Source organism: Azolla caroliniana, unplaced genomic scaffold, assembly GCF_043228905.1.
Source record: "Azolla caroliniana isolate FFs.n. ecotype wild unplaced genomic scaffold, voAzoCaro1.0.p SCAF_11, whole genome shotgun sequence".
Classification (NCBI taxonomy): Eukaryota; Viridiplantae; Streptophyta; class Polypodiopsida; order Salviniales; family Salviniaceae; genus Azolla; species Azolla caroliniana.
Window position 1 is genome coordinate 22,109,766 of NW_028230446.1, and position 134,583 is coordinate 22,244,348.

Here is a 134,583-nt window from a genome sequence, read left to right on the forward strand (position 1 = left end):
ATGATTTGAGGTTATGAAAGTGACACTTCAAAAAATACTACCAATGTCAGACCACACAAATTCACCCTCAGATTGAGTCAGTGAGTCACTCACCCACAAAAATTCAAACGCAAAGATATTATCTATTTGAGATGCACTTTGGAAAAACAAAAGTGAAAACGGTGAAAATGATGGAATGAGTTTGGGGGGTGCCAAAAGGTGTGGTAAAAAATATGCTTACGTTTTGTCATCTCAATATGTTCCTATGGATGGTATTTTTTACTTTTAAGTTGGCGCGTGCCATCTTATGTGGAGACCCACTGACTCAAGAAAGGGAGAGGACGACCATTTTTGGATAAAGGCTAATCGTTGTCTTTCAGCTCCATCAATTCCACCCGTGACGCCATTGTATTGGCTCTTTAGTGTGGCTACAACTCACGTCGCTACTGGGATTTCAGTTTTTAATTTTCCAAAAAAATATGCGGCCCATTAGTTAAGAAGAACCCTACTCCGATTTGTATTCAACATTCTCATATGTAAAATTTTATAACTAATGCAAGGAGTTTTCTTTTGGAAAAAAATATATATTAGTTGGCACGTGCTATTTGTCCCAGCACATATGCTCGCTCTTTCCACATCCATTGCTTCTCATGGAATAACTATAAAAACATTCATATATTTTTTGTGCTTAAAAAATATGGGTATTTCATTTGCACTTATTATGCATATGTTCACAGTTCGCTTCATCTTTTTCATGTTTATCTACGAATGACTTTTCCTTTGTTTCGAGCTCCCCTTTAGCACTCATCATTTTACAAATTTTTGCAATTCTTTTATGCCCAATTTTTTCACACATACCATTAAATATGTCAAAAGGTTGGATTGGTCATTTCATCTTAAATCATTACCTTTCCCATTGCCGAAGAAACCTCTACAATATGACAAGTGATTTGTATACCAATTGTATGATAGGTCATTGCATTTCAATACATTGCCTTTTGCATAGCCAATAAAACCTTTACAATGAAAACCTTCTAAATATTTCTAACGAACAATCATTAACCTGGAAGTTTGCTCTAATTTAAAAAAGTGCCTAATTTTAGCAACATCGATCATCAAAAGTTGAGTTTTTTTGGTACAATCTTGAGACGAAGAATGAAATTGAATTCAACATTTGTACATGTGCATCCATGGCCATTATGTATTTCATCATTAACCTCTAACCAAAGTAAGCTCGATGTTGGAATGTAGTCGTGGTACATTATCCCACTTATGTTTCTTTGATATCCATGCACTGAAGATAACATCATCATTGGTGGAAATTTTTAAAGACAATTGCATCCAAGGATGGGAATAAATCTTAGTTTACAAACATCAACAAAACTTCCTGGATAGAGCATTTTGATCACTATGTTGGAGTTATTCCATGTTTCTAGGATTAAAAACATTCAACCTATTAATGCATGATCGTAGATTTCATTTCCGTAGTAGTACTCACATTAAATAATAAGAAACTCACAAGAAGATCAAACTTAAATAAGATAAAATGTGGACTAGTATATATCTTTTTAAGATTCCAAGAGACAAATTTCAATATATCGGATGGGACATAACCCACAGTTACGATCTAACCTTAGCTCTTGTAAATTTATGAGTAAGGCGTAAATAGAAAGAAACGCAAATAAATTAGCTTACTTTATCTAATATTGAGACTAACTTCGATGAGCAGCAATTCTCGACTCTCAAGTATAGCTAAAAATGATGATTGATCTTTTCCTAATGAGGCCAAACTAAACTTCTCCTTCACTAGAATCATCACCTCTAAAATAAGTGTTTGTACATATGATCCATTTAAATTACACTTGTCCTTATATTTTGGCTTTTTCTTTTCCCTTTGTGACTAACAATCGGCAACGGTTTGGCTTGAACCGAACCGAACCACAAAACTACGACTTCACAATTTAAACAATTCGGTTTAGGTTCAAGTTTTTTAACGGTTTGGTTCGGGGTTGAACAGTTCGGTCCGGTTTGGTTTTAACAGTTTAACAGTTTGATGGTTTTTAAATTATTATTTTAAAACAACCTTTTCACTTGAAAGCCTAATTCTCACGGAAATGACTGCTGGAAAATGCTACTGAGGTTACGTTTCGCTTACTTTAGGCCACGAAAAGGGGTCAATTGGGCCTCCCAAACAGGATGGATTCTAAACATGGATCTCAAACCTAGTTTCTCCCGCCAATTGGAGGATCGATTCAGTGCATCCATGTGGAAGTCATGGTGTGACATTTGTCGAGGGCTAAAGTGTGATCAACCGAGATCCAAACTTGCCTGGCTCAGTCAACGTATCCTATGGAACCCATGTATCAAGGATGAATCTAATCAACTATTGGGATCACGTAAGGGGTTGTCATGGGGATACATTGCAGAAGGTCCAGGAAAAAGTATACAATGTTGGCGACGGTTTATGTCACTACCACTACAAGATTAGGCAAACATACTCCATGGAATCAGGGGCGGATGGACTATGAGATCGGTAATCATTAACGCTCTATTGATTAGGGAATCTGCTACTCAAAGGACGACAATGGAGAAATGGATAAGCCACGAGGAGGAGGGATCTCTGTTCTCGAGAGGTAGGGAACCACCAAACATACTCGAAGGCTCTAAATTGCGAGACACTGAGACACCAACACAGAATAACACAATACAAGTACTCGCGTATACTGGTCATAAATGGATTGTAGATCCTGATCTGAGCAAACTACAACCCGATTGGCACATATCTATTCATGAAAACACATGGCTACGTAAGGTCAGTTGGGACCCTTTGCAATGGACATGGCGTGCTCCCTATGCGGGGCAAGGAAGCAAACCCATCACTTTCTTCCAATTCACAACTAGATTGGGTCACCACATTCTAGCCACTCAAACCGCCCAAGAGTCGGCTGTTGCGAAGGTCTGGCACACATTTCAAGTTCCTCCCACAATAATCACCAAGTTTTGGTAGAAAATGTGGAAACAACAACACGCGAGGCGAATTACCACATTCCAATGGCTATTGATACATAAGTTCCTACCGGTGAGAGCATGGCAACGTGGGAACCTTAGCTCTCCTAATTGTGTAGAGTGCCCACATGCAGTAGAATCAATACGACACGTTCTATGGGACTGCCCAACGTCCCATCGAATATGGCGGGGGGTTGGCCGCTTGTTGCAATTATGCCAGGTGCAAGGCTCAATCAAGTGGGGAAGTATATGTTGGCTATCATGGCAGGCCGCAATTGGCAAATACGAGCATCAGGAGGAGGGGATGACTTTGGTGATACAAGCACAAGAGATCTTTTTCTCCTCCAACAGCAATGTCCACTCCACTCCTCTTAATGACAAATCTCAAGAGGTGTTGGAATTGGTCAACCCAATAACTCTTTGGATTCTATGGAAACAACAATGTAGGCGAGTCTTCTCCAACGAAATCGCACATCCAACAAGGTTACTGCAAGAGATATGGAGTGAAATTGTAGCCACTCTGAAGAGCCAATATGATGGCCTTAAGGGCGGGTCCGAAGGAGTTGAAAGACAACGAATAACCTTCATCCAACAATGGTCGTCCTCTCCCTTTCTTGAGTCAATGGGCATCCACGTAGGATAGAACTATCGCGTCCCTACAGGGATTTGTACATAATAATCTCATTTGTAAATTTTTATAACTAATGGAAGGAGTTTTTTTTAGAAAAATAAAAAGCCTAATTCTTACATTTGAGGAAGAATCTTTAAATTTTGAAATAATGAAAACTTTTACAATTTAAAATTAGAATTTTGACCTAAGTTGAAAACCGAAACTAAACCTCAAAACCACAATTTTAGCGGTTTAATGGTTTAACGGTTTGGATTTTTACCTAACAGTTCAGTTTCACGGTTTCACGGTTCGGTTCATGTTTCAAAAAAATTACGATTCGGTTTGGACACTCTTGAGCCGAACCATTGCCGATTGTTATTTGTGACATCATTTATGTCAACTACGTTCCTAGAAGGAATCTGAACATGCTTGGTAGTCACTCAAATTTTTCATTTTGAGTTTCTTAGCTATTTGGTTTTCTTCTACATGCATCTATCAGACCAAAATGTCTTGTCTCCATGCCTTTCTATCATACATTCAAATATGAGAATTTTGGTTTTGTTTGGATGGAGCAATCAGTGCATGTGCATGTATTCCTAAGCATCACCAAAGATAGTTTTATTAGAAATTTTCTTTCATTTCCTAGTTTATCAATCACAAAGCATGAAAAGTGACTAAACTTGGAATCCCTACAAGTTAAATCATTTCAATTTATTCAATTAATATTAGAAGAAGTCATTAAGGCAATATTGTGGTGGTCACATGGACCACACCTAGATTAGGCCCCTACCAAGCCCCATGCACCACACATAGACCACACCCAAATTAGGCCCCTACCAAGCCTCATGCACCACACCCAAACTAGGCCCCCACCAAGCCCCATAATTAGTAGAGCTAATTGGAGCGGGAGAACACCCTCCACGCTAAGAGAGAGTCTATAAAATGTAACTTCAGACATAATGAAAGGAGGGCTATTCTTGAGAGCATTTCACATCTTGAGCATTTCACATCTTGGTGGAGAAGACGGGCCAAGCCACCCCAACTCACGACCCCAACAACGCCCGCCACGATGCAACACGACAACAACGACGGCAACGCAAACTCGATGAATCCGGAATTCCTACAACACAATCAAGGACACCAGCCCACATCGCCAATCGACCAACTGGTTCAAGCTCTGTCCAACATCATTTTACAAGTTAACCATACTAACCAAGCCATGTTGTCCTTTCTTTCAGCACGATCCGAGCCACAACAAAATCTCCTGGACTCTCGAGTTCGCCCAAAACCGTTCTCCGGCCTACCATCGGAAGACGTCCTCTCTTGGCTGGATCATTTCGAAATGGTGGCCAGTTACCACCAGTGGCCACACCCTCGGAAGGCAATGGAGATGAAGACACTCCTCGAGAATATCGCGGCAACATGGCTTGTACAACAACCCGAAGAGACACGCAACGACTGGGATCTGTTACGGGCAGCCATGATTCGGAATTTTGCTCATCAAGACTCCCGCCAGACGGCCCTACAACAACTTGAGTCAATTACCCAACAACCACGCGAACCCATCACCCAGTTCGCGGTTCATTTTGTGCAGATCCTATGCCGGGCTGACGCCAACATGTTGGAGGACATGAAGTTGTTTTTTTTCTGGCCGCGTATACGACATGACCTCCGCCGCCGTGTACGCGATCAAGGCCCGACGACACTACACGAAGCCATCCTCACTGCCCAACGCATCGAAGCTGCAGACGCGCACGACATGCACACACCAGGTAATCTCAGTCATGATCATACAAACACTATACCAGCCGTCACTCCCATGGACATCGACATCCAGAACGCGCAATTACGTGCCAAGCGTGCATTGCCCGAACGAGACAGCCAGGGACGCCCCAAATGTTTCTACTGCAACAACTATGGCCACATTCGGCGTCACTGCCGAAAGTTGCAGAATCACCAACAGAAGCAGAACGTCCAATTAGCTGACGCTGCCTCCCTCTCTGAGCTCCCGGAAAACTAATGCGCGGGGTGCCGCAGGGAGAGCCGCCCCCGCACGTCCACGTCTCCATGTCCTCAACTTCTCCCGTTTCTCCCACGATCGAGCCGCCCCCGCACGTCCACGCCTCCACTTCATCAACTTCGCCCGTTTGTACCACAATCGCCCGCCTCCAGCACACGACCCAAGAAGTTCTCCTCGACTCCGGCAGCAGCATCTCTTCCATCAGCGCAGATTTAGTCACCCAATTACAACTTCCCACGAGCCACGCACCACCCATTAAAATCCTCTTCGGCGACCAACAACGGGTGTACCACTCACATACGCAAGTCAGGTGCATGCTCACCATTAGTTCCGCCCAAATCCACCATCGTTTCTACGTCCTCCCGCGCCAGTTGTTCCCAATCACCTTGGGATGTGATTGGTTCCTCCATAGTCGAGCCTGTCTCGATTTCTCCGCACAACAGCTCATCCTCCCAAATCACATTCCGATCGCGCTCTTCACTACTCCGTGGGATACCACCCACATCAGCAACACACAGTACCTGATATCACCGGCGGAGCGCATCAACGACATCAGACGGCTCCTCGCCACCTTTCCCTCGTTGTCTACACCACCCGTAAAACCTCCCTCGGTCCGTTTTCCGATTCACCACACGATTCCTACAGGCAACGCCCGCCCCATCAACGCAGCTCCCCGACGTCGCTCGCCTCTCGACCACGAGCGCATCGACAACGCCGTCAAAACTATGCTCCAACAAGGGATTATCACACCTTCCAAGAGCGAGTGGATCTCGGAGCCACACATGGTAAAGAAAGGGGATGGTTCTTACCGCTTTTGTGTCAACTTCCGACAACTGAACCATGTCACCACCCATGACCGATACCCTCTCCCTCGTATCGATGACCTCCTCGACCAGCTTGGCAAATCAAAGTACTTCACCTCCCTCGATCTAGCCTCGGGATATTGGCAGATCCCGATGAATCCTCACGATGCCCACAAAACTGCATTCCGCACTAGGAAAGGCATTTTTCAGTTCACACGGATGCCCTTTGGCCTATCTAATGCGGGGAGCACATTCTAGCGAATGGCTAATGCCATCTTCGATGATCTCATCACCCGCCGTGTCGTCAACGTCTATCTAGACGATATTCTGGTACATACAAGCACTTGGGCAGAACACCTTCAAGTCCTTCGGGAGGTCCTAACTTGTGTTCAACGCTATCGATTGCAGCTGCAATGGAAGAAGTGCCGATGGGGTAGTACGTGCCTCCGCTTCCTTGGGTACGTCATCTCCTCCGACGGAATACAAATGGACCCGGAGAAGACAGAAGCAGTCCAAAAATTCCCACTCCCCACCACAGTCAAGCAGCTTCAACGCTTCCTCGGCCTCCTCACGTTCTCTCTTCGTTTCATCCCACGGCTAGCCGACCTGTCAGCCCCACTACGCGCGCTCCTACAAAAAGACGCACCCTTCCTGTGGACCGAAGCCTGCGAATCCAGCTTCCTGCAGCTCAAGAGAACACTCCAAGCCTCTGACCTCCTGGCCCACCCTGATTTCACGAAGCCTTTCCATCTGCAGACGGATGCCTCCAATGTCGGCCTTGGTGCGGTCCTGCTCCAATCCGACGACAACCACCAACTCCGCCCGATTGCCTACATCAGTCGGTCACTTACCAAAGCCGAACAAAATTACTCGACAACTGAAAAAGAGTTCCTCGCCATCGTTTGGGCATTCCATCGTTTCCACCCATACCTTCACGGATCAAATACATCAGTCGAAACAGACCATCAGCCATTGCTCTCCCTCATAAAGAAGGCTCATCCACCCGGCCGCTTACTTCGTTGGGTTTTGGCGCTACAGGATTACACATTCACTCTGCGCTATCGCCATGGTCCACAAAACATCGTCGCCGATGGATTATCCCGCATATCCTTTCAGGCGAACCAAATCACCTCCAACACAATCGATTTCCCCATATCCTCGTCCCAAATGGCCAACATGCAACAACACGACAAACAAATCCAAGATATCTGCCACCGCCTACGAGCTGAACCGACATCATCCCTCACCAAGCAATTCATGATCCAGGATAATGTCCTACTTTTTTGTCAAGTAGGCAAAGAACCCCGAGTCTACGTGCTTGAGCAACTACGCCAGTCTTACCTTCGTTTCTTCCACGATCACCCGTTGTCCGGCCACTTGGGTTTTCATAAGGTGCTCGACAAAATTCATCGCAAATTCTATTGGCCTGGGCTACGCCACGAGGTCGCCTCCTACATCAAAGCATGCAACTTATGTCAGGCCATCAAATCACCTCAAGTGGCTCAAGGCCTCTTACATCCGATACAAGTTCAAGCTCCATTTGAAATCGTCGGATGGGACATTATGGGCCCCTTTCCCGAGTCACAAGGAGGGAACAAATTCATCCTCGTCATCACCGAGTACTTGACGCGTTGGGCTGAGACGGCCGCTATCCCAGATGCAAAGGCTATGACCATCGCCTCCAAACTATTGGAGAAAATCATCTTCCCCCACGGTTGCCCACTCCAAATCTTGTCCGATCGAGGACCCCAGTTCAACGGTGAGCTCCTACGCCTCGTTTCAACACAACTAGGAATCCAACAGTTATTCACGTCACCCTACCATCCGCAAACGAATGGGTTGACGGAGCGCCTCAATCGAACCTTAAAACAACAAATCTCAGCCTACATCGATCCGCTGCACTCAACCTGGGACCGAATCTTGCCATTCGTTACGCATGCCTACAACACAACTGTGCAAGCCTCTACCCGCATTAGCCCATTTCGGGCCCTTTACGGAAGGGACCCGCGCTTACCCCCAGAAGTGACAGTCCCACAACCAACCACACGACTCCACGCTGACGCAGTGTCTTGGTGGTCCCACCTACAACAACTCCAACCCCTCCTCCGCAAAGCCATCACGAGCAACCTGCACCAGGCATAACTACGCCAAAAACGACAACACGATATAGGCCGTGTCGACCATCAATACCACGTCGGTGACAAAGTCCTCGTCTACTTCCCCATCCGTCGTCGCGGTCTCAGCGAATCGCTCATGCACCGATGGATCGGTCCCTTCGAAGTTCAAAAGCAGATACGCAACACTACATACCTGCTCCGCCGCGCCTCCAACAACCGCTCTACCTTTGCTCACCAGTCTCGCATGAAGCCCTTCCATCAACTACCACCGCCCCCGCCCACACTCATGCCTACGCCCACGCCCGTGTCATCCCCCCGTCTGGAACCGTCGTCCACGCCTCGTCGCGCTTCGACTGCACAATAACTTTTTTTTTACAAGGGGGAATTGTGGTGGTCACATGGACCACACCTAGATTAGGCCCCTACCAAGCCCCATGCACCACACATAGACCACACCCAAATTAGGCCCCTACCAAGCCTCATGCACCACACCCAAACTAGGCCCCCACCAAGCCCCATAATTAGTAGAGCTAATTGGAGCGGGAGAACACCCTCCACGCTAAGAGAGAGTCTATAAAATGTAACTTCAGACATAATGAAAGGAGGGCTATTCTTGAGAGCATTTCACAATATCATAAAGTGGATGTTATAGTACCGATATCCACTAATCATTATTTCCAGATACGGTTGTTGGTCGGCGTTTCCTCCGATTCGTCAATACGAGAAGCAAATTACTATGTGAATGAAAAAGTGTCTCCACTCAAGCCCAGAGGCAGATCTTATGCCACTCCACCTAGTCATATATAACTAGCGTACATCCTAGCTCCCGAGACCCTTTCATAGGATTCCAAAAGTTTTTCTCGCTCTTCAGAAGCCCACGGAGACAGAGTTGATGCTCCCACGTCCATGACATAAATAGTTAAAGCAGGTAAATAATTTGGGATTCAAGTTGTTTCACAAAATAACACTCATATATATTAAGCTCATAACGGTACCTCACAATTGCAAGGTCTCTCTACAGCTGAAGGATAAGCGTGTTCTTAGGCCATCATGGGAACGTAGATAGGGTTGAAAGTTACTCGATGCCAGCTGTGTTGCTGCTGTGTTGCACACGTTCACTCGCATCACATACACAAGTGCTCTCTGAACCGTGCGGGATGGTCAATGTCATAAACATAATATGATTGGATGGATGGATTTAACCATGAAATAGCTAATTCACATTACAATACTAGCACTTACTAGCACTTGTGTATGTGCTGCTGCTGTGTTGCACACGTTCACTCGCATCACATACACAAGTGCTCTCTGAACCGTGCGGGATGGTCAATGTCATAAACATAATATGATTGGATGGATGGATTTAACCATGAAATAGCTAATTCACATTACAATACTAGCACTTACAAGCACATTTTGGGAGAAGGCAATTGAATAACAATTGATGAAGCAGTTACTTTCCATATATTTAATAGTGCAACGGTTGTAATAAAGTAAACAAGGTGAAATTTAATATCTTCAAGTTGATTCTTTGTAGGTTTTGAATGTAAACTGCTTAACTCGTAGCCCACGGGCCAACATGGCCTTCATGTTCAATGGGGAGGAAAAAAATGGTCATGGTATTAGGTTGTGTCACACACATTTGCCATTGTTAGAGAGTTGCGATTAAGTGGCAAAACTTAACTTGTAGAGAATCGGAAGTTAATTTCCATTGGGTTATCAAAAGCATCCAAGAGAGAACAAGGATATAGATTGCAATGCAACATAAAAAGTTTTAGAACCATGTTGTTGGGTTGTGGCAATATTGGGTTAAGAAACTCATTGGTCCTAAGTTCTAACCAAATTTCTACATATAAATAACAATATTTTATTTATCTTGATCTCCACCAAATGTCAAAACTAGATCATTATTGAAATATGACTCATGAGTGTGAATCCAACATTGATATACAAACTTGGAATGAATCGTTACAACCTTTGGATTGTGATAGTGGGAGTTCATCAACAAGAGCATATAGTAAGCCTTAAATAGTGATCGAAAGGAGGTTCATTCATCAGGGAATAAAATATACCAATGGCAAGATTATCATAAAGCTCATGTAAATGAGAGGTATAAAATCACAATTGCATACACAGATGTGCAATAATATTATTTGTTAGTGGCCTTAAAACATTTTTTGCCACTTAACATGTTAATTGTACTTAATCCATGCCAATGAATTTCAGTATGCCCATGAATACGAAATTGTCATAGTTTTAGATAAGACAACTTTTGTGTGCTAAGATTCCCAAAGGAGTTCTCACGAAGTAATGGCAAGTGTTGATGCCAGTTGGTCATTCATGACATTCATGAAAAATATAAATAGAGTGGAAGGTATTGTGATGAAGATTTAACTAGAAATTAAATGAAGTAGAAATATCTAAGACGTTCTACGACGTGTCATAACTCAAACAACGGAGGGAGTTGTTACCACCACATACACATATTCTAGAATAATCATTCAAAACTCAAACTTGAATTTAGAAGTCATATTGACACTTAGGGTTACATTACATTTCCCAACGTGACTCTTTGTTTATGTGTGTCTCTTTCATGCATATGTAGATAGTAGATACACAAAAGGTTTCCAAATCACTAAGCATACGATATGTGAAGAAGAGATCATCATATTTCGATCATCTATTTCATGCAGAGCCTCTGTTTTATGTTATGGAATTTGGGTTATAATTTAGAAAGCGTTGGCCTATCGTGTTTATGTGTCTGAATTGTGCAAAGATCATTTTTATGTACTAGAAGAAGGGGATATGATGTGTTTAGGGTCTAGGGTCTAGGGTTTACAAAGGCCAATGTGGTCTATGAGATCAAAATGGCATACATCATATAGCTCATTTACTTGCTAACGAAATGAAAATTGTAGAGCTAAGTGCATGCCATTGTTTAATTTTAAATATCTACTTTAACATATTAGGTTTGTTCACAAAACATCAATTTTCACAATTATAGAGTAAGAAGTACATCATTGATGCAAGCAATAATATAATATGCTTAACATGATCAAATTATACATCATATCTCCAAATAAAGATGCTTGTGAATGCATTGTGATGCATCTATGGAGTCTATTTTGCATTTGTTTTGGTTATGTCCCAAAATCAAGCAATTTTGGAGTAAGTTGAATTTTTATTGAGACACCATTATTCTTGTTCTATTTTCTCGTGGGGTGCAGTATTATGGGGTGTCCTTCGTGGAGATGTTATGAAGTATTAAAGTATGCATGCTTCTCATGTCTTTCACTTTTCCCATGGGTACATCTATCTCACTTCATTTCCATCTTTTATTCCACGTTTTAGAACTGAAATTTTGGTTATTTGGCGTACTATTACGTCATAAGCTCTTTAGACAATATGGAAAATGAGATGTGAGGTTGTTTTTAATAATCCTCGCATACATCTTAGAACCATGCTTATTGAATTCTGGTTGTTATTTGTCCATACCATACGTGGGCAATACAATGATCTGCAGGGTTCGGCTGATGCTCTAAGGCAACGTCAAGTGGACTTTAAGAAACGGTGGCAACGACTTCACTTATTTTCAGATACAACTTCTGGTATGAGGTGGAGTTATGCCATACCTTCTTTTTTATTGCATAGCTTGTAGCTTGTGCTCCTCTCGTTTCTTATATGATATCATCTGTTTGATCAGATGTTGGTATTAGCTTTTGTATTACAATAGAGGTGAGATGAAATGTCTCCTTCTGTTTTCTATATGTACATTTCTCAAGTAATATACTAAGGTGTATCTTTCTTGAAAAAAAAAAAAGATGATTCAAAGTTTCTAGTAGAAGTTATTTTCTATGGAATAATTAATTTGATTGTGCCTCTCATACAATTTAGTAAAATTGTAGAGTTTGGACTTACTACCTATGCTTTTTTTTTACCAAAAAAGAATATACTCCATTAGTTAAAATGTGCACAACTTAGATCCCTTTATCGGGTAGTCCTTTGCCTAAATTATCCTATCATTTTCTCTTTGGAGGAAAAAAAATTTAGCCTATCATTCATGAGTCATCTCACTTATTTATCTTACACTTTCACATGTGACTCTAGCCAAACTTCCTACCTATGCTTTCAATTAAAGTACTTTACCATAAAATGAGAGCTTTCTAACCTTAGATATTGTACTTGATGAACATACACTTTACTTCTTCCTTAAATGGATTATTCATATTGTAGAGGAAACTAAAACTAAATTGATCCACATGCAATTTGTATATTCCTTAAATTGATTAAACATATTCCACAAGGACTACAATGAAGAAACAAGTTATCAAAACTTCATTAATTTCTAGTTACTAAAACACAACACACATATTATTGGAATGAGTGAGAGAATTGTTTGCTTGAAAAACTTAATTAAGGTAATGTAAATAGACATTATTGATAGCAGCTACGTCAAACAGTAAAAAAACTAAGAATCATGATATGATACCTTGTAAAAAAACAAATTTATAAGGCTCAAATCCAAGAAATGAGATTTTGTATCACAAAGAGGAGTGTTACACCAAGAGACTAACAATTGAGAATATATAAATGCTTCTTCACTATATCAAAGAAGAACATTCTTAAGGAAATAATGTATAGTTGTTGATGCATAACTAGATAAAAGTTTGACGGTTCTAAGTCATAGATAAAGTGATGGGAACACCCAAGTAAAAGACGATTTTTTGTTTTTTGTTTTTTTTTTCCAAAAAAAACTCCTTCCATTAGTTATAAAATTTTACAAATGAGATTATTATGTAAAAATCCTTGTAGGGACGCGATAGTTCCATCTTATGTGGATGCCCACTGACTCAAGAAAGGGAGAGGACGACCATTATTGGATGAAGGCTATTCGTTGTCTTTCAACTCCATCAGAGCCGCCCTTGAGGCCATCATATTGGCGCTTTAGAGTGGCTATAATTTCACTCCATATCTCTTGCAGTAACATTGTTGGATGCGCGGTTTGGTTCGAGAAGACCCGTCAACACCATTGTTTCCATAGAATTCAAAGAGTTATTGGGCTGACCAATTCCACCACAACTTGAGATTTGTCATTAAGAGGAGTTGAGTGGACATTGCCGCTGGAGGAGAAAAAGATCTCTTGTGCTTTTATCACCAAAGTCATTCCCTCCTCCTGATGCTCGTATTTGCCAATTGTGGTCTGCCATGATAGCCAACATATATTTCCCCACTTGATCGAGCCTTGCACCTGGCATAATTGCAACAAGCAGCCAACCCCCCGCCATATTCAATGAGACGTTGGGCAGTCCCACAGAACGTGTCATATTGATTCTACTACATTTGGACACTCTACACAATTAGCAGAGTTAAGGTTCCCACGTTGCCATGCTCCCACCGGTACGGACTTATGTATTAATAGCCATTGGAACGTGGTAATTCGCCTCACGTGTTGTTGTTTCCACATTTTCTACCAAAACTTGGTGATTATTGTGGGAGGAACTTGAAATGTGTGTCAGACCTTCGCAACAGCTGGCCCTTGAGCGGTTTGAGCGGCTAGAATGTGGTGACCCAATCTAGTTGTGAATTGGAAGAAAGTGATGGGTTTGCTTCCTTGCCCCGCATAGGGAGCACGCCATGTCCATTGCAAAGGGTCCCAACTGACCTTACGTAGCCATGTGTTTTCATGAATAGATATGTGTCAATCGGGTTGTAGTTTGCTCAGATCAGGATCTACAATCCATTTATGACCAGTATACGCGAGTACTTGTATTGTGTTATTCTGTGTTGGTGTCTCAGTGTCTCGCAATTCAGAGCCTTCGAGTCTGTTTGGTGGTCCCCTACCTCTCGGGAACAGAGATCCCTCCTCCTCGTGGCTTATCCATTTCTCCATTGCCGTCCTTTGAGTAGCAGATTCCCTAATCAGTAGAGCGTTAATGATTACCGATCTCATAGTCCATCCGCCCCTGATTCCATGGAGTATGTTGGCTTGATCTTGGAGTGGCAATGACATAAACCATCTCCAACATTCTATACTTTTTCTTGGACCTTCTGCAATGTATCCCCATGACAACCTCTTACTTGATCCAAGTAGTTGATTAGATTTATCCTTGATACATGGGTTCCATAGGATACGTTGGCTGAGCCAGGCAGGTTCAGAACTCGATTGATTGCAATTGAGCCCTCGTCTAATATCACAGCATGGCTTCCACATGGATGCACTGAATCTATCCTCCAATTGGTAGGAGAAACTAGGTTTGAGATCCATGTTTAGAATCCATCCCGTTTGGGGGGCCCAATTGACCCATTTTCATAGCCTAAAGTAAGCGAAACATAACCTCAGTAGCATTTTCCAACAGTCATTTCCTTATTGGAGTCCTCACACCACAAATTTGGCAAGTAAGGCTTTTGATTGTGAGAGGGAATCAATAAGACCCAATCCCCCTCTTGACTTAGGTGTTGTGAGTATAGGCCACGCCACCTTGGCACGAGTTACATGATCTTCCTTACCAGACCAAATGTAGTTGCGTACAAGTCGTTGAATATGATGCATACTTTCCTTGGTACATGATAGATTGTACCATGTTGTTGCGAGTAGTACCTGGTTTGCCACTATGATGGGACCCGCTAGCAACAGTTTTTTCGAACTCCAATGTATTAACTTTTGTCGAATGGAATGGATAACAAGTGCAATCATAGTCTTCAGCGGTATGTTGAAACCAATTTGGAAACCCAAATCTTTGGTGCTCGCTCCTTGATTGATCCATTTGAAAGCAGGATGTGGGTGCCATGCAGGATGTGTTTCATGAGAAAGTCATATTGTATAGGATTTGTGCCAATTGATCATGGCATTGGATCTCTTGCAAAATACGGCTAACCCACTTTGAAATTCGAGGTTTTGTAGGTTTTCCAAGTCCCCTTGTAGGTAGACCACTGTGTCATCTGCAAATTCTATATCCAGGATGCTTTGGTGAGAATGAGGCACGGGAAGACCACGTAGGTTGAGATGCCGTGAGTTGAGAAAGCAAGAGAGTGCTTCGGCGTATAATAGAAATAAGGATGGAGCCAGTGGGCATCCTTGTCGTACAGATTAGGATATTCGGAAAAGGGGCCCCTTTCACTTGCCAGTGAAACGCAATTGCTGATGTTCCTATAAAGTCTGGCAATGCCTTTGATCCATGTCTCTTGAAAGCCGAGTTTCCCCATCACACTTTCAAGAAAGTTCTAGCATACCCTATCATATGCTTTCTCAAAATCTAGTAGCACCACCGCTACCTTGTTGTTGGTATGGTTTGCAAGGGCTACTGCTTCCCAGAATGAGAAGAGGTTGTCTAGGATGCTCCGATTTCTAACGAAACCTGTCTGGGATGGATGAATGAGTTGAGGGAAAAGTGGTGTTAAACGGCGTGCCACGATTTTTGCGAGCAACTTATAGACAATATTGAGAAGAGTTATGGGCCACCACTTGCTAATGTCGTTGGCACTCCCACCACTTTTAGGAATGAGATATATCATCCCCTGTCCAAATTCCTCCAGCATGTTTCGAGAGGGGATGATCTCCTTATGCCTGGAGGAGGTCTTCTTTAATACTATCCCAAAGGCATGTTAAAAAGTGAGGGTTGAGGCCGTCGATTCCGGGCAACTATCTGCATCCAAATCAGAGAGGGCCTCCCATATCTTGATGATTGATAGGGGACGCACGAGCCATGCATTCATTTCTGTCGTGACTTTCTCAGGTATGCTTTGGAGGATAATATCGTCTCTTATGTCTTTCCATGTCGCCATAGTATCTTCGGTAAGTAGGCGCTTATAGTAACTTGTGGCAATATTCCTCATTTCGTCGCCATCCTCAGTGGTCGTTCCATCCTCTCGGTTGAGGTTGCGCATCATTGTTCTAGCATGCCTCAGGCTTTTGGAGCGGAAGAATTCCTTCATGGTTTTGTCCCCTACTTAAATCCTTTGCGCCATGCTTCCATGAAACTCCATGTCGTATATTTCCTTTTCCGCCATGTTGAGTTCATGTTTGGCCATGGCAACTTGTCCTGTGATCCAACTACATGACGGGTATCTCTGTTGGAGTCGTTGTAAGGCTATTAGTCCCCGTTTTGTCCTTAGTCACTTTTCCTGAGCATCCTTGCTTCTGGTCTTGACAATCTCATGTAGGAGAGTTGAAGCTCTTGTTAATTTAGCTAGAAGTTTGTTAGATGCTCATGAGTCATTAACAGGTAATGACCATTGGTTGGAGAGTTATTCCTTCACCTCTATAACTGTGTAAATAGTGTGCAGGATGCGAGGCTGGAATGGGCCCCATTTTCGGTGCAATTGAAAATGACCGACTACCGTGTAATGGTCAGAGAAGGTCGTGCTTGAAGTTATGCGACACTACCTTCCGTTCGCTTCTTGAGCATCACCCACATAAATGCGGTCAATGCGAGATAGGGGTTCACTATTCCGCCCGTTATTTGGCTTAAAACAAATAGGAAGTTATATCTATAAGTAGGAGACATGTTGATAAAGTATAAGTATGCATCTTGATAGAGAGATAGCATTATGAAGTCAAGACATATCAACTTCATCCCAAACATACACAATCATCCAACCAAAGTTAATTGTTTAGTTTTTCACAACCTCTAATTTACACACGTGTTCATAGTCACATGTTGACAAGATACTCTACTCTCATAGTATATTGTGGTGAAAGAGACACATCCACGTGCATTAAAAGGAAAGAAATGTAAGGATCCTCAAGATAAGACTCAAGAGATTTTAGAGCTAGAACATGGTTATTGTAGCGTATAGAACAAGGTTTTCCTAACATACATACTTGGATGGAAAGAAAATAAGGACAGAAAAGAAGCACGTGAAAGCAAACAAGCAAATACATATAAATTCACCTAATCAATTGGGGCCCTATGGTTACAACACGAAACTAAAAGGAGGTTGTAAGGGGCAACTCATAAAGGTTTTAAAAGAGTACAAGACATGTAGGTCTGGCGTTAACAAAATTAATGTGTTCTCGTAACTCAAATTCAAAACTCGTCATGTAACAATATGCATCCAATAAGTGTGTCAACTTCAACATATTCTGTAAATAAAGGCATGTTGACCACAATTTTTACAACAATGATATACTATTACAATAAAATATATAATGTGATGAAAACAATTAGCTCATTTTTATTAATTGGTTGAAAAACAGTAAAGTAAACATGTTATGTGTGCCAAATTTTCCATTCAAATGTCTGAAGTAGATGTCATCAAAGTATTAAAAACTCTAAATGGAAGTCCATTTATATGATAATAGAACTTCAACTATCTTGAGGTAAAAAACTCCCTATGACCGTGTACAATAGAGAGAGGGGGGGGGGGGGGGGGGGAGGGGGGGTTATGCATGGGTTATGCATGATACATACTTCTATGGTGCTAGGTATAAATTGCCAAAATGGAAATATGCATCTATCTTTGTGCAATTGTCTCATAGTGTGACCAAACTTATGCAAGGAGTATACATAAAGTAACATGTGATGGAATGGCGGAAGGTAAAAATATGTGTTGAAGTTGTTAAGATATTGGAAAGTGTCCATGTATCATGTAATATAAACCATTGTTGGGGGAAAAAAAAAATTTAAATAGCCCTTGGGGTGCTTACTTAGGACAAATACAAGTCATGTTAACTAGTTAGACAAATTGAGTTAGGACCTTTGAGAGGTGGTGAAAATGCAACGAATGAATATATTGTATGTCACTCTAAAGCGTCCATACCATAAAATTGGTGTGAGAGAATATCTAAACATGGTTGTACAAACAATTGATTTTATTGGATAACAATTGAGATTTGATCATAGATAACACGATCTACGCTATAGCTTGTCATGTAGATATTCAAAATTCATGACACGATTGAATGTGGGCCCAAACTACTTCTACCTTGTATTATGTATACATGTTTATTCGTTTGTCCAATAGCAAGCTTCAATTGCCTTTTGGACAACTGAATGCATTGAGCATATCCACCTCCTCATGTTTTACTGTGCCACACTATTCTATGATTGGTGCATTGCAACTTTTCAAACATAGGTACACCAATCTTATAGTTTAGATTTCATATATATTTCACAAAGTGTTTGCCTTGGCCAAGTCAATATCGCACTCAATTGCAAAAGAACATGTTTTGCAACATCCAAAATGTCTCTTAAATGCTGTCATAGATACACTAAACTATCAAACTCTTTATGAGACATATTTCCTTACAGATAGCCTTTTAAATATAGTTGGTAGAGTCTGTCACAATCAATTGCAAGAGACTTATCCCCGATTCACATGAGGTGGAATGGGATTTGCTATGTTGCATGATCAAATTGAATGAGTCATACATATATCACTTTTCCATCTTCCTAACTACCACATGTGAAAGTTTCAACCCATGCAATTGCATCTCATGTGAACAAATTTATATCAACCCCATCAATAACACCTCGATGTGAACAACATTATTTCTAGCCGATAGTTTCAATCCTTTCTTTCCACCATCATAGTGAGCACACGTGAACACAATTATATATCATTTGTTAATTCATTATAGTTTCCACCCTTATGTGAACCCAACCTTATTTCATAAATAGTTCTACAACACATCTTAGTCATACCTAAATGAAATCGATGTAATAAGTTGTTGAATTTGGTAGAAGAAGTTAAAAAGTTCATTTTTAAGACATACACTATATAGTTGTTCCAAATTAAACAACTAAACTTGATTCATGCATTGACATACCAATAATAGGCTATTTATTTTGCATATATACGACATGCCACTAATTCTCTTTCTATGAAATAGACTATACCAATGTATTTGTGTTAAAAAAAATTCCATCCACAATTTGGGATGTGGATTTGGATCTTGTTTACAAATATCGGATCTTCTCTTAATGTGGGACCAAACATAACAAAACGTTACTAGAGTTACATAAAGTGGACCCTTCACATTATGAACTAATATTAACATTCACATTTTATCATTGTCAAGCCTCCACAAGATTGTTATCTTCAAAAATTTTGTGGTGCATAATATGCATGCCTAAGGAACATGTGCTCCACAGTGTCTAGAAGTCGATTTATTTTTATTTTTTTCTAAACAGATATCCTTCCATTAGTTTTAAAAAGCATATCTGCTACAAAATACAACCCACTTATTTTACAAAAATGAGAGATGAATTGGGAGATATATAGCCTCCACTATGTGACATTCAGCATACATGCTTGACATCAGTGCATATCCTACTATTGTATCAAGATCCAATTTCATAGCTTCATTCGAGCACAATTTCCCCCTATCTATATTGCCAAAGCATGTACATGCTATCAATAAGGTCAACCAACTACACACATTTGTTGCTCAAATGTTTCAAAGCTGAAAAACCTTCACTATTCCGCACATACCGAGAAATCATTGCGTTGTAAGACACCACATCTCGATTATGCTGCAAGACAGTGAATGTTTCTTCCAGGTTTCCACATCTAAAATACTTGCACATATCATACTTCATGGTTGTGCAAAGCTGAAAAACCTTTATTATTCCACACATACCCAGAAATCATTACGTTGTAAGACACCTCATCTCGATTATGTTGCTTAGAAAAGAGTGTGAATGCTTCTTCCAGGTCAAAAATAAGTGACCATATATTGGCAAGATGCTTTCGCGTTGCAATGATCCCACATGATTCAATGCTTTTTCATCTTGTCCATATTAAATATTTCCTGTTATAATTGTGTTCCAGCAAGACACATCTCTAACTAGAAATCCACAAAAAATCTCTTGTGCTTGAGTGAGTCCACCACAATTGGTATACATATCCACCAATGCATTGCTGACCATAAAATTATTCTCCCTCCAACATACATTTTTGACAGAGAAATGTAAGGTGTCGCATCTTCATTGCCGACCACAGTGTCTAGAAATCAATTACATGAAAGTTCGTATATTTTGTTGAAAGTTGTTATGGTGTCAACCTTATTTATGCTCAATATTCATTTAGGGTACTATGACTCCCTATTTCAAAACAAATGGTCAGGTTTAACTACGACTTTATCTTCAAACAAAAGTTCGGACAATCCAGTATATTATCCTCGAACACCTTGCACAACATGTATTATAGCCAAGCTTGATGATAATCATTGTTTAGTTTTGATAATGTACTAATGATGCAGGTTTTTCCAAGATATGATACATCAACTACTTATAATTTACTCTAGCTATGTTGTTTAGATATATATTGATATTTGAGAATTGAAAAGTGTGTGTCAAATATGTACTCGAGTTTAAAAGTTCAATGGTTTATGAACAAACACTTATTAAACACAACCTAAGATACCTTGCAATGTCGCATAGAACAACCACAATTATCTTAGGCAAACATCATAGTTAGTCAAGCTTTGAGCATCAATGAGAGCAAAACTCAATGAAGACTATGTGGTCATAATGGTGCCTTCAATCCTTGAAGTGTAATGGGAATACCTTGAGACTACAATACCAAGGCATTAACATGATCCATGTTGTGCTACGAATACCTAGCACAACACAACCCTACTAAGGATGGGCACCATATACCTATCATGATCTCTAATCATTTTGTTTGCAAAACTTCACAAGAACCTTGGTAAATTGAAATGAATATTGAAGCCATTAGAGCTCCATGATTAACAATCTCGAGTTGGTGATGTAGATGTGCACTAACCTTGGTCATTATTACTTATTCAAGGCATACATAACACTAAACCTCATACATGCTACTAGTGCACAAGACAACAATATTGATTACTTATGCATTGACAATGTGCTCGACCTTAATCGCCGGAAAATGTTGAAGCCTTATGTCGGTGGCGTGAACATTATAAATAAATACCCATCTACATGCACAATCCTAGTTATTGTGTGTTCTGTGAATTGCTTACTGGGTTATGTGACCCAATGGTTGCTAATTGAAGTTGTGATTTATAGGAATATGTATATCTCAACATGTTACATACGTGTCATAAAGCTTTTTGACGACGTCGTATGTGGACAACAAATATACTAACCCAAATGGACATATAACTTGGCAAAGGCACTTCAAAAATTATTATCTTCTAGGAATCCATGTGTTTCAAATTGGAGGTCTTACATTGTTGTAGTTGTCGTTACTATGAACATCTTTTGCTAGAGCCTTGAGCACTTGGGACACTTCCATGTATTGTGGACTTGGTTTGGCATGAATTTTTGTATATTGAATGTTTTGGTGTTACCCGGTGGACAAGTGTGAAACCGACCAAAGGGAGCTAACAACCGAATAAGGGAAGCCGAACATCAAGTAAGGAGCCGGTGGAAAGCGCCGAGCAGAAGGAAGCTATATATAGCGGGGAGTAACGAACACAGAGGAGCACGGAAGGATCTAAGAGATTACGTATAGGGATAGGCTGATAGAGAGTGAGTGAGTGTTCACCAATTATACTTGTATCTGGATTCTGTATGTATCTGTATGCTTACATTAAATCAAATATACATATATGCTTTGTGGGTAACTTCAATGTCTGTCTTATCTCTATACACATATATCTATATAACATTCGGTCTGTTGAAAGACGAATATAGGAATCGGTTGTAGCCGATTCCTCAGTGTGTCAGTCTTATTCTTTGTAAACGATCCGATCAACATTCGATAGTACATGGTGACCCTGAATCTCCTACGCACCACAATTCCTTGACCCGATTACTCCTCCTGAGTAATCGAAGGTGTTCACAAGGAAGGAGTAACATTTGGCTTCATCACATGGGCAAATATTGCAAGGTGGCATGTTATGTCAACCAAACGAAAATGAGTTTAGGAATGATTAACAATAGGCTTGTCATGCTCATTGCAAAAATTAAAGAGTAGGCTCTCTATGTTATCTACCAACAACACCATTCTTGTTCTTGTCCCGGAATAAATAGCATTGAGCTTGATCATGAATATCATCTCAAGTTCCAAGTTATGACTCAAGATCGGTAGTTCGTTTGTCATTGAGATGGATTTTCATCATTCATGTCTTAATCATAAAAAAAAAGGCTACAATTCATAATTTGAAGCAATGACATAGAATAGTTTTAGAAAAATCAAGCACAAATATATAGAAGAAAATTTGTTAAATTCTGCAACACTTTTCAAATGTAGGAGTGGAAGCGAGGTATATATCAAGGAATATTGAGTGAGAAACATTTTTTGGAGGAAAGGATTGGGGCCGGTGGTCCCTTGATTTTCTTATAGTTGGATGTGCAATGGCAAAGGTTGGGGAGCAAAAAACAACCAATCATAGAACATGGCAATCTTGTTGGGGTGATTTAAAGGGGGTGTGGATGAACATTCAAATGAAGATGTGCACAAAAGCAACAAAAGTGAGAATAAATGAGGGATAATGATGATGAGAATTCACAACACATATGAGAGGCCTATATTTCAAAAGACCTAACAGAGATGCTTGGGGAAGGGGGCACGAGCTTATCATCAATGCCCATCACCAAAGTAGCACAACACTACAGTCGGTAGTTTGGGTTTGTTGTTTTGTGGGAACAAGTGGGGAGGGCCATGTAAGCCAACACAATCAATCAACGCAAGTTTTAAGTTGATAATTATTACTCCTTGGGAAAGGCAGAAGACAAAAAAGTAGTTTGAAAGCGATTCACATAGAGAGAGAGAGACACACACACACACACTGAGTGTGTGTGTGTGTGTAGAAATTTAGGAAAATATCATAAATACCCCTTATAGATGGGTGTTTTCTACATAAACTTTGGTACTTTTCATAATATCAAGAAATATCAAGTGTTAGATCAAACTAACTACTCTAATTATGAATCTGCTTTATTATGTAGCCCAATCAATCTTCGTTAGTTTGACAGAACGTAGTCTTGATATTATGAAAGGTACTAGGGTAGGGGTATTATCTACATTAGCCCAACATGCGTTATTTGTGATAATGCCCTTGGAGCTTAGAAGGTCCTTGGTGTTTGATGATATAATACGTATATTTTGTCTCTAATTTTCTACGGTTATTTGCTCTTATTTTATGCAATTATAACAAGTTTTGCCCTCTCTTAATCAAGTGTATGTCTCAAATGGAGGCTCTCCAAGTATGTCGAAAGATTCAAGATAAGTACATAGTCAATGAAACTAGGCATCAAATGCCAGAAAATAATAAGGGGCTTTTACCAAAGAGCAGCCATAGATTGCGTTGAGTGAGTTAGGAAACTCAAAAGCATTAGGATTGGATGGTCGAACCAGTAAATTCTTTGCGCAATTTTGGTGGTTAAAAACCTTTATGTTATTAAATACTATCGAATCTTAGTAGCCTTCAGATTTATGAAAATCTTGGTGAAAGGGGCATTTGACACTTTTTCCTTAGAAGGCTCAAAGTGCAACCTTAGTGGTTTGGCGCTTAGACCTTCACTCTAAGAAGACACGTCCCATATATGATTACAAATGTTAATGTGACCATGGAATATGTAGAAAATATATGATACTTGTTTGATATTGTCTGATGGGATCACATTGTGCCTCCTATGGGATGAGATTTAAAGTCATATTTTGGTTTGAACCGCTCTACATCCATTATTGGATGAAAAATGGCATATGGATTCACATGTGCTTTTTTCTCCTGCTTAGCATCTACAAACTATTCAAAAGCTTGTAGATTGAACCATGATTGGATACATTTCTAATGATGTGGCACATTCCAAAAGTAATCTATTATTGGAAACAAATATGTTAAGGGCCAGTGGAGAATTCAACATTGAGTTGAAGGAAGACTTGTTTCTCTCACGATGTGTACTTAGGATATTGGTTAGTGGGCGTCTATTACAATCGAGGAAAATTGCTCTAGCAATTTGATGGGGGTACATATGACTATATGAAACCAATATTGTACAATATTAATCTTGTCGCAAGTTACCCTCTTTTTTCCACAATTAAAACTGCCTATCAATCAATCCTAATAGTTCCTTGTTGACTCTTTGGACTTTTACCATGTGACGTTGAGCCAATGGTTAGATTTCTTGCATGGTCTTGATCAAGACTTGGGTTAGATTATCACTACTGACTATCACTAAGAAGCACAATTCTAGGCATGGTCCATATCGGTTATTTAAGCCTCTTAACGATAGGCATGGGGGTTGACGACGTTGATAGGTGTACTAATGCCCTGAGCGAGCGTGTCGAAGGTTTCGAACGCGTGGGATAAACATTCTTTTCCTGTGGTTTTTTACCAAACCCATTCCCATGGCTTTCTCTGACAAGATAGTGGTGGTAGGGCACTAGTGCACTAGTAGTAATGAGAGAGAGAGAGTGTGTGTGTGTGTGGGTGTGAACAAAAAGGAGAAGATTTGTTTGGGTTGGGAGAGTTTTGGCCCTACACTAGTGACAACCCTCTCTCTCTCTCTCTCTCTCTCTCTCTCTCTCTCTCTCATGTTTTCTGTTCTTTGTTTTTTTGGATGCTTTCTTACACTCCTACAATCTTAAGCTTAAAAAAGAAAATAAACAAAAGAGGCAGAAGAAGAAGGAGGAAAGACGCCCCCCTCCTCCCTTTCTCTCTCTTTAAATAATTAATAACAATAAATCAAAGCAGACACAACTCTCAAGGCTATGAGTTCAAGTCCTGTACTTCCTGCATCTGCCTCTGCCTCTGCCTCTGCCTCTGCTGCTGCTACTCACACTAGCATTTTTAACTGACTTTCACTTAATAAGAGCTTAAACTTTAACTTCTTACTCGCTTTTATCTTCTGATCAGCATCATCATCATCATCAAATCAATCAAATAGATACACACACATAATAAGGAGAAGAGCTTTCTTTCTTTCTTTAACTATCTAATCTACATACATATTTATATGTGTATTTGTGTGTGTGTGTGTCTCTCTCTCTGTCTCCGTTTCTGTGTATGAATTTGTTTTTTAAGTTCAGAAGAATTGGCAGAGCCACATATCAGTCAGGAAAGAACAAGAAAACAGAATTGAAGGAAGCACTCAGAGGTACTTAAAACTCAATATAGAATACACCACACACACATATATTATACATATAGATATATACGTACGTACACACAGGTTGAGAGAGAGAGAAAGGGGGGGTACTCTCTATAACCCAATGGTAATTCATGAAACCAATCATAATCATGATAGCCTATAGATAGACTATTTAACTCTCTATATGTATGTAAGAAGGGGCTATATATACTTCAACTGCTACCGTCTATCCATCAATCAATCAATCAATCAATCAATATTTTGTAATTGGTTTCTTTTTTGTGGCAAAACCCCATTTATTAGACACTCAAACTCTATATGTATATGCATACAAACAAACAGCAGCAGAAGGAGATGAGGAAGTTCACACCAGAGTCCAGACCTACCTAATAAAGCCTTGAAAATAGAGATGTGTGTGTGTGTGTGTGTGTGTGTAGCTTAATGAATAAGCTAAGTAAGGATAATAAGTGTGTAGTAGAGTAGTACTCTGTCCTTATTACTACTGCTGCCCACTTCACCTTCATCTGCTTAAACCTCCAGGGCCCAGCCCAGGCTGCTCCTCCTCCTCCTACTTACACAAAACCCACAAATACATATATGTACATATATATGTTATTTTGTCTTTTAAACACTTATTATTATAGTGGTCGTAGTACTAATGGCCTGGCTCTAATAATAATAATGATGATGATGATGATGATGATGTCCTTTTTCTGGAGAACTGGTATCACTCACTCCCTCACTCTGATCATCACTTCTCACACGATCATTACTCCATTCCCTCCCTCTCTTTTCTGCTTTTCACTACCTTTTCTCTTCTTCTTCTTCTTCTTCTTCTTCTTCTTCTTCTTCTGCCGCTGCTGCTGCTGCTGCGCATAATTCATCAGGATTTACTCCCCTGTCAAAAAAGAAGGCTTAATAATTCACCATCTGGTTTTCTTTCTTTCCTTTTTTCTTTTGTTTTTAACCCGCGCGCGCGCGCGTGTGTGTGTGTACTACCCTCTCTCTCTCTCTCTCTCCAATTTCTCTGATTATCTCTGAGTTCAAAACCTGACACAACCACTTCTTTCTCTTTCTATTTCACCATCACCATCATCATTCTCCTCCTCCTCCTCCTCCTCCTCCTCTTCTTCTTCTTCTTCGTCTGAATACTTCTAACTTCTTCCTTCTCTCGGCGTCTCCATCTCAACTTTTAATCTTCTCGCTTGCTCGTGAAATCTATCTGCTTCTATTTCTTCTTCATTGAATTGAAATATTGTTCTTTCCCTTCTCTTCTCTTTCTTGCTTTCTTCTGTGATTAGATACTCGAGTATGGGTGATGAACAAAGCAGTTCATCTTCGGCGCCTGCACCACTTATACGAGATTTCATGTCAGGCTATAATGGCAGCCGCGTGAAAGAAATAGAACTAGAATTCGTGCAAGAAAGACCTGGTCCACAAGAACGAGAGCAAGAGGCAGAGTCAAGGCTCGTTAATCCTCCGGCGAATCCAGATAGCACCGCTACCACTACCTCTGATCAATACACAGGGAATCCTCCACATAGTTGCCGTGCTGCTGCTGCTGCTGCTGCAGCAATGTCCAATGATGAATGGTTGGATTTGAGCCTAGTAGTGGCATCGTCATCAGATCAACAGGCGGTAGCACGTGCCAGATCGGCAGAGGATATGTCACCAACAACCATGGCTACGGATGGCGGTGGTAGCGTGGACACTGTGCCGACCATTACTACAGACGAAGACGAGAGGTTATTGTTTGTGGGGCGGGATCAAGAGAGACTCCTCCAGCCGATCGGCACAGGTCCGTCGAAAGGCGATTTGAATGGAGGCGGCGGAGGTGTTGAGCCCCGAGTGTTCCCTTGCTATTTTTGTGATCGGAAATTCTACAGCTCCCAAGCCTTGGGCGGGCATCAGAATGCGCACAAACGCGAGCGGTCGGCCGGCCGCTCCAAGCTCGTCAATCACAACATAGCGATGGCGCCATCATCATCATCATCATCATCATCATCATCATTCAAGATGGGGCAATTTCATGGGCGACCTTCATTCAATAGTAGTATCGAGCCTCCGCCGCCCTACTCAGCGTCCATACGATCCCTGGGCATTAAAGCTCATTCGCTCATCCACAAGCCATCGAGCATCAACAATTCCGGGTGGGCCAGGGCGGCGCCACTACATGGCTCCACGTCACCGCTTCAGGCACCACCATCACCGCTTCAACTACCGCCGCCGCCGCCGCCGCTACCACCGCATTACAGCCACAACTACAACACCAACCATAGTAACCTGCCGCACATGATGAATAATAATAATAATAATAATAATAATAATAATAGGTCTTCTTCACTGTTAATGCCAGGGTGTGGGCGTGCTGCTCTGGTCGGACAAAACCCCCCTTCCGCCGCCACGGATATGGCTGTATCCTTATCCTCCGCCCGACCCAACCCCCTGTTCATGGGCAGTGCCAAATTCTCTTCTTCAAGTTATCCGGCGTCCAGCAGTTACAATTTTGGGCCAGCACCTCGCTTCCAATATCAACTAGTGGGGGAGGAGGAGCAATACGGAGGCGGTGGTGGAACATGGCTGTGGGCGGCCGGCCAAGCCGTGGGACAAGCGCGGGATGGACACGCCACCGATGGCTTACCTGGAAGCCACTTGGGTATCCTAGAAACACCCTTGTCCCCTCCAATTCCCCAGACCTTTTCTTCCAATTCTACTGTTACCACTACGACTAATACTAATATGCGCCATCCTCATCCTCATCATAATCATCATCACGAAGAAGAACAAGAACAAGAACAAGAACAAGAACAAGAGGAAGCAGAAGATCATGATCATGATCTTGATCTTGATCACCATCATCTTCATCTTCTTCATCGCCGTCACGTAGACCTTTCCCTTCGCCTATGAAGAGGTCTCTAAATTTGGAATTTATATCAGATGAAGAGATTGATTTGATGATATGCTCTTACTACTGCTACTATAACCTAATTTCGTCGTCTGATCAGGACCTTTCGTTTTATCATACATATACATATACACCTCAAAAAATCTCGTCTGCCTATCTATCTAACCTTGTCTCTTCGATGGTATTCGAAATGTGTATACATCTATTTCTTTCATTAACATTTTTAGCGCGTAGTGTTGTGTCTGCCTCGAAAAACAGGGTAGTATTTTAGAACGAAGAAAAGAGGAACTCGTGGCGACGCAATTCATGCTCGCTCCACCACCACACACACTTTGAACGAACTCTAATGGACATGCATATATATATGTATATGATACAGAGAAGAAGAAACAGAGGGGGGGGAAAACAAAGCATGTGTTAACTACACAAGACACGCTCTGTTCAACTATGTACTTAATCTTGTTTGTGTTCCTCTGCTTGCCTTCTTCGTCTTCTTCTTTAGCCTAATGTCCTTCTCTTGTGTAAGCATGCGTTCTTACCAAGTAAGTCTTGGATTTGACATCGTATTTGCCTGTTTTCTCCCCTTCAGTTACTTACAGTGAGGATGATCGTGGGTGGAGTTTAGGTTAGGTCATATTCTAATTCATGTGTGCCATATACAATTTATGTACATATATAATATACACATTGCTATTCCCGTGTGTGGATTTCTTTGCTTTAAATTGTTCTCATTGATGGGAGTGTACCACATTGGTTTACATTGTTCTCCTTAATGCCATGTGCGGGTTGATTGGTTTAGATTATTCTCATTCCACTCCATTAGTTTAGATGGGTCTTGGTTTCATTCATGTCATGTGGACTGGCTTTAGATGCTTCTTATCCATGTGTATGGTTTCACGAAAAATCTAGATATTTTTTATTGTCATTCATGGGACTTAACTCAACACCTTACGGCACTTGTGTTGGTCCTATGATGTGCAGTTGTGTGCGTGTGTGTGCGTGTGTGTGTGTGTGTGTGTGTTTGGACCTTTAGCAACTTAAAGCTTCTTTTGAAAGACATTTTCACATATTCCTTAGTGGAGAATACCCACTTGTTTCTTTGAGGGGGCGTTTCCTAGTGCTCTTAGTCTTGGATTCCTATATTCATGTGATATATTCTAGTAATAATGAGTAAACAAGAAGAAAGCAAAACCTAGAAGTTAATTCTTGTGTGCTTTATTTACCTTCTCACACGTTTTGCTAGGTGAATTTTTGTTCTACTCCTAAAAGGGGAGGCATGTGATGTGTTTGATCTAAAGAGAAGGAATCAAAAGACGCTCTGGATGTGCCAAATATGCTTTGACTCTACGAATTAGTGTAGCAATTGCCAATAGGGCTTTGCTGATATAAAACACACGCACACAAAGGTTGGCATCTAGTTCCGGAAGAGGCTTTTGGTAGTCCCTTCCCAACACTAAATTTTGTATTAATTATGATATATGAGAGACTGTCCTTCCACAAGATATGAGCTTCTGATGTATACAAGACCTATACAAACTTGGATTTTAGTGATCTCTTCTGGAATTGGAAAAACAAAAAAAGACAAAATGAAGCACTTGCATAACTTCCACAAAATGGTGACAAAAGATCTCGATTTAAGAAGTTGGATGGATAGTGACAAAGAAATAAAGAAAATCATAAGCTTGCGTCAAATGGTGACAAATTAACTCTAATCATCGTGCATCAAAACACTTCTCTTTCCAAGGTGCCAAATGTCTCTTCATTTGAAGGGTTTCAAAGTGACTCATCATGAATATACTGCGTAATGATGACATTCACAAAGAACCACACATGAGTTATGTAAAAAGAGGAGTGACACATAAAAAGAGAGAATAATCTAGGGGAGCTTATTCCATGCAAAACATGCCATTTCTAGTTCTAGAAATAAGGAGCTTGGAGACAACTACCCTTACGATACATTGAAACTATAACCATAATCTGGCTGAGAGGAATGCTTCAGGAAATTACACTCTTAGTACTTTTATTCAACCACCATGTGGATCCAACATGACCTTTGCTTGTAAATTGTCCGATTTGTAACTGGAGCCACAGTAATAAAATTCCCCTCAAAGCTATTACTTTCATAATGATGAACAATTCAATACTTTCAATGTGATTGAAGCTCCCACATGAGTGGAACTTCTATTTACCCACATTATTCTCTAAATAAGTTCACATTAAAAATATTTTTCGCTCTCCATAGGTTTCAAATACTATACATAAACATCTTATGCAATGAGGAAAATTATTTATTCCAAGCCATAAATTATCTCATGCAAACAGACTTGCGGAAAAACAAAGATGTACTGATACAGCTCAACATGCTTTATTATTTTAGTATCACCTTCGCAATATAACTGAAATCTTCAAAAATTTCTCATAATGCCTGATCATGGGCTAAAACTTGAATTGTTGTGCAAATATATACACACAAAAAACAAAACTCAAACTCCATTACAACTGACCACACACCACATCCTCACTAAACATATCTTTAACTCCCAGATCCCTAGGCACATACGCTTAAGCATGGAATTAGTGAAATGGTTTTAACAATGGCTATTTTCTCCAACAAGCATTCCCCAACTATTTTAGCTCTATTGAAATCGGATTCTATTACTTGCACAAATAATCCTCATGCTGAACAACACCTCCGTCCACTCAACAACACAACACCATGTTAGGAATCTAGAAACTAACGTATAATCAATCATATTCCAGGGGCAATTTGCCATGCAAGATCCTAAATAATTTTTTAGTTAAATTAAAAACAACCCTTTTCCTCAATGAAAATAAACATGGCTAACTTGATACACAGGCTCAACCCTTTGGGAAGGCAAAGAATTATATAAATCTACGAAGCCACCTCAACAATAAATAGAACTGCCCATGGGCCCTTTCATTTCAACCACTCGTTATTTCAAAAGGAAACCTACTCTTGTTTTTCTTCCTCAATTGAATTTCCTACGATGAACCCTTTTCGCCACAAATTTACAAAAGTGTTATGAATTCCTTGTATGAGAATTCTCTACGATAACAGAACAAGCAAAGATGGCAGCCTAAACATATTCTACAGCTTGTATTCCCGTAGCTGACTCACATTCACCTTTATAGATGGACCCATAGTTGAGCATACATAAGCAGTCTTCCAATATATGCCCTTCGATCCAGTTGGCTTATTCGCATCTACAGAATTCTGTTCATAGCAAACCATCAAATAATGAGGAACTAAAGAATAACATAAACATGATGCGTATTAAATCATTAGCTTATGGCACACAAAGGACTAAAGGTATCATGATGCACACATAACATATCATCAACCAACAAAGCACCAAGTACTACCACAATGCATAGCATATCATCAAGTGATGAGACACCAAGGATCAAACATATCCTAATGCCTAGAAAATTATCAAAGAGGCGTCAAGAGCCAAAATATCATAATGCATAAGAAATCATCCATTAATGAGGCACCAAGGAAAAACATATTGTAATGAATGTGACCTAGCCATAGAACATGTGTGAATGCTGTAAAGAAAACCACCATTAAAACATAAAAGCAAAGTTTAAGAGCATTACTGCCACAGCTATAAGGTTCGTGAGCAAGTCCTCTTCACTAAAATTGGTCTTGCCAAAGGGAATGTGCACAATCCCTGTCTTGTCAGTTCTGTATTCAACCTTTCCAGCTCTAAACTCTGTTATCGCCTGCACAATTCAAAGGAAGGAAGTTCTGCTCATATCATGCTACTGAAACTGTTTACACTGTTTGTATGCAGATCCTTCTAGGTTTACACAATAGTCTGCTACTGTTAATAGTTACTGAATCAAAGCATGGGTATAAATCAGCCACACCTGTCCTAGATCTGTTGTTACAGTGCCTGCCTTTGGATTCGGCATGAGACCCCTTGGCCCCAGCAATCTTCCTAACTTGGCAACCTGAAAGCAAGGAACATTTGTAAATATATCAGTTAGAACTTAATCAATAAAAATGAAGGATTACATTGGTCCAAAAGATAACTTAATTAATAAATGTAAATGAATTCACAGGTCAAAAATTTATTTAGATTTCCCAACACAGTTTCACATTTGAAATGCTTTAGGACGATACAAATTTTAAAAGATCCTATTATAGTATAGAAGAAACCTTGGGCATCATATCTGGAGTAGCAATTAACTTGTCAAACTCCAAAAAACCACCAGCAATCTGTTCAATTAGATCTTCAGCTCCAACTACATCTGCACCGGCATTCTTTGCTTCAATCTGCTTCTCTCCTAAAATCATTGAGTGATCAGTTAAACAAGCTGATTAGAAGGGCGTAACAGTACAGTTCTAATATAATCTGCATCGATGCTTCTCTTGCCCAATTTCCATTAAATTGTATTTACAGAAGAAACTAATATGAATATATAAAACCCATGATTGTTTCGTAATAAGTCCTTGTACAAGTGTAGCACATACCTTGAGTAAGCACAGCTATTCTTACCACCTGGCCAGTACCTTTTGGCAGGGATACCTGCAACACCAATCAAATTTATTGCATTATTTTTCTTTTCCACTTCTCTTCAGATTGAAAGCAGGGCGTACCCATACTCCCCTTGAACCCTAGTACCATGTTTAGGTTGAACACTTTCAGTAATTCTTATTTTAAAGAAAGAAAAGTCAACCAGAATAACAGAAAGGTACAGTAAATTTGAAGTGCAATGTTTTAATAAGGGTGGAGAACCAACAATAACGTTTCTCACCTTATTTCATATTCAAACATTGTATTAGATACATTACAATTTAATGGAACACCTTTGTGGCATTAAGATTCTTTAAATGTTGTAATATTCCACAACATAGGTGATGCTTGCCATATGATAGGCATTCAGACTTTCACAGAAAAGTCAATTCTCATTTTATCTATCTCACCTTACTATAATCCAGCAATTGAGCTCCAATACTGCACAGAACATTAGGTTTTACCATGAAGAATTCTATTTTAGAAACAATTGGGATCATATGTTGGTTACTACTCTTTTCAAGCAGAAAGATAGAAATAGCCCCAGCAAAAGAAATATTTTAACAACGAAAATATAGAATGAAAGAACTATATTACTAGGTTAGTATAAATAGAACGTGGAGAGTATACTCTCACCTTGGCATCAGCCAATTTTTTTCACGAATCCGTATTCACAACTAGGTTATCAAGCATTTAATTGGCACACCAATCAGCCCATTCAGAAAGAGTATCATCAAACCAGACTTGAACACAAGTTTGTAAAATGTGCTCCCTCCTTTGTAGGCTTCAAATATTCAAATTCAAAGCTTCTGTAAATGGTTTGTCCCTCTGATGAATTATCGAACTTTCCACTTGAGTATCTAAACATCCTGTGATTTTTCTTTTGGACTGTGTGTTCATGGAAATGAACAACATTGACATGTGGATATGAGAATGTTTCAGGCCTTTCATGTGATATTAGACATCCCTCCATATTATCAAAGCACACTGAGCTTAGGTCCACATTGATACTTACAAATTGACATGAATATGTGAACGCTTAACGCATTTTATGTGTTACGAAATATCTCTCTCAATTATATGAACTCCCATAAACTTTATTCACATCTCTGAACAACATCAAAATATGCAAATTCACATGAAAATGTGAATATTTTATGCCTTTCATTTGTTATTCTCAAGTATCAAAGCACTCACCGTTGCTCTAAGCTGCTGATCTGAATACTTTGGGTCAAGATTGAGGCGAAAATGAGCTTCAGCCGTCTCAACGAATTTTGTATTGGCTGTTTCTTTCAGTAATTTGACTGCAACATCCGGAGCGTAGTCCTGTTTGATGACACGAACTTTCTGAATCTCCAAAAACCGCTTCGACCTAGTCTGAATACGCATGACAAAGAAACCCTAGCATAAGTACACCAAATAGACTCCCTTACAATATAAAGACATGATCAGGAATAAATATATAGAGAGAAATCATCAAACATTGTGAATCCAACAAAGAAACCGCAGTGTAAGTACATCAAATAGTATTCTTTCCCACCATAAGACATAAACGTATAAGATAAACCAGAGATTGCAGCAAACTCTCTGAAACCGAAAAGAAAGTCCCTCAGTTGGCCTTGTTTCCCACAATAAGACATGAACAACAATAAAAAAACATGGCGAAACATCGACAAAGGTAAAAGCATCGAAAACAATGGAAAGATAGAGAGAAGATATGAAAGACTCCGAAAATGCAATAGAAACCGTATTATGCCCACAAGGAACAGATGTCTATCAAACAAAAGATATCAACAGGAAGCAAAAATACGAAACAAAAGCCAAATCATCAAAACCGATGGAAAAAACACAGACAAATCATGACACGGCTTTCCTTCCAGAAATAGAAATGAATGGAAACACAAAACGTCGAGAAAGAATCAATAAAGATAAAACGTTCAATGACAACGAAAAAATTTGCTTCTTCCCAGCATAGTGACAAGAACAGAATGATAAACACAGAGTACAATCAAACTGACCTCTTTGCAAACACTAAGACAGGAACAGAAACAAAAAACACAGATAATGCTCCAAAGACGATGGAAAAACTGAGAATCATAAAAAATACCTCTTTCAGGCACATATAAATGAATAGAAACAGTGACATGCCCGAAGCATAAAATACGATGGGAAACTACAGAAAATGTATGAAACGATACCTTCTTTCCACCACCAAAATATGAACCGAAACGAAAAAACATCGAAGGAAATAACAAGCAAAAGATGAACAATGTAAAATACCCCAAATTCATCAAACAACAGAAAAGGACTTCAAAGAAAATGGTAGAACCTACTCGATCTCGTTTGAGAGGGAGAGCAGCTTTCCCTGTCTTAGGTTTAGATGAAGGTTTGTTTGTAGCGACGGAGGCTTCATCTTCTACCGTTTCGGAGTCTGCTTCGTCTTCGATGGTAGGAAAGAGCTGAGGAACAGCATTCAGGCGAGAAGAGGTTCTACTGTCGATCCATGGAAAAAAAGAGAAGCTTCCATTGGAATGCCAAAGAGTATGTCGAGATGTATAAGCCTGAGAAGAGAAAAGAGAAGGAGAAGAAGACGCTGGAGATGGTGAAGAAAATACCGTCGAGGAGGAGGAAGAGGAGGGTCCAGACAAGGAGAGGGTAGTGGAGAAATCGAGCAGACAGGTAGCTGTGCAGGATGACATTGGCGATGGCTTTCTTTCTTCTTCTTCTTCTTCGTCTTCTTCTTCTTCTTCTCTCACTGGCTAATCCTTTGAGCGAAGCTCTCTGTGAGGGTGTGGTGTGTGTGGATAATGTAGCCACCTGCTTGCTGCATACCACATACGTATGTATGTATGTATAATGTTAATGCACTAGACACACACACACACACAACCATCCAAGCAAAATGGAGAATGCCTCCTCCTCACGGATGGTAGCTAGGCCGAGAGAAGTTTATGTGTGTGAAACCTTCATGCACGCTCTCTTGCGTAACCTTGTTGTTACTCTCCTACCACTCCTGACGACGACTAACCGCTCATGCATCTTACTCTACCATCCAAAGGCTCCACCCAATAGTAGCAAGGGCCCAACTAACGAAAAGGTGTTCACATGTTACAATTTGAATGTGTGTTCCTGCCATCTAATCACCTCATTATCTTCGACATCAATGTCATCCTACCATTATTGAGTCAGTGACCATCAAGAATATTGAACCAAGTTTATCACCAACAATGAACAATTTCCAACACATTTGGACCTTTGATCATTGTTGTAGTTCATTCACGATGACTTAGGTTGCTCTACATGAGGGTTAAACATCCAATCTCCTTTACGAGCATTAAGGGCACACCATGACATGAGATACATGTGCAACATACCCAATAATGGGCATATATATCTACCAAACTTATAATATACTTGTTAGGGTAGAAGGAATCAATATCCAATCATCCTCATCGTAAATGAAGGGTGATGACACATGTCGTGCATATCAAATATAATCTAACTTATTGTGGCAGTACGCTCAATCTTATATGGATATGTATGTATGTATGTATGTATATGGTTTGCACAAAATTACAAGCAATAAATAAATGCATTAACATGTACCCAAGTATGAATACATTATATAAATTACACATGCAAATCTGAATCGCCATTGCTGGTTCAATAGGAAATGCAAGGAAAAGTGTTCCACAAAACACTAGTAACAAATATTTTCTCTCAACTTTGCCATAAATTTTACTAGATAAGCTTCACACAATTGTGTCCTTCCCAAAGAGGCAAGCAACCCAAATAACGTTATTCATTACATATATTTCAATATCCCAACTCATGCAAAGAACCAAGCAAAGCAAATAAATTGAGGAAATATGAGTACAAAAGGTTTCTTTACATTCATATCCCATACAGCCAATAGCCTTCAAAGCAAAGCATAGTCGACAACTTCAAGGTTCCATGTGTTATCTTCTTAGCAAGATGTTGAACACAAAATGGCAGATTATGTAACATGCAACCATAACCAACAAGATTTCAAATGAATATATTATCATGGGGAAGACACAAAATTTCAACCATTAGCAACAATATCCATATAACTTTGTGGATTTAGTATTACTTTCAAATATGGTCACCTATGTTTGGTATCTCTATACTACAAAATAACTATATTGATTGATTTTTTAATCGACTTAAATTAGAGAGGTGATGATTCTATATTACCTGAGCATGAGTAAAGGATTAATGTTTCTATTTTGCAACTATGTCTATCATTAATAAGATATCTATTAATTCAACAAATTAGATCCATTAATCAATTTCTCATTTGTGAAAATGTAATAATTGAAATTTATACCGGTTGGTATATGATGGACTTTGAATGAATAATTTCTCGCATCTCAACATGGATTTGCAAAGAAAATGTGTCCTTAGAAAATTGCAAGAATATATATACGATGATGAATGGTTTATTGTCCACGATACTCATTGATCTTTGTGGCGCAAACACCAATATGGAGTCTCTTGGTTCGCATCAGTAAGCCTTGCCGATGAATTCCACATCAAATAGCAACACCGAATTTGGAGGTATGAGGCAAGAACCTGGCAAATGCAAGTGATATTCTCTGTTATTCTAAACTCTCTCTCTCTCTCTCTCACACACACACAGAGATACAATACCTGCACATACACCCTATTACCAAATTCCCTCAAAGATAATATTTAGAGTAATATTTCTTCACCATCTCAAATGATCCGATGGTAGCATAATGTGTGCTAAATTTCAATTATGTTTCCAACCAATTATATGATGTATTACAAAAAGATACATTTCATATATATTGTTCCATTTAGGAAGAACTTGTCACTTTGAGGACACTTCTTCCCCACTCTCAAGAGATTCTAAAATTGCACAACCTTTACCTTTTAAAAATATAAGAATATGTCATTGCGAGCTGGAAATCAAGAGACCTCTAACTATTGGATACTCCATGCATTGTGTATATGAAATGCAATCCGATGTATAATGTGTCTGACCTCCATGTCCGATGGAGAGAAAAAAACCTCTTTTGCAAGGTTTAAGTTCATCAACCTATCTACAATTCATTGTGATCAAATGAATTTCCCCATGGAACTCCTTGGGAAGAGCAAAATAGTGGTTCTAATTAACACATCACCAGCTCGAGTAATTTGAACTACGATAATTTACTTATATGGGAGAGGCAATGGATTTGGTGGCTTCATACATATACTTAGTATAACTTCAAGCAAGTGCCTCATTAGAACAAGGGGTATTTAATCTTGGTATACACGGAGATGTGATATACATTAAGTTACAGGTTTTTTTGTTTTCAGGCATCAGTCACTACAATGATCAATTCAGAGAGAGTCTAGACATAATGTTTATGGGTAAAGAAAACTTTATGGTGATACATAGAAAGACTAGATGTGATCTTAATGGGCTTTTAACAACCAGACAAAGGGCATGGATGTAGCCTAGGTAAAGCAAAACATGGTGATACATCGAGGGAACTGACTGATGATAACAGATATTCAATGCAGCAGAGAAAGGACGTGGATGGGGAATACTATAATATAGATAACTGCTATGAGCACAACCCACTTCAATAATCCCCACTTGACGATATGTTTCATACATCCATATAAAGAGTACACATAAAGAGCATGCAGCTTAATTAGAATAAATGGTGCAAATAAAAAATATAACAAGAATGAAAGTACAGAAATGCCAGAAGAGATGTGTTCTTGACTCCGGATTCAAATTTCAGTACATACCTCCCCGGCATCCTGCTCCCCGTTCGCCATATCCTAAAGATGATGGAATTCTCAGAGTACGCTTTCCTCCTGTTGAAACCCAGACAGAATCATTATCAACTTGCTTTACATGAAGTTATCCTAGAGTAAATGATAACCTCCAGCTTGGAATCCCACATCACATCAAAAGTTCTTTTGTCCAGCATTTTGGATGGCAAGAGATAAAATTCATTCACATCAATTTTATGTCCAAACATCTTTCTTGATAAAAATATAAAAAAAAAACATTGACCTAAAGACGTATAATGCATGTGTGCTTTCTTCGTGACATGTTGGTCAGTCTTTTATCAGGATAATCTAAGAATGTTATTACAACAGTAGGTTTAAGTCTCGTAGACAAAACTTGGCCTTTTCAAGATAATCTACATCCTTTTTTCTTTCAATATAGAAACCCCATTTTAAGCTTGTATGTACACAAAACCTCTAGTTCTTATAAGTATTGGCTAATGGACGAATAGGGAAAAGAATCCTAATGAATCGCCCAATTTGTGGAGATGGTTTCTAGTTCATTGAACTTGCTTTAGGAAGGCAAACTGGTGCTATCGATGCCTTCCAAAACATGTGCATATTGCTCCTTGCATAATGCATATCAAAACACCTCTTATTAAGCTTAATCACATGAAAAACAAAAGAATGAGCCATATAGAAATATTTGTGCTGATGGTGTTGAACTTAAAAGCACATATCTTGATTCATCAAATAGCAATACATAGAGCAGCTCCAAAATGGGCAAGGTCAATACAACTAAAATGTGACCAGAATAGAAATCTGGATACTTGCTTAGATACACGAGGTTGCATCAGAATGTCAAACAACATTTCGAGCAATCACTGTGAACACAATGTGGAAACATAAATAATCACTCACCTGCCAACATTGGTGGAACTCCTTCACCACCTAATATTCCTTCATCCCAGCCTTTGATAACCTACAATGCCTGCCCTTAGTAATGTTTAAGACCAACATTTGTTTTTCACTGTTGAAGAACTATATGCACCTGTCCAATGCCCACTTTAAAGGTAAATGGCTTCCCTCGGTCATAACTGCTATCAAACACTTTTCCATCCTCAAGCTTACCCACATAATTAGCCTGATGAGAGTAGACAAAGAATCTGTTTGACAAATATCATAAGATGATTGTGTCGACAGTAAATCACAAACTCAAAAAGTGGAAATACATTATTTAATTGTTTGCAATGAAACAATGTTTCATGATCCACAACCATGTGTGGATCAATGTAACGGTTTCAGTCTAAAGCTAAAACCTCATTTTTTATTTCAATACAGAAATCTTTCCATTCCACATGCAAGTGGACAATTGGCAAAAGCTTGGTTTTTCTAACCTAGAGTTTAAGTTCAAGCAGATTCGTAATGGATCCGGACATCTATGTTCAGTTGGTTGAGGCATAAGGGAGCGTTCCTCCTAGTAATGAAAAAGGATGAGCGATCCATTCCAACCATTCCCTCCTCGTCGATAATAAATCAAATGTGTGTGAGAGAGAGACAGATAGACAGAGAGTTCTGAAATAAAATGAAGGAAAATAACGGGACATATACTCCCTATAATTTATTTAAAGAAAGAGAAATTTTAGTGCATGGCCATGGTTTTCATAGAAGATGTCATGACAAGAACAAATCTCATTCATCAAAGAAATATGTAATACCTTAATGGACATGCCTTTGGAAGCAGGCAAACCAGAACCAAGTGAAATATCGCAGTAGGCAAGCCCAGAAGGTGCAACAGTGAAATCACATGAAGATATGGTTGAAGCTTCAGCATATGAAGAAGAAGAAAAGGAGTCTTGTAATAAGGTTCCCAGTGAGAACGAGCCAATTAGACCCAACAAGCCTCGGCGAGATGAATGAATGATAGGGTCCTCCTGGTTGTGTAGCTGCGGTGGTTGTGTGAGAGTACAGGAAATGAAAGCTTTCTGTGGTATTTTGGGCTTTGCTAGGGTTTTCTTCCCTGGCAGAGCTATGGTGGGTAGAACAGAGGAGACCCCTACGGTGCTGCACACTTCCATGGTTTGGGTTTCAGCTAAGAAAGATCCTTTGCCCGCTTCTTCCTCGACGCTCACTCATTCCTGGACCAGCATTTCTCTTATGAACAATCAATCCTCTTGATGATGGACTATCATCATCATCATCATCCACAAGAAGCTCTCTCACATCTGGTGTGTCCATGGGAACAAAACAACTTCAAATTTCTGGTTTGCCGATGGGAAAATATGAACTTGAATTGACCGTCGAATGGTGAAGCTCCGAATCTCTCCTTAGTTGTAGGTAGTGCATTGCTTTTTGCATTATGACTCGAATTCAGTGTGTGTAAATACGCCTAATTAGAAAACATGTAATGTTTCATTCCACCATATTGGTCCTGGTTGGACAAGAACTAGGCTTCTAATTATGCGTTATGTATCAATTTGAATAGATATAGGTCCAATTAGTAGTCGCCCTCCCATGGATGTTTATGATATAGTCAATATTGGGGTTTTTGTACTTATAAAGCTAGTTACATTAACATTTGCACTATTATTTCCCTTCATAAAGTCATTCTATAGAGGGGATTCATCCTTGATGATGATGATGCTAGTAGATGTCTATGTCTTGAGTGCACAACACACTCCACAATTATATCCTAACTTCTAAGTCATGCTCATGCCTAATACATTATGCATGTGAGGAAATGGTGGATTGAACGAGGGGACTATCATTATAACTTTTCCTTTCACTATTTTGTTTATTTTGCTTTTAGGAGATATATTTGCAAACTAATTTTCGTTGAGTAAAGAGGCGTTTTAAACATGACATTAATTTGCAAGAAACATATGAACGATGGGTAGATTTGCAAAACAAGATCACATGAAGATTTGAAGAGATCGAAGTATCGCAAACATGATCATAGGTGCCACATGGAAAACAATACATTTGGGGGGAAAGGAAGCCACATAGAATAATATGATTGCTTTCAGTCAACTGGCAGTGAAAGTTATTGAAGCTTTCATTGTTGATGTGATAGCGCTTTAAGAAGATAAACCATACATAACAACTTATACATCCAAATTTGGATGATAAAAAAACCCATATGCTCTCAAGTGCCTCCCAAGTGATGGCTCTATTGGAGGGTGCGATTTTCTTTGAACTCCACTTAATGGGACTCAAGTTCTAGGTATCAAAGACAAATACCCATGAGAAACCTCACATCAACTACACTGAAGCAATAGACCATTTGGGAAATTCACATATGTCATTGGTTCATGCAATATGTAGCTCATTTTCGGAGTGATTCTTACCTCAATGAGATCTTAAGGGCAAGGATTTGTGACAAAACATTTCTAGTTTGTTCTGAGTCGATGTCTTGAAGCTTACCAAATTCATAGAGTGACCCTAGGGATTGAGCAGACGTTATGGGGTTTTCCTTGTATTTAGGTTGAGTCCAAGAATTTATAGAAGGGCTTTGTATAGACCATACGATATCGTGAAAGAAAGAGATGGGGTGATATTCCTCTTTTCTTTTCTTTTTTCCAAAAACCACTACTTCTCATCAGTTAGCAAATAGAATACAACAAAGTTTGTCCAAATCCACAATGGGATCAACATAGACAACTTGGAAAACAACTCCAAAACTATCAAACAAAAACAATAAAAAAACTCAATTGATCCTTAACTCAAGCAAAATTGAAATAAACCCTATTTTACCCCGACTGTACAGTTCCCAACAGACTCTTTTCTAACAACATTATCCGGGTAACATGACTATACCAACACATGTTTGTGTCAGCTATACATACATAATTACAACCCATGTACAATATTGGGAGCCATCGGTGGAAACAGCCACCTAGGTGCCTGGTAATTCCACTTAGGGCTCGATGAAGATTTGACTAGCATGGGAGAGCTACTCCATTTCAGCAAGAACTTGGACCTTGCCCTTTCTACTTCTTCTGAATCCCCTTGAATCAAATCATACCAACCGCGCAACCAAGCCACAAGATCAAACTAGATATTTAACATCATCTCCCCACATGAGAGGTTTTGCTGCGGAAAAACAAACTTACAACGCTTGATCTAGATGTGCCAGGCCGTCAAACATGCCACCATAAGCCAAATCTCCTCAAAAAATTCAGAATTTGTGTCTGGTCTCACCCCATCACATTGGAACACGCTACCACCCTGCACTATATAATCCATGTCCTTGTGGGTTTAACCATTCGCCCCAACTTTCCCCTTTTAGGGACAATCCTTGTATTGAGCCCCACACAACGTTCCCTTTCACACCACAGACTGCCACGATTCGAAGGCTTCTACTCCAAATGTTAATCGCCTCTGTATAATTCCAAAAACAGTGAGAGATTGATTCCAAAGCCTGTCCACATAACTTACAACTAGCCTCACCACCACGGGAGCTCAACCACTCGCCTACAGGTATCGCCTTGTGGCTAAGAAGCCACAACCAAGCCTTAATTTTTTCTAGCATATCCAATGCCCATAGTCTCCTCCAAAACGACTTCAAATCAGCGTTTGAAATGCCTTTATCCTTCCTGCTGTTGTGAATCATTCCAGCACCCACAGTTTTGGAGCCAATGATTCGTCTTCCTAGCTTGGTATTGTATTCAAAAAACTTTTTCAAGATTTTTGTTCCTGGAGTCTGCCACCAAACCTCCAATGGATCCCACTCCAAATCATATAAGAGCTTGTTATCGTAAAGCCATATTTTACAATCATGATCCAGTGTCTTAGGGTCTGGGTTCAATTGCCACCACTTACCCGCCAACACTGTCACTCGCACTGCCATCCACCTACCATCATCTATCAAAGAACTTAGGTTACCCCAGAAACGATCCCCGCTAGTTGAGCACCTACCACGTGTAAGTTGTGCATCACCCTCACCTACAAACCAGCCTAACCAAACTGTCTCTTCTGCAGTCAACTTATCCAATCCATCAACAACCCCATCTATCAGTTGGGTTACCTTCTCTAGTCTTCCAGTAATCCTATAATTAACATCCTGACCCGCTGTCAGGAATAGTACTAAAACAGAGATGGAATTAGTACAAAGAACAGCAGTACTATTAGTACTAAGAGGACGGGACTGCGTAAGATTCCCGAGAGAGGAAGTGAGAAGAGGAGAGAGAGAGAGATAGCGAGAATGAGAGAGAGAGAGAGAGAGATGATGACAGCAGCTATATATTATGTGAAAAGATAAGTACAAGCGGCTAAGAGGCTTAAGACTGGCGTTGAACCAATTTGGTTCAAAACAATGCCTTGTGCCTCCTTTTATAGTGTTTTTAGGAATAATCCTGAAGCTTCTAGAATGTTCCAGAGAGATCTGGAATATACATCAATTTTCTATGATAAAGTATAAATGAAAATAATATCCTACAAAATACAATTCATAATCTAATGGTAAGAGCTCGACCCATGTAGCATAAAGTCATGGGTTCGAGTCTTGCCATGACACTATCTCCCCCTTAAAGACGACGAGTGGAACGAGTCGGCGCTAATTGCGGACCGGGTTTGTCCGGATACTTTCGGTGGAAATCAGCAAGAAGATCTTGTGAATTGGCAACATTCTCGACGGGTTCCCAAGTACGTTCGCTCGGACTATAACCGAGCCAATCGACCAAGTAATAAAGTTTGTTGCGAATAAGTTTGGAATCGAGGATGGCAGCAACTTCATACTCCGGGCCGGCGTCCAACTCCAGCGGGGGCGGCGGTGGTGTCACACGATCGGGAATGGTGTTTGCTTTATAAGGTTCAAGAAGAGAACAATGGAAAACCGGATGTATCTGAAGCTGCGGAGGGAGATCCAGGCGGAAGGTGACATCATTAATCTTCCCCGTAATACGGAAAGGACCGAGTCGTCGATAATCCAACTTGTCGCACGGTCGAGTAGTCTTGATGTGACGACGTAAGAGCCATACTCGATCTCCGATGGCAAAAGAGGATGGAATCCGATGACGATCCGCATAAGTCTTCTGTGTGTGTTGAGCATGACGAAGGTGAGTAGAGAGATCCATCTGGATCTTGCGTAGCCTCTCCAAATGGTCCTCGGCACGAGGGTTGGTAGGTAGCTCCGGAGTGTCGATCACCGACCAGCGAGGATGGAAACCGGTATAAGCGAGAAATGGGGAGACCCGAGTCGAGGAGTGAATAGCATTATTATACGCAAACTCCGCAAAGTGGAGAATCTCGGCCCAATCGTCCTGTTGATAACTCAGGAAACACCGGAGATATTGCTCCAACGTTTGGTTTGTTCGTTCCGCCTGTCCGTCAGTTTGAGGATGGTAGCCGGAGGAGAGGTTGCAGGAGACCTTGAGCATCCTGAAGAGATGCTGCCAAAATTTGGAGACAAATTGCGGGCCTCGGTCACTGATAATACTGTCTGGTAGGCCATGATGCCGAAATACCTCACGCATAACAAGAGCGGCGGTTTCCTCGCTAGTGATGGCTTTAGTACATGGCACAAAATGTGCCATCTTCGTATATCGATCGACGACGGTTAGGATAGCATCGAACCCCTTCGAGACCGGCAGATCTGTAATAAAATCAAGACAAATAGACTGCCATGGCTTACTTGGAATTGGTAAAGGTTCCAACAAGCCATATGGATGGTGTCGTGGCATCTTTGCTCGGCAGCAAGCATCACAGGTCCGAACATAGTCGTCGACAAAACGGCACATGTGGGGCCACCAAAAATATCGCTGCACTAACTCCAACGTCTTGGTACTACCGAAATGTCCCGCCGTATGGGTGTCGTGACAATGTTGGACGATTTGAAGGCGACAGGAGCAATCGGGGACATATACGCGCTTTTTAAAGAATAACAAACCATCACGATATTCGAATTGTCGGTAGTCAATACCTGGTTGTTGAGACTGAGAACAGGATGCCCGAGAAGTATCAATGTGCGCCAGGATGTCTTGAGCAAAACTATCCGTCTTCAAGGTTGCACGTATGTCATCGGTAATCCGTGAATCCATCGGGGTGTGAAAAATCCGCGTCGTGTGCAATCGTGTTGGTCCCAAGATTACTTGCTTTTGATTATCAAATGTTGCGTCACCAGGACGAGGTGCAAGATATGAACGCCGTGATAGTGCATCTGCTTTTCCTTGCTGCTTCCCCGGTCGATATGTGATTTTGAAGTTGAAACGCGTGAGGAATTGCGCCCACCGAGCTTGCCGTCGATTTAGTACGCGAGCGTTCTGAAAATAAGCAAGATTTTTATGATCGCTAAAGACAATGACCTGATGTGGAGAGCCCTCTAAGAAATGCCGCCATTGTACAAATGAATCCACGATGGCTAATAACTCCTTGTCATGTATTTCGTAGTTGATTTCTGCGACATTGAATTTGCGCGAATGGAAAGCCACCGGATGCAACTCTTCTTTATCGCCTTGTTGAGAAAGGATGCTACCGAGGGCGAAATCTGATGCGTCGGCCTCCATGATGAATGGTTTGCTTGTATCCACATGAGCTAGAATCGGTGCTGATGTAAAGGCTTTCTTAAGATGCCGAAAAGCCATATCTGCTTCGATGGACCAAAGAAATGCTTGGCCCTTCTTCGTAAGTTGTGTGAGAGGTAAAATAATCTTCGAGTAATCCTGTATAAACTTACGGTAGAAGTTAGCAAAGCCTAGAAAACATTGTACATCTCGTACCGACCGTGGAATTTGCCACTCTAGTACAGTTTGGATTTTAGCTGGATCCATGGCGATGCCCTTTGAGGAGATGACGTAGCCTAGAAATTCCACTTGCTTGCAGTCAAAGCTACATTTCTCTAGCTTGGCATAAAGACCATTCTCGCGGAGTCGCTTTAGTACTAATAGTACATGAGAATCGTGCTCTTCCTGGGTCTTCGAATAAATCAACATATCATCCAGATAAATGATCAAACAGATATCCAAGAGGTCTTTGAATATATCATTTGCCATGTGTTGGAAGACTGCGGGTGCATTGGTTAGGCCAAACGGCATAACAGTATATTCGAAATGCCCATACCGCGTGCGAAAAGCGGTCTTCCACTCATCTCCCAGTCGGATCCGCACGAGATTATACGCTCCTCGTAGGTCGATTTTAGTAAAAAAACTTGGCACCATTAACTCGCTCTAAAAGACTTGATATAAGAGGAAGTGCATACCTATTCCGGATGGTGACTTTATTCAATCCGCGGTAATCAACGACAAGACGAAGTGAGCCATCTTTCTTCTTGACAAAGAAGATGGGTGCACCGGCCGGAGATTTCGAATGACGGATGAACCCGCTTGCCAAGTTCTCCTCTATGTAGGCTCGAAGGACTTCTAACTCGGTGGGTGACAAGTTGTAAATTGGTCCCCATGGTGGCTCGGTTCCTGGTTGTAAATCGATGGGACAGTCATAGGGACGGTGATGAGGAAGGGTACCGGCTTTTACCTTGTCAAATACATCGGCATAAGGATGATATTTTGCCGGAAGTTGTATTGAGGAGTCCTTCTTAATAGTGCTAGAAGGATGTACTGATATGGCAAATAGGAACATTGCCTCCTTTGGTCCTTCTTCGCGTAGTTGATGGAGTGAAATGGTCGAAACTCGATGAGTTGATTCTTGGGGTGGTCGATATCGGACTTCTCTTGTTCTCCAATCTATGGCTGGATTATGTAATTCAAGCCAAGGTAATCCTAGGACAATAGGATGCTCTGGACTACTAATTATATTAAATGATATTATACACACAAAACTACCTAGGACAACTTGAATGGGTTCTGATTCTTCTACAATATTCCCGGAAGCAATGGGACGACCATCAATGACCACTACAGATGCGGGACAAGGAAGTTTTCTTAAGGATATCTGAGAAGCTTGAGCAAAATTTCGATCCATGAAACAGGAATTAGCTCCGGAATCTAAAAGTGCTAGGACGGGTACTGGGGGAGTACTTTTAGTACTAACAATGACTTGGGCTAGGAACACATTGCTAACTTGCTTGGAAGGAATGGAACCACTAATGGGCTGTACAGATCTAGGGCTGCTGTCCAACCAAATGGCTCCTATTTTGGCTGGACTCAATCGTTTAACTCTTCATCTAATTGACTAAGGATTTCAAATTTATTTGAGATACTTGGGCTATTAGTACTATGAATACTATCTGACACTCTATTAGTACTATTAATACTATCAGACACTCCGAAGGGAAGAATTGACTCAGGTTTAGTACAGGCGACGATTTGATTTACCTGTATTCTTGGCCTATGGGGACAATTGATGGCGATATGTCCTGGTCCACCGCAATAAAGACATAATCGATTGACACGTCGTCGTTGCTTTTCTTCTTCCGATAACGGGCCGCGTCGACGCATGGTATCGATCTCCATCGGTGTCGAAGTATTTGCTTGAGGTATGTCTCGTGCAAACGGTTTAGCCGCGACTGCGGCGTAAGTGGGCTCTGGCCTAGAGCGTGGTATCTGTAATTGACGTTCTGAACGCCGTTCAAAAAGGCGGTTGTCACATCGAACTGCTCGACTGATTGCCTCCGTAAGAGACTTTGGTTCTTCGGGGAAAGTTAGAAGTAGATCTTTGACATCGTTTCGCAAGCCATAGCGAAACTGCTCCATTAGTGCTTGATCATCCCAGGGTATATCTGAAGCAAGTAGGCGGAAATCCGCCGCGTAGGCAGAGGCTGGACGATCGCCTTGACGCAATCGCCGGATCTTGTTGATCGCCGTCCTGATGCTGTCGGTGTCTCCAAAGCAGGCTTTAAACTCACCAATAAAATCTTCAAAGTTATTAAGTAAGGGTGATTGTTTTTCTAGAAGCGGAGCAAACCATGCCAAGGCTGAGCCGCTAAGTAGCGTGCCTATTAGGCCGACTCGAGATGCATCAGTGGGATATCGGGAAGGATGCATCTGGATGACTAAGCGTACCTGATTAAGGAATCCCCGGAATTGCGAACGCGTTCCATCAAATTTCACAGGAAGTCCAATCTTGGGCTCTTTATGAAATCCTTGGGGACTGGATCCTTGTTGTTGCAACGCTGCTTCGAGTTGTTGTACCCGTAACGCTAACTCCCCATGTTGTTGTTGCGTTTGTTGTTTTTCTAGAGCGATTTGTTGCAGATCCCCTATCAACCGTTGGTTTTCTTGTTCCAGGGCAACAAACTTTTCTTTTAGGCACTGTAGCTCGGAGAAAACGGATTGGTATTCTTGGGCGCTAACAGTAGCCATAGTATAGGGAAAAGGGTAGGAGGATGAGGGAGAGTGACAAGTAGGCTAGAGGAAAAAATTGGTTCAAACTGTCAGGAATAGTACTAAAACAGAGATGGAATTAGTACTAAGAACAGCAGTACTATTAGTACTAAGAGGACGGGACTGCGTAAGATTCCCGAGAGAGGAAGTGAGAAGAGGAGAGAGAGAGAGATAGCGAGAATGAGAGAGAGAGAGAGAGAGAGATGATGACAGCAGCTATATATTATGTGAAAAGATAAGTACAAGCGGCTAAGAGGCTTAAGACTGGCGTTGAACCAATTTGGTTCAAAACAATGCCTTGTGCCTCCTTTTATAGTGTTTTTAGGAATAATCCTGAAGCTTCTAGAATGTTCCAGAGAGATCTGGAATATACATCAATTTTCTATGATAAAGTATAAATGAAAATAATATCCTACAAAATACAATTCATAATCTAATGGTAAGAGCTCGACCCATGTAGCATAAAGTCATGGGTTCGAGTCTTGCCATGACACCCGCCCGCCTCTTCATGCTGAAGACTTCCCAATCATGTACCGATCGAATCTTGTACCCTAGCATCCTCCCCCAAGGCAAGTACTTTTGTTGTCCAAGCATCATACCATCTTCGCTTCTAATCCTAGGGTTCCAAAACAACGGTTGTTGTAGTTGTTCATCTAGTGTTTTCGGTTGCATTAAGACCAACCCTTCTCTTAAACATGACCATGCCTTCATTATGGTGTGAACCACCCTATCCTCCATGCTAGCTGGTTCTTTCAACTTTAGAGTTGCATTGAACCACCACCATGTATTTGCTTACCAAGGACCACCATTCCTGGGACACCAAAGGTCAACTCTATTCCTAAGGAGCACCTTCCACAATTCTGGTCCGGGTTGCAAACTCCGCACCAAAAGCTTACCAAGTAGAGCCTTGCTTTGGTGAACCATATCCACTAGTCCAAGTCCTCCCTCGTTCTTTGTCTTAATTAAACAACCCCACGCCACTTTAGCTGATGCCATTTCATCGTCTCTACCCGACCACAAGAAGCCTCTCACCATTGCCTTAATATTTTTTATGCAGGGTTTGTCTAACATCCAACATGCCATTGAATGCCACATGGTGGCCAGCAAAATATGGTTCACCACCACAACCCTACCAGCAAGGGAGAGCTTTATTGATGCCCACAACCGAAGCTTTTTTCTAATTTTGTCTTTGACCTGCTCAAGCTGCTGATTTTTAGGTGTCTCAACTCCCACCAAGAAGCCCAAATACTTAACAGCCATGCCATTGGGGACCCATTGAAAATCAACGTTAGGCTACCATAACGGTCGTGGGTCATTCCCTTGCAAGTAAAGCATAGTGTCATCTGCATACTCAAAGTCCAGCAACTCCTTACTCGCATGTGGAATAACTAAACCCCTTGTTCCTGCATCCGATCTGTTCAAAAAGAAAGAGAATGACTCTGTAATAAATAAATAAAGATAGGGGGCCAGCGGGCACCCCTGTCTAACAGACCTGCGTAATGGAATCGACGGGCCACAATGCCCTGTCACTAACACCCTACTTGAACTTCGTTTGTAAAGGGCTAGCGCAACCGATCGCCACTTTAAAGGTAAACCCAACCTTTCCATGACTTTATCTAAAAAAGGCCACTGAACTCTATCATATGCCTTCTCAAAGTCAAGCATGAGACAGGCAATGTGCTAATTGGTTTTCTTTGCCAAGGCAATCACCTCCCAAAATGTCAACACATTATCAATTATGCATTTGTTTTCCATGAACCCTGTTTGTCCAACATGGATTAGTTCTTGCAGGTAGGGTTTTACCCTCTTGGCTTGTATATTAGGAAATATCTTATATATTGTGTTGAGGAACGTGATTGGTCTCCATTGCCTTGCATCAGTTGTTACACCTTGTACCTTAGGAATTAGAAATATCATCCCCTCTTGAAATTGCTCAGGTAAGTACCCAACATCCCATGCCTCTTTTAGCCCATCACCCAAATCTGCCTTGATCATGTCCCAAAAATTTTCGAAAAAATCACTTCATAATCCATCGAAGCCTGGACAAGACGTTCTACAAATACCTGCCAAAGCATCAACCACCTCCTCCTCCAAGAGAGGCCTCGCCAAATTAGCTTGTGTCGCATCTGAAAATTTGTGTTGCATTCCCTCTAGCACATATTCTATCATAGCAGGTTGTTCGGGGCTATTGTAACTATCTGAAAGCAACTCATGATAGTGTGATGTGACCGCCTCCAAGATCTTTGAAATATCCTCCGACATAGAGCCATCTCCCTTAACCAGCTTCGGATCGTAGCTATAGTTTGTTCTAGGCTGTTTATGCATGAAAAATTGTTTATTCACCTTATCCCCATTTTTTCTCCACCATGCTACCGAACTCCTAAATAGCATCGTATTTTTGGATGCAATCAAGCATTGCAACGTTTCTCTGGCGGCCTCGAGGCTTGCCCTAGACCGTTGGCATCGGGGATCTTTCTGTAGAAGCCTTTGGGCAGCTGCTATTGATCTCCTTAAACACATTGCTTCCTCCTTAGACCTCGCAATTCTAATTTTCGTCGCCCTATGGAGATAAGTTGACCTTTCGATAATCTTCCCTTGAAGTTTATCAAGTGCGCCACACCCAGCTGAATTGCTTTCCCATATACGCCTTATGTTTCTACTCACCTCTGCATCCTCAAAAAGTTTTTTGTTGATCCTCACATTGCAGTCCCTTGCTGGTCTCCTCTGCATTTCTAGCGTTATCTTAACCGACATATGATTAGAGTAGGCTGAACCCGCAATGATTTCAACATTGGTTCCAAATTTTTCTAGTTCTGGACTGATGTATATTTTGTCTATGCGAGCCATGCAAAAGCCATGCATACTGCAACCTGCTCTCGAAAAACTTAGCGAACTTCGAGACTTTTTTATTACATGCTAGGCATCTTTCACCCCCATTCGATCCATAAGCAAATCCTACGCAACTAGCTCAGCCCCCTGCACCACCATTGACATACCCCCTACTTTGTCCTCTTTGTACAAAGTCATGTTAAAATCCTTAGCAAGGATCCATGCATTTGCCATCGGCAGAGCATCGGCCAATTGCCTCCAAAAAAGGGTATGGTTCGTTGACGAATTGGGCACATACACATTTATTATGCCAATTATACATTGGACCCATCTAATAGTCACATAGATGGCACGTCCCTCCACTATGGTGTCCTAACCCACCACAACGACATCTGAAGACTTCCTTATAGATGTACAGACACTCCCTTTCCTATCGTGCTCACCTTGAACTGGGGACCAGAACGTCTGCCAATCTCCCTCAAGGGGATTACCAATATTCAAGATCTTGTTCGCACTTAGATGGTCCTATTCCAACAGTAATATATCTGGGGCCCCCTTGAAACTTGGGGAAGTTCTTCCTCTCCAACATGCATTTGCTACCCCCTAGACCTTGTATGTTCCATGTGAGTAATTTCATCAAAACATGAGTGAAGTTTCCCATGACGGACATAACCCCTCCCCTTGAGTCCATGCCCAACCGCCCTTACTAAGCTCTCCCATCCCAACACAACATCCTGCCGCATTGCATCCTCTATTTCCTCCTCATGGAGGTGCAATACCTCATGGAGGCAATCTACCCTCTCTTCTATGCTTAGTAGCAACTATTTTTTAATGCATGAATCATTGACCCTCCCACAAATCATTTTAGCATTCATCCACATCACTCTCCAGTTATCTCCATACGAAGTGATGGGCAAATTGTTAAAGTACTTGTTCACCCTACCGGTTATGGAACTCGAGATCCATTCCATGTTATTGGCTGAAATCTCCAGGCCTGTCAGGTCAAAAGATAAACAAGCATTTGGCAACTTGTTGCGTTCATTGACAACCACATAAACCCTCAGCCTTGGGCCTTCCTCATGACATAAGTCAATCATTCTCTTGAGAGCCTGTTGGCTAAACCTGCACCCCTTGTCGAACCTATCCCTTACTGATCTTTTGGACTGAACAAATTTCACCGGAACTTGAGCATCTATGCCTAAAGTTACTTGTCTTGTCTCATGCAACTTCTGAGTTTCGGAACTAATTGGTGAGCTTTCTTGCCCCCTCCCAGTACGCAACCACTCTTTCATCGCTCTCAGTCTGATACTTCCACTCTTACCAAGCAAGGCATCAGGTGTGCACACTGCCACCTCTTCAACATTATTTGAGCTTTGATCTTGCAACATATCCTCTTCTTCTAACAATGCCTCAAACCTATTCTTCAACCTTACATGAGGCATAGTTGTGTTTCCTTCTTGCTACAAGCGATTTTTTCACCCCAAAACCAAAGTCCAAGAGTCTGTATTAGCCTTCTCCTTCACTACCCCATTGAGGGTGTTCTGATATTTCACCCCTATATTCTCTTGCTTAGCAACCTGCCCTTTCTCCTTTCCCACCCTCCCATTACCATTGATCTTCTTAGGGCATTCCTTAGCAATGTGACCCTTCTTTTTACAATGAAAACATTAGCTAGGTAAGCCCTCGTATTTCACCGCCACATCTATCAGTCATGCTTCTACATCATGAACCCTAATTATAGGGGGGAGTTTGGACGAACTTTGCATAAGCACTCTAATCTTAGGGTAGTCCATGACTCTATCTACCATCGTTGCCTTTGAGGGACAGACGATGCCAATCTTATCCCCAATCTTTGGAATCAAGGGGTATAACTGGCGAGGCAGATTTGGGAATATCATAGAAATCACCCGAGGGTTACCAATTTTCTTGTCTTCCTCCATAGCATTGAAGTTAGCATGCCACTCGAGCAAAAGAGCTCTTCCATATTTGAGCTCTACAAATTTCATATCCACAATCCGCGATACAGCACCCCCCTCGACCACTTCAACATGGAAGAAATTTCGACCCATATTGTGCACATTAGAACATGTCCTCTGTGGCGTCCAATTCCACAACCCAATCCAACCCCTGTGACAATCCGCCTGCTTGCATTACTGCATTATGGAGGAGGCCGCGGGCAGGCAGGGGTGATATTCCTCTTGATTGAGAGGTTATTATATATAAAAGTTATCCTTTATGGAATTCCTTTTGTTTAAGCACATGCAATAACACCATAAGGAGTAAAGAGTACATGCATCTCTATCGGTGTGTACAACCATCGATCTCGCGAGTAAATAACCTACACGTTCGCACTCGGAAACCACGTATGTATGTCATTGTTGTGATCCCATAGCTCTTAAAGTCATTGGGCTAGCTAGGTGTTCCTTCAAGGACAAGTTAGAGGCCACTTCCCTAATGGGCCATACCTTCTTCACATACATACATACATAGCGGGAAGTGAGAGAAAGAACCCTCCAATGATACTCTAACTCCTCCCCAAACCTTTCCTAGATATACATATATACATATACCCCCAACAGAGTTTCTCTGAGACACTCGCTCCTCTCTCCCCTTCTCCGTGTAAGTATGGCGACCTCTGTTTGTATTCTATCCTTAGCTCTCCTCCTCTGCTCACCCACTCTAGCTTTCCTCGTCCCTTCCTCATCTCCACACTTGTCCTATCATCATGGCCCTCTCCTTGCCGGCCCCCAGCCTATCAATCTCTACCTCACATACTATGGCAAATTTCGACCCTCAGATCAAGCCACTCTTCGCGCTTTCCTCTCTTCCCTCTCAGGGATCAAAGAAGATCAGCATCCCCAACGCCGATCCATGCGAACTACCCCTTACAATAATATTATAGAGACCCCCACCCCCACTGTGGCTAATTGGTGGGCAGTCACCCGCCATTACGCTGATGTGAAGGGGCGATCTGTTTCTCAGAAGTTGGAAGTGTGCGGTGAGACGAAGGATGATACCTACTCTCTAGGTCGCCATCTCAAGGCAGAGGATATAGCCCTCTTGGCAAAAACCACTGCGGAAGCCTTCTCGGTGGCGGTGGGGGGCGCTTATTCGGGGAATTCTGTAATTTTGATCTTCACGGCTCAGGATGTGTACATCGAAGGGTTTTGCATGCACTCATGTGGCGGCCATTCCGAGATGCACATGGAAAGCCCTAATAATGGAGGGGGGAGTAAGGTGCCCTATGCATGGGTGGGGAATTCTGGGGAGCAATGCCCGGGCTTGTGTGCATGGCCATTCGCACGTCCACAATATGGGCCCCCTATGGATCCTCTCAAGGCTCCTAATGGCCGAGACGTGGATGGGATGGTCATAACCCTAGCCAAACTCTTGGTTTCCATTGCAACGAACCCCTTGGGCAATGCCTATTACCAAGGTGGTGATGGTGGTGATAATGTCTCTAATAACTTTGGCCTTGAAGTTGGTGGAGCTTGCTTCGGGCAATTTGGAACAGGGTCATACCCTGGCTACCCTGGTCTCCTCGTCTCTAACCCAACAACAGGTGCAAGCTATAATGTGGAAGGCATTGGTGGAACCCAGTTCTTGGTGCCTTGGATATGGAATCCTTCCACTCTCTCATGTGTCGGTCAAGCTTAATGGAGGTAACATATCCCTTGCCCCTTGGCATTAGTGACAACTTCTTCCACTATACAACATACATAATGTATATGACATAGTTGTATTTCCTTTCCCCCAAAGTAGACATGGACTTTATCATGTGTTTATCAAGCTTAATTTCACCACCTGTTCTATCCCAACCCTGTACATATGACTTGTTTTATGAAGTTTGCGTATATACTCCTCCTCTTTGCCTAACAAAAAAGGTTTTCCATGTACTATCTTTCTATGTGATATATATATATATATATATATATATATATATGGCTAGTTTTATGAAATATGTGTATGAACTACTCTTTGCGAAAAGGTATGCAAGGTACTTACTATCTTGGCATGTATATGACTTAGACTTTTAGAATTTATGTATGAATTTGCTTCTTTTCTATCTTAGCATTATGTATGACCACCTTTTTCAATTCACAAATGGTTACAATTATGTTCAAGATAGTACTCCCTGGGATGCGTGTGCACACAAGCATGATGTTTATAGGTACACCATAAACTTAGATAAAATGCTATGAGATTGACGTTTTCGTCCTTTTTTCGAGTTGTGAGCCTCACATTTAGTTACCAAAAAACACAAAGCTATTGTAATGACGGTGACAATGATGATCATGATCATTATAATCCAATTCCAACACATTAGTAAAGTAGCTTCCAATCCTCAACAATTTAAAGGATAGTCTAGTGTTTGGAACCTTAAATCTTTTGTGAACCACTCTCATAAAGCTTATATGACCTACCAATACCACTCATTAAATGTATGGTCTAGATTATCTTAGCCTAGAAGGTGTCACTTGTTTTTCTTATGATGATGTAGGTATCTTGACTTTTGATTTCCTATTACCTAGTTAGTACTTTACCTTAAATGCAAAAAAATAAAGTGGAGGTATAATGCCCTTGAAGTCCTATTTAAATATAAAATAAATGGATTATCATGACAACCTTACCATGACTACATGCTCTTAAAATATAAGACTTTTTAAAAAAATTTAAATTTTCTTGGCACTTGCATGACATAATAATATCTTTATCATGTCATTTTGAAACACAAGTAGTATTGTGATTGCATTAGTTTGCTTGTTCATTGTAAACCAATACAATTATCTAATTGTAGCTTTATGATTCAGCCACTCTAAATTTGTATAGTTAACATAATACATTACAATCTTCTTGTATTCATGGCTCATTTATTAATTACCCTAGCTCCATGGAATGGGACACAGTTCAGAAATCTTATCCAAGATTTGTGTATATGCAAATGTTCTGAAAAATATCTTCAAAGGCAACCAATCACTTGTATAATCATTGCATTAACTGAGATGTAGCTACCAATATGTGATCTTCTCCTTGCTTTCGTAGCCCCCATTAACATACATCATGGCAAATATTTGTTCCTATGCAAATAATTAAAGTGGCACACAAAAAATATGCATGTTTTAATGACAATGCACACAACACAATATACACAATGCTACACGAATGTAACAATTCATAGTAAAGTCTCTAGAAAAACAGTTGTCGCATATACCTCATAAGAAACCATTAAAACCAATCCTACAACTTACAAGACAGTGAGTATGATGATAGATGATAACACATAAAGGAATGTAGAATATTTTGATGATCTCCACAATATGATCAAAGTTGTATCTTCAGATCGAGGCAAGTGCTTTACATATATATTAGTGATTTGTTACATTTTTTGTATAAAGTATGACCAATTCACGAGATAACAACAAAATGGAATGTAATGCTACATATTTTACCCTCAAGAAAAATCACTACAGATCAATATATCTTATGTCATGAGACAGAAGCTTGCAGCCAAAACACTAATAAAAAAACATTGAAAAGAGAAGCCTTTGATTTAAGATTCAGCAGAAACTTCTGAAGGTGTATCCTTTTGCAAGCTAAGTTTTAGTTCTTCCATCTGGAAGACAATAAACAATATGATATGATTGACCTCCTGTGATAGTAATAAGTAACTGCTAAATGTAACAGAAAAAGGGGTCACCTCTTTACATATCTGCTCATGTTGTATTTGTAATTCTTCATACTTTGTTTCAAGTTCTTCTTTCTCTGTTTTTAGAGTCTGAAACTCGGTTGTGGTTGGGCCTCCCAAATTACGCTGTATAAATCTGACGGACACAAAATTTAGACAAACAAACCACACCTACAACTGAATTCATTGTTCTTCATTAACTACTTAAAAGTTGTTTATGGGTACTCTGGTCATTTCTGAAAACTTAGGGGTATTCTCATGAATATCCAACAAGTTGATGTATTTTCATGCTCCTTTTTATTTTACAAGAAAAGGGAGCATGATTGAAGTTAGGCTCTTGAGCTCACCATTGAAGCGATGAAATTTGCAGTTCATGGGTAGTGTCTTGGCATGCTATGACAAAACAAACAGAGTAGTACATGGTTGATAAATCTCTCATTGTGTGTGTGTGTGTGTGTGTGTCATGCAAAATAGTATGGCAGAATAGACCCAAATAGTAGAGAAAATTATCACGACAGAGGGGTATTGTAGTTATTTCTGAAAACTCAGGGGTATTCTCACAAATGCCCAACAAGTTGTGGTATTTTGATGTTCTCCCTTTTGATTGTCTGCTCTTCAACTCATCACTAAAGTGGTGAAGATTGCACTCATGGCTAGTGTGTGTTTGCATGTTTTGAGTTTATTTTCTTTTTCTCCATTCTGGCTTACACGTTTTCTTTTTTTTCATTACTCATACTTGCTCATAAATTCAGTATATATCTAGTCCCAATTTAACATCATCAGCAACGGAGCCCTTGACATGGCCTTAGCTTTTATTGTGTTCCAAAATAATAGGGAAATCATTTGACACTTCTTTTAGATATATTATTAGGAGATTGTAGCACCTTTGGACTACGATATTATTACATAACTTCTGTTATTTACCTGTCTTCATTTTGATCTTGAGCTATTTGGATTAGCTTGTACCCCTATCTTTCTAAACATAATAAAGAGTTCCTAACGCCTTCAGATTAGAATATCACTACAGATCCTCAGTCATCACAACTCATAACTCATGAAACTGTCTCATCATGATCATGAACTTTTTGGATTATCTTATACCCCAATGCTTACATCTACCTCAAGATTTTTTCCTAGGGCTATAGAATAAGGTTTTTGAAAATATGAGGATGTCAACCAGCTAATGGATCACTAAGATGGACCCTACTACCTTACACCCATGATAAAACCATGACTGAGAGCAGAAAAAGCACGGACATTAAATGCATACACATAAACACTATCCACAACTGAAACTACAAAAAATATGAAGGAAATTCACATTCTAGAGGCATAAGTAAAAGATCAGCATTTTTTGAGGATATAGTAGGACCAACAAGCAACTCCATTTCGTTATATATGCATACACATAGAACTAGCCGTCAGCTTTTTGCAAAGTAAGGTACATCTCAAAACTCAAAAGGCATTGCATATGCTAGGATATAAAAAAATCTGAAATCTTTATAGCACAATAAGACAAAACTCACTCTATTGCAGATGTAGGCTTGTCATTCTCCTCGTACAGGCCCACAAGCACTGAAAATTAAATACAAGGAGAAGATGATTTCAAACACTTTCATATTTATATATTACCAAAGATACTACAGAAACAAAATCTAAATGCCGTAAAAGTGATCGTGGCCTCTCCGATCCCACTCCAAACTTAAGGAAGGGATGAAGGAATCGAGTCTTCCCAATTTGATCTAGATGAGGAGCAACGTTACTTCAAACACTTTCATATTTACATTACCAGCTAGATACTACAATCTAAATGCCCTAAGAGTGATTGTGGCCTCTTCTGTCCCCCGCCAAACTTACGGGAATGGATGAAGGCATCAATTCTCCCCAAATTAATCTTCTGATTCTCTGACCATTTTGTTCTTATCTCTCCCTCTTTTGATCAACTATCAAAACCCCGATCATGTGCAATGTCTCAATCTTCTAGATTATCTATGCAGGCAGGGGATGACTTTCATTGCTTCCTTTCTCTAGATTCTCTAATCATTTTTTCTTATCTCTGCCTCTTTTGGTCAAGCACCAATGTCCCCATCTTCAAAGTTATCCATGGAGGCAAGGGATGGCTTTGATTGCTTCTATCTAGCCTCTCACCAAGTCCCCTTGGACTTCTTCCAAGCATATCTTAGGAGTTATGCACGAAGTGCATTGGAATGTAAATCATGACATTATGTACATCGCAAAATGTGATCCGCTGCCTGTCTTTGTGAATGATGAATTAACCTTTCCAAAAACGTGCAGGGATAACAATTACATTAGAAAGACAAAAACACACGTAAATTTTAAGAAGAACACAATTTGAACTCCACTCTAATCCAACAATCCAACAGGGATATACATTGAAACGTACAATGATGCTACAATGTGAAATTTACAAAATAATAATGCAAACAATACTTCTACGCAAATTTTAGGTTAGAATAAAACCTTTAGTAAGAGCATCGAGCACCCCACTAGCCTCTAAATACTTCCTAAATGCTTCTTTCTTGGATTCGCTTGCCTAAAAAAACAAAGTTAGTTCAATAATCATAACCCACCCACTCGAAGAAGTATGATTTGTTTCTCATGGGCATAAAGTAAATCCTCTTTGATACATAAATTCACTCTCGGAGGAAAAATAACAGAGTATATGGTAAATATAGTCTCCAAGATAAACAAAGGGTTGTGTGTGTGTGTGTTAATGGAGGGAGGAAGAGATTACCATGTGGGCAAAATTGCGTGTGCTGTTCTACGAGAATGCAACAGGAAAAAAACAGTATTTTGTAACGGGTTAAGAGAAAACTTATCAAAACAAGCCCCTCAATTAACCGTAAACTATAGAACTAGCCTGATGTTTTGTTACAAGCACACATACGTATATATCACGAGAAATGGCCCATGGGCAGCAAGGAAAGAAAAAAACATTTACCCATAAGATGGTGCCATCCTCTCACGTACGCTTGTTAGAGATTTGTATATGTATGTTTGTTAGAGTTCAAACAAACGAATCTATATTGATAAGCTAAAAAGTAAAGTTTCCACTTCGGCACATGTTTGAATCCATTTTGGTTGAGTTTCAATATTGGATTTGTCTACGAGTTCAAAGCTTACGTGGTTCAATTTGAGTACATGTTTCCTTACAAGTATTCAATCCACCCACATGCCTCTGAAAGCCTATGTCCTGCTTATTGTGCTTGCAGCTACTGAATTGTTGCAATGGTACTACCATTATTTTTATTTCCATGCCTCGTGAACCCCATCTTCAATTCAATTCCATGTGAGCCTTGGAAAATGGGTGTTGAAGTAGACATGCCAATAAATTATTATTTTCAATTTAAACGAATAGAAAAGGTAAGCAATTGATTTTAAAAAAGGAAGTTTGAGCTTCCCTTGGACTATGCTTTTGGGGAAACGCATAATATAATCACACTAAATGGGATTTGAACTTGTGTGTGATTCATAGTATATAAGACCCTCTCTTTGATGATGTAAACTTTACCTTCCATCATAACCATTCAAAATCTTCACACGTGGCCTTTTGGTTGGATAATGTACTTTCCAAATTTCTAAGACTATGATGATGAATATTTATCCTTGCAATTCTGTTTGAATATATAACACATTTGCTAGATACAATTCTTGCGCGTTTCTAATTAGGAAATGATTGGAGATGTTATTTAAACTAGCTGTTTAGAGACATTATGTTTTTTTGATAATCTACTTTCCATATTTCCATAAAGTAAAATGATGATTATTTACCTATGCAATTTTAATATATACCGCATTTGCTAAAAACAATTGTTGAGCTTTTCTAGCAATAAAATAATTGGACAAGTTATGTGGATGCATTGTTGAATATTGCATGTTTAGTCCTTACGATGGATAGAGCTAGGTCAACTAGGTCACATGCATTTAAAGATAACCAATATACTTGGGTCTTAGATGTGTCAAGATAACCTTCACAAACAATTTTAATTGTCCAATCAAACTTTTTAATGGGCTAAAATAGAGTTTTGTAAGACAACCCATCATTGGTTCAATTATACCTCAAAAAATGAGCATATAAACGAGACGCTGACGTTTATTCGTAACTTGTTTATGGTGTTCTTTTCAACATTCTAGTACATTCTCTTGCAAAATATCTATACATGTCAAGAAAAGCATGAGCTATGTAGATATGAGGGTTATGGGACATAAAACAAGACTCTTCGATGATGCACGCATCACCTATTTAATGAAGTATATGAGAAAAGGTGGAAATCAAGTTGAAATTATTCCCTCCCCCCAATTAGGTATATGGGTTGAGATCGTAGAGAGACTATCATCTTTGATGTAATAATTTATCGTAACATCGATGAAGCTCATAATAAAGTGCCCATGGTGTTACCCAATTCTCATTATGATTGGATGCAGGGTCATTTGGTAGACGTTTTCGTTGAAACTTCAAATGTATTAAATGAAAGGCAGTGTAATATTGTGTCTTCCCAAAACATGTGTATGTTTTGTAATTTATTACAAGCCTTGAGCATCAATGTCCATATTTGCACGCTAGATTAGTTGTTTCTAGGTTCATACCCATCCAAATGAAAAGCATATGCCCACTCTTATTGGATGTGGGCATATTTTTTCCCTTAAGTTTATTTATATGTAAAGATTTATGTTTAATGCATGAAATGGCATATTGAGAGCCCACACATTTTAAAAATAATATAATTTAATCTAAAGGAAAGGAAAAGAGAAATCGAATTTGAAATGAAATATGCTCTAATATCACAATGGTTTTGGCATTACTACAAATAATATTTCTAATTTTCCATTTACAAAATATTTTACAACAAACAACTTTTACAATGTCAAAACATTGTGAGCAAGTATAGTGTATTTTGACTCATTGATGATGTGTTTCAGTTAATGAATTTTGTTGAACAAGCAAGAGGTATCAAATTTCTTGATGACATTAATTTGAATGCCTTTACCTATAGTCTATCAACCCACGTTGCGTACAAGCGTGGGAACTCTATAGAATATCATATAAAACAATGGATTAATCCATAACTTACATTCAAGTTGTTTATATACATGTAGACAACTTGATTAACCGAACTCTCACCACAAAATTTAAACCTAAATGCCACCCAACGGCGTTGCTTTGTAGGTGGCTCCAATTTTAATCCTTCCATGCAATTTATAATATATGCATAATTCTATAAAACATTCATCAAAGGAAATGTCCTACACTTAATTTTATTAAGCAATCGAATTATTATTTTTGGAACATGAACTGGGTGAGCAATTGGAGTTAACTCGAGATCGTGTTAGATTGTTCAACATCCATCTAGACCACGAGAAAGTCATTATCAATAAGAATGAGCACCAAGTTCGAATTTAAGGACATGTTGTGCAACTTGGTTCTCAAGGCATGTCAATAACGTTAAACCAAGGGTCTAGTATTTGAATCATCGTATAACGTCCCAATTAAATGCTCAACGGCACGATTAAAGTCGATGATCGTTAGCCATGTCCTTCATCATGACCTTAAATGAAATAATCTATGGAATCTCCAATTCACCATTTCAAACCTTATACAATAGGGTTTTTTGTACCAACTTTTTCTATTTTATGTTGGCGCATTTCATTCCCCATTATAATAGCCAATCAACATTAAAACAAATAAAATGCGTGAATAGATTTTATAGACTTGGATACGGGTCGACGTGAACCAAGGTGATAATAGTAGTATCAATCAAGGAAAACAACATTGGTCTTGAAAATCCATAGTGTGAATGATCATTTAATCCAATCTCATGCATGATCTCAGTAAATGTCATACCTCCCAAGCATTATAGAACTTTGGTTATTTTACTACCCTCTCACGAGCACCACTGACAATGCAAGTTGAATAAAAGGACAATGTTGATGTTCGAATCGTACAAGATGGATGCGCGCATTTGAGGCCAAACCTCACACACTGGGCACGTCTTTCTTGGAATCCTAAAAACTCTACATATTTGGCTACCTTTCAAGTGGGGTTAAAGGGTGTCCATCAACGCTAACAAAGCAAGTCAATTAGGGACGAATCCAAAACTACGACACCATGAGAGGATATATGGAGTGTACACATAGGATAGCTATCTAAGGCTCGATAGCAAGACCTAACGGGCAATGCATGCACATTGACCTTAATGAAGCGAATGGCATGGGATGAATCCAAATCCAAGAGCAAAATCAAGACACCATGAGATGAATAGAGAATGTGGAAATGTGCCTCATTCTCAAATTCTCATACATTATTTTGGCTAGGTCATTCTCAATGTGTTGGAGGAGTGGCAATAAAGACACCCCCGACAGGGACCATACACACATTTCTGTCTCTCCCCCAATTACATATGGACACATAATACTTCTTTAGCTAAAGCAAGAGAAGTTTTTGCTTCTCAGCATTTGTAGCGCCTTCAATGATAGTGAAGCCTGCTGTGTGCTGCTTTTTGCTGTCACTCACCGAAGCCTTTTCTCTCACACCCTAATTTCCTCGACCCCTTTTCCTGCAGTTGAAGGCTTCACCAAGCAGAGGTGAAGAATTTGAGTAGCGGCGAAGGTTCGAGCTCAATCAATCTTTAACGAGAACACACACATCTGCGTAGATTTTGGCCTTATCATGCATGATCCATAGAATTATGGTCCGTCCCCACGCTACTCTGATGGCGATATAGGTCGAGGGCTCAAAAGCTACACCTTTCAGATGGCTGCCCCTCCTACTCCCCTCTCTGCTCCGAGGCAAGTTTGCTCTGATACACTGCGCCGATTAGCGGACCTTTGTACTAAAGGACAACCCAAGGTATGTCAATTCCCTCTCCATATTGTTTCTATTGTTTCATATATTCTATCGCCACCAAAAAATTCCCAAGGTATGCAATTTTTTGTTGGGTCAAATCTCCTTTGACTGAAAAAAATCCCAAGGTACGCTGGCGTTTTCCTGTTTTTGTTGGTTTAATCGTCTGTTTTCACTGAAGTAAATCCCAGAGTATGCAGAAGTTTCGTTTGTTTCATCTTTTATATGCAGTAAAAGGCATGACAAATATTTATTATTGTTTTTGAAATCTTCTCCTTACACCAAAGGAAGTTCAAAGCTTTGTGAATTTTTTCTTTTGATTATTTTTATTGGTTTAAATATTCATTTGATAAAGGAATCACAAGGGTGTGCAAATGTTATTTCTATTGTTGCTCTCATAACTTTTGTGGACAGTAAAGGAAATTCCAAGATATGCATTTATTTTTTGTCGCTGTTTCTAAAGAAAATTCGAAAGTATGCAACTTTGTAATTATTATGGCTGATTTAAGTATTTGATTTGCCCTAACAGTATTCTGAAGTATGCAAATGTTCCTTTTTTGACATTTCAAAACATTTATAAGAATTTAAGGAAATCCAAAAGTTCTTGAAAAAGATTATTTTGTTGGCTATTTTTCTGTTTGTATTAAAAGAAATCTTCATGTCCAGAAAAGTTGTTTTCTTCAAAAAAAGCATCATTCTTTTGAGTTTGTTGTGTCGTTTTGTTTCCAAATCTATTTTCTCTATGTAGGATGGAGCTGCTATGCATTTCAGAAGGCACATTGAGGAGGAAGCTCGAGATTTGGGCGGGGAGGCATTTAGCAGGTTCATGGACAACTTTTACCATAGAATAAACACGCTGATTGAAAGTCCCGAAGTATCAGACAACTTAGGTGCACTTCGCGCAATAGATGAGCTTATTGACATGAAGCTTGGTGAAAAGGCATCAAAGCTTTCAAGGTTTGCTGAATATCTACGCCACACATTTGAGGAGAAACAAGATCCTGATGTATTACTTACTGCAAGTCGGGTTCTTGGTCACTTTGCTCATGTTGGAGGGACTACAATGGCAGATGAAGTTGAGCGTCAGGTTTGTATTTATTTCTCGAGCTCATTTGAATATAACTTGCAAGTGTTTTGGAACAAGAGAACTATGCCTAGAAGTCTTGGATCATGATCATGCCAAGTATTTGTTTTGCTGGAGTTCTTTGAGGGTAGTTTCTTTGTGAATTTAGGATCACTGTTATGTTTAACGTCTGCTGCTTTATTGCTGTCAAGTCAAGGGGAGAAGACAAGATTTCAGATTTTTTATGAAGAGCATGCCTTATGTATGATATATAATGGATTGTTTTTTGTTTGGACCATGAATCCCATTTCGTTTCAGTGCTATCTCCTCAAGGAAAGAAACATGGTCTTATATCCAATCGTATCTACTGTTGAAAGATTGTTTAGCTTTCATCCTAGACATACATTTTCATTTAGATATCCAGTGCATCTCATTTAAGTGACGTCCTTTTATCTTATTTACTTTTTTTACATTAACATTTATTTTGGTTTATTGTTCTCAAAAACAAGACTACACTTAAGTTGTAATCTCTTGTTTGTCTTATTGGCCATTTTCGCCTCTTAAAAGATGTTAATATATCTTTCTTTCTTTCTATCGATTTCATCTTATAGATCAAGTTTGTTTGATACATGTTACAAGATAGATTAATCATCATGGTGCACCATCTTATATGGATACACATCTATCTCGTGTGCTAAGACCTCTTCTCAAATGGATTTGCCAATTGTGGCATCATAATGTTGAAACAGAGGAACACTACGTTTGACCTTATATTGTTTTTGTGAAATTAAGGGGATATACCATTGTGTCTTCAAACAAGGATTTGATTCATTCCTTTCGATAACTGAATATAAAGACCAATGAATTATGATGCTTGGTATTTTTCTATCTAGAAATCAAGAGATATAGAGAGAAGTTATTGAAGACCAACAAAACAATTGCAAAAGCTCCCCAACATAGATCACTACAACATTCTTGACCCTTATCACTCCTCATGCTACAAGTAAATCAATGGCTACGCTCAAGATAGAAACTGGTTGTGCATGCAGGCCATACTCATATGAACCATGATCTCCTTACCCTTGTTATCAACAAACAAATGCCATTATCACCTGACACCGAAGGTGATCTGTTTATTTGGAAACACCTCTATTTTGGATCAGCCCATGTTGGAGATATTTCAAAAGCAGAAAATTCAGTCCATCTAAGATCAAAATGCCAAGTGCTTAGCTAATGAGAATATCTAGTGCTATAGGAAGTTTTTTACTAATTTGTTGGTTTTATTGCTTTTTGTTTTTTTCTTCTCTTTTGAGAGAACATTTTAAGATGTTATTTTCTGTCCCATAGAGTATTTTGGCCTCTTAAAAGATGTTTAAATATATTTCTGTCATTCTTTCTCCCTCTTTGTTTATTTTCTAGCAATTTTGAAAGAATAGAGTGCTTCGAACTGATATTATCAAATTGGATAATGGAAGAACATGTTACAGCCCCGCATCTCTTGGTAGGAAGATGACCCACAACAAGCCACACATTTTGCACACATCAAAGAATGGAATCATAATTATGCCCTTATATGGATATACATCTATCCCATGCCCTGCACAATGTGATAGGGTGGCTGCGGATCTCTTCACATCAGTTAGAGATTGAGGTAGAAAGTTATGCATGCACACCTGTGGAAGAAAGAATTTGCCAATTGTGTCATCAGGGAATGGAATATGCAGAACACTATTTTGCCACTACTATTTTTTATGATATAAGTGACATACCAATGCCTCTTTTAACCAAGGCTTTGGCTTACTACACTAGATTATGGAATAGGGCCAATGGTGCTTTGGGGATGTTCTTGTTAGAACTCAAGAGACATAGGGAGAAGTTGAAGGAGAACAATACAACCATACAAGCTCATCAACAATGAACAATTGCAAATTTTCAGCCTTACCACTCCTACTCATGCCACAATTCAATCAAAGGCTGCTCAAGTCGACACATGGGTTTCCGTATAGGATAATCATGACCCTAATCCCGGGGTCGAAACCTCTTGAGGTAAGAGGCATTATCTACTCGGACCTCACTAATGAACAGGTTGGTTTTCTTGAATACGAGATTACTAGCAGCATTTGCTGCTGCGGGAAGAACCAACTGTGATATGATACAACATGCTTTGTAAGGCATGAATTCAGGTGATACAAGTGTCTGCTTGTTCCAATCAGGACATTGCAAAAGGGTTACACTAGATCAGGCAATAGAAATTTGTGGTTCACATAGGCCCTGATCTCGTGAACCAAAATCTGACCACCCTTATCATCGGTAGATAAAGTCCATTGACCTATGCTACAGATCTTTTGAAGACAAAAATAATAATCTACATGTATGTATAACAGGATTCTTTAGTCACTTCTATTATTTAATTAGATTTATTTTGATTTCTTCCCAAGAATCTTAGATGTATAGATAACAGGATTCTTTAGTCACTTCTATTTGTATTTACTCTTTATTTAATTAGATTTATTTTGGTTTGTTGTCAAAGAAGGGAACATTTTAAGATGTAATCTCTTGTTTGGTTTTATAGGCGATTTTGACCTCTTAAAAGACCTTGATATATTGTTCGTTCTTTCTAGAAAGTTCATATTCTTCTCTTGGTTTAAGAGATTTTGGTTCACACTAGCATACCTTTTCTGATGGAGTATTGTACTGAAGAATAAGTTTTTTGATATATCTCTATAGATTCCAGAACTAAAATAATACGATGTAGGAGTTTCGAGTCTATGGTTGCAACTTGCTAACACAGTGAACAGGATATTCTTCCTTGTTTGAGTGAAAAGGGAAGGAAATTACATTTAAATACTCAAGTTGTTGTTGAAACATGCAAACACAATAAACAGGATATTCACCTATGAATTTGGGTGAAATTCCACATTTCAACGCCATAGTTTGAATAAGCACAACTTGTTGCTTGAACTTGCGTAATGTATGCAGGATTCCATTAACAGCAAACAAATGAACCTTATTTGAATGAGGCATATTGTCAGATCAGAAACTTCCATGACTCAAATGGTATATTGAAGTACGCCTTTCGTCCTCTCATCAGCATGAAAGAACCATGGCTTTCTGATGTTACCTCATGCTTTCCTAGCCAAAATGTCAAAGGGTCTCCACTTCTCAATGAGTGCTCAGTGCTGAGATAGTAGTTTGCATGGTTTGTTGGTTGTGTTCCTGTTTGGCAGGCCGAACTTGGACATATGTGTAGTTAGGAAATCGCGTAATTACTTGCACTTAATGTCATGTGTACAGTGGTTCCACGTTTTCCTTAATTCTATTTGCTGATAAAAGTTGGAATTTTAAATAGGCTATGCATAAAATGCAAAAACAAAAAACACTCATAAATAATGTGGGTTCTGGCAGGTAAAGCATGCATTGCATTGGTTACAAGGGGAGAGAGTGGAGTCACGTCGCTTTGCAGCTGTCCTTATTCTTAAAGTAAGGATTCTTTGAAATCAAATAATGAATTGATTCCAATATTAACACTAAAATATGTGTATTCTACATACTGTAAATTTTTTCATGCAGGAAATGGCTGAAAATGCACCTACAATGTTCAATGTACATGTTCCTGAATTTGTCGATGCAGTCTGGGTAGCATTGAGAGATCAGAAACTTCATGTTAGAGAGAGAGCAGTAGAAGCTCTAAGAGCTTGCCTCCGTGTGATTGAGAAGAGGGAGACCAGATGGCGTGTACAATGGTAAGAAAGATTACAATCAAACTGCCACATTATAATGTGAAAGTTGAAGATGCGTAACACTGTTATGTGGTGTAAGTCAATTCACTGAACAAAGATAACTCTTCTTTAGCATTGTCTCATATATTGTGCACTATGAAATGAGCGTTGAAGGTTTAACTATGAAAGACTTCCATCATTTTGAGCTCTCTGATTTCTCTTCTCACCTGTAGGTATTACCGTATGTTTGTAGCAACCCAAGATGGTCTTGGAAAAAATGCAAGCGTTGAAAGTATACATGGGTCACTACTTGCAGTAGGAGAACTTTTAAGGTTGGATTATGCATAATGCAACCATATTCTCTACCTTTCATGTGTTCAAATGTAGGAAATTGAGATAAGCTGCTTTTGTTCAGGAACACTGGTGAATTCATGATGTCTCGGTATAAAGAAGTAGCAGACATTGTCTTTAAATATCGGGATCATCGTGATCGTCTTGTAAGGAGAAGCATCACTGCCTTACTTCCTCGCATTGCCCACTTTTTGAAGGACCGGTTTGTTTCTTCATATCTAAAGGTGATTTTTTCTGCAGCATACTCTTCTTTCATATTTCACCGCTTACATGCGATCTCTTACTTGTTTCGTTTAAATGCATAAGATCTGCATGGACCATCTGCTTGCTGTTATGAAGAATCCAAGTGAGCGTGGTAGTGGATTTGTTGCACTGGCAGAGATGGCAGGGGCAGTTGGAAAGGAGTTAGAATCTTACCTACCACTTGTAACTGGGCCGCTAAAAGAGGCAGTGAGGCTTCATACCATATTTTTTATTCAGGAAAAAGGTGTATATTTTGGATATTGAAGATAGACCCTATATTTCTAACCTACTCCATTTATACAGATAGCACCGAGAAGAGGCAGACCATCTATGGAAGCCTTGGCTTGTGTTGGCAGTCTAGCTAAGGCAATGGGGCCTGCAATGGAGGAGCATGTGCGGGGATTGTTGGACGTTATGTTCTCAGCAGGACTGACACCTACACTTGTTGAAGCACTTGAAAGTATAGTTTCAAGGTATTCTTTTGTACACATGCTTGTGAGCTTTTTGGGAGTATTTTGTATATAAATGTTGATGTGGTTTTGCTGTTGTGGCAGGTTGCCTTCTTTGTTACCAACTATACAGGAGCGTCTATTAGATTCAATCTCATTTGTCCTGTTAAAATCACCTTATCGATCAGCCAAAACCACAACAGTCCCTGGTCGTTCACCAATTGTGCCCAGTTCGCCACAATCATTTGAGTTAAATGGGCCTGCTTTGGTGCAACTTGCATTAACGACTTTGACAACATTTAATCTGGAGGTTGGTTCGTTGATGGGATTTCAGTATATGTGGGGTTTTCTGATTCAATAGCAATAAAAGGAAAATTGAAGGGCAGGTTGAAATCCTTATTTTTTTCCATTAGGTTCTACTTATTTTCCAGGTAATAGCTCACAATAAGTCTTCCATGGTGTACATAATGTAGATAGTAAGGTCTCGAAAAGGTGATTATTAGGGGTTCTGCAGTATTTTAATTGAAGTCTGGACACTAAAGTGGGATGATATATAGTTAATTGTCAGTAATTGCAGGATTGTTCCTTATTTTATGAACTAGAGAGTGAATACTGTGTGACCAGGTCTTACTCTTACTTTTATTCATTTATGTGATATCTCTTATAAAGGAGAAGATTCTAGTGAAGCTCAAAGAAAGAAAACTATTTATTGTTCTTGGCAGTAGCTTTGCGTTTTTTTCTTTTCTTTTAATTTCTTTCATCATTCAATTCCATTTCTGCCCGAATATTCTTGGTTACCTTGTAAGTCATGACTTATAAAGGTCTGTGTTTGACAGCTCTTAACAACTTTAGTCTCTTAGGTCAGTTTTTGGCCTTTTGTGCACGATAATATTACTTAAACTGGCCTTTTGTGCACAATAATATTACTTATTTTCTTAACAGGCTAAAATTTGACTTTTGTGTATCATGTTTTGGCAGGGTCATGAACTGTTAGAATTTGCTAGGACTGCTGTAATACCTTACTTAGAGGATGAGGATTCAATTACAAGAAGAGATGCTGCAGTTTGCTGTAGTAGGCTTATGGAACACTCATTTTCTTCTTTTGGGCTAGCTAATGGAAGATTCTCATCCAGTAGATCTGCTCGTCCAGGAGGATCTTGGAGGCGATGGCATCTTATAGAAGAGGTGTGATTGTTGTTGTTTTATCTTGTTATGTTCTCCTCAACCAGAAATGGGTTGGAGAAATCAGGAAGATATGTTTTCATCATTATAATTTTTGGAGAGTTTGGTTTTTCATTTTATGATATATGCATATTTTCTCCTATGGCCAGATTCTCGACAGGCTTCTAGTTGCAGCAGTTGCAGATGCAGATGCTGGTGTTCGAAAAGCGGTTTTACATTCATTACATGAAAATGCTAGTTTTGATGCATTTTTGTCACAAGCTGATAGTTTACGTGCTATATTCATTTCCCTGAATGATGAGGTGTGGTATATCTGATTCTCTAAGTCATTAGTTGCGTTCAATGGCGTAAGTCTGGGAAGTAATTCCATTTTGTTATGAAGGCTTTTGAGGTGAGACAACTTGCTATCTCAATGGCTGGTAGGCTATCAGATCAAAATCCTGCATATGTTCTGCCAGCTCTTCGTTGTCACCTTGTGCAGCTGTTAACGGACCTTGGACAAAGGTAATCTTTACAAGTGTCTGGGGAAGGATATCTTCAAGAAGGATTGGAACCCATTATGAAAGTTACAAATACACGTATTCTTATGTTGATGCAGCCCGGATAGTAAAAATCGAGAAGAGAGTGCCCAACTTCTTGGTTACCTTATCAGATCTTGTGAACGTTTAGTACTCCCATATATTGATCCAGTTCACAAGGTACTGTGTTTGTATGTTTAATTTCAAGAAGACTACTTTTTTGCTTGCTTTACAGAGGTAATATGTTTCTTCCTCGAAGGTTCTTCTAGAAAAGCTACAGGATGGATCTTCTGGAGCTGCAAATAATGGAGTAGTGACAGCTGTGCTTGCGACAGTTGGTGAACTAGCAAGAGTGGTATGAAGGATATGATTATAAGAGAGGTTGCTAAGCTGACAACATTCAGTTCAATCTCTATCTTTAATGCAAGATTAATATGTTCTTAGGGTGGATGTGCAATGCGACAATATCTTGATGAATTGATGCCACTAATAAGAGATGTCCTCCTTGATGGGGCATCAGTAATGAAAAGAGAGGTTGCAGTTTCAACACTTGGGCAACTTATTCAAAGTACAGGGTAAGTTTCCTTAATGCTTACATATTTACAGTCATAAATGTTTCACAGTGGATATATCAGTTCTGTCATTTCTGTGACTTTTTTCATTTGTGTGAGAATTCTTCTTAGGCTGGTAGAATGTCATTCCTCTGCTAATTTGTTGTGGAAGGGATTGTGGAGGCTGGTGTATAAGTAGCTATTTTCAGTTTAGGCGCATCAGAGTCATGATTGAATCATTTTAAAAAGCAATTTTCAGTTTAGGCGCAACTTCTGAATGCTCAAATATGTGAACTTCAATGTATTCATGAGGAACTCCCCCTCAAAATTTCCAGAGGTTTTGTGGCTCATTCCAAATTCCTGAGTCTCTGCAGACTTCATAGAGCCATAAATTGTTTAAAAATAGATGATTGGGGCATTATGCATGCATCAAGCTTGAGCTCGAGTAAAAGAAAACCTCATCTTCCTTTTGAGGCAAGATAAAGAATGCATAAACTAGGATTAAGTTCATCTCATTGATCTTATTGTTGGTTGTAAACTTTCATTTCGGGTGTGTTATAGATGCCATTATACATTTCATCTCATTTCATTGCCAACCAAAATTGACAGCATGCAATAGCTAGTTGTGAATCTTATCTTTTTCTTTATAAGATTCCTGAACTTGTGCACTATTTGACACAGGTTGTCAGATATCAAAACAATGCTGTTTGTGTGATGCAATTTTGTCAAACTCGTCATAGAATTATCTTAAATGTGCTCAGAAAATTCTAGTGAGAGTAAAAGAAATTTTATCTGCAAAAACTCTTTCAACTAATAAGTAAAGCTGTTCTATTTTCATAAAACTTTGGTTGGCTCATCCATCCCAAATCTGACTGAAACTTCTTCGAGGTCAATTATTACCAGAATTGAACTTGGGTTGCCTGGTGAAACAAAGCCAGGTATCCTAACCTGACTAGACAAGAATGGATCCACATCTTGATATTCAAAATTTACATACATATGTGTATCAATTCTAGAAGCAGAAGGTGAAAACATGCAAACAGAACAATGTGTTCATCTTGAAAACAATATATAGATATATTGTGTCAAAGCCTATGAGTAATAGCACAGTGCGTGAAATTGAGCATAGTTGGTCAAGGGATTGGCTTCCATTGTAATAGAAAAGAAATGCATCGGGTTTTCTGTATAGCAATAGAATAATAACAATGCTCCAGTCGATCTATCCAATAATAGATTTTAATGAAATATTATTTTATGAAATTTATTCCTTTATGAGCCTCTCATTTAGTTTTTATGTATTTATTTATTTCTGTATCTTGGTCTCATTTATTTTTCAATATACTTAAAGATCCTCTAGTAATTTGCTGAGCTGAAAGTTTTCTGCCTTTTAATGAGATCATGCAGATATGTTGTGACTCCTTATACAGACTACCCTGAATTACTTGGTTTGCTGCTTCGCTTATTAAATGGAGATCTTGCATGGTCTACAAGAGTAGAAGTGCTTAAGGTACAAAGTGATTTTGAGTATACTTGATAAATGCGTATGGAACTTTCTAAAAAATGTGTTTTGTTAATTTTTATTCTCAGGTTTTAGGAATATTGGGTGCACTTGATCCTCACAGACATAAACATAATCAACAGTCACTGCAAGGGGTTCATAGAGAAGGGAATCATGCAGATGTCCGGCAGCAGATGCATTCTATGGAAGAACTTCCCCTTGATCTCCTGCCTGCAGGAGGGCTATTTACGACTTCTGAGGATTACTACTCAACGGTACTCCATTTTCCCAACTCTTGCATATCTTTAAGAAGTATTTTCCTGATTATATTTAGTTCTGTGATTCTTTATAGGTTGCGATACATGCATTGATGCGCATTTTAAAGGATCCTCAGTCAAGCTACCACCAGAAAGTTGTGGGGTCTCTCATGTTTATCTTCAAGGTATGGGAGGCATTCTCTTTGGTTCTGGTGCCATGAAGCCATTTTGATTCGCAGAGATTGCATCCAATTTATTTGGATTGACTGCTGCCTTTTGTTACATTTTTCTGACTTTTTGTGTATTTGCAATGCTGATATTTCAGACCATGGGGCTTGGCTCTGTCCCATATCTTTCGAAGGTGAGTAAAATGGTTCAGAAACTTTATTTCTCATTTCTTTTTGAGCATTGAGGGCAATGTATGCAACACATGAATTGCGTTTGCATTCTTTTTCAATACATTGTTGATCATTGTTTGTCCCTGTTCCATATCTTTCGAATGTGAGTAAAATGGTTCAGAAACTTTATTTCTCATTTTTTTTTTGAGCATCGAGGGCAATGTATGCTATACATGAATTGCATTTGCTTTCTTCTTCAATACATTGGTGATCACTGTTTGTTTGCTCACATAGTACATCGATGAAAGATATTGAGATTTTATAGCTATAGTCTAGCTATAAATTGTCTGATGGATATTAAATTTGTCTTTATTTAATGGAACCATTTGTTTACAGTGTAAGCAGTTGTGTCGAGCTACAGTTTTGATGTGCATTGTTGCTTTATTTTGTCAAGCTATGTGTTTTCATTTTCTACTAGTTTATAATGTGTTTTGTTCTATTATTTAAGAGAAAGAAAGATATATTAACCCCTCTTAGGAGGCCAAAAGGGCCTATACGACCAAATGAGGGATTACATCATAAGTGTTGTCTCGTCTTTGAGAACAACAAATCAAAATAAATAAATTTTCCTAGGTAAAAAATTAAATAAGATAAAAAAGACTAGAGAATCTTGTTATCAATACATGCAAGATTCTCAAGTTAGACATATTGTAAATTTTTTTCAAAAGATCTCTAGCATAGGTTGATCGAGAATGGAGGGTCCCCGAAGTGAGTGAAGCACCTTTCAATGGCGGGAGATAATGGCCTTTATCTATCAATGACAAGGGTAATGAGATCATGATCCATGGGGCCGGGCCCTACGTGCACGACAAATTGCTATTGCCTGATCTATTGTAACCTCTTTGTTATTTCCTAGTTGGGAGCCCATTTGTGTAGCACATGATTGACTTGTAGCATGAGTAGGAGTGATGGAGCTAAAGAATTTTATGATGTTCTTTGTTGATGAGCTTGTGTCGCTCTACTGTTATCCTTCAACAATTTTTCCATGTGTCTCTTGAGTTCTAGCAAGAAAAGCCCCAACTGCTGTTGGTCATATTCCATTACCTTGCATACTGGGCCAGAGCCTTGCTTAAAGAGGCAATGGTATCTCCCCCTTATTTCATAAGAAACACTAGAGTGACAAACATAATGTTCTTCAGATTCCACTCCCTGATGACACAATTGACAAATTCTTTCTTCTAGAAGTATTAGTGCATATCATCCTACCTCAATCTCTAACTGATGTGATGAAGTTTGCAGTTGCCCTATCACACTGCACAATGCATATTCCTACCAAGGGATATTTTGGGGTTGATTTATATTATACTGTTTTCCAAGTTAATAATATCAGTTCAAACCACTGTATTCTTTTCCAGTTTGATCATGTTTAGATGACATCAATCTAATCTATACAGTAATGGGGGTAGTGCATTTATGATTATACTATGTGACTTGAACCATGGTTGCATTTTAGCATACCAACAATAGATGTCTCCATGTTCAGCAAGTTGTTTTTATGACATAATTGCCAATCTTGAGTACCATCGTTTAGGGAACTCCAAAGCAATTGGATATAGGTCACTGATCAGAATAATGCCTTGATGATTATAGAGGCTGCTCCCATCTCTGCAGAAAGAAAGAAAGATATATTAATGTCTTTTAAGAGGCCAAAATGGCCTATAAGACCAAACAAGAGATTACATCTTAAGTGTTATCTCGTCGTTGAGAACAACATATCAAAAAAATAAGCAAATAATACTCCGTAAATATAAAAGTATATAAGATAAAAAGACACGAGGGAATCTGGTTTTCGGCACATGAGAGATTCTCAAGTTAGATATATAGTAGCTTTTGTCTTCAAAAGATCTCTAGCATAGGTCGATCCAGAATGGAAATGTCTCTGAAGTGAGGGAAGCACCTATGATGGCGGGAGATAATGGCTTTTATCTATCGATGTCAAGGGTGTCGAGGTCGTGGTCCATGGGGGCTGGGCCTACGTGCATGGCAAATTGCTATTACCCGATCAATTGTAACCCCTTTGATATGTCTTGGTCTGGAGCCCATTTGTGTATCCCGTGATGGACTTGTAGGATTAGTAGGAGTGATGGGGCTAAAGAAAGTTGTGATTGTTCTTTGTGGATGAGCTTGTGTGGCTATATTCTTCAACAACTTTTCCCGATGTCTCTTGAGCTATAGCAAGAAAAGTTCTAGGCATTGTTGGTCCTCATATTCCATTACCTTGCGCAGTGGGCCAAAGCCTTGTTTAAAGAGGCAATGGTATTTCCATCTGATTTCATAAAAGGCACTACAATGACAAACATAGTGTTCCTCAGATTCCACTCCTCGATGACACAATTGGCAAATTCTCTCTTCTAGAGGTAGTCGTGTATATCTGCCTACCTCAATCTGTAGCAGAGAAGAGGATCAACTTTTGGGGTTAATAACTCTTCTGTGAGCATCAATAATGAATGATGTACCAGAGGAATGGCCATTCCCAACAGTGAAGGAGACAAAAGTTTCTCTGATATGAAAGCTACTATCAAAAAAGTGCTTTGGTCCTGGTCATGAGCCAGAAAGAGATAAACCAATGCTTTATACATGCTTATTGATACAGGTATAGACATAAACTATGAACAATCAAAAGTAGATACAATCAACTGTCTGCCTAGAAAAGTAGAAAATCCCATGTATCAAAAGAGCTCACAAGTATGTGTAATCTAAGTGACATAATGGAAGCATAATGACAGTAGGGTGAATATCACCCTGTCCTCTGAATCATTATTTTGTCTAAGACCATGGAACTGTTTTAATGGTGATTTCCGATGTATGTCAACACATAGTTTTCATGGCAGAGTTGGTACTTTATCAACATGGAACCATAGATATTAAAATTTTCAAGATAAATAACGACAAAATAAAATTGAGATATCTGAAATGCATCAGAAGGGAATAAAGAGTTGACCTGCATGTGCAGTTGTTTGAGAGTTGATATTTTAATTCTGTAAATCATGGTGGTATTCTTGTATGAATGTTACATTGAAATTTTACATGTTTTTTCTCAGGTGATGCCGGATCTTTTTATTACAGTTCGATCATGTGATGACAGCTTGAGGGAGTTCATATTTTTGCAGCTTGCATTGCTGGTTTCTATTGTGAAACAGGTACAAAAATATGGACCAATAATAGAAATCTTACATGCTGGGTACAAGTTTGCATATATAGATAATTAGTTTCCTTTGGTTGCCCAAATGAATGTAAAATAGATATGTCTAATTTCTCTCTTTTTTATCTTAATTTTTACAGCACATTCGGAAATATTTACCTGAAATGCTTTTACTTATCTCTGACTTTTGGTCCACTCTGCTTCTGCCTACACCAAGACGACCTAACAGTGGATCACCTGTAGTTTGAAACCCCTTGATCATCTAGAAGTTTTATTTATAGTCTTCTCCAATAAATATACAAATGTAATGTTTATATTTGGAGATCTCGTAGGCATCATGTGCATTTGGTTTTTGCAGATATTAAATCTGTTAGAACAATTATGCAAGGCTCTCAACGATGAGTTTCGGACATATATGCCAAAAATCTTACCACGATTCATTCAAGCATTGAGTGATGCTGAAAGGAACTCTGGTTATGCTTGTGTGCCACCTATATTACACACGTTGGAGGTTTTTGGCAGTGAGTCTCTAGCACTTCTCAAAATTTAAATAGCCAACTTGAATTTTTCCTAACAGTCATGTTTTTTCTCTATGGTCATCATCACTTGGCACTGAAGGTGCTTCCCTCGTGTTGGAGATATTTTCATATTGAATATTTTCCGAAGGCAGAAATTTCAGTCTATCTAACTTTAGAATCTTAAGTGCTTAAATTTGCACACTATGTTTACTTATATTATTTTGGCTTTTTGTTCAAAAAGAAGAGACAACTTTTTGAGTAAAAATTGTTTATTTAGTCTTATAAGCCATCTGGCCTCTTTAAAGACATTAATATATCTTTATTTATTTATTTCTACGGCAGGCAATTTGGATGAACACATGCATCTGTTACTTCCAGCATTAATTCGTTTATTCAAGCCAGATGCATCTGATGCACCTTTAGACATCAGACGTGCAACCATCAGGGCACTTATCCAACTGATTCCGGTGGTACAAGTATGTAAATGCTCTTCTGGAAATAGGTTGTTTGATGTTAATGATTCAATATGAATGAATAAACACTATGTATTTGTGATTCAAGGAGAATTTCTCTGTTAAATTTTACCATTCGGTAGTTTTTCATGAATAAATTACCAAGGTCAACCCAAGAGGACTGGCTTTTTGTTCTGGATGATACACTTTGAAATTCACAGACAAGCACAGATGATTTAGCTGTCTGTTAGTTTTTCATGAATAAATTACCAAGGTCATCTCAATAGGACCTGCTTTTTGTTCTGGATGATACACTTTGAAATTCACAGATAAGCACAGATGTTTTAGCTGTCTGTTGTTAATGACTAGAGAATCAAGATTCTGTAAAATTAGAAGTGCAGCTCTAATCCTAAACTTTCTGTCTGTGAAAGGATCCATCTGCATAGAAATGAACTGGGTTAGTATCGACGAAGAAGTAATGTAACCCCAAACAAGGGCAGTGTACACATTGATGAAACTTGACTTCAGATTATTTCAATGGATTCAATGAATTATACATGTTTTCTTTAATATGCAATGACAGTAAAAGACATGAATTAATAATAAACAAACACTTATTTTTTTGAATTGTTATACAATTTGAACTATTTTTCATATGCATGACATCAATATTTTTCTGTCACATATATGCTTATTTATTGCCTTCGTGCTCTTTTCTGGTAGGTGTCTGGACATGTTTCTGCAGTGATGCATTCCCTGAAACAGGTCTTGGATGGGTAAGGTTGCTTAGAATTTTGTTGCACCTTCATACCGCTGAATTTTTATTATTCTGGAACATGATTGTAATATAGATACCGGTAGCCTGTCCATTCTGACATGTAATTTATCAATGCTTGCTGCAGTAGTTTTGATGAGCTGCGTAAGGATGCAATGGATGCCATCTGTGCTGTTGCTGTGGCTTTGGGTGCTGATTTTGTGTACTTCCAACCGTCTGTTCGCAAGATATTGCAACGCCACAGACTACAGGTAATAGTGTCTCCTGGATGTTGGAATATAATGTGAAAGTGTGCATTATTTGAATATTTTCTGGTGGCTGTACAGCATGCACAGTTTGATGCAATTGAAGGAAGATTAAGAAGACAAGAACCTTTGTTCTTTGACGTGAAGGGAAGTCCAGCTATAAATGCAAGTCTTACAAATGGAGATTCAACTATGGCTGCAAACACCGGAAGTTATGGATTTGATTTTGATGATAGATATGATGATGGAATAGACCCTTCAAGTCAAACAAAGAATTTTAAGGTTGGGGATGACGTTTGAATTCACTAAATGTTTCAGACAATAGGTTATATATTTGGTTGTGTTCAGGTCAATGATGGCCGAATTCGAGCGGCTTGGGAGGCATCTCAGAGAAGCACTAAAGAGGACTGGGCTGAGTGGATGCGGCACTTCAGTGTGCAGCTCCTTAAGGAGTCTCCTTCACCTGCTCTGCGGACTTGTGCACGCTTAGCCCAGCTTCAGGTTGGTGTCCTTTGAGCAAGACAGTTTTACAAGCTCTGCAATTTCCATAAATGTTTTTGTCTCTTTTAGCCTTTTGTGGGAAGGGAGCTATTTGCTGCGGGGTTTGTAAGTTGCTGGGCTCATTTAAATGATGCTTATCAACAGCAACTAGTTCGGAGTCTTGAAATGGCATTTTCGTCTCCAAATATTCCTCCTGAGATCCTTGGGACACTCTTGAATCTGGTAGGTTTGGCGTTATTCTCCTCAAGAAAGGCATGTGATTGGTGGTGGCTGGTGGTGATACTTGTGTTTTATCCAGGCAGAGTTTATGGAACATGATGAAAAACCATTGCCGATTGATATCCGCCTCTTGGGTGCTCTGGCAGAGAAGGTACACTATTTTCAGCTAATTTGATATTCAGATTTCTTACTGTTTCTCTCATGCTTTTGTATTATGATTGTGCAGTGCCATGCATATGCTAAGGCCTTGCATTACAAGGAAATGGAATTTGAGGGAGCACAATCCAAAAAGATGGATGCAAACCCTGTTTCTGTTGTTGAAGCATTGATTCACATCAACAACCAGCTTCATCAACATGAGGTTTAAATGCTTATGACATTGATCAGGCACCTGAAGCACAATATTGCCTTGTATTTGCCTTGTGTTTGCGCTGATTAATTGTTGTTACTGTAGGCTGCAGTTGGTATCTTAACATATGCGCAACAACATCTCTCGGTTGAGCTCAAAGAATCATGGTAAATGAATAAGTTATGTATGAATATTAAAACTAAAATAGTGAGCACTAGGGTGATGAAATTAGACTACGTTTTTCTCATCGCCAATTTAGGTCAACTAATGGGCACAAATGCAATATTTTCATTTTGGTGTGATGCTTGGTTGGAGAAGGCCACATCACAGTTGACTCCAAGTAGTATCCACCCAGATGACACTGCAGATTTGATAGGAGAGCATATAATGCACCTGAATCTTTGGAAGACAATGAATATGTTGGGAAATGAATGTTTAAGGGACTGTAGCTCTAAGGTATTGCTATCCCTGAATAATGCAAGTAGTTTTGACCTCTTTGTTAAAAAAGTCATCAAACTCCTTGGTGTAGAAAACATGTCATCTACCCTACTGGTACATGCTAATGGTTCAATCTGGACTATGGTAGGAAATTCCTCCATTATCAAAACTTAGTTTTTATAATTATCATTTTGTATTCCCACAATATTCCTAACTCTAATGTTAAGTACCTGTTGTCCTTTTTATTTTCATCATCTCGACTCAAACGTTTCGCTGTCAGTTAACCATTCTCAGAAGAGGAGATATGTATACTATACACACAATTAATACTCTTAATGAGCAAGCTCTTTAGCTGCTTAGGATACATATATCCAAATCTGTGAGTACGTGGACAGATATGTTTTTTCATTAGAACCATATCAGGAAAGCCTATGAAGTGAGATTTGATATTGCACTTCCCTCTTTTGTGAATTTCTTGCAAAGCTATTTTTCATTATTTCTGTGTTAGAGGTGTGATGTGCTTTAAATACATCTGTGTCTCGTTGGGCATGATGTGCGAAGAAAGAAAGAAAGCTTTAGTAACATCTTGTAAGAAATAACATGAAAGAAAGATGAAAGAAGGAAATAATGTAATTTGTTTGAATTTATTAGAAGCCCAGACTGGCATGGATCAATCTTGTACAAGTAAGTCTATGTGTCCGAGTTGCTCTTGATACATTAGGTGAGGATAAAAATAGTTTCCTAAAATTAGGCATATTTGAAGAGTATGAAAATCAGAAGTTTTGGTGGGGGGTGGGAAGGAGCTGTAAGGCTAGAGAATTATATGCATCTTTATGTGTCATTATACGAGAACAAAATTCTTACCTAATCTGCCCACCTGAGGATGTATCGCGTGGGTGGATGGGTGAATGTGGTTTGAAGATTTTGCAATGCTCTTCAGATTTAATGGATGTGTGCTAACTGGTTCTCCATGTAATGTCACGTCCGGATCTCCCTGTTCCGGACTAAGAAGAAAGAAAGCTATATCAATGTGTTTTAAGGGGCCAAAATAGTCAATAAGACCTAATAAGAGATTATGTCTCACATTGTTTTCTCATCTTTAAGCATAGGGTACTGAAGAATCCAGATATCTAAGAATTTAAGATTCTAGACTTTGTAGACCGAAACTTCTCTTCAAAATATCTCCATCCATGTTCTTCATAATCCAATTTAATGATATGATCAGATCATTCTATTATTTTCCACTTTAGCCATGTTCAGATGTGGACGATCCATGCTATATTGGAATGGGAATAGTGTGTTAATAGTTATGCCATGGGACTGGAACTGTACTTGCATTTTAGCTTACCAACAATGAACGCTCCATTTCTAGGTAGCCCTTTTGATGACAAGTGCTAGTCTTGAGTACCTACGGGTCACTGATCAGAATAATGCATTGGTCACAATTGGACTGCTTGTATCTCTGCCCATATTATATAATGGGTACCTATGCTTTGCTCCTTATCATCCGACCAATTATCGAGACTAGATGTCTCGCCAAATCTGTCCAGTTATGTGTCCTCTCCAAGGTTCTATTCCTTAGTGAAGAGTTACACCTGAAATTAATTTTACTCCAATATCAGTTCAATGAAACTATAGCATCAAGGATGGATATGTTCTTCAAAGAAGGAACGTTCCACATGTTTTAAATGATAATGTTCTTTATTTCAAGATACCTGGAGCTTTTCTGCACTCAACATAATGTGATTGCCTGGTAAATGCTTTATGGTTGGCGAAATAGAATCGGAGAGTCTCGCCCTTGCATGCATGATAAGGTGCTTCTGCATGGAGGGTGATGCCCTTGAAGAAGTCTGAAGTGTCCTTTCCTGTGATGGTGCGGCAACAGTTCTAATGTTTAGAAATTTCTACCAAGTCTCTTGATCTAGTCTTACATTTGATTGACAAATGTTTGATTTTTCATGCAACATTGCCTGAAAATTTGCTTTTTAAGTGTTACTAACTGGATATCGTCTTGTGTGTTTCACCAAATATTTGCAGACTGGAAATTAATAATTTTTTTCTTGTTTATATAGGTATGAAAAGCTGCAAAGATGGGAGGAGGCTTACCAAGCATATTCTGCAAAATGTTCTCAAACATCTAATGTCCATCCTGCTTTGGAACCAACTCTAGGTCTGGTTGACGCCAAAGTTAATGATTGTTAGCTTCCAGCATTTATTGTTAAGCTTAAGGGGTTGTAGACTGAAAGTGAGAATAATGATTAACCTCCACTGTTGTTGTAACTGTGCATTTCTGTTTCTGTATGATAAAATAATCGAGGACACAGTAAAAGATGAAGAGATAAGGAGGTTGTAAGAAACTCATTGGAGGTTCAGGTTATGTTAGGAACAATGGCATGATAGAGTTTTCTTTGTATGGCATGAAAGGCACACTTATGTAGTCCAGTGCATAGACCCGTCGATGGTCAATTGTCTCCTTGGACACGATATGGCTACACAAGTACACTAGATAGATTCACAAACTTATAATGAGGGGGATATGTAGTTTGACAATATCTCAATATTATTCTTCTCCTGATTGATTTGTTCTACTAATTGATGTGTATTGAAATATAGGAAAGATGAGATGTCTGGCATCATTGGCTCGATGGGATGAGCTCAATCTTCTTTGCAAAGATTATTGGGCTCGTGCTGAACCTGTTGCTCGTTTGGAGATGGCTCCTATGGTTAGAATTGTCATTCTTTATATCATTATTATTATTATTTTGCAACCCCAACAAGGTTTAACAAATAAAAAATCTGCAGGCTGCAAATGCAGCATGGAACATGGGTGATTGGGAGATGATGGGAGAGTATGTTTCTCGTCTTGATGATGGTGATGAATGGAAGCTACGTAATTTAGGGAGCTCTACAAATAATGCAGAGGGAAGTAGTGATGGACCCTTCTTCAAGGCAGTTTTATGCATCAGGCATTGTAAGGTTGGCATTCTTCTAAAAAGAACTTCTGCATTTTCCATAATTGAATTTTCATATCACAGTGTTATCTAGCGTGGCACACATTTTGATTGGCCAGTATGATGAAGCTCGAAGCTATATAGAGCGTGCTCGAAAGTGTGTTGCCACGGACCTATCAGCTTTGGTAAAAGTTTCTTTGACATCAGCACACATTTTTGTTTACATGTTAATCTATTGAACTGAAGTGTTGTCCCAAATGTTATGCCAGTGAATATTTCTGTTGCAAACTTTATTAATTGATTTTATACTGATTTTATAGATCTGTCAATCCTAGGTTCATCTGTTTGTAGTTGATGATATTTTAGTTAGCATACAGCATAAAGCAGTATCATCGTTGTGTTTGGTGTATACTTTTGATCATTATGAATTATTTAAAGCAATTGGTGTTTGTCCTAACATTTTTGTGGTTACAGCATGTCATGCAACCTGATCTATAAACTTGCTCATTGTTCTGTTTTAGAGGGTAGGTAGTCGTGGAAGATTACAGTATGAAAATACCTGGATTTTGGTTAGAGGAAAGTAGTTGTTGGTTACAGGATAAGCCAAATATACATTTACTCTATATGAGTCAGCTTCATCGAACCCATCACTGTACACCTAGTTGCAGTTTGGATATATTGCATTCTTAAGAGACATAATATCGTAGAAAGATTATCTTTTGTACAGTTGCTCGTATTACTTTCTGACAAATTGGAAGAGTTGCAGCCGTCACATTGATAAGCTGTGAAACTCATTCCACCTCTGATATCTATAAATTTTTCTTATGATTGATTTGATGTGCCCAAAATATTATCAGCACAAACCAAGATTATTCAGGTTTGGAGGAAATATCTACCAGGACTATGTTGATTTCACATTATTCACGCTTCCAAGGTCAATGGTTTGCTTGTATTTCAATTTCTGGGCGAATATAATGTGGATTTTCCTCATTAATATTAGGTGCAAGCCTGCTTTGTGCATCTATTTCTCATAGCATATGTGCTATTCTATTAGTGATTTTAATATTGAGGTACTACAATTACTTGTGCTTGTATTGGATGGGGCGATTATCTCTAGTTGATTCTAATATAGTCAATTCCAAGTGGAAATGCTTCTGTTGTATCTTTTTATTTCTTGTATATTTTCTATAATGTTTATGTTTGCAGGTGTTAGAGAGCTATGACCGTGCTTATAACAACATGGTGCGTGTGCAACAGCTCTCGGAACTTGAGGAGGTGAGAAACTGAACAGTCTATATGATATTTGAGAGTTTTAAAATTGATTGTATACTATTATGCATGAATGTTTGAAAAACATTTTGCTAGTTGCAAAACACTATGGTCATAGTTCAAATGATCTATATTAATTATCCAAGACCAGACTACAATATTTACAGTTATAAATTTTAATTTTTTGCTCTGCCCCAACTCCCTTCCCCTCAAATGTATGCTTAATCTGTGCATTATTATCTGCTGAATCTCTGTGGAATGTTTGGGAAATCTTGGTGTTAATGCCTACAGTATCTCTTGTTAATCTTTGGTGATTCTCTACTTAAGCCCTGCATATGCAGCCCTTATGCCCTTGAAAGACAACCACAAACTAAAATTGTGGCTATTAGATACACGTGTCACACCAACACTTCCCTATGGAGTAGAAACCTGGGGACAGAGTCTTAACAAGGCAAATAATTGAAAAGATTGAGAGAGACCTTTAGTCTCAATGATTGCCCGCATGATAAGGACCAAGCATTGGTGCCCCATGATATAATCTGGGGAGAGATGGGAGCAGCCCCAATAATCATCACGGCATTATTCTAATAATTAACCAGTATCTAACGACTTTAGGAGCTCGCTAAATAAAGGTACTCAAAGTTGGCGCTTATGTCATCAAAACTACTTGCTTAACTTGGAGATATTCTTTGTTGGTATACTAAAACTCAACAATGGTTCATATCACGTGTCATAAACATAAATGCGTTACCCCCAGTCCAAAATAGGATGGGCCCATATAAACATGACGAAACTGGAAAAGAAGATTAAGTTAGAAAACAAAATAACATGTAACACCACCCAACATCTTTTGCTAGGAAGATAGTCCACTATAAGACACCTTTTACAAACATTGGAGGATGGATTCCATCATTAGGACCTCTTATAGGGCAGATGCGAGCTTCTTCACATCAGTTAGAGATTGTGGTTAGGCAGATAAGCTTAAGATTAGACCAAAATAACAAAATAAGACAAAACACTTTCGAGCCCATTAGCTGATGGTCAATAGCAAATTGTTGTGCACGTAGCCCCCAAGTTTGTGGACCGTGATCCCTCCCGCCCATGTCATCGGCAGGTCAAGGCCATCATTACTTCCCTTGCTTCGTAGATCTTTGCATTTTGGATATACCAGAGATATTTGATGACAAAAATTACAATCTTTGTATCTTTATTTGCTTTTTGTTTGTTCTGAAAGGAAGACAGATTATGATATAATATCTTGTCTGGTCTTATAGGGCATTTTGGCCTGCTGAAAGACGTTATTGTGTAAACGCGTGTGCGTGTGCCTACTTGAGTGGGATCATGGGGAACCTGAACCAGGGAGGATGTGATCCCATGTGAGAAGACCCTTAAAATCCCTTCGTGGGTCACCTCGTACAGTTTTCCCCTTTATGTAAATTAGCATTGTCGAGAATAAAGGCTTGCTTTAGTCGAGGGTGGTCCAAACTCAGGCTTTGAGGTTAGCTCAGGCTTGAAGGCTCACTGTAGTTGAGGTTAGCTCAGATTCAAATGCTTGCTGGAGTCAAACATTTGTTGGACTCGAAGACTCATCAGAGTCGAACATTCATTGGACACAATGTGTCCTTAACGACTTGGCTGTTTGCCTTTTATTATTATATAAATGCTTTCTTTCACATATATTCACTTTATGTGGCTGTATCTCTTTCCCCCTTTCCCCTGTTTCTACCTTTGGACCTGCCACATTACGACAAGGTTAATCTGTCGCTCTCTCATGCTACAAGTCAATCACTCCTCAAACACGCTTCTGTTAGCTCTATCGCGCCTACTCATTCTACAAGTCAATCAATGCCTGTGCAAATGGGCTTCTGAGTAGAACACTAGATCCGCCAATACCAATTTTTGTGCATAGGCTGTCTTGTGGACCACTATCTTGCCACTCCTGTCATCGACAGATGAAAGCCATTATCTGCTGCCATAGCAGGTGCTTTTTTCGTTTTGGAGATGTCTCCATTTTTCAACTTTTGAGGAAAAAAATACAATCTATCCGATTTGAGAATCTTGATTCGCTTTTATTTTTCTTTACATTTATTTGGTTTTGGTGTCTTGTAACTTTTATTTTAAGTTGTAAAATCTTGGTGGTCTTATAGGCTAGTTTGGCTCCTTAAAAGGTGGTAATATATCCTTCTTTTTCTTCTCTAATCAATAATTCAGTATTAAAATTTATTTCCATTCCTTGCTGATGTGACAGGTTATTGATTATTCTGTGATTATGCGATCTCCTGGTCATGGAAATGAGGGACGTGCCTCTTTGATTCGTAAAATGTGGCATGATCGCATACGTGGCACAAAAAGGAATGTGGAGGTAAAGAACAAGTGATTGTTTAGATGCTCTTTTAATTGCTTTTGAAATTGGGTTAAAATCTTCTGGAACTATTGTTACTGATACATGTTTTTCATATCAGGTATGGCATCCGCTGCTGGCAGTCCGAGCTCTTGTTCTGCCCCCTGAAGAAGATGTTGAAACGTGGCTGAAATTTGTTTCTCTTTGCCGAAAGAGTGGTCGTATTGATCAGTCTCGAGTCACATTGGACCTTTTGTTGGTATTTTGCTATTGTCTATTGTCTATTGTCTTAACCAAATGGTTGTAACTTCTTCTAACTGCAGTTCTTTTCAGGAGCATGATGATTCATCATCCCCAACTACCTATGCACACCGCCAGATTCCTCAAGTAACATATGCTTACTTGAAATATGAGTGGTATTCAGGGAAAAAACCTGGAGATGATAAAAAACGGGTTGCAGCATTCAGTCAATTACAGGTATCTGTTCAATGCTATTCATCAACCTAAAGTTCATGATATTCCAGTTGTGCCTCATCTTGAATAGCGTAATGTGTAAGTGTTTGGTAGAAAAAAAACAAGAAACAAAGAGAGAAGAAAGAAAGAAATATTAACGTCTTTTAATAGGCCAAAATGGCCTATAAGACCAAATAAGAGATTACATCTTAAGTGTTGTCTCGTCTTTGAGAACAAATCATAATAAAATAAATATTACACAGTAAATATAAAAGTAAATAACATGAAAAGAAAAGAAATGAGGGAATCTGGTTTTTCGCACATTTGAGATCCTCAAGTTAGGTATATTGTAGCTTTTGTCTTCGAAAAGATCTCTAGCATAGGTCGATCCAGAATGGAAATGTCTCCGAAGCAAGGGAAGCACCTATGATGGCAGGAGATAATGGCTTTTATCTGTCGATGACAAGGGTGTCAAGGTCGTGGTCCATTGGGGGGGGGAGAGAGAGAGAGAGAGAGAGAAATTAACGTCTTTTAAGAGGCCAAAATGGCCTATAACACCAAACAAGATATCACATCTTAAGTGGATGTAATGAAGTTTGTAGATGCCCTATCACACTGCGCAACACATAGGATATATGTATGTCCATTATGGTGGCCTGAGTTTTAAGAGGCCAAGATGGCCTATAAGACCAAACAAGAGATTGCATCGAGAGTATTGTGTCATCTTTGAGAACAAACAAAGCAAAATAAATGTTACTAACATTCTCAAAATGTGTGGAATAAATGTAGTGACATCACTAAAAGCTTTTATCCAGCTGACCTTGCACCAGCTGGGTCTTGGTTCTCTAAAACAAAACTGAAGAAATAGAAATAAAGAATACAATTTCACTAAATAGAAATAGAAATAGAAATGGTTCTCTCTCTCTCTATATATAAAGCAAGAATGTCTATTGATCGTATCCAACCTTATCTCATTACCAGTATGAGTAGCAATGCTTGTAGAGCCCTTACACTACTTCGCCCTCGATCTCACAAGTTAGGTATTGAAGTTGCATCATGGTATCAAAATGTAACAAATTTGAAGACATGTAAAGTATGCAATGAAGGCATGGTAGAGGATGAATGTCACTTGCTCTTCACATGCTCGACATATAGTGCAATTCGTTCAAGATATGTTGACATACTAAGAGGGAGTGATAACTTAAGATCCATACTTAAGACACCACCTAGAAGGTTGAGCTCATATGTGTATGCTTTATTAACACATAAAGACTTTGTGCTTCAACATATGAATACCCCTTCTTAGGAAGGAGACATATATCAAGAATGCATGTATACTCTGGTCCCACAGGTCAAAATTGGCCTCTTTATGGACGATAAAAATTCTAATTCTAATTCTAATTCTCTCTGATTCTGGAATCAGAATTGAGTATATGGGCAGAGCAAAATGGCTGCCGTTCAATTGGACAGGCAGGCTTTCGGAAGGGTTTCACAACTTTGGATCACATATTCACCCTCCGGGCCCTTATTGAGGAGGGCAGAGCCCACAATAAGAGGATTTATTGCTGCTTTGTGGATTTCCGAAAAGCCTTTGACACTGTGCCACGTGCTCGGCTTATGCAGCGGCTAGAGGCCATTGGTGTTCCTATAGATATGCAATGGGGAATCTATGCACTCTATGAATCTGTTTCAGGAAAAGTTCGGTCTCCTAAGGGCTTGTTAGAGGTGGTGGCCAGCACAATTGGCGTGAAGCAAGGATGCCCACTATCCCCCACACTCTTCGGTCTCTATATAGATGAGGTATCACAGTACATAGAGAGATTTGGTGGTTCCGGAGCACACCTAGCAGGTATACCTATACAGATATTACTATATGCTGATGATATTGTGCTGATCTCTGACTCTCCGGAGGGACTACAAAGACATCTAAATGCCTTAAAACTATTTTGTACGGACAAAGGTTTGTCAATCAACATGAATAAAACTAAAGTGATGGTTTTTAACACCACCCAAGCATGGGTAACAAGATCAGAACCAGAATTCTTCTTGGGAGAGGAAAAGGTGGAATACACACGCTCCTACACATACCTAGGAGTAACATTTACAGGACCTAGGTTCTCCTTACAGGAGGCCGCTTGTGCCCGACTTTCTCGTGGATATGCAGCCCTGGGTGCTCTCGAAAGACAATGTGCACATTTGCAGTTCCAAGAGCCACGGACTAAGCTGTGGTTATTTGATACACTTGTCACACCAACTCTTCTCTATGGAGTAGAGACATGGGGACCGAGTCTTAACAAGGCAAATCATTGGAAAGATTTAGAGAGACCTTTAGTGTCAATGATTGCTCGCATGATAAGGAGCAAAGCATCGGTGCCCCACGATATAATCCAGGCAGAGATGGGAGCAACACCTATAATAACCGAGGCATTGTTCCGATCAGTGACATTTATCCAACATCTTTGGGAGCTCCCTAAACGAAGGTACCCAAGGTTGGCACTTATGTCATCAAGACAATTGATTGAAAATGGAGACACTCATTGTTGGTATGCTGAAATGCAGCAATGGTTCGCGTCACATGGCATGAGTATAAATGCACTACCCCCGTTCCAATATAGCTTGGACTGTCCCCATCTCAATATGACCAAAGTGGAAAAGAATAGAGTGATCCGAACTGATATTATTAACTTAGAAAACAAGATAACATGGATCAGCCCCAAAATAGCACTTGGTACAAAGATGGCCCACTATAAGACACACTTCTTACGTACATCGGAGGATGGATTTGTCATAAGGCCACCTTATATGGACATACATCTATCCTATGCGTTGCGTAGTGTGATAGGGCAGCTGCGAACCTCATCACATCAGCTACAGATTGAGGTGGGCAGATATACACGACTACCTCTAGAAGAGAGAATTTGCCAATTGTGTTATCAAGGAGTGGAATCTGAAGAACACTACGTTTGTCATTGTAGTGTCTTTTATGAAATCAGAGGGAGATACCATTGCCTCTTTAAACAAGGCTTTGGCCCACTACGCAAGGTAATGGAATATGAGGACCAAAGATGCCTAGGACTTTTCTTGCTCGAGCTCAAGAGACATCGGGAAAAGTTGTTGAAGAATATAGCCACACAAGCTCATCCACAAAGAACAATCATAACTTTCTTTAGCTCCATCACTCCTAATGCTAGAAGTCAACCCCAGGATACAGAAATGGGATCCAAACCAAGATATAACAAAGGGGTTACGATTGATCGGGCAATGGCAATTTGCCGTGCACGTAGGCCCCGGCCCCATGGACCACGACCCCGACACCCTTGTCATCGACAAATAAAAGCCATTATCTCCCGCCATCGTAGGTGCTTCCCTCGCTTTGGAGACATTTCCATTCTGGATCGACCTATGATAGAGATCTTTCGGAGACAAAAGCTACAATACACCTAACTTGAGAATCTCGCATGTGCCAAAAACCAGATTCTCTCGTCTCTTTTCTCTTCATCTTATTTACTTTTATATTTATTGTGTAATATTTACTTTATTTTGATTTTTTCTCAAAGACGAGAAAACATTTAAGATGTAATCTCTTATTCGGTCTTATAGGCCATTTTGGCCTCTTAAAAGACGTTAATATATCTTTCTTTCTTTCTTTCTTTCTCTGTACAATGTCTGTTAAGACAGAATGAGAAATCACATATTTCAATGTTTTGTTGTTTTTGAGGACAAACAGCCAAAAGAAATATATCTATACAAGTAGAACTGCCTAAGGTACCCGAGAATCTGGTTAGCTAAACACTTAATGTGCTGAATCTAAACGAACTGAAATGTTAACCTCCAAAACATCTCCAACATGGGCTGATTCAAGATAGAGACATCTCTGTGAAGTTCTTCATTTTTCAATGATGAGGTTATGGTCTTGATGGCAGGGCACATGAATGCGACAAATTGCTAGTGTCTGATCTATTGTCATGAGTAAAGTTGTGATGGAATGGTGTCGTGATGATTTTCGTCCATAGTGAGAAAACCGAGTGGGATAAAGAAAATGGGGATGTGCAACGTTGCACATGCACTTGTACATTTGTATATATAGAATAAGATAACAAAATGTAAAGGGGAAGGGCATTAACCTAAGGTGCTAAAGGTGCTCCATGGAGTTTGTTAAGTGTAAATGTGATGTGCACTTGGTGGACTAGATAGAGTTACGTGAAGAATAAGTGAAGGGAGTAATGGGCATTGAATAGGACAGCTAGAGGAGTGAGAGTTATGGCCAAACGATCTCAAGATTGAGATCAAATATTCTCCTTTGAAAAGGAGAAGGGGGTTTGACCACTCTTGTAATGTGCCTCACCCCTTACTACTATAAAAGGGAGTGAGGGGTCACTTGTCAAGGGGTTGCCCATTTTGAGAAAGAAAGAAAGAAAGAAAGATGTATTAACGTCTTCTAAGGCTAAATTTGGCCCATGAGACAATTGGTTTACAACAATAGAGTATTTATCCAGTCATCATAACTAAAATAAAATTAAGTAAAAAAATAGAACTTAAACTAAAAGAGTTCTAGTAGTGTACAATATGTAGTATACTCGAAAGTGACTATACACTAAGCCTAATTTTATTTCCACCCAAGCCTCTCGAAAAGAAGTGGGGGGTCAAAGGGTCTTGATGTGGGTTCCAATGTAGAGAGTGCCCTAGCCATGGCTTCTAGGCGGTGTAGCTCACGTTCCCTTATTTTCAATATTGCTTCCACATCACGTCGAGTTGCTTTGAAACCCGGCACCCGAGGACGTCTGGTTCTTCTCTGGTTTTCTGCCTCATCAATGGAAAGGCCGAGTGGTGCAAGTGTGTCGGCATTCGTTGTCTCCTCAGGTTCTTGAAAAACTGCATTTGTTACATGTTCGTGATCATTAGCAACATTATTGTCAACATTTTGTAATTTATTCTCTCTGTGTTGTTTTAGCTCTAGAATGTATTTGCCTAATTTCTTTATATCTAGAGTATCTAATAGTTTGGGGAGGGTGGGAGACGGACCAAGTATGTCTTGGTATTTTGCCCTTATCTCGGCATAGGTTGGACCTTGCATGTAAAGTGGTACTCATCCTCTATCTCTATGTGACATAACCTACATATCCTTTCCTCCCTAGGGACTCCACTAGTACGGCCATTTTCAATCTCAAGTTGGTGAGATGATATTCTAAGTTGTCCAATGGCAACCCTTAGTGCATGTGGTAAGAATACATCTAGATATTTTGGCCGCGTGATAAAACCTAACTCAGAGAAGTGCATGAAGTGTTTCTTATAGTACGACATTTTAGATGGGAGTGGCTCTAGTGGGGTGATCCATTTACACCGAGTGTAAATTTGCCATATTTCTTGGCGTATTACTTTATTGCGGTTCTCATGAGAGATTAAGGTGTTATCACTCGTGTGGTTCTACCTAAGGGGAGGTAGGTTATTAATGTCTAGACCATTCGCAAGAAGCCAACTCACCATCATGCCATACCATGAGCTAGTATAGCCGGACTCATACAATGATCGAGAGGCCTTAAAGGCTTGATGAGATATTCTATCATGTGGTTGGCTATGTATCCTATCAATAAAGACTACAAGTTGAAAAAGTGCCTCTACTAGCATTAGGGGTAACGTGAACTCGGCCCTAATAATGTCATGTGGTACAGTCGATTTGCTTCAGAGTTGGCGTGATAGCATCATCACCAATGGTCTCTCTAATTGCGTTCACATGAAGGATGGTAATCCTGGAGCCCAAACCGCTGATGCATACATGAGGGAGGGGGTCACTAATGAGTCAAAGAGCCACCCTTTAGTCCGTGGCTCTTGAAAGTGTGCTTGGTGGCATTGTCTCTCTAGGAGTGAGAGGGATGCATGTCCTCTCGTGAGTCTATCCTTCGCTGCCTGTGTCATCGAAAATTTACTTGAGCGGGCACTAAAAGTGACTCTGAGATAGACGTACGATCCAACCACCTCGACTGGGCTATGGGAGATAGTTAGGTGACACTTAGCTCTAACTTGGGCCGATGTGTGGAAGATAAGGACTTTCGTTTTCCCTAGATTCACTACCAATCCTCGTTGTACACAAAAGTCATCTAAGGCATTAAGGTGCCTCTGTAGGTCGTGTTCGGATTCAGAGAGCAAAACTATGTCATCCGCATAGAGCAAGATACGAACCTGCGTATCCCCAAGGACCACTCCGGTGCCTCCCTCACGAGCTATATAATCTGTGATCTCATCAATGTAGATCCCAAAAAGCGTCGGTGATAGGGGGCAACCTTGTTTTACACCAATAGTGCTAGTGAAACGATTGGATAGGCCACCTGGGCATCGGACACACCCGGACACTTGTTCATATAGTGCGTAGATGGCCCATACCATATCATCTGGTATCCTCAAGCTTTTAAGTCTATCAAACAACCGATCTCTAGGGACTGTGTCAAAGGCTTTGCGGAAGTCCACAAAACAACAATATAATTTCTTCTTGCGAGCCTTAGTTTGGTCAATTAGGCATCTAAGTGTGAAGATGTGATCAATAGTGGAGAAGGCTCGTCTAAAGCCAGCTTGTTCAGGTGCACGAAGGTTTAGGGTCTCCATGTAGTTGCTAAGCTCTGCTTCCATTACTGCACCATATAACTTAGCAAGGGTATGGCCTATCATAATGGTCCTATATGTATTTGGGTCCATGGGGTCCCCCCCTTTATGTATGGGGGCCACTGTATTCATAGTCCACTGTGGTGGAAAACCCTCCGCAAGGGCACGATTGAAGATTAGAGTTAGCAAGGGAGCTAGGCACTCTCTCGCATATATAATGTGTTCTGCTCGCAATCCTGTGTGGTCCATGGACTTCCTATGTTGTAATTTCTTTATGACCTTCATGACCCTAGAGGTCGTGAAAAGTGTCCCCGTGGTAGGCCGGGGTGTGGAAGGCATTGGAAAAGGTGGTTGGTTTGGGATTTGGTAAAGTCTCTCTATATATGTGTGCCAAGTTTCGGGATCTTCGATGGGTGTTTGTGGTCTTGGCTCCCGTAGTCTCTTCCATGACGTGGCGCAATCGCTACTCATGAGCATATGGTAGAGTTCCCAGTATTGGGATGCCTCCCACGCTCGTCTCTTACGACGTGTCATCTTACGCATTTCTTTGCGAGCTTGTATGGAGGTAATACTACCATTGAGTTGCGATACTGTAAGTTGTCTATGTAGGTCCCTACAATCCTCGTCATACCATTTATTTTGTGGCATTGATCCTGATCTACCTTGATTTGAGTGTTTTGTATATGGGAAACTGCTAGCTGCTGCGGAGTGAAGGATGTGTGTGAGTTTTGTACTAAGGCTTTCTAACGGTAGGGAGGGATCAATGGAGGGGAGATGGGCCTGAACATGTTGAGAGTATATGTCAGAGAGCTCATGTGTGAAATGTATTGTGGTGTGATGGCATGGTTGACTAGACTTGGTGACCTTAGAGATATCACATTTTAGCTCGAAGTATAAGAAACTATGGTTTGCGCCAATAGGGCATGGGGCCACTCGGAAGGAGTTAATCATGTGGGTAGCTTCAGGGCGCCCTATTAGATAGTCAACTGTGCTTTCCCCTCCTCCATGTGGGAAACATGTGAGGTCTTCCGAGCCCGGCCACTTAGCTAAACCATTATATATGACCATCTGGTGCCGACTGCCAAGTTCGAGCAGATGATGGCCAAAGCTCGTGGCGTCTGCACCTTGATCCTTTGATCTACGTGTGGTGCCTATGTCTAAAGGATCAACATTTACCATTTCTAGGTTTCTATTCATCTGAAATACTGTGCATTGTCGGGATTGGGTTCTCGCATTGAAGTCTCCTACAAGAAATACTTCTCCTTGGGAAGAATATCAGATTATGTCATCCGATAGGGGTTCGTATGGAGAAGGCCCATGTGGCATTCCTTCATCGACTAATCTCGTCAAGCCACTAATATTATAACGGGATCCTTTTGGGGGAAAGTAACAAATGGCGAAAAATACTGCATGGTCTTTGCTTGTGGAGACTTTCACCCACATAAAACGAGCTTCTGGGTCTATCTTCATTATTTCTATCCTATTATGTAGCTCTCTACGAAATAGTATCGCGACACCTCCAGATCCCCTAGTAGTGTGTCAACGTGAGGTTTGTCTAAAAGCAAACTCCCAACGGAATCCTTCGACCCGTGGGAGTCCTCTATTTGGGCTCTGATGTGTTTCTACCAAGAAAAGTATATCAGATACCTTTAGTATCTCCTCTAGGCGGCCGGGGTGTGCCCAGAGTGCGCCATTACAATTCCATAGGGTCATCCTAAGTGCAATTTCTGTCACATGGGCCACACGCCGTCAGTTAGTAGTGCGATCATTTATGATCACTCGCCTGTCTCGGTAAAAGGCGCGATGGCCTTCTTTACGAGCTTGCATAACTCGTGGCATACAACTCTTGCGATGCTCAATTTGCATCTTAGTGAGGTCTTCATCGAGTTAGATGGGGTCCCCATCCATTCCTCGAAGGATTAGTCTCTTCTTAAAGAAAGTGATTCTAGAGTCTAAGTCTTTAAATTGAAGGACTAAGGCTCTCTTCCTAGTTGTGTCACGCCCGGCCCTCCATGCTTTGGTGATAGGTAGGGCCTCTGTGTACCCTAACATTTTCCCAAGTGTTTGTGCGTCCTCATTTGGGGATGCACCTTCCTTGAGCCCAGTGACACGTACATTTAAGCGTCGGGCCTGACGCATTTTCTCTTCTTCAAGGGTGGTATTAACAATATTTTCATCTTTTATTTCTTTTTTAATGTTTCTTTTAACCACATCTACCCAACCCGTTTTAGCTAACTCTATGTTATTATTAACTTCCTCTTTAACTTTTTTAATTTCGTCCTTTATATCCTCTATAGAGGATATTTCACCGTCTTCTCGAGATACCTCGATGTCCTTAAGTTGTTTTTTAAGGTCGATGTTTTTTACTTTAAGTTGTTCTATTTCGGCCTTGAGGGCGTCTTTTTCCTCTCTATCTTTTTTCTTGTGGGTTTCGGTGTCTTTCACCCATTTTTTCATATCCATCTCTATTTTTGTTAAACGATTAAACATATCTAAAAAGTCCTCCTTACTTATAGCCTCGTCTTGTATATCCTTAAGTTCCTTAGTCCGTCTAGACGTCATTGTGGTGTCAATAAGAAAAAAAAGGTAAAATAAATGGGTTCGAGACTTAGCCGAGTTTGTGTGTGTGTCGCAATCACATCGGCATTTTGTAGCACGCGACGAGCACACCAAAAGAACCCACCCACGAACTCGTCAAGAAAAAGGCACTACTTAGGTCGAGGGTTTCTCATTTCGGTTTTAGGGTTTGTTTAGGGTTTCTTCTTCATCTTCTTTACTTGCTTATCCAGTTAGGGTTTTGTTATACCGTTTGGTGCGGCCTATGCGGCCTTGGTTGTAATCTTTTGTAACTCTTAATATAGCTTGTTGATCTTCTTGCCTTGTGGGCGTATCTTGATTCTATTCTATTCTATGTTTATGTGCTATTCTTCCTCTTCTCCTCTTGAGCTAAGCTTCCATTTCTTGTCTTACTCTTTCTCTTCTACTCCCTAGTCCAAGACCCCCGTGGTCCGGCCTCGGATCCTACACGCGCTCGCGGAATATCGCGACAACGGGGTAGTGTATTTATCCTTATGTAGCCCTTAATTGATTTGTAGTGTAAGAGGCAATAGAGCGAAATATAGTTATGATGAAATGGGGATAGTGCATTAATATATGTAGTCCTTGATTGACTTGTAGTATGAGAAGTAATAGAGCTAAATAAAGTTGTGATGGAATGGGGGGTATTGCGTTTTTACTATACCATGTGACCAGGATCATTCTTTTATTTCAGCATGCCATGCTATCTTTGCCCTATGCTATTTGAGGTGCTGTGAGTCATTCAAGCATTACCCAAGTTACTCCATCTTCTTTATGATCTCAACCAGAGCTTTGTGTAGGTTGTTCCACTTAACGGAGGGCTGGGTGCATATGCCATAAGAGCTGCCGAGAGTCTTTTCTTTCTTTCCTGCTTAGATTAGGTTTCTCTTTTGCTGTACTGGAGGGAAGAAGGAATGAGGGAGGCAGAGAGAATGTGTGAGAATGCAGGAACTTGGCCAAAGGTTGCATGATATAACGAAAAATCCTGGAGACACATACAATGCTACCTCTACAAGCAGTTTTACAGGAAGTGCTGTACCCCTAATAGCGCGAGTATATTTGAAACTTGGAACATGGCATTGGACTTTGAAGCCTATTTTTGATGAAGAAGCAGTGAAGGGTACGTACATGAAAAAGATCTATTGTTTAATAGATTGTTAACTTGAGTTTTTTTCCTAAACTAGAAAATATTTCATGCTTTTATAACAGGCATACTTCACGCATTGCGAAATGCGACAGATTATGCACCCGAGTGGGCAAAAGCTTGGCATACATGGGGATTGTTTAATTCTGCTGTTGTTTCTCAGTATGCAATGCGAGGGCAGCATTCTGCAGTGCGTGGGTATGTTGAGGCTGCAGTTAGAGGGTATTTTCATTCCATTGCATATGCTTCCAATCGGAAGGGTGGAGATGACAGTCTGCAGGTCAGATATACTTGAATACATGCCAAGGCAAAGTTTTTAACCACGGGCTAACGTATTTTCAATCATGATCAGGATATTCTTCGGTTATTAACCTTGTGGTTTAGTTATGGCGCAAGTGATGAAGTCAGAGATGCCCTTCAAGAAGGCTTTACCCAAGTGAATATTGATACATGGCTTGTCGTTCTTCCACAAATCATTGCACGGATCCATTCTCATATTCCTGCTGTTAGAGAGCTGATACAGTCATTGCTTGTTCGTATCGGAAGAGATCACCCACAGGTTGTCTCAGTTCCACAATTATTCTACTAAATGGAAAGGTTTCTTGTAGTGCTGAGTTTTTTTATATGTTTGGAAACTATTCTAAAGTATATATTGCTGTTGACTGCTACAGGCACTAATGTATCCTCTGCTTGTGGCTTGTAAATCCATAAGCTCGCTTCGACGAACTGCCGCAGAACAAGTTGTTGAAGAAGTTCGCCAACATAGTCCACACAGTGCACGTCTCGTTGAGCAGGTAGGGAGGTTTGATGCTTTTTTATTGGTTTCAAAGGTACAGGTCATTGTTAGAAAACCTGCATCACCTGTATCAGGCCCAGCTGGTTTCCAAGGAACTCATAAGAGTAGCCATCTTATGGCATGAGACATGGCATGAAGCCTTAGAAGAAGCCAGTCGCCTATACTTTGGTGAGCACAATGTAGAGGGAATGCTACATGTGCTGTTGCCGTTGCACACTCTGCTTGAAAAGGAAGGGCCTAAAACAGCTCAGGAAATTCTTTTTGTTCAGGTAATTTCAGAGTTGGATTGGATTTAAGACTGTTTATCGTATCCTCTCTCATTTCATGTTTATTTTACGTATACTAGAATTATGGCCGTGAACTGCAAGAAGCATATGAATGCTGCATGAAATATCGTAAAACAGGAAAAGAAGCAGAGCTAACCCAGGTGAAACAATGGGTGAAATATTTTTATGCTGCTCTAACAGGGATTTCATGTGTGCATTTGATTTTATGTATTTATGTATATTTAGGCATGGGATCTATATTATCATGTATTCAAGAGGATTAATAAACAACTTCCGAGCTTAACCACGCTGGAGTTGCAGGTATAATTTTCTGCTACCTCTTCCTCGGCTACGACGTACTGACTTTGACCTGTAGTTGATATTAATATATCTATTTATGTCTTTGTTGCTTTCCCTTCTTGCTTTGTTATAAGCGTGTAATGATTTTTGCCCTTTCCAGAATGTATCCCCGGATCTTCTCAATGCTCGTGATCTGGTTCTTGCTGTCCCTGGAACATATCGTGCAGGTATATGATTTATGGATAATCTAGTGTCGCATACTTTATAGACTGACATTATTATCTGACTACTTTGTAGGGGCTCCTGTTGTTACAATTACTGGGTTTGCACCCCAGCTTCTTGTCATTCCATCAAAACAACGGCCCAGAAAGTGTACTATCTATGGTAGTGATGGTGAAGATCATGCCTTCCTCTTGAAAGGACATGAAGATTTGAGGCAGGATGAGAGAGTTATGCAGGTATATGATGCAGAGTATTAATAAAAGCTTCTCCATGGTATGATCATTATCAATTGGTTAATATGAAATTGGTGTGGACCAGCTATTTGGATTGGTGAATACATTACTTGCAAATGCTCCTCACACGGCAGAAAAAGACCTTTCTATTCAACGATATGCTGTCATTCCACTGTCTCCCAATAGTGGATTGTTAGGTTGGGTCCCTAATTGCGACACACTTCACCATCTTATCCGGGAGTACAGGGATGCACGGAAGGTAAAATCTTGTTGGGTAATTTGTGGTTTAACTCTGTTGTATTCTCTAAACGATAGTCATGTTTCTCGTAGCAGATCCCAGTCAATATGGAACATCGTCTCATGCTGGCATTTGCTCCTGATTATGAAAACCTTACATTGATTGCTAAGGTGGAGGTCTTTGAACATGCATTGCAGAATACAGATGGGAATGATCTTGCTAAAGTAAGTGTCTGTATAATTACATGGTTATTGGAAAGCTCAATATGTTAATCTAGATACATTTTCTGTTCAGGTTCTTTGGCTAAAGAGTAGAACCTCTGAGGTTTGGCTTTCACGTAGAACTAATTATACACGGAGTCTAGCTGTAATGAGCATGGTATCCTCTTTTCCTATTTAAGGGTGTTCCAGTATCAATTTTTTAACACTTCTTATTCTTTTCTCATATGAAATTTCATTTACAGGTGGGCTACCTCCTAGGTCTGGGTGATCGGCATCCGAGCAATCTTATGCTTCATCGAGTAAGGTGAGAAAATGATTTGATATGAATTATGAGTTTGTGTGCACATCATATTTGCAAATCGATAATTTTTCTCTTTCCTGCGCATGAGGTGCACAGTGGGAAGATTCTCCATATTGACTTTGGTGACTGCTTTGAAGCAGCTATGAATCGTGAAAAGTTTCCTGAGAAGGTCAGTTATTATATGATAGAACATTGGCTTTCATGGGGATTATGCAAGCACAAATTCATAACAAGTCTGGATTGGTGTTTCTGTTTCAGGTTCCTTTTAGGCTCACTAGAATGCTAGTCAGAGCTATGGAAGTTAGTGGGATAGAAGGAAATTTTAGGTTCACTTGTGAAAATGTTGTTCAAGTTCTTAGATCAAACACGGATAGTGTAATGGCAATGATGGAGGTACATTTGATCATAGAAATATTAGTTCAATTTATGAACACATGGGTTACTCTAGATTTGATATGCATATATATACCCAAAAGCTAATGCTTGTGGTGAATTTCAGGCATTTGTCCATGATCCTTTGATAAATTGGCGGCTTTTCAACATGAATGAGGTTCCTCAAATGGGAACTCTTGCAAGTAACCGTACCTTAACAAGTGATGGCGGTAGTGCACTGCAAGATGCCGCTTCACCAATTCAAAGAGGATTTAGAGAACGTGAAGTTATGCAGGTATTGTTGTCATATTGTGATTAGATTCTGCTGCAAGAATGAGCTAAATATTGTTGGCTTATGAAATTCTGTTACAATTGTTTTTTGCAGGCTGTAGGACAGTTGGGTGATGCCAATGAAGTCCTTAATGAGCGTGCTGTAGCAGTAATGGCTCGTATGAAGTATAAGTTAACCGGACGTGATTTTTCTCCAGCCTCTGCTTCAGCTGGGAATTTAATGAACAGTTCTGTTCTGGCGGATCGAACTGCATTAAGTGCTGATCACGATTCAGAAACTGGACTTTCTGTTAGTGTTCAGGTGCAGAAGCTTATTGATCAGGCAATGTCGCATGAAAACTTGTGTCAATGCTATGTTGGGTATACTCCTTCGCCTTTAAATGATGTTATTAATGAATCTGTTTTTTATAATCGCAACTTCGCGCCTAGAATAATTTGATAGTGTCTGAACTGATTTAGGTATTAAGAGGTGTTATCTTTGCATTGCCACATAAAATTAATGTTCTATGTTTCAGCAGAATAATTAGCAGAGTGCTACCAAAACTGTGGTTTTTATCAGCAAAATAAGTAGTGTACTGTTATCTACCATTATAAGTACGCAGTGTAACCTCTTGGTTCTGGAAGTACCACTGTCTTTTTATGCCTTAAATCCTACTTATTTTGAAACCCTGGCTAAGATTATAGAAGCAAACAAAGAGCGTAGAGTAATAAAAAGTTGCCTCTGATACAAATTAGAGGGTTCTGAGAGCCAAGAAAATAAGCCCAGTAAAAACGACAAAAGTTTTACACTTATCAAATATATATGATGACAATCATCCCTTGTCCAAGAAGCCTTGCCCATCGGCATAAGCATCAAGAAACTGGCAGAATATTTAGTGGCTCTTTGTAACAGTTATGGACAGCTAGCTACCATCGTGCAGGGTTAGATTTTTTATTTCTCCTTTTTCAACTTTCCATATAACTAGTGAATCACTAGTAGTGATAGACAATCTTTTTGGACCTTTGTGGAAACTGTCTGATTGACATTTCTAGATTGCTTTTAGATTACCACTTTCCACCTGCAACTTTGTACTTATTTCAAGATTTGGCTACATGGATATAATCATCTGTAGTGCCTTGTAAATTTCTATGCATCCTCTCTTGATAAACAATAGAATGAGTAAAAAGCAGAGAAAAAAAGATGGCTTTTAATTGCAGGTGGTGCCCTTTCTGGTGAGGTCGCTCCATTGTAAACAGGGAGGATAAATTCAATTTTGTACTATATGTATAAAAAGTCTCAATGTATATAGTGTGGCTGCAGGGAAATAAGCTGCCTTGCTCCATTGTAATATGTTGCCTGTAATATATCAGAAGAACCATAATTAATATGGTGTAATATATTACTTCCGTGTAACATATTGCATTTTGTTCTATACAAATCTTCTGGGTGATTTTCTTTCATCAATGTAGTAGTCCAAATTTGTATTCTGTAAAAATCATATAAAGTAGTACCTCATACATGTATGGTGCTGTGTATAAAAATACAAGCCGTGATAAAGAGCTGATGGTCTAAAAAATGGTTGATAGAGCGTAGACTAGCTAAAGATCTTTATGAGGAGCCAAAAATCCAATGGATCTCCAACCATCTAGGAGTACATTCTTTGCACAATTAGTGTATCATAAAAACATACAAATGTATACTGGCACACAAAAACATACAAGTGCCTAGCAATGTATGAATGTTAAATTCTCGTTGATCCATGCCTCAAGGATGGGACACTTTGACTTTGATTAGGTTGTACATGCCTAAATTTTTTATGAATTGTTACAGGGAGAGCCTTGGATTCTTGCGTAGATTGTGTCAAGTTACCATTTTTAGGTATCTCCAATTCCCTCATCCTGCAGAATATAATGTTATTCCATCCCTTCTACTTTGAGGCTCTCTAGGATAGTGCAATTACCTCATGATCCATAACTTGCCCCTTGGTTTTTGGTTTTTGGTTTTTATTCAATCCAGCAGTGAAGGGTGGGTATAATAGATTATTTGGCCTTCCAAATCTCTTTTTTCCTACCATCTTCGTTCAATCATTTCAAGTACCTCTACATATGTTGGGCACCTTTACAATGTTGGATTGACATGAGATGACTAAGGAGCTTTCTGAATGCATGTGTTCTATTCAAAATATTTCTTCCCATAGATGTTGAAGTCCAATGATGCAAAACTGATGAGAAATTTCATTACTTTTTGTACGTGTTTTATGCAAGCACATGCTGGGTGTGAACAAGCTCCAACACCCAAACCACCTTATAAGCTACTCTGAAGAAAGGTGAGGTGCATTAAAAACAAGAGTGAGTTAATTGCCTACTGTTTAAAATTAACCTTGTGAAGGATCCTTCTTGAAAAATGATACCAAAACCAAAAGAGGGTTCATCCTTCTTGAATGTATATGAGTACATGATTAAATGGGTGTAATTTCGTAAAGAAAATATTGAGGCTCTTTGAATGTTTATCAAGTGGCAAACGATGGTGTAGAAGCAACTAGATTAAAAGGTGGAGAGTCTCTAGATTGATCCAAGAGGAGTGATCGGCCCTTGGCGTAGAAGATAGATGTTTGTTGGATACAACCTAGAGTCCAAGGCCTACATACAACTAGAAGATGATACCCAGTGGGCATGTGAGATTCAATGAAGGTCCACATGTCTGGGAGTGGATGTGCTGGGAGTGGATGTGCGAGACATAAATAAAGGTACAACCATCAACTAGTCAACATTGGAAAAGTTTGCAACATGAGAAACAGGTCAATCTCGCTCTCTAGGCAGTTGTCTTTGATAATGACTAGGAATCAAGATTTATGGATGAGGCAATTCTAGATGCGTGATTGAAAGAATCCAGAGTTGCTTGAGGAAGTGAATCCAGTCACTTTGGAGTCTGAGATTAAGAGTGTACACCCAACAATAATAATTAGGACTTTGAGGATAAACTAAATAAACAGGTATGAGCTTTTCAATGTAATAAAATCCACCAAGTCCCGAGCTCTGAGTACAAGGCTTCAAATTCACCTTGGCAATATATATCACGTGGACTCACTGTTCTTTCTACCACGTGGACACAAAATATATCACGTGGACTCACTGTTCTTTCTACCACTCAATCTCAATTTCTTTCTGTGGTTCCATCCTCCTCTTATTTGAGCTTCTGCCTTTCATAATTTCTATAGTATCCACATGTTTTGTTCAAACATAATATTGAATTCTGATCCATGATCAAGATATGGAACATGCATCCTAAATTTTCATCAATGCTTCACATTTGTTAAAACATCATTTGAATAGAGATGCGATAAATCAATTTCTTCTGAGAAAATTGTCTATATTTATTTTATGATAATAATGCCAGTGGTTACAACCAGTTTTTTTTGTGATTTTATCCTCTTTCTGTGAGGGAAACTATTTACAGCTTGACCTTGACAATCTTATATTCTTGTGTCGGGATTGAAAGCAGCCAACCTAAGAATATTCCATGACCAAAACTACATAATCCATAATGACCTTGAGCCACTGCATAATAAAACCTTCAATTAGCAATCTGATAGGAAAACATATTTTTTGTAGCAATTCTGAAATGGCATCATCATTCTGCCGTTTTGATCTACTCCATTGCTTTACAAGACACAGGAGAAGAAGGCCTGAGCCTTATCAAGAAGGCAAGCTGGAAAGCGGTTCTCCAACAACAAGTCTGAACGAAGATAAGCATTAGATTCAGCCACATCTGTAGACATTGCTATACAATCAGAATTTGCTACTGGATTGTCACATGCCACAGATTGTCGTTTATTCAAAATCAAGCCTGTATTTGAGTTGCTGATTTTCATCGTGGATTCAACCATTGATACTTTAGCCTTTCTCAATAATTGAGTAGCAGTATCAACACTTGTTGACAATGCACTCCCTTTAACTTGATTTTTGTTAATGGAACTCCTTGCTATGGAGACCTCTCTTGCAGATGATTGTTCTCCATCAGCTGTCGCACCATTTTTTATAACTGTTTTGCCTTTCCTACCTGGTGAATCAGCATTTGATGATTTTCCCAAACCCAACCGTGATACAGCCTGTTGCCGAAGATTATAATTTGTTTCATTATCTGAACCAGCAGGATCATCAATCATCCGCTTCATCTCTTCCCTTGTCGGTATAATCCCCTCCACTACTCGACTTTCTGGTTTCTCATCATTGGCGGCAGTGTCTATTTGAGGACCTTGATCTATACCACTGCAAACTTGACCTTCAATAGATACAGCATTATTCATTTCCTTCCTTGAAGTTTTCAGCAATGACAGCAACATTTCCATACTAATCTCCTCTTGGATAACATCTCTATTTTGTTCGCTGCCATAGCAAATCGCCAGTAAAGTCCCAACCAAGACAGGCATCAAGGAAGGGTCACTAAAGAAAGCAAATGGCAGATCACATATCTGCAAAGCTACAAGGAGTAAGTAAATCTGTGGTTGAAATTGTCGAATTGTAGAGTACATTGAAAATAAAAACCAGCTGAAATCATACACAATATCTTAACTATAGTGAGGAAGCTTAAATAGAAAATGGAATAATGAGTGTAACCTTATGTAGAATAGTAGGACTTTTGCCCCAACGAAGGACTGCTTGGTTTCCAGGATGTAGTAAAGCAAAGTATCCCAGCAAGAGAAGTGTTTCCAGCAAAAGTGATGCAACCTGCAGAATACAAAACGCAAAAATGAACTAATGTAGGTGAAATTCACAATGAACATTGAACAGATTACAAAGATCATGACTCACATACCTGATCAGTTGGGTTGCTCCATTTACAAGTGCAGTGTGTCAAAAGAAAACTGACCAAATGAAAGAACTCCATCTGCAAATCAGGCATGGCCTGCACAATAAGGAAGAAACAGGTCATACAATTGAATAGTGGCGAATATAACAAATATATAAGAGAGAGAGGGAGAATAACTTTTCAAAATCTAAAATTTATTAATGAAACAGATTGTAATGCAGAAGAAAACCCACTAAGAATGCACCGAACACATCAACAGAAAGAGTGTACACAAAAATTATGGATTGACTTTCAACATGAAAAGCACATAATTTATTTTATGAAGTTATAGGAAACCATTAAAGATCAATTAAATCTGCGGATTCAATCATACCAATAAATTCTGCACCAGCTCAAGGTCCAAACGAGCAAGGTTGTTCAGAACCTTCAGAACACATGTAGCCACTTCATTGAAGTTCGATGGAAGTGCAACAGCACCCTGTAAGTTAGTATGACATTCTCAGTAATCTGAACACAAAGGTTTAGAACTATTCAACTTATAAAAGCACACATATCCACCTGTTCTGTGGCTGACCGAGGATTGGTTTGTAGCAGCACTGCTGTAAGCAAAGATGGAAGGCCAACTAGTCCTGTCTCTGCAATTGCAGACACTAGGAAATTGGTAGAATGGCATGCAGATGAGGCATGATGTCGCACAAGGGCCTTCTCATTGCAAGATTCCAAAACTCTTACTTCAGGACCAGGTGGAATTATACACTCTGGGGTCGTTATAGTCACAACACCCAAGTTTACCGTTAGTGCCTCAACCACTGTATCATTACTCACAGTATTTAATACGGTGCTTGCACCTTCATTAATGACTAGTTTACTGGCAGTAACTTCATCTGTATCTATTACTGCAGTAGCATTGAACAAACTAGAATCAGGCTGGTGACAATCCATTATTTCTGTTGCCTTTATCTCACCTTTTGTGTGTGTCAACTCCACACGAGTTCTGCCAGTCTGAGATACAATAGGACTACTGACAGGCAAAACCACTGGAGTGTCTCTTAGCTCTTGCCGTGTGATCATTGCACTGAGGTATGCATCATATGGTAGACCAACAATCTTACCTCTAGTAGCTGTGATTGCCTGTAGAAGATTAAGGCCAAAAAGCACAGGAGCTGGGAAGGGAGCTCCTTCCACCTGGGGTCTGTCAAATAAAGAGAACAAGTCGCGAAGATGATGGATTACTTCACAAGCAACTAGCAACTCTATTAAATCATCCTTCATTGAAACCTGCCGTTCATCTGTATTATTATGATCCATTATAAGCATCACACATTCCAAAAGACCATTGAGCACCTCTCCAATAGCATCGGCTTTTTCATCACTCAGCCCTTTGTCAATATTAGTATTAGAACCAAAATTGCCACTATTTGCAGTAGCATTAATCAAGTCTTGACTGCTAAAATTCTCTAGCGCTGCAGATAACATGGGTATTAGAGGTGGCAAGAGGTTTCTTGAAATAAAATAGCTTCTGTTTGCTGGTAGAGCTAGCAAGACCTTCAGAATACGAAGCAGAGATAAAGTTGTTTGAGATGCTTCTGCTTTGGAAGTATGAGAAGCTGGAAGAGCTGTTGCAATGAAGTCCACAAGACCTGCTTGCCTTGCTGCATGGAGTTCTGCTACTTTCCCGTCAAAATACTACAAAATGGACAGCAAAAGGAATTCTAACGAAATCAGAAACACTTCAAGGTTTTCACAATGATATATCCAGAATTTCAAACAACAGAAATAGATATAGGGTGTTTTAGCTACATCTTATAATCCAATATCGAAATGTAAGGGATCATCAAATAATTTAGAAACTGTTATGTGGATTGCAGGAAATGGATATTGGATATATTGTTGGAAAGTGCGAGTTAAATGGCTAAGCTCTATAATAATTTTTTATCTCCAACAAGATTGGAAACAGCAAGGAAACTCGTGATCTGAATGAACATCACTGAAATTTGAATAAACAAACACCTTTAGCATTGAAGTGATAAAATCCGAGGCATGAAGGTTTATTTTGCTACAGTACCATAAAGCTGTTAATTTCAAGCCAACAACCTTTTTGTGATCTAACAGTAGAGATGCAACCATTATAGGTCAAAGAAGACAAACCAACAATTCTATTCATGCCAGTATTTCCTTCCATGACATAAACCTTCTTTAAAAGTGAACCCACTTCCCAATATATAAGGATCATAAATTCCATGCATAATGTTAACAGATGGAGTGGAAGAGCTTAGTTTCATCATGGACTGGGACAAAATGAGAAGGGTTATATTTATGTCTTTAAAATAATTCCCAATATATAAGGATCATAAATTCCATGCATAATGTTAACAGATGGAGTGGAAGAGCTTAGTTTCATCATGGACTGGGACAAAATGAGAAGGGTTATATTTATGTCTTTAAAATAATAATAAACTATTGATCCAGAAGTATAACATTACAATACTAATATTTACAAAAATGAAAAGTGAGAAATAACGAACAATTACTAAATGTCTCTGAAGAGGCTAAAGGGAACAGACAGTCCAACAACATCATTAAGATACATCTAAATTAAATAACCATACACGCCCATCTAGCAAACAGAGAGGGCATAAAATTAAACTCGGGCATGCTACTACCATCTAAAGCTAGACAAACATCACTTGTTGGGCCTAAAACAAAAACAATAGGAAGACAATGAATATGTCAAAAGGAGCTTTCCAAATATCAAAGACACACCAGATGAGATCTTTTGAAAGGATGATATTCTGCTAGTGTTAAAAAACCTAAAATGCAGCAAAATGTTGGATTCATGAACAAAAAAGTGTAAATACTAGCTACCTATCAAAAACCACATAGAAATTGTTCACGTCAGAAAGGCATGTGAAAATCCACCTCATTTTGGGTACACTAACATGTTTCCATATGGAATACAAGATGACAAAGAGTGAAGAGAAAAGCAATATTGTTGCTACAAAAGATCTCTACCTTAACCATTTCGGCAACTATAAATCCTACATCCGATGCGCCTGCTTTTTTCGCCAGTTGACATCTCTGCAGATCTTGCAGCCACCTTCCCACTTTGGACCTCGCAGCAGCTGCAATGGCCATAGAGCCTATTCCAGAACCTTCAGCTCCAGGGGGTGGTTGAGCACAATCATACTTTTTCGCCATGAGCCTTTGGCGTATTTTCTTCACCCTTTTCTTAAAGGCATGATGTCGCAACACCGACATTGATCCTGACACTCCTTTATTTCCTGATGTCAGCCTATTTTCTTTATCTTGAGAGCCATCACTTTCATTTACTGCTTGATTGTTGGCATTTCTAAGTTGACTGTCTCTGCTGAGAGAGAGCCGACTAGATGGTGAGCCCTGTTCTCTCGAATCCATGGTTGCTCTCTCACGAATTTGCTCTAAATACACTTTTCGACGAAGCTCGCTCTCTCTAAGTTTCTCAATAAGCTTTTGTGCCTGCAGCTCAGTAACTTCTTGCTGTGCCTTTGCCCTCACCTCTTTCTTGCGGACTTGCTCCACAGCCCTGGCTTCTCTGGCTGCACTAGCTGCTTTACGCTCCTCATCTCTTCTTGTTTTTGCTTCTTCTTTTCTACGTTGGGCTTCAGCAAGCCTTTGCAACCGTTCTGCCTCTATGATTCGCCTACGCTCTAGTACTGCTTCCTCTCGGGCCACTTCTTCTTTTTGCTTTATTTTCATGCTCTGTAGTCTTTCAGCCCTGCGTATTTCAGAATCTTGAAGCCTCTGCTTAAGTGAGAGCTTTTTATTTTCTTCATTGAGAGATGTAATAAAACGCACTTCGCTCACTTTGCTACTCTCATCACCAGCACGCCTTGCTATCTCAGCTAGGTGCGCTTCGTGTCGAGATTCCCCTCTTTGTTGCCGTGCATGCATGCCCTCCCTCAATTTGCTACTTCTCACAGCTTGCCATTCACTAACACGATTTAGTTTTTCTGTTGTCTTCTGAAGACGCTGAACACGCTCATTTTCAAGCTCTCGCCTGATCCGTGTTGCACGAGCTTGTTTCTCATCGACTTCCTTCTTCATTTCTGAAGGGCTTTTTCTTTTTCTTTCAGGTGACATTAACTTGTCATGCAAAACTTTGACCCTCTCTGCACTCCTTGATCCTGTACAAGGAGATCTTGAGGCTCGATTTAAACTTTTTAATGGAGAAGCTAAAACATCTTCCCAGTTTCTCTTCACTTTCCAGGCATCCATGGAACTCCTGGACTTTGGTGTCTTCTTTTCTCTTTGGTTATCAACAATGGATACACGCTTCTCCACAGATTTATTGATTCCCTCTGTATTTGCAGTAATAGCTCCAGCATTTTCACTTCTTGAAGCTAGTAAATGTGTGTTGTCAGGTATGCCTTCATTTGTTACCCCAATGTTAGGATTATTGGCAGAAAGATCTGCGGTGCCAGCTAGACAGCATGCTTTTCCAACCAAAGACCCCTTCAATAATGCACATACCCCAGATAATTCATTAGAATCAGGCACATTAATATATTTTTTGTGTTGCTCCTTGATGCTTTGACCATCTGAATTTGGCAAAACACTGGATTTCATTACAGACTGTGAATTGCCATCTGCATCAAAAGCAGTTTCGTGCATATCTGTGTTACTGTTTGCAGGGAGGGGTTTCTGTGATGGGAACTCAGCAAAACTCTCCTCAATAAGCAGTTGAGCTGCTTCACGTCGTTTTGATTGCAACAGAAGGTTCTTTTCTGAAGTTATTTGTCTTACCTTCTTAAAAGCCTCCAAAGAAGATGATAAAATTTCTGCCCTGTGTGGAGAGCATGCCATCCTTCGCACCTGCGAATGGAAAACATCCCAATAAAAGAAAAGACTACAGAAGCAACAATCCACAGTGCAATAAGCAGCTCAATACACGTGACAATTACGGATATCATTTTAAAATTCTAATAGCATATTCTTGGCTGCCTGCGCCTGCTACAATGGCAATCATCATATCTAAAGTCTATCCAAAAAATTGGAGTTCACAAGTTCAGGCACCTATTCCAGAATTAACAGAAATATTGAGTATATTCAATCTAAGGTTAACCCCCCAACCACATGAGCATAGGTAAAAAAAACCTAGATTGCCATGCCTAACTTTTACCTATATAGAATCATTTTTTAGGTAATAATTTAAATTGAATTAGGGATCCTAGTATATCTTTTAAATCTTCACAAAACATTGTGCACATCTTTTAAAATAGAACCAAACTTCGATGGAATAATGAATTACCTCCCAAGCAATAGCGTGAGGTCTTCTATGCTCCACTTTTCCAGCAAAAGGGCTTTCCAAGTTTCCTCCAAACAGAATCTGAGATGCAGATGGCTGCTTTTTTACTTTCTCAAAACCCTCAACCCGAGATTTCAATTCATTAAAATCCAGACCAGCCTCTTTAAGCACAAGAAGAGCCTCTTGGATTTGTTCCATATCACACTCAAGCTCACATAGAAAGTAAAGTTCATCAATTGCCCTGTTCAGATTCTCAAATAGATAACACCAAAGTCTCTGTCGAAATCTTTCTTTACTTTCAACTGACTGATTCTCTTCTACCTTTCCCATTAACATTCTGGCAGCTAAACTGAACTCAATTGATGGCTTAGTCCCAGCAGTACTGCCCTCTTTGTCATGATGTACTAAACAAGTTTCTGAGACTGCTGTAGCCATAAAATTTAAGGAATCCATTACATTTTCATTGACCAAATTTAAACTGGGTATGGTATTTGAAGTAACTTCAGACACCCCATTGTTTGAATAGATACAAATTTTTTGACTATCCATTGATTTTATAGGCTCTGCTATGTATAATGTGTTGGAATTTTCAACTGTCTTTGTAAATGGCTGTATATCTTCTCCCATTGTAGGATTTAAATTTTCAGTAATAGGAATTACTGAGCTTTCTGTTTTATCTCCCTCAAGGTTAGCCACTGCATTGGCATCATGCTCTCCCACTATAATCTTGCATGGAGCTTCTGATGCATTTAAGTCTCCTGATGAGATGCCAATTGCCTTCCAGTCTGATACATGAAGACATTCAGATGATCCTTTATTCATATCATTTATTTCCTTTGTAGATGTTTGCTCTCCTCCTTCCAAACATAGAGTAGCATTCTCATTCTTGGATACACTAGCATTTTGGCACATAATTGAGTCATTTGTTGCACCATTTTCTGTGGAATTTTGTTCAACCTGATTTTGTGACATATCTTCATCTTCCAAATTCCCCCATTTGAACTTTGGAGTATCAACTACCTTTATAGGGCCTTGATTACAAACCTGGAATAGAACTCATCATTATTACTAAAACCAAATGAATGCATGTACATCCAAAAATAACATTCTGTGCGCAATATTGAAATATGGGGATAAACATGCAGTTTTCAATTAGGTTTTGTGGAATATCAATATACATTTGGAAGAATAGGTAATCCCTGTAGTTATTATTAGCAACAACACTTTGCTCAAATGCCTAAGAAGATACAGAAACAGTGTGCACTGTAACCTTAAACATTTGACTGCCACCTCAAAGAGCTCAACAAAAGCAGCCTAGTTCCTTGAGTATCTAAGTCTTCAGAAAGAAGAAAAGAAAGACTTTTTTAAGTTCATGATTTCATACACAGATGACCTTTTATTCATAATGATATACCAGATTTTTTTTTGCTTCATCACGGTATGTAATTGTTTGATGATGGGTTTTTTCCTGCTGGAATATGTATGTAGAGGGGGATAACGACTTCATCTTTTTCAGCTTCTTTATGCATTTTTCTTCCATTAAATTTGGCCTCGAAACCAAATTATTTTGTGGAGCAGAGTATCCAGGTATTTAGAAGACATGGTCATCAACTATATTCTACATTCATCGGATGCTTATAAACATTGACGCACAAAGGTAAGGTTTAAAGGTACAGGACAAAGAACATGCAAAAGTATATGCCTGAAACTTCATGAACCCAAAAGAATAAGATCATCAACTTAATCAAGCATAGCATGCATAATAAATTGTTAAAATCTGGGCAGCATTTGACAGAGACCAACAACCATCAAAAGAATATCCTGTCCATAGCATTTTTTCCATCATCAGAGTAGAAATTCTTCCTTAGGTCTGATTGAGATATAGTGGCTTTAAATAGGTGGGATCGCAATTTTTTTATACTGAAGAGCAGAATGGCAGCAGACGTGCAACATGAAACCAAAGAATGCTTTAAGCAACCAAGCAAGTCGATATGTGGGTAGTTGAAACCCGAAAGAAACGTTTAGGCTGCAGCCATGCCGATTTTATAATGTTTAAACATCCTTTTAATAAATAAAAAACAGCATTTTTATGCAGGAGAGTTGTAAGTAAAACGAAAACCAAACTTTTTCACCAATAGACAAGGTAACTGATGAACAAGTTTAGTGAGTCCAGTGCAAACTAGAGGGGCATCTTGCTGATGTTTACCAGAGAGGTTAGGCAACTTAAATAGCTATTTTATGAACATCTTGAGCATTGTAATAACATTTTCTTAGTCAATTTCTTAATATGTAAAGAGCTACAAATAGATTTTAATGCAATTTTACTAGAGTAAATGGAGTGGACATCTAAAGATTTTAATATGGGTCAGAGATTTTATTGTTTGCATTAACTTCCAACTATACTAGTATATCCATGTATCTAGAAGAAAAAAAATATAGCTATTTTTATCTCTTCTACTTGGTAATTGTCAGCAAAAAGAACTACATTTGACTACTTCATTAAAGATATATAATTATCCATCAAACTAGAAGCATGCAGATTCATACATACCATCTTTTCATTTGGCTGGGGCATAGAAACATTTTCTGAGCTGTCCATAGTTGTTGATCGAAGTGCATCTTTACAATCAAGCCAGTTACAAAAATCTTTAGACTGCAATGAAACCTGGTCATCTGATGCTGCAAAGCTTTCTTGCCTGGACTCTACTCTCACATGTTGCTCCAAGTAAGTTTTGGGCTTCATTTGAATTTCATCTGCTTTCCTGCTATTGGAGATAGGCTTGTGGGCTCTAGCAGACCTGCTTTTCTGCAGAAATGACGTATGAGTTAAGCAGAAATGACGAATGAGATCACATCCTCGCAGAATTTAAAACAAATAAGCCACTTCCAAATCCAATGGAGAAATTACCATTCCAATCTGTAACAACAAAGCCGTAGGCATCATCAAACAACAAAAATAGAATCTCTAAAAAACTCACCTTCTTGACTTCAAACCAGCCTGAGTTTTGGTCATCATCATTGTCTTTAGTAGTATTTGCATCTGTGATAACATCAACTTGAAATCCTACTGCATTTTGAAGACAGGATGCCTTATTTGAGTGACCTCCTACAACATCACTGAAAGTAAAGACAAAAAAAGGTTATGCCACAACAAACTGGGATATAAAACAAACAGTGGAGACTACAAAGCACTCACACTGCACCATGAGAAATTACTCATGTATGTCATTTGAACAAACATAAATACGCAAATATGAGTGCGGACACAGACACATACAAACACAGAATAGAAGTTTAAATGACAATGCATAAATAAATGAAACACTTTTGTTGACATGACAATCCAGTACATTTAGAATACAAATAGAAACAAGTCATCCAAAAATTTGTTCGTTTACTACATTGGTGACTGCATATGCGTATCACAGAATTTTAAGAAGCGCCATATAAAAGAAGTGATTCTTAAGGTATGGACAAACTTGCAAGTCAACCATAACTCTAGATTTTGGAAATAATCAAATTAAATTTGCCATGTTATCCCAAATTCAATATCTTTTCATTCATCTGTAAGGCTATTACCATTTTTCTAAATGCATGCACCCAATGCACCATACCTTTCTTTGTGCCGTTCTGATGAATGCGTCATCATATCTTCTTTCAATTCAATTCAGCCTGCATATAATCAAATCTAATGAATGATGTGATAATCCACGAGCATTCAGAATCTTAATCGGTTTAGCTTCGAGTTGAGCATTGGAGAAAGCAGAGAAAGAAGGAAAGAGACGGAGACAGAGAAGGAGGAGGGTGAGAATTTGAGAGACATACCATAGCGGTGAAGAAATGTCTCGGCCGGCTGCTGGCGCCAAGGAAAGGGGATTTTGTAACGGGTCCTGCCTTTCCCCTCTGCAATGAAGAGACCCTCCCCCCCCCCCCCATCACCACTCCACACACTCTGTGTCTATTCTTTCGTTGTAACACCACGTTATGTGAAGTGGAGGTGGGAAACCTCAAAAGGCAAGAGAGAGAGAGAGAGAGAGAGAGAGAGAGTGTGTGTGTGTGTGTGTGTGTGTGTGAAGAAAGGGTTATAAACATATGTGTTTTTTGTAAGCCCATTACCTCGTGGTTTCATGTGATCAAGGCAAGTTGGTAATCTGGATTCATGGTACGAGCTAAGGTATTCATTTGGAGAGCTATAGTTGGAGCTTTACCATTGGGGGATGCATTAAAAAAAAGAAACATTGTTACAGGAATGTGATTCTTTTGTTCGTTGGAATTGGAACATAGTAGGCATCAATTTCTTTCATGCCTGATGGCCAAGATGGTGTATCAAATTGGTGTGGATGTCTCTAATTGGAGTAAGCCTATCTTTCTTCTGTTGGGTTTTTGCACATATGGTGAAGAATGAATCGATGCCTCATTTCAAATTATTCCTGAGTTCTTAAGGTATTAGGGGCTATGGTTAAATTGGAATATGTGGAATGCCTTCACTTGTAATTCTCAAGTTGGGGTCAGAAAATATATTGATGTGTTAAAGGTACTTCTTTTATGGCAATTGATAGTACTAGAGAAGGCATGAAATCTCAACCATGAAGAGTGAGAACACTACAAGGTCACATGTCATCATATTCGCCATTTGAATTTGTGTGTAGGGTAGCATTGAGTTTGTAGTTGTAGTAGTATTTAGCTCCCTAGAATGGTTCTATACTTTGTAGTAAGTCAGTCATGGTGGTGTTTTTTTCTTTCGTATTGAAAGCCATTATTTACGAAAAAAGATTGAATGAAGACACTTATCAACAAAGTTCTCATCATCCAACAAAAAAAAAATTCTCTCCGACATCTGTAAGCAAAACCTCAATAACTTTCGGAAAGCAATGTATGGACAAGTTAGTGAGTGGTTGTGCCAGTCTAGTAGACATGGTTTGTGGGACATCCCAAGTGTGAATAGATCCTGGATAGTGACCCAACTAGAACAAAAAAAAAGTTGAGCCTTATTACAAGGTCATGGAGAAGAAGCAAAATAACTCAAAGAGGGTTTAGGGTTGGTTGTAAGCAATGTTGTGGTGGTGGAGATTTTAAAAGCTTAAAGCATTACTACCTCCATGAGAAGACACATTTCTTGAGCAACGACAAACTCTTCTAGATACATTTTCGCCTTGATTTGCACCAAGCTAATGGATTTTATGCATATATGCATATGCTATTGCATTGCATATTCACCCATTATCATAACGATAGTGGATGTGAATGTTGGGTCATTGATCCTTATGCTTTGCCATAATTCGCGTTCAACAATAATTATCTTCTTCTTCTTTTGCATGGAGAAGCAATGACTAAGTGAAAAGATTGAGGGTTTTCTAATCTCATGACTATTTGTCGTTTTGATCATCAATGCTTATTGTTAATTAGTCACAAGTTAAGGTGAACATGGTAGACTACATTCGGATTGTCCACAATTTCATTTGCATGGCAATAGTGGTTGTCAGGTGATGACGGTCATCGACAAGTAGTCATCATTGATTATGGCTATGGCATGCTTTTATGGGCATTTGAAGGTAATAATTAGGAGCACAAGTCAAATAACCTCAAATGAAAGAGGAGCGATGATCTACTCTAATGAAAAATGAGCCATGGATAATGAGATACATGTTATTCATATACATGGTGACTCTTCTTCATTGTCATCTATCTTCCTTTTCATTTTCTTCTCCTCCTCCTATAAGAGAGAGTCAAGGATGACAATCATATTAATCATATTGTATGCATCACTCCCACACATGATATTAAAGTGTTGTACCCTATTAAGTATATGATAAACTCTTATAAGAGGGAGTCAAGGATGACAATCATATTAATCACATTGTATGCACCACTCCCACACATGATATTAAAGTGGTGTACCCTATTAAATATCCGATAAATATCTCACCTTTGATGCTACGATTCAAGAATAAAACGAAGATCCATTTGACAATGCATGATAATTGTGTGTGAGTGAGTGAGTGAGTGAGAGAGAGAGATCAATAGAGTAATAGAGAGGTGAGAAAATTGGGTTTCAAACCCAAGCTGTAGACTTGCTATTTGTGTAAACAACTTACTACTAGCGTAAGCTAATTAAGAATTAGAATTTTTATCGTCCATAAAGAGGCCAATTTTGACCTATGGGACCAAAGTATACATGTGTTCTTGATATATGTCTCCTTCCTAAGAAGGGGTATTCATATGTTGAAGCACAAAGTCTCTATGTGTTAATAAAGCATACACATATGAGCTCAACCTTCTAGGTGGTGTCTTAAGTATGGATCTTAAGTTATCACTCCCTCTTAGTATGTCAACATATCTTGAACGAATTGCACTATATGTCGAGCATGTGAAGAGCAAGTGACATTCATCCTCTACCATGCCTTCATTGCATACTTTACGTGTCTTCAAATTCGTTACATTTTGATACCATGATGCAACTTCATATACCTAACTTGTGAGATCGAGTGCGAAGTAGTGTAAGGGCTCTACGAGCATTGCTACTCATATTGGTAATGAGATAAGGTTGGATACGATCAATAGACATTCTTGCTTTATATTGAGACCAACATTCAAGGTTGACATTTGCAATGTAGTATTCTAGCTTTGTCCTCTTAGCATCCTCCCACTTCATCCTTAATGATTCCCCCAACCTTTCCTCAATCATTACATATTGCATAGCATTGCCTGAAAGCTCTAAAAGATCATCCACACCCCATCTTCTAAACCATTTCTTTATGTCAACAACCCAACCAGATGAGAGAATCTTACTTTTATGATTCTTTTGTAGCTTACATCCAACATTCCAAGAAAGATGTGGTAATCGATGATTCGGCATATTCTTGACTTTTGTAATGTATTTATATACTCTTTGGAGTGCCAATAGTTCTATGGGTCGAACACCCGTTTCCAAGAGCATAACCTGGTAAGAGGTAGTGCATTTAACTCCTAATTGCCTCCTTAAAAACATCTTTTGAATTTTCTCAATCTCGTTCCATGCATTAAGAGAGATGGTGCCACCCCATACTTCTACTCCATAAAGCAATACTTGAGTTACCATGGCATTGAACAACATTAATTTTACTTCCCATCCACAAGTATCACTTTGGTTGCATTGGTTCTCCAAAAGGTAATATGATTTCCGATCGGCTTGGAGCTCCATTTATTTGTGGCAGGTACATCAATACCAAGATATTTAAAGCTTTTAACAAATTGTATATGTTCACCTTTATATGTAAGCATAGGGTAATGATGAGGTTGGATGGTTTGCACTACCATCATTTTTGTTTTCTCCACATTCACTGCTAGTCCACTACTATGGCAAAATTCTTCTAATACCCCAAGTAAATGTTGCATACTATCAACATCATATGAGAAGAGTACCACATCATCTGCATATAGAAGCAATAAGATAACATGTTGCATCAAATTGGGGCCATTCAATCCTTCTTCTCTTGCAACCTTATTCACCACTTCTTCTAATTTATCAATACATAAGCCAAAGAGTGTGGATGATAGTGGACATCCTTGCTTGACCACCATGTTACTTAAAAAGCTCTTTGAGAATCCACTATCCATTTTTAGTTGGCATTTAACTTGTTCATATAGGTGTGCAACCGCAACTCGGTACTCTAATGGCATGTCAATGTCTACCATTCTATTCCAAAGCTCACTTCGTGGTACGGTATCAAAAGCTTTCTTGAAATCAACAAAACAACAATAAAGTGTTTTCCCTTGTAGTCGACTCTCTTCCATGATTACTCTTAATGTGACCAAATGATCCACGGTGGAGTGTTTTGGTCTAAATCCGGCTTGCCCATGTGCTCTTTTGCTTGTACTCTTAGCCCATGTGCTTATCTTTTGCTCCATAATAGTACTATATAATTTAGCAATAGTTGAGCTCACCATTATTGTACGATAATTTGCTACTTGATTCTTATCTCCGCTTTTAAATATTGGTTTAATCCAATTCATAAGCCAATCATTTGGAAATCCTTGTTTTATAGCTTGCTCTAAAATTGTCATTATCCAATGACAAGTGTGTGGCATTGTCCATTTTAAAAGCTCACTTGAGACGTAGGTTGAATCTGTTGCTTTCCCACTTGCCATCTTCTTTATTCCCTTATTGACATCATCAATATCGATACATGTAGTGCATGGAGTTTCAATTTTCTCAACCATAGGAGCCACACCTTCATGCATATATAACCTTTGTACATAGTCTAGCATCTCTTCATTTGTACAGTGACCTTTCACATCTTCTTTCTTACCCTTGAGTTGTCCCCATGCTAATTTTGGTTTGAGCTTAAACAAGTTTTTCTTTTTCATCTCTTGCATTTGGAAATATCTTCTTTTCTTTCTCCTCACTACTTTCTTGTATATGTGCCATGCAACAGTCTTGTCATTCCCCCCTTCTATGGACTTAAACCATTTGAGATACATCTTACATTCATCGTCGAACCAAGAATTACATGGAAAACTACATACCTTATGCCCACCCACATGTCTCTTAAAGCATTGATATCCAACCTTAAGGATTATATCCTTCAAATGTTGCCAATTTTCTTTAACATCGTTGCTTAGAGAAAAATTTAACAAATGGTTCTCCACTTCATTTGCATACATCTTAGCTTTTTCGTAGCAAGGTCGGATGATACATCTCTTTTCATCTTTCACTTCACAACATCTAGTGGAATGTGGAATTGCAAGCTCTAAGTACAATGGCTTGTGGTCTGAGTTTGGAGATAGAGAACCAACTTTAAACACATTCACCAATGATAGAGAGAGAGAGATTAAAGCTTTGTAGCCTATTAAGTATCCGCTAGATATCTCACCTTTGATGCTACAATTCGAGGATAAAATGAAGACCCCCTTGGTAATGCATGATCATCGTGTGTGTGTGTGTGTGTGTGTGTGAGAGAGAGAGAGAGAGAGAGAGAGAGAGAGAGAGAGAGAGAGAGAGGAGATGGTGCATTCAACCCCTACTTTCCAAAGCGGTGGCACCTAGAGGAAAAAACTTAAGGAACGAGAAAATGTGTGATAGTCAAGCCTTGAACCCAAAGCTTTAGAGTAGGTAGTCTAAACAACTATCATCAGGATTAGAGAGAGGGTAACATGGTAATGGGGTAATTTATATTCTCCAACACGTGAAAGGGACATAGTTGTGATACTCCTAAATAAGGAATAATTTCAAAGATGGAACTTTTCAAACCTTTTATAAGGGTTCTTCGTTGTTGTAGTCCTAGGATCTAAACCTTAAGCCTCTCTCTCTCTCCCCCTCCTTAATCATTATCGGTATTAAATAATAAGCCTAATCATTGTAATTATCATAAGTTTGTAATTAAGCATTGACCAATAGAAGTTTAATCGTGTTTGTGATTTCTTATTGACAGGAATACGGTTCCCTAAACTATGCTCGGCCACAACCGAGACGTCAGATCAATCACAGAAAACAGGGATGTGGGAAGATGTATCTACGCACGAAACAGTAAAGAAGAGAGTGCACAGGATGTTAACGTGGAAAACCCAAATATGGGAAAAACCACGGCAGTCCTCAGACTGCAAACTATCACTATGTAAAGATTACAACAATGGGACACAGAGGTAACGACCTCTTACTCCCTCGCTTCGCCACCAGGCGGTTACAACAGAGACACAATCTCTGTATATCACTTTCTCTCTCTCTCTCTCTCTCTGTACAATCGTTACACCAATGACTCTATCATCATCGTTATTAAGTTTGCCCTAGGTCATATTTATACTAATATGACTTTCGGCTATTTACAAATATAGCCCTAGTGGGCTCTCTGGAACATATTTACATATATGTCCCTTCATCTGGTGAGAGGTTCTCACAGGGCCTGCAACATCCGATTCCCACCGGGTCTTCCTTGCCGGGTACTCGTCATCCGGTTCTCACCGGGTCTTTTGTTGCCGGGTACTCGTCATCCGGTTCTCACTGGGTCTTTTGTTGCCGGGTACTCGTCATCCGGTTCTCACCGGGTCTTCCGTTGCCGGGTACGCCACATCCGGTTCTCACCGGGTCTTCCGTTGCCGGGTACTCCACATCCGGTTCTCACCGGGTCTTCTCACTTCCCATCCGGAGGGACCTATTTCCTAACAAACTCCCCCTTCACTCCGGCATGGGATGTCTTACTAGTCCGATCCGCTTCCGACATGCATCCAGCTTGTCGGATTTAGGGTTTACAAATATAGCCCTAGTGGGCTCTTTGGAACATATTTACATAAATGTCCCTTCATCCGGTGAGAGGTTCTCACCGGGCCTGCAACATCCGGTTCTCACCATCCAGTTCTCACCGGGTACTCGTCATCCAGTTCTCACCGGGTCTTCCGTTGCCGGGTACTCGTCATCCAGTTCTCACCGGGTCTTCCGTTGCCGGGTACTCGTCATCCGGTTCTCACCGAGTCTTCTGTTGCCGGGTACTCCACATCCGGTTCTCACCGGGTCTTCCGTTGCCGAGTACTCCACATCCGGTTCTCACCGGGTCTTCCGTTGCCGGGTACGCCACATCCGGTTCTCACCGGTCTTCCGTTGCCGGGTACTCCACATCCGGTTCTCACCGGGGCTTCTCACTTCCCATCCGGAGGGACCTGTTTCCTAACACTTATCTTGTTGCTCTCTAATTGAGGGCTCATACTAGTGGTAAAGTCTCACATATGGTAAGTACCTAGTTAATTTTGTTTATGAGACAAAATCTTAGAGTATTATTAGGTTTTTGTTTTAGTGGTTATTTTATGTATTAGTGACTCAATTGTGGTTAGTTTATGTAATTGTGATTGGAACTCACACTCTTGCCAACAAAAGGACAGATGGTGGTACATTCCTTCACATCGATCTTGAGGTAATTCTCCAAAAGAACACCCATCTAAGAAGTAGTTTTTTGCAAGAAACATTAACAAATTTGTACATGGATGCTTTAAATATCGTCCTATGACATATCAAGTACTTATTTTTTACTACTAAAACATACCTTAAAGCTATAAATGGCATCGTACTTTGATCCTCAACTCCTAAATAGGAATAGATGGCAAGGTTGTGCATATACATTTGATTTATCATAATTAAATACAAACCAACAATGTCATAGAGAGTTTATGTGTTTGTGCGAGAGTATTCTTCTTCTTCTGGTGGAATTGGAGTAAATATTCGAAAAGCCGTTTTTTTAAAATCGTATAATCACATAAATGCATCATTACATCACATTGTTTTCTCAAGTTGAATACCATATATGAACATCTATCGATTAAAAAGACAAGAGGATGATTGTTCGGAGTTCCCTTAAACGTTGACACAAAATGTGTTAGGGTTTTGTCCATCCTAATAGGAGAAGTTGGCAATCAAATTGGAGGAGTCGACAAGTTGAATTTAGGATGGTCGATCGGATCGACCAACTAGTCGACTTGGTAGTCGATGGATGGATGATCCAAGTGAAAGACTAGGCCGACTAGTTGGGTAGATTTGATGGTCGAAGACAAGGCCGACTAGTCGGGCCGATCAGATGGTCGATGACAAAGTTTGCCAGTCGGACCGGCTGGATAGCCGACATAGGAGTCGGCTAGTTGAAGCAATTGAAATGTTGACTTGTGAGTCTGATAGTCGAGTCGACCAGTCGGCCGATTAACTACTATTATTCTAATATTATAATAACTTGTTTCTTATATAAATATGCGGAGCTAGGGCAAACTTTAAGTTGTTAAGGTGTAGAACACAATAGTGCATATAGATAGGGCGTATACAGAGAGAGTAGGAAGTAGACAAGAGTGTGAGTGAAGGAAGGCATAATGAGTGATACTTCCATCAAAACCCTAAGTGGTGGATACTCCGTTTTGCAGAGTTTTGTAATATGTTTTCCCTCTTGTATCTCTTATATATATATAGTGAAAATCTGTTGCCCCGTGATTTTCCATGTTGTAGGGTTTCCACATAAACGCGAGTGTGTATTTTGTATTTTGTATTTTGTTTTGTATTTTTTCAGTCCATCTTTCTCATAAATCTACGGTCCTAAACTCAACAAACTGGTATCAGAGCTTTGAGGTGCAAGATGGAAGGAGGTGTGAGTGGTTTTCAAGGAATGATAATGACCTTGAACTCACACAATTTCGCAGACGGGAAGATCAAGATGGAAGATATTCTGATAGTCACAAACCTGTGCGAGCCCATAGATAGGAGTGAAATACCCATAGGGGTATTGGAGTGTGAGTGGAAGCTCTGAAACAGGAAGGCAGTGGCCACCATCATACAGTGTGTAGACGTGAGTGTCCTACAACATTTGGCTAATGACACAAATTGTCAGGCTTGTACGATAGGAAAAATGCTCTCAACAAAGCTTCTCTGATGAGAAAGATTGTGATACTGAAGTACAAAGATGGAGAAAGCATAGTAGTACACATCAATACCTTCATGGAGTTAATGAATCAACTTACAACAACAAAGTTTCCCCTAGACGACGCTCTACAGGCTCTATTGCTGATGTGTACCTTGTCAGACACCTTGGAGAACCAAGTGGTGTCTCTCAGTGCCTCGTGCCAAGAAGAAAACTTGTCCTTCAAATGGTAAAGACAAGTATCCTAAACGAGGAGACAAGAAGGAAGGACAAGGGTGTCTTGTCCTAGTAAGAGGCAAACCTGGCACAACATCTCAGAAGAGGAAGAAGTAAACACAGAAGCCCACAAAAGAGAGACAAGTCTCATGTCAGGTCTAAGTCCAGAGGAAAACTCACTTGTTTTTACTGTGCAAAACTTGGACACTTCCAAAATGACTGTTGACACCTTAAGAAAGACAAAGGTGCTTTGAAAGATGTCGAAACCAGAAATATCTCTAAGGAGAAGGGCACTTCAATTGTAGCTACCAATGAGCAAATGAAGAGTGCACTTGGGTGATTGACTCCGGTGTATCGTTCCATTTAACTCCCTTGAGAGAATGTTTCTCATCTTACACAGCTGGTGACCATGGCTATGTAAAAATGGGAGATTATGGAGCATGCAACATAACCGACATCAGAAGTGTATGTTTGACAACATTGATTGGTTGTAGGCCGATTCTAAGGGATGTTCGACATGTGCCAGATATCAAGTTGAATCTGATATCGACTGGAAGATTGGACAATGAGGGCTACAGTGGTAGCTTTCAAAATGGCATGTGGAAGTTATGTAAGGGAAGTCTCATAGTGGCTTGAGCACAAAAACAAGGCACATTGTATGTGATGTATGCTAAGTTTTGCAAGGATGAAGCAAATGTGGCAGTTGACTCAAATGGGGATCTATGGCATAAGCGGCTTAGTCACATGAGTGAGAGAGGCATACATATTCTGGCTGACGAGAAATGTGTAGATTGCATGGTCGGAAAGCAAAACAAAGTTGCATTTAACTCAAGACCACCAAAGAGAAGAGAATGTGCACTAGAGTTAGTCCACATGGATGTATGTTATGTGGATGTCCAACACATTGAGGTAGAAAATATTTTGTAACATTCATTGACGACTACAACAGAAAGTTGTGGGCTTTTGTGCTAAAGTGGAAAGACCAAGTGTTGCCGGTCTTTAAGCAATTTCATGTCAGAGTTGAAAGAGAGTCTGGAAGAAAGTTGAAGGTTGTTCAAACCGACAATGGTGACAAATACAAAGGACAGTTCGAGGAGTATTGCAAAAATCAAGGCATAAAACTAGAATATACAGCGCCTAAGACCCCTGAATTGAATGGTTTTGCAAAGAGGATGAATCTAACGATAATGGAAAGAGTGAGGTGCATGTTGTCACATGCAAAGCTTCCAAAGTCATATTGGGTTGAAGTTATGTTGACAACAGTCTATTTGATTAACAGGTCTCCCTTGGTGCCCCTGAAAGGTGATGTCCCACAACATGTGTGGATAGGTAAAGATGTGTCCTGTCAACACTTGAAAGAGTTCGGATGCCTATCGTATATGCATGTAGCTAAGGATTAGAGGTCGAAGCTCGAAAGCAAGTCAAAACCATGCATATTTCTGGGGTACTTTGAGGATGAATCCATCTACAAACTTTGGGATTTGTTGTGAAATACGCGGAATAATCTCCGGTCACAACCGAAGCGTAGATCACTTGATAACAATCAAACACAACAGAAATGGGAATGGAGGTAAGTACCTGAACATAAAAGAGAATACACAGGATGTTAACGTGGAAAACCCTTAGAGGGAAAAACCACGGGAGTCCACAAACTCCAAACTATCACTATGCCAATAATTACAACAGGGAGCATAGAGGCAACGACCTCCTGCTCACGATCTTCGCCTGGCGGCAGTTACAACAGAGACATGCTCTGTATCGCTCTCTTTGTCTCTTTCTCTGTCTCTCTCTCTGTACAGTCGTTACACCAAAATTACATACACCATAACTACTGAGTTTGCCCTAGGTCATATTTATACTAATATGACTTTCAGATATTTACAAAATATAGCCCTAGTGGGCTCTCTGGAACATATTTACATATATGTCCCTTCATCCGGTGAGAGGTTCTCACCGGGCTGACATCATCCGGTTCTCATCGAGTCTTCCGATGCCGGGCCTGCAACATCCGGTTCTCACCAGGTCTTCCTTGCCGGGTACTCGTCATCTGGTTCTCACCGGGTCTTCCGTTGCCGGTTACTCGACATCCAGTTCTGACCGGGTCTTCCGTTGCCGGGTACTCCACATCCGGTTCTCACTGGGTCTTCTCACTTCCCATTCGGAGGGACCTGTTTCCTAACAAACTCCCCCTTCACTCCGGCATGGGATGTCTTACTAGTCTGATCCGCTTCCGACATGCATCCAGCTTGTCGGGTATCAGTACTTTGGTCAACATAGCTGACCCGTTCTCGGCAGTGTGGATCTTCGTCAGCGCGAACTCTCGATCTTCTACTCGCTCCCGGATCCAGTGATACCTACGCTGGATGTGCTTCGTCCTGGAATGGTACGCTGCGTTCTTAGCAAGGTGGATGGCACTTTGACTGTCGCAATAGAGCCGGTATTCGTCTTGTCGGATCCCTAGCTCTTCAATGAAGTCCTTCATCCATAGTATTTCCTTGTCGGCTTCCACAACCGCCTAGTACTCCGCTTCTGTGGTTGACAACGCAACCGTCTTCTGCAGCCTCGACTGCCATGAAACAACTCCCCCTGCATATGTCATTACATACCCGGATGTAAACTGGATGGTATCCACATCAGCTGACATGTCCGAATCGGTAAAACCATCAAGTTGAGGTTTACTGGAGCCGAATCAGAGACACATATTTGAAGTGCCCTTCAAGTACCGGAGTATCCATTTGACCGCGTTCCAATGCTCCTTGCCAGGATTGCTCATAAACCGGCTCACCACTCTGACTGTGTATCCAATATCCGGTCGAGTACACACCACTGCGTACATCAAGCTCCCAACGGCAGAGGCATATGGAACCTTCATCATATCCGCCTTCTCGGGTTTTGTCTTCGGGCTTTGCTTACCGGATAGTCTGCAGTTTGCCGGGAGTGTTTATCCGACCGGTTTTGCTTCTAGCATGTTGAACCGATGAAGCACCTTTGTCACGTATTTCTCCTGTGACAACCACAATTGTTTCTTTGACCGGTCCCGAATGATGTGCATCCCCAGTATCTATCTTGCCGGGCCCAAGGCTTTCATTGAGAAAGTTTGGTTGAGAGCCTTCTTCAACATCTGTATTTTGGCTTGGTCTCGTTCGACGATCAACATGTCGTCCACGTACAGAAGCAGTATCAGGGAGTCGCCTCCTTCGAACTTCTTCACAAACACGCAATGATCGGTTTGTGTTTTGTGATACCCTTGGTCGGTCATGAAGGAGTCGAACTTCCGGTACCATTGACGGGGAGCCTGGTTCAGTCCGTACAGGCTCTTCTTCAACCGGCAAACCAGGTGCTTCTTCCCTTTCTCCACGAATCCTTCCGGTTGCTGCATGTAGATCTCCTCTTCGAGGTCACCGTGAAGGAATGCCGTCTTCACGTCTAATTGCTCTACCTCGAGGTCCATGCTTGCCGATATACTGAGCACCGTCCGGATGGAAGTCATCTTTACTACCGGGGCAAATATCTCGTCGAAGTCCACGCCCTTCTTTTGTTGGAACCCCTTCACCATGATCCTGGCTTTGTACCTTGGAGGGTTGCCAGCATCTCCCGGTTTCAACTTGTACACCCACTTGTTTCGGAGTGCCCTCTTTCCTTTCAGCAACTCCACCAATTCATACGTGTGGTTCTCATGCAGGGAATCCATCTCGTCCTGCATGGCACTCAACCACTTGCGGCTATTGGTGTCATCCTTCGCTTCTTCGAAGCTTTCCGGTTCCCCCTCATCGGTCAGCAGCACATGCTCTGCATCTGGAAATCTCTAGGGGGCCCTTCTCTCTCTGAGAGGATATCTCCGTCTTTGGCTTTCGACAACCGGCTCCTCTATTTGCTCTTCATCCGAATCCGATTCGGTGTCTTGGCCAGTTCCGGTTTCACCTATTCCTTCTTCCTCGGCCTGTTTTGTCTCCTTACCGTCACCGGCTGGTTCATCGAGTGCTAACCGGACTCTTGCCGGTTGGGTCTGCTCATCGTAGGATCCTTACCGGTCGACTGAGAGTTCATTATCTTCTTCTCCGATTCCCAGTCGGCGAGCGTCTTGTCCTCCATGAAGATAATATCTCGACTCCGGAATACCTTCTTGTCGACCAGGTCCCACACTCGGTAGGCGAACTCATCGTCGCCGTAACCGAGGAATATGCATGGCCGGGTCTTTGGATCCAACATTCCTCTCCGGTCCTTAGCTACATGCATGTACACGAGACACCCGAACACCTTTAGATGTCGGTAGGACACTTCCTTACCGGTCCATACTCTTTGCGGCGTGTCTCCGTTCAAGGGTACTGAGGGTGATCTGTTTATCATGTACGTCGCTGTCGACAGTGCCTCAGCCCAAAACATCTTGGGTAGTTTAGCATGTGCTAGCATACTCCGGACCCTCTCCATTATGGTCCGGTTCATCCTCTTTGCTAGCCCGTTTAGTCCTGGCGTCTTCGGCACGGTAAATTTGAGCCGGATTCCCTTCGAGCGGCAGTACTCCTCGAACTGCCCCTAGTATTCTCCTCCATTATCTGCTCGAACCGCCTTCAGCTTCCAGCCGGTTTATCTTTCCACTCTCGTGTGGAGCTCTTTGAAGACGGATAACACCTGATCCTTCGTCTTCAATGGTGTGGCCCACAACTTCCGGCTATGGTCATCTATGAACTTCACGAAGTACTGCGATCCGGCATGTGACTTCGTGTCCACTTGACACACATCAGTATGCACCAACTCCAGTGGTGCATTACGTCTCATCGGTGGCTTTGATCGGAAGGAGGTCCAGTTTTGCTTACCGGCAAGGTAGTCGGTGCACCTCTCAAGATGCACGTTCTTCACTGGAATGAGGTTGTCATCGGCAAGCCTTTTCATCCTCTTCACGCTCATGTGACATAATCTCTTGTGCCACAGCTCACCGGCAGTGTCGGAAGCTACGTTCACTTCTTCTGGGCATAATCGGGCATTCATCAAGTACAACGTGTTAACCTTCCGGGCCCGAGCCACTATCAGGCTCCCTTTGCTGAATTTCATGACTCCGTTCCGGATGCTACCCGTGTAGCCTTCTGTTGGGAAACAGGTCCCTCCGGATGGGAAGGAAGAAGAACAGTGCCGATGAACAAACTCGGCCGAGGCCGAATCCGTATGAGGAGGACCCGGCTATGGAGAGCTGGATGGTGCAGACCCGGTATGAACCGGATGAGGAGTACTCGGCTACGGAGAGCTGGATGGTGCAGGCTTGGTATGAACCTGTTGGGATTTCGGTCTCTCCGGATGGGATGTCCCCGGAGATAAATGACGGCAAGCCCGGTTGCGGTTACGGAGCCGGATGATGAAGACCCGGTTACGGAGCCGGATGCTGAAGATCCCGGTTACGGAGCCGGATGACGAATGTACCCGGAGAGAGATCCGGATGCGGGGACATATTTGTGAATATGTTTGCCAAGAGCCCTTGAGGCTATATTTTGTAAATAGCCCGAAAGTCATATGTGTATAAATATGACTTAGGGCAAACAGTTTATGTTGCTACTCATTTTTTTCTGTTTTTCCACTCAAGAGGAGTGAAGAGAGAGAGCAGCCGAGAGAGAGAGAGAGAGAGATAGAGCGCGAGAGAGGAAGAGGTAGACACCTCTGTATATTTCCGCCGCCTGTGGCGAGGACAGCGAGCTCAAGGTTGTCGCCTTGCAGCTCGCCATTGTATACTTCTCTGTATAGTGTTGGTTTGGAGTCTTGGACTCCCGTGGTTTTTCCCGTCTAGGGTTTTCCACGTTAATCCCTGTGTATTCGTGTGTTTCTCTCTGTGGTTCCTATTTTCTGCTGCATTGATTCGCGATTACTCGGTTGTGGCCGAGTGGTGAAGGTGAATCGAAGCGTCGATTCCCAACAATCTGGTATCAGAGCGACGGTAACACAGAAAATGGAAGGCGGCGGTAGTGGGCCTCCGGGCATGATGGTGTTGAACTCACAGAACTACGCCGACTGGAAGATAAAGATGGAAGACCTTCTCATCGTCCGAGACCTGTACGAACCAATCGACAATGCCGAGATACCCAAGGGGGTAATAGAGTCGGAGTGGAAGCTCCTGAACCGGAAAGCCGTAGCGACGATCCGGCAATATGTCGATGTAAGTGTCCTGCAACATGTGGCGAACGATACGAACGCCTATGAGATGTGGAAGAAGCTGTCGGGCCTCTATGAGAGGAAGAATGCGTTGAACCGGACCTCCCTGATGAGGAAGATAGTGAACCTCAAGTATCGGGACGGCGAGAATATGGTGGAACTGTTGAAAACGGTGCTCGGCCACAACCGAGGAATAGGATCAACTCACAGAAAATGGGAAATACAAAGTACACGAAGACAATAGAGAGAAGAGTACACAGGATATTTTACGTGGAAAACCCTAAATGGGAAAAAACCACGGGAGTCCTCAAACTCCAACTATCACTATGAACAGAGATGTACAATGGTGAAGCTTCAAGGCAACAACCTTGAGCTCACTGTCTTCGCCACAGGCGGCGGTAATACACAGAGGCAACGACCTCTTCGTCTCTCTCTATCTCTCGGCTGCTCTCTTCACTCTCTCTAAGTGAAAACACAAAATGAGCAACAACCGCGCTAAAACTGTTTGCCCTAAGTCATATTTATACACATGTGACTTTCGGGTTAATTACAAATATAGCCTCAAGGGCTCTTGGCAAACATATTCACAAATATGTCCCCGCATCCGGATCTCTCTCCGGGTACATTCATCATCCGGCTCTGTAACCGGGATCTTCATCATCCGGCTCCGTAACCGGGGTCTTCATCATCCGGCTCCGTAGCCGGGGTCTTCATACTGGGTACTCTTCATTTCCGGTGAGTACTCTCACCGCGCCTGTATCTTCATCCGGTTCCGTAACCGTAACCGGGCTTACCGTCATTCATTTCCGGACATCCAACCATCCCAGCCGGAGGGACCGTAATCCCAACAAACTCCCCCTTCACTTCGGCATGGGATGTCTCTCCAATCCGATCCTCTTCCGGCATGCTTCCAGCTTGTCGGGTGTGAGCACTTTGGTTAGCATATCTGACCCGTTCTCGTCCGTGTGAATCTTCGTCAGCACGAACTCCTGGTCTTCTATCCTTTCCCGGATCCAGTGATATCTTCGCTGGATGTGCTTCGTCCGGGAATGGTAGGCCGCGTTCTTCGCAAGGTGGATGGCACTCTGACTGTCGCAGTAGAGTCGGTACTCCTCTTGCCGGATACCGAGCTCTCTAATGAAGTCCTTCATCCATATTATTTCCTTGCCGGCCTCAACAGCCGCCATGTACTCCGCCTCCGTGGTTGACAACGCAACCGTCTTCTGCAGCCTCGACTGCCACGAAACGGCTCCCCCTGCATAGGTCATCACATACCCGGATGTGGACCGGCTGGTATCCGCATCAGCCGACATGTCCGAATCGGCAAATCCATCGAGTTCGGGCTTACCGGAGCCGAATCGGAGGCACATGTTCGAAGTGCCCTTTAAGTATCGGAGTATCCATTTGACCGCGTTCCAGTGCTCCTTGCCGGGATTGCTCATGTACCGGCTCACCACTCCGACTGCATATCCTATGTCCGGTCGGGTACACACCATTGCGTACATCAAGCTCCCGACGGCAGAGGCATATGGTACTTTCATCATGTCCTCCTTCTCAGCCTTTGTCTTGGGGCTTTGCTTGCTGGACAACTTGCAGTTTGCCGGGAGGGTTGACCCGACCGGTCTTGCTTCCGACATGTTGAACCGTTGAAGCACCTTTGTCACGTACTTCTCCTGTGACAGCCACAACTGCTTCTTCCTCCGGTCCCGGATGATGTGCATCCCTAGTATTTGCCTCGCCGGACCCAAGTCCTTCATTGAGAAGGTTCGGTGAAGAGCCTTCTTCAGCATCCGTATCTTGACCTGGTCCCGTCCGACGATCAACATGTCGTCCACGTACAGGAGGAGTATCAGGAATTCTCCTCCTTCGAACTTCTTCACAAACACGCAGTGATCGGACTGCGTTTTGTGGTACCCTTCGTCTGTCATGAAGGAGTCGAACTTCCGGTACCATTGCCGGGGAGCCTGCTTCAGTCCGTAAAGGCTCTTCTTCAACCGGCATACCAGGTGCTCCTTCCCTTTCTTCTCGAATCCTTCCGGTTGCCGCATGTAGATCTCTTCTTCGAGGTCACCGTGAAGGAATGCCGTCTTCACGTCCATCTGTTCTACCTCGAGGTCCATGCTTGCCGCTATGCTCAGCACCGTCCGGATGGAGGTCATCTTCACTACCGGGGCAAATATCTCGTCGAAGTCGACGCCCTTCTTCTGCTGAAACCCCTTCACCACGATCCTGGCTTTGTATCTCGGGGGGTTTCCGGCATCTCCCGGTTTCAGCTTGAACACCCACTTGTTACGAAGTGCCCGTTTTCCTTTCGGCAACTCCACAAGTTCATATGTGTGGTTCTCATGCAGGGATTCCATCTCCTCCTGCATTGCACTTAGCCACCTGCGGCTATGGGTGTCATGCTTCGCTTCTTCAAAGCTCTCCGGCTCCCCCTCGTCAGTTAGCAGCACGTGCTCTGGTTCCGGAAATCTCCGGGGGGCCCTTCTCTCTCTTAGAGGATATCTCCGTTCCGGAGCTTCGGTAACCGGTTCTTCCGATTCTTCTTCATCCGAATCCATTTCGGGATCGGGGCCGGTTCCGGTATCGTTTTCATCTTCTTCGGCCGGTTCTGTTTCTTCACCGTCTTCGGCTGGATCTTCGAGTGTTAACCGGTCCCTTGCCGGTCGGGACTGCTCTTTGTAGAGTCGATCCTCACCGGTCGACTTGGAGCTCTTCATCTTCTTCTCCGACTCCCAGTCGGCGAGTGTCTTGTCCTCCATGAAGATGATATCTCGACTCCTAGATATCTTTTTGTCGACCGGGTCCCATACTCGGTAGCCGAACTTGTCGTCGCCGTAACCGAGGAATATGCATGGCCGGGTCTTTGGATCTAACTTTCCTCTCCGGTCCTTTGCCACATGCACGTATGCGAGACACCCGAACACCTTCAGATGCCGGTAGGATACTTCCCTACCGGTCCACACTTTCTGCGGCGTGTCTCCGTCCAAAGGTACTGAGGGTGATCTGTTAATCACGTATGTCGCCGTCGACATTGCCTCAGCCCAAAACCCCTTGGGTAATTTCGCATGCGCCAGCATACTCCGGACCCTCTCCATTATGGTCCGGTTCATCCTCTCGGCCAGCCCGTTCAGTTCCGGCGTCTTCGGCACAGTAAACTCGAGCCGGATTCCCTTCGAGCGACAGTACTCCGCGAACTGCCCCCGGTATTCCCCTCCGTTATCCGCTCGTATCGCTTTCAGCTTCTTGCCGGATTCCCTTTCCACTCTCGCGTGGAGTTCTTTGAAGACGGGCAATACTTGGTCCTTTGTCTTCAGCGGCGCCATCCACAGCTTCCGGCTGTGGTCATCAATGAATGTCACGAAGTACTGGGCTCCGCCATGTGACTTCGTTTCTACTTGACACACGTCAGTGTGCACCAGCTCCAATGGTGCGCTACGTCTCGTCGGTGGCCTTGAGTGGAAGGAGGTTCGGTTCTGCTTACCGGCCAGGCAATCGGTGCACTTCTCCAGGTGCACATGCTTCACTGGAATGAGGTTGTCTTCTGCAAGCCTCTTCATCCCCTTCTCACTCATGTGGCACAGTCTCTTGTGCCACAGCTCACCGGCAGTGTCGGCTGCCACGTTCAACTCTTCCGGACACAACCGGGCATTCATAAGGTACAGCGTGTTGACTTTCCGGGCCCGAGCCACTATCAGGCTCCCCTTGCTGAACTTCATTACGCCGTTCCGGATGCTACCTGAGTAGCCTTCATCGTCTAGCCTCCCGGCCGAAATCAGGTTCTATCGAACCTCCGGAACGTGTCGAACATCCTTCAGCAGCATCTTGCATCCGGTTGATGTCATCAGCCATACGTCTCCTATGCCGGCAATCCGGCACGTACCTTCATTTCCCATCCGAACAAAGCCATGCTCACCGGTTGTGTA

General features: G+C 40.3%; 7 protein-coding genes, 1 long non-coding RNA gene and 1 pseudogene across 10 annotated transcripts; 4 read left to right on the forward strand and 5 right to left on the reverse strand.

Moving 5' to 3' along the window:
* Positions 1-26,715: 26,715 nt before the first annotated feature.
* On the forward strand, positions 26,716-28,697 carry LOC147858563 (uncharacterized). The gene is made up of 2 exons (XM_087326852.1): positions 26,716-27,837; positions 27,916-28,697. The coding sequence occupies exons 1-2, from the start codon at positions 26,871-26,873 to the stop codon at positions 28,464-28,466; spliced, it is 1,518 nt and encodes a 505-aa protein (XP_087182978.1). The 5' UTR covers positions 26,716-26,870; the 3' UTR covers positions 28,467-28,697.
* Positions 28,698-31,249: 2,552 nt separating this feature from the next.
* Positions 31,250-35,832, reverse strand: EMB3126 (Ribosomal protein L1p/L10e family). Its single transcript, XM_087327131.1, has 7 exons — positions 35,342-35,832; positions 34,206-34,385; positions 32,966-33,020; positions 32,651-32,778; positions 32,359-32,442; positions 32,086-32,211; positions 31,250-31,699 (listed from the first exon to the last, which is right to left on the reverse strand). The coding sequence occupies exons 1-7, from the start codon at positions 35,705-35,707 to the stop codon at positions 31,574-31,576; spliced, it is 1,065 nt and encodes a 354-aa protein (XP_087183257.1). The 5' UTR covers positions 35,708-35,832; the 3' UTR covers positions 31,250-31,573.
* Positions 33,499-34,192, reverse strand: LOC147858565 (uncharacterized). Its single transcript, XR_015530461.1, has 2 exons — positions 33,759-34,192; positions 33,499-33,639 (listed from the first exon to the last, which is right to left on the reverse strand). It is a non-coding gene; the product is annotated as an uncharacterized LOC147858565 (long non-coding RNA).
* A 1,439-nt stretch (positions 35,833-37,271) lies between the features above and the next one.
* Positions 37,272-40,932, reverse strand: LOC147858566 (peptidyl-prolyl cis-trans isomerase FKBP13, chloroplastic-like). Its single transcript, XM_087327778.1, has 5 exons — positions 40,502-40,932; positions 39,835-39,927; positions 39,705-39,765; positions 38,799-38,867; positions 37,272-37,604 (listed from the first exon to the last, which is right to left on the reverse strand). Exons 1-5 carry the CDS (start codon positions 40,859-40,861, stop codon positions 37,537-37,539), a joined length of 651 nt encoding a protein of 216 aa, XP_087183904.1. The 5' UTR covers positions 40,862-40,932; the 3' UTR covers positions 37,272-37,536.
* Positions 40,933-54,493: 13,561 nt separating this feature from the next.
* LOC147858567 (protein EXORDIUM-like 1 pseudogene) lies at positions 54,494-55,950 on the forward strand (annotated as a pseudogene).
* A 1,255-nt stretch (positions 55,951-57,205) lies between these two features.
* LOC147858568 (uncharacterized) lies at positions 57,206-60,504 on the reverse strand. Its single transcript, XM_087326681.1, has 5 exons — positions 60,328-60,504; positions 60,054-60,126; positions 59,099-59,147; positions 57,585-57,708; positions 57,206-57,500 (listed from the first exon to the last, which is right to left on the reverse strand). Exons 1-5 carry the CDS (start codon positions 60,328-60,330, stop codon positions 57,438-57,440), a joined length of 312 nt encoding a protein of 103 aa, XP_087182807.1. The 5' UTR covers positions 60,331-60,504; the 3' UTR covers positions 57,206-57,437.
* A 3,520-nt stretch (positions 60,505-64,024) lies between these two features.
* Positions 64,025-103,311, forward strand: TOR (target of rapamycin). Of its 2 annotated transcripts, none has more exons than XM_087326956.1 (57): positions 64,025-64,440; positions 65,183-65,521; positions 68,903-68,977; positions 69,068-69,240; positions 69,450-69,548; positions 69,632-69,791; positions 69,874-70,017; positions 70,114-70,283; positions 70,365-70,569; positions 71,238-71,444; positions 71,591-71,743; positions 71,824-71,945; positions 72,040-72,139; positions 72,219-72,314; positions 72,404-72,534; positions 73,915-74,017; positions 74,098-74,283; positions 74,361-74,450; positions 74,591-74,626; positions 77,705-77,803; positions 77,946-78,044; positions 78,164-78,326; positions 78,666-78,799; positions 79,499-79,551; positions 79,678-79,801; positions 79,877-80,077; positions 80,144-80,296; positions 80,366-80,518; positions 80,595-80,666; positions 80,742-80,876; positions 80,970-81,031; positions 83,375-83,472; positions 83,916-84,025; positions 84,105-84,278; positions 84,373-84,438; positions 85,460-85,528; positions 87,771-87,884; positions 87,985-88,122; positions 88,197-88,340; positions 98,436-98,607; positions 98,697-98,911; positions 98,984-99,190; positions 99,303-99,425; positions 99,502-99,696; positions 99,774-99,854; positions 99,940-100,014; positions 100,154-100,220; positions 100,291-100,451; positions 100,534-100,707; positions 100,782-100,910; positions 100,981-101,064; positions 101,150-101,211; positions 101,305-101,377; positions 101,467-101,601; positions 101,708-101,875; positions 101,966-102,231; positions 103,069-103,311. In XM_087326956.1, the coding sequence occupies exons 1-57, from the start codon at positions 64,345-64,347 to the stop codon at positions 103,085-103,087; spliced, it is 7,452 nt and encodes a 2,483-aa protein (XP_087183082.1). In that variant the 5' UTR covers positions 64,025-64,344; the 3' UTR covers positions 103,088-103,311. The 2 variants fall into 2 exon arrangements, with proteins under 2 accessions (XP_087183082.1, XP_087183083.1); XM_087326957.1 differs by having other exon boundaries at positions 79,681-79,801.
* LOC147858570 (uncharacterized) lies at positions 89,731-91,962 on the forward strand. Its single transcript, XM_087326958.1, has one exon. It carries the CDS (start codon positions 89,934-89,936, stop codon positions 91,758-91,760), a length of 1,827 nt encoding a protein of 608 aa, XP_087183084.1. The 5' UTR covers positions 89,731-89,933; the 3' UTR covers positions 91,761-91,962.
* A 1,863-nt stretch (positions 103,312-105,174) lies between the features above and the next one.
* On the reverse strand, positions 105,175-115,919 carry LOC147858571 (uncharacterized). 2 transcript variants are annotated; one of them, XM_087328015.1, is made up of 11 exons: positions 115,770-115,919; positions 115,559-115,616; positions 114,923-115,061; positions 114,496-114,750; positions 111,948-112,988; positions 109,673-111,511; positions 107,219-108,346; positions 107,034-107,138; positions 106,667-106,756; positions 106,468-106,578; positions 105,175-106,322 (listed from the first exon to the last, which is right to left on the reverse strand). In XM_087328015.1, the coding sequence occupies exons 2-11, from the start codon at positions 115,591-115,593 to the stop codon at positions 105,513-105,515; spliced, it is 5,553 nt and encodes a 1,850-aa protein (XP_087184141.1). In that variant the 5' UTR covers positions 115,594-115,616; positions 115,770-115,919; the 3' UTR covers positions 105,175-105,512. The 2 variants fall into 2 exon arrangements, with proteins under 2 accessions (XP_087184141.1, XP_087184142.1); XM_087328016.1 differs by having other exon boundaries at positions 106,133-106,330.
* Positions 115,920-134,583: the final 18,664 nt, after the last annotated feature.

Excerpts from the sequence above, each read along its gene's own strand:
- LOC147858570 (XM_087326958.1), top strand. The coding sequence starts at position 89,934 with ATGCAGCGGCTAGAGGCCATTGGTGTTCCTATAGATATGCAATGGGGA.
- EMB3126 (XM_087327131.1), bottom strand. The coding sequence starts at position 35,707 with ATGTCATCCTGCACAGCTACCTGTCTGCTCGATTTCTCCACTACCCTC. Across the intron at positions 32,779-32,965 it reads AATAGCTGTGCTTACTCAAG|GAGAGAAGCAGATTGAAGCA; the intron begins GTATGTGCTACA and ends CAATGATTTTAG. Across the intron at positions 32,443-32,650 it reads CTCCAGATATGATGCCCAAG|GTTGCCAAGTTAGGAAGATT; the intron begins GTTTCTTCTATA and ends CCTTGCTTTCAG.
- TOR (XM_087326956.1), top strand. The coding sequence starts at position 64,345 with ATGGCTGCCCCTCCTACTCCCCTCTCTGCTCCGAGGCAAGTTTGCTCT. Across the intron at positions 78,045-78,163 it reads GACCTAACAGTGGATCACCT|ATATTAAATCTGTTAGAACA; the intron begins GTAGTTTGAAAC and ends TGGTTTTTGCAG. Across the intron at positions 98,608-98,696 it reads TGATGAAGAAGCAGTGAAGG|GCATACTTCACGCATTGCGA; the intron begins GTACGTACATGA and ends CTTTTATAACAG.
- LOC147858566 (XM_087327778.1), bottom strand. The coding sequence starts at position 40,861 with ATGGAAGTGTGCAGCACCGTAGGGGTCTCCTCTGTTCTACCCACCATA. Across the intron at positions 39,928-40,501 it reads CCAAAGGCATGTCCATTAAG|GCTAATTATGTGGGTAAGCT; the intron begins GTATTACATATT and ends TACTCTCATCAG. Across the intron at positions 38,868-39,704 it reads AGTTCCACCAATGTTGGCAG|GAGGAAAGCGTACTCTGAGA; the intron begins GTGAGTGATTAT and ends GGGTTTCAACAG.
- LOC147858571 (XM_087328015.1), bottom strand. The coding sequence starts at position 115,593 with ATGATGACGCATTCATCAGAACGGCACAAAGAAAG. Across the intron at positions 114,751-114,922 it reads GCTGGTTTGAAGTCAAGAAG|AAAAGCAGGTCTGCTAGAGC; the intron begins GTGAGTTTTTTA and ends TCATTTCTGCAG. Across the intron at positions 106,579-106,666 it reads GGAGCAACCCAACTGATCAG|GTTGCATCACTTTTGCTGGA; the intron begins GTATGTGAGTCA and ends TGTATTCTGCAG.
- LOC147858563 (XM_087326852.1), top strand. The coding sequence starts at position 26,871 with ATGGGTGATGAACAAAGCAGTTCATCTTCGGCGCCTGCACCACTTATA. Across the intron at positions 27,838-27,915 it reads CAACTACAACACCAACCATA|GGTGTGGGCGTGCTGCTCTG; the intron begins GTAACCTGCCGC and ends TGTTAATGCCAG.
- LOC147858568 (XM_087326681.1), bottom strand. Across the intron at positions 59,148-60,053 it reads GCTCGATGCTCTTACTAAAG|TGCTTGTGGGCCTGTACGAG; the intron begins GTTTTATTCTAA and ends TTTAATTTTCAG. Across the intron at positions 57,501-57,584 it reads ATGAGCAGATATGTAAAGAG|ATGGAAGAACTAAAACTTAG; the intron begins GTGACCCCTTTT and ends ATTGTCTTCCAG.